This window comes from Lacerta agilis, chromosome 17 (assembly GCF_009819535.1).
Source record: "Lacerta agilis isolate rLacAgi1 chromosome 17, rLacAgi1.pri, whole genome shotgun sequence".
In the NCBI taxonomy this organism is placed as follows: Eukaryota; Metazoa; Chordata; class Lepidosauria; order Squamata; family Lacertidae; genus Lacerta; species Lacerta agilis.
This window is the reverse complement of record NC_046328.1, coordinates 8,183,689-8,300,386: the sequence shown is the minus strand read 5'-3', so window position 1 is coordinate 8,300,386 and position 116,698 is coordinate 8,183,689. Positions and strand designations below refer to the sequence as shown.

Genomic DNA, 116,698 nt, shown 5'->3' with positions numbered 1-116,698 from the left:
TTGCCAAAAAGACAAAATGCACTGCCAACCGTACCGAACCCAATAGGGCAATAGAGAACATAACATTTGCATGGGGTAATATATATCCAAATCTAGAAATGATTAATTTAAATATAAATACAGTGTAGGTGACACAGTAACAGGGAAGATGGTGCCCAAGTGGCCCGTTTGCTGTTGGGAGACAACTTCGAGGCTCCTGATCTCTCTGCTGCCCCTGGCAGTCCTCTGCAAAGGAGGACCGGGGGGTGGGGGGGTCATCCTACAACTAATAACAAAGGGAAAGGGCCTGAAATGCTTTGCGTAGGATTCCTACTGTGTGGATTGCCAAGCTAAGGAAAGACTTGTAGGTGCACAGTAACATCCTAAGGAACTTCAAATCCAACTCGGGGGGTGGAATACCACAGGGTGAATCGTACCAGCGTAGTACCCCTTTTCACAAGCAACCACTGGCTCCCTAACTACGAGTGACAAGCCTTTATGAAATTGGTATCATATCAGAAGGACAGAGGATCTTTCCTTTGTGCTAGGCACTGCTGAGTTGCCATAGAAGCAAAAGATAAGAGGAGCCATGCTGAAGGACAGATCCCATCAAAATGTGCCGATTGAACACATGCAGGGGGGTGAATGTGTGAAATGATTCCCCACCCACCCGGCGACACCTATTGCAACGGCTGTCCTTTACATATTTTCCGGGCGGGGGGGCGGGGGAATACACACAAGTGATGAAAAGCAAATAGATATACTTGACCCACTCTTTGAACAACAAAACCAAACAAAAGCCTGAAATCCAGGTTTTGTTTGCAAAGGATGCTTTCTTGCCCAGCACGGACAAAATACAGCTGCAAACTGGATCTGTTGCATTAAAACCATGCACAAGGGCCATGTGTGTGTGTGTGTGTGTGTGTGTGTGTGTGTGTGAAGGACATCACTCAAAAAAGGTAGCCTATCAGGCAGTTGCTTGCAGCCACAACACCCCCAAGCCTAAATGCACACACACAAAAAGCACAGCCCTACACGAAACACACACACAGTGTGTGCCTCCTCTTTCTCTTTGGCTCCTTAGTCGCCTTAAATCGAGGTGGGGAAGAGAGAGAAAACTTTGAAGAGGTTAACAACAGCCAAAAAAAGGGGGCAGGGATTTGTTTTATAAACAATGGAGGGGGCAGGAATGAAGCATGCACAATATCAAGATCTCATCCTTGAGTTTTCAAAAAACCTGGACCTCCAAACAGCACATACGTTTCTTTAAAAAGGAAAAGACAAAATGGTACTGATTTTTTTTTTCACGCTAGCGCCGCTGGTCATGAAAAGGACATAGACTGCTTGATTGTTAATTTTCTTTTTCTCCTCACAAGCATAAAATACAGTACAGTTAACACAGAGTGACATTATATATTATATACCATATACATATTAATATATATTAACTTGGTAATATATATGAGTATGTATACACACGCGCACAAAAACACATACACACTTGTAGTGCAATTTCTTTTAAAACAACCACAACAACCACCCAACGGACAAACAATCAACAACGCATGAGGCAATGGGAGGGCGGGCGAAAGGCAGGGGAACAGCATTCCTAGAAGTTGCACGTTTTTTGGATCACTGTGGGGCTGCCAAGTATCCAAAGCTCAGGTTCATGTTGTCCGTAAAGTGCTCCTTTGATTCACAAAGCTAGTATGTGTGTTTTTCTTATATTGCTTTCCCACCCCTCTGGGAGGAGGGATTGCTTATCTGGGCAGCAGCCAAGAGCAGCACAGATGCTTTCTCATGCTTAAGAGACGCAGGCCATGGGAGGAGAGGGCTACAACCATGCATCTACTGAACGACTCCCTTTGGGGCGAAGAAAAAACATTTTGGCTGCTTGAGACCAAAGCAAGAGAGTTTGGAGTCCAAGTCCCAGTGCTCCAGTCTGCATATACAAGCTTTCTTCAGCTCTGCCCATGTCCACTTAGGAAATGAGGAACTGCTTCCCACCCCAACCCACCGTTGCTTCTGTCCGTCATGTAGGTGAGGGACTCTGAACTCAAGACTTTCCAGCAGTGCAGCGGGGGGAAAGTAACACAAGAAGCCACGACTACTCAGAGCAAGGTGAGCTTCTGGCTTTCACGCCTGCCACGTAACCGCTGTTGCTCTTCCCATACAGCGAGCAATGAGAGGCGTAGTAGGAACAGTGCTCCCAAGTGATTGGCTATCAGCAGGCGAGGGTTTGGATTGCAGAACTGGCCGACAGGGACATTCCCCCTTTCGGAGAGACCTCTTTCATTCCAAGAGCAGAAATGTCTGGATCATTCACCGCCAGCAGTGGACCTCAATGCTCCAGGCAAGGCCAGCTCAGCAGCAACCCTGCTCTCCGAAAACAAGGGCAAGGGGAACAAGCCTTCTGTATCGACCATCATCTTTCCCCGGTTTGTATTGTGGCCACACACACACACACAAAAAGATTGTAGCAATTCCATGTCCGACCCAGGGGAAGTTCTCTTCGAAGGACGCCAAAACAGGGAAACCACCACGGACGTCCGATAAATTTGTTGCGGACAGGCTTGCCCATACAGTGCTTTGCCATCTTGGTAGCAGGTGCTTAAGAGACGGAAAATGATCACCTGCAGAGTTAAGGGCAATTTTCCTCATGCACAGATGCCGGATAATAGAGCCGACAGCCGACGTTCAATACACATTTTACCTGGAAAGAGAAAGGAATGGGGAAAATGAGTTTTTTTTGGTCAGCTGTCCTTGCAGCAACACCAATATCGTGCTTGTTCACACACAACACTAAACCATGGTTTAGCACAGCGGTCTCAATCTCCGTGCCCCCCAAACATGGTTGGAGTCCTCTCCCCCATCTACCTTGACCATTAGCCATGCTTGCTGGAGGTAACGGGAGCTGGAAGTAGAACATCAGGAGGGCACCACACTGAGGAAGGCAGGTTTGAGCGTCAACTGCAAGAGCTTTTGGGAGTGTCAGCAAAAGTTTGGACTTGAACACTCTCAGTTTCACTTCCCCCAATTACTGGTTTGCTGTGATGTGCAAACCAAGACTTGTAGTTTAAGGTAAACTCTAGTTTGCTGAATTAGACAGCTTTGTAACCCATAGCTCGAAGGTGGCTTCTTTTGCAATTGCATTCATTTGAAATCATGAAATCATGGTTCATATCTAATGATAAAGCCAGGAATCAAGACAAGTGAAAGAGAAGACTGCTTTATTCCTCGTCTCAGCTGCACAGAGGTTGGGGTTGGGGAGTTTAGCATTATTGGTGAACCAGGCAAGCATATGGATGGATGGATGGATGGATGGATGGATGTATAATCCACACTTTTATAAACATGCTTCAAGACAGAGCATGATCCCTGGATGGTTAAATCCATTCAAAGGTGACTATGGGGTGTGGCGCTCATCACGCTTTCAGGCCGAGGGAGCCGACGTTTGTCCACAGGCAGCTTTCCGGGTCATGTGACCAGCATGAATAAACTGCTTCTGGCCCAACGGGACACAGAACCAGAGCACACAGAAATGCCGTTTACCTTCCTGTTGCAGCAGTACCTATTTATCTACTTGCGCTGGCGTGCTTTTGAACTGCTAGGTTGGCAGAAGCTGGGACAGAGCAATGGGAGCTCACCCCATCGTGGGGATTCGAACCGCCAACCTTCCGAATGACAAGCCCAACCAAAAGGCTCAGTGGTTTAGACAACACCACCCATGTCCAACATCAAAACATCGAGTACAACACATCAGAATAAGACCAGCATAAAAACACCAACAAATACTGATTGCTGATTGGCTAAAAACAGATGTTTCAATGAAAGCAGGAATTGGTTCCTGCTGAATCACTGCTGGCAAGGAGTTTTGCGGGGCACAACCTGCCACGTTAAAGGCTTGGTCCCTAGTGACAGCCAACAGAACCTCAGGGATGCGGGGAACCATTAGAAGTGCTCCATCAGATGATCTCAGTGATTGAGGTGGAACATAAGAAATCAGTCCCTAAGGTGTGTGAAGTTGATTAGGATAAAGTAGAAACTGAAATGTGGCAACCAAGACTGCACTCCTATAACCCTGTCCTGGGGGCCCTCTGAGTAGGCAGCTAGAGGACTGCACTGCAAAGGTGTTACGAAGTTATGAAATTTCCTTGCGTTACACTATCCTGAACTCTGATGTACCTCCAGCTGGGGAATTACAGATTCTCCTTCATTGGAGGTTTTTAGGCAGAGGCAGCCTGGCCATCTGCCGGGTTTTTTTTAATGTTGGACGAGCCCTGGGATCCCTCCCCAACTCTACAATTCTACAGTTTATTTGATTTTCTACTGTCCTGCTCTTTTATTGTCCCTCCCATTTGCTCTGCCTATGATCCACTCACTCCACCTGCATTCTCATTTAAGCTATGAGAATTTAATGTAGAATTGTTCCTTTTAGTTTTTCAGCTCCTCAGAGTCCCCCCCTGTTACAGATGCACCTGCACAAGCACTGCTTTTCTTTTTTTTTACCCCATATGCAGGACAGAAGCAAGGTGATTTCTGAGCAGCTTTACCGATTAGCATCAGGGAATGCCCCACAAAAATAACATGGATGGCACGTCCCTATTGTACCATCACATCTATACCTTTTTTACTTGAGAAAAGCATTTCCCGACCCTTACATTTATTAATGTTCTCAATGTCGCCTTGCTCAGTGATGATGTTCAAGAGCCCCTCCATGAGCAGCAGTGCCTTGTGGTATCGCTGTGCGCAATCTTCTCTGTGATGAAACATCTCATCCAGCGCTGCTGCCTGAACCTGGAGAGAGAATGTCTCCAGTGGTTATTCTGCCAGCGAATATAATGCTTGCGCAACTCTGCCTCAACAGACTGGATATGCACATAAGCAAAGATTCACACACACACACACGGCATTGCACAACTGCTGAAAAGTGTAGAATGCATTTTCACATTGCTCTCTTAATAAGCCCGCATCTCTCTGCTGTGGCATTCCCGACTCCCTTTCGCTGGAGGCAGGGATGGGCAAAAGGGGCTTGCAGCGCCTGGCTGATTCTGCTGCAATCCTGCAGGAAGATCCTGTGCAATGATGCATCATGGGCAGTGTGGCGTTTTTGCACTGTTTGTTCTATCCTTTTCAACCCGGCCCATCAAGGGTTGACGCAGACTCCAGATTGAACTGACTGAGGGGTGGCTGAATGTTTAAAGAGAATGGGCAGCCGTTTTGTCAGCTGAGAGGGTGCTTGGGAGAGGGAGTGTGGAGTGGTTGAAAAGAAGGTCTGTGAGAGTAGGTTAGGTAGTTGTAAGGTTATCTATTATATGATTAACAAAGATATTACCACTGAAACTAAGCTTAATGCAACCATTACGATCTTAAGCAAATAAATTTCCATCTTTAAAGTGCCAGTCAGGAAGTAGTCTGTGTTATTTTCCAGCAAAGGTACATGAAACTCATTTGTGTGGACACTCATTAAAAAGACAAAACTTCCTTCAAGAGTGGAACTGTGAGGGTGTGTCTTCGAGGTGCACTGTGAGGGCGAAATAGGCAGACAGACCCAGGGTGTCACAAAGTTACCTCAGGGAAGAGGCGAGCTTTTACATGAGGGGATTTTTTGTGGCTGAACCCCTTATAATGTGGACACAAGGGGTAGTCTAATATTTAGCCTAGAGTTTAAAAAGGTACCTAGCCACGTTGGTGCTGGAAAGGGACTCTCTTTTATTTAAAAAGAGAAAGGTTTACAGAAAGGCTAAAGGGATAAGTGGGAGTTTAGTTTTACCTAAGAAAGCCCTGTTAGTTCTTTTAATAAGTGAGATGACGAAGTGGTAAGACGAAAGGAAGGGCCCTTCGTCTATCACAGGCAGCATCACCTGACTATTTCAAACTAGGAACGTGCCTCGCATGTGGATGTTGCCCAAGGAGAGCATCGTCAAAAGGTCTAGGCAGAAAGCAAGAGACTGACAACAGCGGGGAGGTCCTTCTCGTTTTGGCCGCCAGGGAGAAAATGCAGGACGTTCAGAAGAGGCACCCAGAAAGGATGCTTAAAAATATGCTGAAGACAGCAGAGGGATGAGAGTGGGGAGGGACGGCTGGCACTAGGGATTGGTACAGTTGAGCACCTGCCAAAGCCCAGAGGCTGGTAAAAGTCCCTGAAGACCATTTTCACTCAGAGCACCTAGGGAGGTTTTCCTTCTAAGTTCTGCTTCCAGTCTCTCTGGGGTACTCTGTGCATAGAAGACTCTGTGGTTTGAGGGAGTGCAAAAACCCCAAAGATACTCCAGAGGGATGCAAAGTGACCACCTGGTGCTGCCTTATATCTCATCAGGTCACTGGTACATCCAGGCTAGTTCTAGATCTACTGTGTCCATTCCAAGGTTTCCCCAAGTTACTGGAGACCCCTTTTATCCCTGTGGGTGCCCAGGATTGATCTGTCTGCAGGCATTCTACCACCATGAATAGACTTGTTCCCACAAAAAGGGCTGTGCTCGGTGCAAAGAACGCATTCCCAAAGAACTGTGGGGTTCTCTTTCGGTTTGCACGGCCCTTGCTGCTACTGCTACTTAAGGTGCATATGTGTTAAACTCTTATTGGGGCGCCTTCGTATCCTGCAGAGAGGTGAGGGGAAATGGTGCTTGCCAGGGGCTTGGGCTCCATCCCTAGGGCTCAGCAAATGTCACAATACTAACCCCCAAATACTGCACACATGCAACCCAGTATACATGAGAAGCATTTTGCCCTACCATCTGCACGGCGTGGCTGAAGATGAGCTTCTCGGCTGTGATGCTGTTGATGCGATCCATGAGCTTCTGCTTGTCCAATAACCACCTCTGCAACCTCATGTTCAGGCAATGGCAGGAGGAAACACTGGATTTATACAGATCGTTGAGCTTCCTCACAACTAGGAGAAGGAGAAGAAGGAGGAGGGGTGGATGACACCACTTTACAGGACGACCTCTGCTTCTGGCCACTCCTTATCCACATCAACAGTCTCTCGCCACAGTGTTTGCAAAGGGTGACCAACACCAACGTTGTCAACCGACTGTCCAACGTTTGCCCAACATTTGACGGAGATTTGGGGAACTGGCTTCCGATTGGGGCATCCGAAGGACTCCCAGGTGCCTATTTATGAGGTGACTTCCATAAAGAGGTTGGGTCCATCGGGTGTCTCCTCTCTTAAATTTTAGGCACCTTTCAACTTGCCTAGGATGATGATGATTAACAGCAGATGTTCATTTTATTTGCTTTGGTTTATTATCTGAAACCTTGCCTCTGTTGCAGCTGCTAAAAATGCTAATAAAAATTAAAATGCTGCTAAGCTCCCCCCCCCCCCACTTGAGGTTTCTTAACACAAGCTTTTCTTGTGTGCAGCTTTGGAAACATAATTTAAAACTGAGAATGGGGCAGTGCAATCTTGAAGTATCATCATCATCAACAACAACAACATCATTTTATTTGTATGCACAAGCAGAATCTTCTTCCACAGCAGAACCCAGAGAGTTGCAGCAAGGAATACTCCTTTCCAGCCATAAATTCTTCCAAGATTTGTCCCTCTGCCAACTCCCAACAGCTCGTTAGCATTCTGTGGCCAGAATTCTTTGCTTGCCCTGTCCTCATTGGACCAACTCAGGGTTACTGCTGAAGGCTGCCCTCCACAAAGACTTCTGGTATTTATGCAAAGCACTGAGTTCCCCAGGCTCGCCAGTGCCCCATGTCTTGTGCCCTAGATGGTGCTGTAATACGATGCTTACGTATATGTAAACACCATTCCTTTCTGTGGACTCTGCTTTTTCCTCCAGTACCTGCAGAGGATCCCGTGCCAAGGAACAAAATGATTCAGCCTGCTGAGTGTTATTTAACAGCAGAGGCACAACATGTAATTATTAAGTTGCACCCACATCAATTATCGTTAAGCCCTTGCACATAGCTAAGAGCTGAAACATTCAGATCAGGCGACGTGTTTTCCAGACGGGCAACCAGAATACATGTGGAGACCCGTAGCACGTTTTACAGAGTGCAAAACACAAGGCAAAATAGTGCTGTCCCTAATTTGAGAGAGGTAGAGGAAGATAAAAACAAGTACGCACAGGACAGATTGATCTTGTATGCTTGGTTAACTAAATTTTCACTTCACCCTGGAATGTAATAGCAGGGGGGCAAGGGGAGAAAGAAGTAGGACCACAAGAAGCTGCCTTATAAACTCTGGGTATTGCCTGAATACAGCTCAAACTGGCAGTGCCTCTCTGGGGTCTCAGGCAAGGGTCTCTCATCCTCTGCAACTGGATCCTTTTAATTTTGGCACGCAAAGCCTGGACCACCTAAACACCACCTCTTGTCACACTGTGGTCGGCATCGCCACCTGTCTGTGGCCAAGCAAACTGCAGCATGACAACACACTTGCGTTTTATTATATGTAACAAATGCATCAGTTCTGATGGCACAAGAGTTGACATGGATGAACACGTCCTCTCAGTATAAACAAACCACTTTCTCTCTCTTGGTGTCTGTCTGTTTTATGCCTTATTTTGTTTTGGCAAGTTGTCATTTTGTATTTGTATGATGGCTCAGGGTTTCGAAAGCTGGAAGTGGCCCAGGCCTCTTGGGACGGGGGGGGGGGCTGGTCATGGATCAGTGCCATCACTAGATGCAAGGCTTATTTTTCTGAGCAGGTATTGCTCCCTGCAAAGGTGAGAGAAAGGGACAATTCTATCAGCATCACAGTAGATAGATGCTAAAAATATAGGGGCATAGCAAGCTAACAGAAGTGAGATTAAAAAATGAAAACGTATGATGTGTATACTAAGTCTGTGAAAGTGCATCTTTTTTTAAAAAAAAAAAGAGAAGTGGGTTGTAGCCTATGGTAGTCTTAATCAGAGTTGACTCATAGCTAATACTAATTTTAGTGATTCCAACCTAAGTAGGACTACCATGGGATACAACCCACAATCAAGAATTCCCCCATGTGTGTGCATTTGAAGAAGAGTGCTTACTTTGTTTGACGGTGGAGGAGAGGCACAACTTGCCTGCCCGGATCTGGTCTATGGCCATCTGCAGGCCTGCGGACAGCAACTCTGCTACTTTCAAGTACAGCACCAACTGTTCTGCATAGCTGAAAAAAAGGAAGCACCAGCAGATTAATGGAGCTGCCACCCACACAGCTGCAGAGGAAGACGCACAAAGCTGCTTTGAGCCCAAGCCAGGCCATCGCATTTCTCTTGGGGACCTCCCCAAATGTCACCCTTTACCTCCATTCTTTGCTGAGCAGGCTGATCTGGTCGGCCACGACGCTTTCCTGGAGCTGGTACTCGGAGGCTACCGAGCTGCTCATCTCGCTGGCATTCCCTTTGACGGCCGCTATCTCCATCACGTAGTGGACAAAGGCCAGGGTGAACCGCAGGCTGCGGAGGATGTCCGTGTGCTCTTGCTGTGAGCGGGGAGACAAAGGGGAGACGAGGTTTCGTTAGCAAGCCAGCTCTAGAATGCAGAAAGCAGCAGATTCACAGAAAGGCCAACGCCTTGTCCTAGGCTGTGAGCTTTACAGTACGGGTGGGCAACCTAATCCCTGTCGAGGGCTGCATGCCCTTGGGAGTAATCTTGGAGGGGGGGGGGCTCCGGTAGGCCTCCTCTCCCTCAACTGCCACCTGGCATCAGGCTGCCTCACTGGGAAAGCAGGGAAGTGGGCCTCCTTCCATCAGCACCGCTGAAAGACAAGCTCCATCAGGTTCTTCCTCTGCCCCTGAACTGTTCCTATGCCAGATGGCCATTATTTAATAATCTGCTTTCCCACGCCTCTTCCCTGCCTGTGCATTTCCCTTTGTGTGTAGTCCTGTTTGTTTGTTTTTTGAAGATTGCACTCCTGAGGGCAGGGACTGTCCTGCTTTAATTGATAGTAAGCCACTCTGGGAGCCTTTTTGGCTGAAGAGAGGGATGTTTTGTTGTTTAGTCGTGTCCGACTCTTCGTGACCCCCATGGAGACAAATGCTCAAAAAACAAAAACACGCTGTATGGCCTTTAACCAAGCCAGTTGCTCTCTCACTCAGAGTCCAATACAGTTCACAGGCTTGTTTTAATAAACTGGTTTGCATTTAAGATGCCAGAAACATATTTGTTGTTTCTGCTGCTTTGTAGGGTTATTGGCAGTGCACTTTTTTCCTAGAAAAATAGGTGCAGGTATTCATCATGAAGTTGTGATGGTAAGTGTCACACTTTTTAACAAAGAAAAAAGAGGTGCCACTACTGCATAACCTTGAGTGCCCCCTTTAAAAAAAGCACTGGCTATTGGGAAGATAAGTCTGGGGGAAGAGAGAGAGAGAGAGAGAGAGAGAGAGAGAGAGTTAGGAATGCCCCTCTGAGCTCCGAGAAGGAATGGCTGTGGGGGTAAGGCCTATGCCAACACTCTCCCTGGCCACGGTTAAATAAAGGTGGAAGGAAGAGGCAGGATGGGTGGAAAACATGAACACACGCTCCCAGGGCTCCCAATGCAGCTCTAGTTCAAGGGGAGCCACAGGTGAGGAACATCCCCATGGCTCCCACTGTGGTTCTCGTTCAGAGGGAGCCGGTGTCAAAGCAGCCGCCTTTCCAAGCCTGCCCACTCACGGAATTAGCGACTTTAAAAATTAAAAAGCTGGGATTGAGACTTGTGCACAGCCTGTGTTTGCACAGCTCTATAGAAACTGCTGAGAGTCTATTAATAGAGATGAAACAGTGACCCACTTTCCTTCCACTTCCCCCTCCCCTCTCTTCTCCCACCCATTGCAAATCCACCTCGCTTTCATCTAGGTGCACATATGCCAGAGGTTTTCGTTCAATTCACATATAAAGGGAGTGGGTGGGAGGGCTTGAAGCCTTCGAGCTCAACAGCAACCTGAACCTAGTGTTGTTGTTGTGTGTGTGTTTTTTTAAAGGGTTGGAATCCCATCTCTCCGAGCACCGACACAGCCAACTGCATGGGTTTTGTTTTCATCTGTCTCCCTAGCCCAACTCCTGTGTACACTCAGGAGACAGCAGCTTGGAACATGGAGCACCACCTCTTCGGCCAGGATCACTGGTTATTTTTAAACACGCATGCAGCTTTGCAGACAATGCAAAAGAGCAGATCTGACTCAAGAACTGGAAATGGTAAGAATGCAACGCCCTGGTCGCCTGGAGGGGAATCAGGCTGCTGTGACTCAAAGAGCCTGACATTCAGTCTCCTTCTGAAAGCACCGGCACGATCCAAATATCAGGTGTAATTCAAGCTTCCACTACTGACAAGACAGCATTCCGACAACACTCCACTAACATTTCACTCGGTATTTATTACCTAGCAACGGTCTCAACTTTTACGGTTCAGAGCTTTCAATTCTAGTCTCCTTTCCAGATTCGCAGGCTTCCTCTAAAGATATTCTCTTCTTCCTGTATACAGATGGAAAACTGAGGCTGCCTTTATCCCTCAGCGAGCTCCTGGCTTAGTTGAGAGGCTTCCCGTAGCCAAACAACAACAACAACAACCCTGCACTCCATTCATGGAAACACAAGCCCCAGTGTGATGCTGTCTTTCCTTCACTGTCCATAGCAACCAAATGAGCCAAGGGAGAGCCTTCTAATAATACAGGATGGAAGATTTTAAAAAGGCCTCTTTTGCTTGGAAAAGGAAGCAGCTGGGAGTCAAGTGGCAGCAGCATATATCACAAAGATGAATGGAAGGAAAGAAACCACAAATACCAATTATTCAGTGATAATTAACACTGCAGCTCTATACACACAGACACGCAGTATTATCCCCAGATGAGGTGCCTAAACGACTTTTGGAACTCCCTCCCACTTTTAGAATCTAACATTTCTAAGCTACAAGTATTGCCTGCAAGTCCCTAGAAGCACAAGTCAATTAATAAAATAAAATAAAATACCGGTACAGTGGTACCTCGGGTTACGTACTTAATTGGTTCCAGGTTGCCGTTCATAATCCGAAAAGTACGTAACCCGAAAATCACGGTCTGTGCATGCGCGAACTGTGCAGAACATTTCTGTGCATGCGTGGATCGTGTGTGTGTCAAAAAACACTTCCGGGTTACCGGAGTATGTAACCCAAAAAGTACGTAACCCAAAGCGGACGTAACCCGAGGCACGACTGTAATTGTTAACAAACAAACTGGCAGCCATAAAACGATGCCCAAAATGACAGTGCGCCATAGCAGATCAAATACTGGAATAGAACCATGGAGGTCTTGGTTCAAATCCCCATTCGGACATGAAGCTCTTTTAAGTGGCAAATAACTCCCCTAGCCTTACCTACTTCACAGGGTTGTAAAGACTGAACAAGACCACAGAGGGCAAAGATGCTAAATATTCACCTACATCAGGAACCCCGGAAAGCTGCATAGCGGCGGAAGCACTGGAGAGCTTTACAATACAACACCTTAAAGTGGGGTAGCTAGAATCTTTTTCCAGCAATTGTTTCCATATCTCATGATTGTGCAGAAGTAGCAAACAAGGACAGGATGGGGAGCTGCTGTGTTGAGCTATGTAAGGGACTGGAGCCCCACCTCAGCGCTGCTGAACCACCCCACCCCCCCAAATGACACTGGCAACGTATTTTTATTCTTTTACCTCCCAACAGTCACGAGGACTAGCATTTTGCTTTTAATAAAACCCAGGAGGCCAAGAATGTTAAGTTCCGCAAAAGGCACCCAAACTGCGTCTGTGTCTGACAAGGTGAGAAATGCGAGGAACACCGATGAACCTGTGGAGTACCAAATGAATTCAGCCTCATGTTTTAATCTTGGGTCTCTGGGGTGGGCGGGGAGGTGGGTTTCAACTCACTTCCATGAGCGTCTCCTCCGGTAGCTCGGGGGCCTCAAAGGTGACCGCTCCCTCCAGGTTGGCAGTGATGGGGTCGGCAAAAGTGTATCTGACGCCCGATGAGGCTTCGAGCACATCCCTGCCGGTGCTCATGATGAAGTGCCGCCCGCTGAAAGACCCTCCCGAACTGTGGGAGCTGGAAGATCCCACTAAAAGGGTTGAAACACAGAAGCAAAAGTTAACCAGATGTGACTCTTCGGGCCAAAGGAGAAAAACAAACAAACACAGTTTAATCTATTTAATTTATTGATTCAGATTAAGCTCCAATTTAGGGCTCTTTTGTGCCATGTTTCTGAATTTCAGGGATTTTGGGGAAACCTGAATTTCCGCTTGTTCTCAATCAGCATTTAAAGAGCGCAGGTTTTCCTGGGGAAAGTTAGATGTGGTGCACTCAGATAAGGAGCTTTGAAGCAGGGCAAAAGGTAAGTGTGGATGAGCCCTTAATTGTGACGTTTTAATCCTCAGCTATCTTTATTAATCCCTTTCCACCAAGCAAAGTCCAAACACAGCCTTGTTTCATAGGACTATCATCCCAATGACAATGAGAACGGCAGTGCTTGCAAGCAGAGCTCCATGTGAGGAGCTTCCTTGTTTGTGGTGTTTCTCCTGAAATAAAAGTAGTCTCCATGTGTGCACCAGTACTCCAGTATTATACCCAGAACCTAGTGAAGCTTTTGGGTGGAGCCAAATCCCACGAGCTTCCTTGGATCTCAAAAATTCACCATTTATTTATTTTTTAAAAGGAAGGTGTCCATATAGTCGCTAGCTCAAGATCTGTGACACAACAGGGAAGCAAGTCTGTCAGGCGGCTCACAGTGCGTGTATGTGCATGTGAGACACTAGATTCTTTGTTCCTAGAATAAACACATCCCTGAGTTAGGACACAAAGCCAGGACAGTAACTATGAGGATAACTCCATTTTCCTTCTGGACAGCGGTATCAAGACGGCAGGGAGCGCTCATTACCTGAAAACATTCTGGTCCTAGTGGTCTGCGGTGGGGTTGTCCCACTGGGAGGGGAACCAACAGTAAAGACCACTGGGGAAGGGCTTGCAGACCCGCCATCCCTGGCCCCAGAGTGTAAGTTTCCTCCACAGATAGCAGAAGGCGCTAAGAGGAAAGAACAGCAAAAAAAAATGGCTTGAGTTAAGATTTTGTGAGAGCCATAAATGATATCAAGATAGAAACACAGTCAGCCTAGAAGTGAAGAGTGTTGGGCTGGGACTAAGGTTCAAATCCCCCAACTCAGCCATGAAGCTCACTGGGTGTCCTTGAGCCAGTCACTCGCTGTCTCTCAGCTTAGCCTACCTCTCAGGGCTGTTGTGAGGATCAAATGGATTTGTGGGAGAGTGTGAGGGAAGAGAACCCTGTGTATAGCATGGGTAGGCAAACTAAGGCCCAGGGGCTGGATCCGGCCCAATCGCCTTCTAAATCTGGCCTGCAGACGGTCCGGTAATCAGCGTGTTTTTCCATGAGCAGAATGTGTCCTTTTATTTAAAATGCATCTCTGGGTTATTTGTGGGGCCTGCCTGGTGTTTTTACCTGAGTAGAATGTGCACTTTTATTTAAAATGCATCTCTGGGTTATTTGTGGGGCCTGCCTGGTGTTTTTACATGAGTAGAATGTGTCCTTTTATTTAAAATGCATCTCTGAGTTATTTGTGGGGCCTACCTGGTGTTTTTACATGAGTAGAATGTGTGCTTTTATTTAAAATGCATCTCTGGGTTATTTGTGGGGCCTGCCTGGTGTTTTTCCATGAGTAGAATGTGTCCTTTTATTTAAAATGCATCTCTGGGTTATTTGTGGGGTATAGGAATTCTTTCAAAATCTAGTCCGGCCCCTCACAAGGTCTGAGGGACAGTGGATTGGCCCCCTGCTGAAAAAGTATGCTGACCCCTGCTGTATAGCTCCTTAAATTCTAGTAACTAAAAAAAAGGAGCACAACAAAAAAGGAATCCCAGAGTTTCCCATCTCCCCGTACCTGTGATTTCCATGGGCTTCTCATTGTTCAAACTGTCATTGCTTCCAGCTTCCCCAAAAGCAGCTTTGAGGAGGAGATCAGTGAGGCGACCGGTGCTGAGCGACCTGGAAGGAAGGAGAGAAGCAAGACAAGTGAATGGGGGGGGGGGAGAAAGAGAAACGCACAGGTGTCGTGGATTTCTGCTCCCTAACGGCTGGTTGCAGTGAAAAGCACGGTGGCCTTTAAAGAGGGACAAAAGGCTTCTCTAGAACAGGCATCCCCAAACTGGGTCCTCCGCTGTTTTGGGACTACAGCTCCCATCATCCCTAGCTAACAGGACCAGTGGTCAGGGATGATAGGAATTGGTAGTCCCAAAACAGCTGGAGGGCTGAGTTTGGCGATACCTGCTCTAGAACATCAAGCCTGCAGGCCGGGAGGGCTCTATCTAAGACAAAATGGAGCCCACCTTAGCTGACCAGATGCAAGCTGGCTGGCTGGCTGGGGAGAGCTCTACTGCATGTTTGGAATGGAACTTGGCCTCAACTCCCAAGAGGGTAGATTTGCAAGGGCTGCCTCAGACCTTGCCAACTCATGAGGTAACCCATCAGTCTGAGCCTGATGGAAGCTGTAGTCCAAAACATCTGAAGGACGCCAGCCTGGCAAAGGCCACTCAATTGTTTTTTAAAGTAAAGTAACAGTAAAGAAAATTGATGTACGTAATTTTGAAGATATAAGACAGTTAGTGACAGACTGGCTGCAACACCACCAAGGAAATGATGTGTTGAAAATAGATAAGAAAAATGGATTTAGTATAGAAATTACATGGTTTGAAAAAGAATTATTGTAAAATAATGTGAAGTTACTTTCTAAAATGTTTAAATTGTTGCTAGAGTGGCATATTAAGGACGAAGAAGTCAAATCAGAAATGATAAAATGGGCACAAGACACTGGGCACAATGTTCAATTTTCATCTTGGGAAAAATTATGGAGGGAAGACTTAAAATTTAACACCTGTAAAACTAGCAAAAATGTATAGAACTGCTTCCCATGTTTGCTGGAAATATGTGGTTGGACGTAAAGGTAACTAAAGCATTCTGGAAAAGGATTTACAATGAGTTGTTGTTGTTTTTAACAAATTAAGAGAAAATAAGATAAGCAGATGGGGGGAAAAGAAAGATTGATAATGGTAAGCATGGAAGGGCAGAGGGAAGTCAAGGGATTCAGAGAATCCTAAATGAGGAGGTGAATAATGTGTTTGAAATTAAATTTGTTATGTAAAACTTAATAACAATATTTTTAAAATAAATAAATAAATGATGTATGTTTGTTTTACTTCCCATGGCTTCAGGGAAAGAATTTCCGTCCCCTGAAATGTCTGAGAATCGAGAGCCTAGATCAGGCATAGGCAAACTCGGCCCTCCAGGTGTTTCCCATCATCCCTGACCACTGGTCCTGTTAGCTAGGTATCATGGGAGTTGTAGTCCCAAAACATCTGGAGGGCCAAGTTTGCCTATGCCTGGCCTAGATGAATACCAAGGAATAGAATCATAAATAGATTAGATCTGGCACTGGACCAAGCCGCCCCATGTTGGGCAATCCAGGATATCATCAGAGGAAATGACAGGAGAAGGAGAAGAGGATGAGAGCAATTATGGAGTCATTCCATTGGATGCTGGCCATTGGTGTGGATCTCTCAGCAGTTAAAAGATATCCGAAGCAGAAGTGTGGCATCTCTCTGGCAAATAAAGCTATGCACCTGTTTAGCCTGCCTGAGACAGCACTTGTTGTGTGCACTTGCTGCGCAAGGACTGTCCGTCACACGCCTAACTGCTGAGCCTGTGCTCCTCATCCTAAGGAATATGGAAAAGCTGCCTTATACCGGGCCATGCTAGCTCAGTACTGCCCACTCTGATTGCCAGCAGATCTCCGGGGTCTGAATCAGGATCCTTCCCCTCAGCTTATCCCTGGTAGCTGACGATACCAGTGGCTTCCTCCGCCGCCGAAGCTTCTTGTCACCAACCACAGTTGCTGGATAGAGGGCAGTGGGCTGAAGCACAATCTCTTGCCTTGCCCCACATGTCCAGCACAGGACATTTCCCCCACCACGTTATTTGACAAAAGGAGCCTCCATCCTGTTGCTTCGCAGGACCCTATCTGACACATGGGCAAAGCAGAGGCAGTTGTGGGAGCTTGGTGTGTGTGGTGCCCCCCCCCCCGCCCCACGTTGCACAAAAGCCATGAGGCACAGGGAAAGGGACCATGGTGGAGACAAGGATGGAGAAGGAGGTGGCGGTTTGAAGCAGGTGAATCGTGGAGACAAGAGCGTATAGCCATGGAGGCAGCAGGGCTGTAACTCAGTGGCACACAAGAAGTCCCAAGTTCAAGGCTCAGCATCACCACACAGGGCTGCGTGTCCCCTGCCTGGTCAAGGCACACAATTATGAAGCTAGGCGAACCAATGGACTCACTCAGTTTTCTACCAGCCTCTGCTATACAGTGGTACCTCAGGTTACATATGCTTCAGGTTACATAGGCTTCAGGTTACAGACTCCGCTAACCCAGAAATAACGCTTCAGGTTAAGAACTTTGCTTCAGGATAAGAACAGAAATCGTGCTCTGGTGGTGCAGTGGCAGCGGGAGGTCCCACTAGTTAAAGTGGTGCTTCAGGTTAAGAACAGTTTCAGGTTAAGAACGGACCTCCGGAACGAATTAAGTATGTAACCAGAGGTACCACTGTACCTGACCTTGGGATGAGGAGATTAAAGGGTTGCTGGCATGTGGAGCCAAAGGAACTCCTAGCAAGAGGCCATGAATATGGTTTGCTGAGGATCCCATTTAGCCCGAGAAATAACCAACGCAGGAAATTTTGAGGAACTTTGAAGACTCCTTGATGCAAAATTAAAAACTATGTTAATGCAAGGAGAGTGGCAAATCAGCATCCCCCCCCCCCCAAGCCCAGCCCATCATAACAGCAAAACTTGTCGTGTGCATTGTGAATGCCTTTCTGGCCAGCTTCGTACCTGCCCTTGGCTTCTTCCATAGGCCTCAATCCTAGGCCTGCCTGCTGGCAGTGGAAATGACCCATGTCCTTCAAGTCTGGCAGAGTCTTGTTCCTTGTCGGGGTGATCATGACGCCCTGGTGCGCCAGGAGGGCGAGCAGGTTTTGGGAGCTTGGGGTTTTGTTGAACTCAAAAGGAGGCATGACCTGTTTTTTATTATTATTATTATTAAAAACAAAAAGTGGGGGAGGAGTGGAGAGAGGTGGTTAATCAGAAACCCCTATTTCCATTTCCAGTGTTCAGTGTGAGAGTGTCATTGTTCGCACCATGGCTTATCTCTGACATACACACATAAACAGGCATTAAATGCAATCACAAACAGGGGCTGCATCTCCTACCCCCACCATTTCATAGCATTGCCCTCTACACAACCTCCTAAGATCAGTGAGCACCCAAACTTCTCCCCTCACACACTTTAAAACTTGGGGATATATTTTCTTGCTTGTTGCGGCAACTGTCATGAGCTGCGCTAGATAACACGCGGTTTTTAACTGCATTTTCAATTGCGTCTTTTAGTTCTTATATTGCGTTATATTGCATTGCAATTTGAATCCCATGAAATAGAACAATAGAGAAACACAAACTGTTTAATATGCCTGCACCTGATGTTCTTTTGCGAATCTCTGTCCTAGATTTACAACTTTAGGAGACCACAAGCAAGAGCCCACTGAGGGCAGGGGGAAAACAATACCTTTGTTGGAGAGCCCATTATGGTTGGCAAGGGGCTCCTCTGCATAAACTCGGAGAACTTTGGCGAGGACCTCAGTGGGCGGCAAGGTTGCAGGCCGTGTGTCTGTGCTGGCTGGCCAGCAGCGGCCTGGTTGAAATGGGGAACCAGAGGATCAGAGTACTGCTTTGTAATCTTCTGCCGGCAGGAATGCAAATCTGACAGGTTGGGAGCACTGTGGAGACGGGAGCCCATCCCTCGAGGGGAAGGGTCAGGCACTGAGGCACCTAGAGGGATGAGAGGGGAAGCAGAATGCCCAGAGTTATGCATCAGGAAGAAAGAATGGCTGGAATTATGGTGCTGGAGGAGACTCTTGAGAGTCCCATGGACTGCAAAAAGATCAAACTTATCCATCCTTAAAGAAATCAGCCCTGAGTGTTCACTGGAATGGCAGAACCTGAAGTTGAGGCTCCAGTACTTTGGCCACCTCATAAGAGAAGACTCCCTAGAAAAGACCCTGATGTTGGGAAAGATGGAGGGCACAAGGAGAAGGGGATGACAGAGGATGAGATGGTTGGACAGCGTTCTCGAAGCGACTAGCATGAGTCTGACCAAACTGCGGGAGGCAGTGAAAGATAGGTGTGCCTGGCGTGCTCTGATCCATGGGGTCACGAAGAGTCGGACACAACTGAACGACTGAACAAGAAGAAGAAGAAGAAGAAGAAGAAAGAATGGCAAGGGAAGGGCAGAAATCTCAAGATAGTGCCAAGGGCAACCTACCAGGTATGGGCACCCGACTTCTCATCTCTGTTCCAAAGGGAGGAGAAGGGAGAACGGTCTGGTCAGGCTGCTCTGGAATTGTTCCAACTGAAAAATTAAAAAGCACATCAATGCACTGACAGACAATAAATTGCAGGCTCCCTATAGCAAACATTTCGTTTAGATTACTTATGGCAAGATTGCTGTCGTTTTTTTAATCAAATTGGGACACCGTTATACCAGTCGAACTGCTATAAACCTACATAGGAAACCATGAGGTTTTGTCAAGATACAATTAGTCAAAGGTGCATAAGCTCGCCTAGGTTATGAGTGCTTTCAGATGTTCCAGGCAAACAATAAAGCTGGTTTATATCGAGTCAAATCATTGGGACATCTAGTTAGAAACCTTGCACTCTTGATTTCTTTTTGAAAGGGATGAAAGATTTATTTCTCCCAGCAAGCTTTAAGTTGAAGACTTCCTACACCTGTTTAGTTTGATTATGGAACTTTGATATTGCTGCATTTTGTGTTATTTTTATCTCTTTATATTTCACAACTCGGTAACCGGAAAAGCTCTCTCTCTCTCTCTCTCTCTCTCTCTCTCTCTCTCTCTCTCTCTCTCTCTCTCTCTCTCTCTGTGTGTGTGTGTGTGTGTGTGTCTGTGTTAGTAAAAACAAAAGAAAAGGAGCCCGAGGCCCTCCGCTTGTGTTGGACTTCAACTCCCATCAGCCCCAATCAGTGATGATGGGAGATGGAGTCCTGCAATACGTGGAGGGGTGACAGTCCCCGCCCCCCAACCCCGGAATACAATAGCTCAGGCACAGTCTACTGCGATGGCTTCTTCTTTTCCCAAGCTCTCCTCCTGAGATACTTTTAACTGAGATGCTAGGAATTGAATATTGGGCCCTCAACATGGAGAGCATTGTGGTACCCCTCGCTGGTAGTCCCTCCTTTAAACCACTGTCATTTTCAAACGGTTCCCTCTCAATCCTGGGGAGGAACAGGCACATTTGGGACTGAATATAGTTAGGACACTTCCAAACCAGAGTCACTGCTCTACATCTGCATTCACCCACAAAATGCTGGTTGGAATGAAGGAAAGTGAACACACAAACACACACACACACACACACACACACTTGCTGAGGTTTCTAGAATTTGGAATAAGCAAACCCAATAATTTACCTTGTGGGGATGGCGTGTAAGGCTTAGCGCCCCCAAAGGAGAACCTTCTGGAGGTTGGGACAGCTCCGTGCTCCCCAGCAGCAAAAGGAGGGGAAGGGCTGGCCTTCATGAAACCAAGTGGGCTGTTGCTGCTACTTGATCTTCTGACTGTTCCAGACCTAATGGGAAAGGATTTGATCTCCATTATTCCAGGGGGAAACGTAGTAGGCAGACAAGATTTTAAGAAAAGCAAATGGAAGTTGCGCGTCAGTTGGGCGTCATTCCACCAACTATCTTACCTATCATCTCTTTCTATTGCCAGTCATCGTTTTGCTTTTATTAAAGCGTGTTTCAATGCTTTCCCTCCGAACACCCCTTTTCATAGATTTTCTAGGGGTCAAGTCTCAGTTTTATGTTCCTGTGATAACAGATTGATCGAAACACTTCAACACATAGTGCTTATATGTCCTTTATACTGTGCTGTTCGGAAGAATTTATTGTTACCATTAATCCATAAATGGCCTGGGCATTCGGCAGAAGTTTATCATGCTCTCTTATTGCAAGATACAGATCAGTATGTAACTCTTCAAATGGCGAAATTTTTAACTTCCGTTCTGACATATAAGCGACGTAATGGACTGCTGTTTGGAAAGTGAAATTTCCTTATAATTCCCATATTTAATTTTGTATCCTTATTAAGGCTTTTTATTGTCATTAATTTTTAAATTTAACTGTGTGTGTGTGTTTGTCTTAGTTTTGTTTTATATGAGCTTAAAGCTGAAATAAAGTGATTGAAAGAAGCATAGGAAGGTACAGAGTCAGGCCAATAGTTCACTCATCTAGCTCACTCATTTCTGTACTGAATGGCAATCAGCTCTCCTGGGCTTCAGGCAGGGGATACGACCTGGAAATGCCAGGGACTGAACCGGAGATCTTTTTCATGATTGGATGCATGCCTCCATAGCCGGAAACAGTAATGCTTCTGAATACTCTTCTAATGCTGCGAATCACCTTGAGATCTTCAGATGAAGGGCGGTATAACAAATGATGATGATAATGATAATAATAATATGCAAAGCATGTGCTCTACCTCAGAGTCTTGCCCCTGCACTATCATATCAATAACATTCACAAGCCAATGGGGAAAATGGGCCTGAGACCCACTGAACTTGCAAACACTACAAAGCGGCGTGACCAATGACAGAGGTGCAAGAGAGGCTTTAAAAGGGGGGACAGGGAGACATTTGCAGGAGGCACAAGAAAATGCCACCTTCGTTCTTTGTTTCCAGATGAAAGACAGTCACTGAAATATTGTAACACTCATGTGATACCAGACTTTGCGGCTGCTCGGCATGAGACGGTTTTCATAAAGGCTGATGTGCAAGACCCAATATGGAACTGACAGGACGGGTTTCATGGCAACAGCAGCAGCCTGACTGGAGAAGAATCAGGGTGAAAGCCCTCTGAGCTGATGTCTCGGGAAAGGGTACCAGGAAGAACAATCCAAAGGATGCTCTTTGCAAGAGGTTTATCTTTAGGTTGGCTTGTTTACATTTCTTGAAAGCTTTTGCTCCAGATCCTTCAGGGAACAGCACGAACCTCAGTTGTTTTTCCAAGTTCTTCACTCTTTAACAGCTGCAGCGGGAACACAACCGCAGCAAAAGAACGGAACAGAAAGATTCACGGAGCAGAAAAGCACCACGCTGCTGGCAGCCTCCATGGTTGCACTGAGACGGCAGACCACAGCCAAGCAGCCTCATAAAACTGCTGTTCAAATGCAGCTAGCACACTGCGGTCCCTTTGGCGATTCAGGCTCAGACTGCTGCAAATTGTCTCCACCCAACTCCATTGGCAACTTGGATAGCAGCATCGCACTGGCAGGGGCCATCAAGAGCCTGTTGGCTGGCAACGGACTGGGGCCTAACTGCTTGCCACCTCTTCTAAGGAGGAGACCAGCATCCAGAGCTCAAGAGGCTGAACCGGAATGCAGGGGAGGAATCCACACAGCAAGGAAGTGCACAGACAGGTACAGGAGAATCAGAGGGGCATGGAGGGGAGGTTGATAGGAACTGGAGTTGTGTTGATGCCACACACACCCCTCCGGTATCAAAATGACCACAGGTGGCAATCAATGCCAGGCACTGGTGGCTCGCAGCACAGGAATGTGCACAGTGACTTCCCTGACCTATGGCATGGCACCGACACCAGCAATGCAGCAGCTGCCAAAGACTGCGCGGAATGTGAGGGCTGACATGGTAAACACAGAGATGGAAAAAAGATAAAGCCCCTACCAGTGAAGAATGGCAGAACAAGTTGATGGATTATGCCGAAATGGCTAAAATGACCAGAAGAATCAGAAATCAGGAAGACCAAAATTTTAATAAGGAATGGGGGAATAACCTATCTCAAAAACCATTGTAAACAGTTAAAACCGTTAGTAGGATTGGAATCCAATCCATCTTATCCATCCAAACATCCAATCCTTAAGGAAATCAGCCCTGAGTGCTCACTGAAAGGACAGATCCTGAAGTTGAGGCTCCAATACTTTGGCCACCTCATAAGAGAAGAGAAGACTCCCTAGAAAAGACCCTGATGTTGGGAAAGATGGAAGGCACAAGGAGAAGGGGACGACAGAGGATGAAATGGTTGGACAGTGTTCTCAAAGCGACTAGCATGAGTTTGGCCAAACTGCAGAAGGCAGTGAAAGATAGGCATGCCTGGTGTGCTCTGGTCCATGGGGTCACAAAGAGTCGGACACAACTGAACGACTGAACAACAACAACAACAACAACAACAACAACAACAACAACAACAACAACAACAGAATTGGAATATCACTTGTAGTTTAATGGTGAACTTTGGATGCAATGGAGATGTAAAATAAATGGATTATCATAAAAGATGCAGGAGGAAATGATTAACAATAGGACCCACAAAGGGCAGGAGGGAAGTCCTAGAGATTCCTTGGAATCTTGTTTTTTTATGTTGTATGTTCGATATGTGACTGTAAAGTTTTAACCTGAAAAACCAAATAAATAAAGGTATGAAAAAACAACAACACACGAAATAAAGGGCAGGTTAGCTAAACCAAAGATCTGTGTTGTAGGACAAGGTGTCTTAAAAAGACATCTGGACAGACATTTTCGAACTACAATCAGTACTGGCTGGGGCTAAGAGGACCTGCAATAAAAAGAATTCAGGAGGGCAACAGGTTGGAGGAAACTACACCAGTGACTCTTCCTATTCCAAGGGGTCGATTGCTTCCCTGACCTACAAGAACTATAAAGGTTTCCAGGAATCTGCCTGGGCATGTTTCAGTTCTGCCTGCTGGTTCCAAGGCCTAATTCCTGGCTTCACTTACTCTCCCCTGAGCAAGACTCAGTGCTGACCGTGATAATAGCGGGCAGGCACACGTTGTGGAAAGTCTGAAGAGAAACTCACCTCTTCAAATGACTGCACCCTTGAGGAGCCTTGCTTTCTCCTTCGCTTCCAATTATCAGTGGGCACTTGGCCCCCAAATAATTCAGTTCCACTCTTTTAGAGATGCTGTATTTCTCGTATGAGTCCCCCATCCCCACTTGTTTGTGTTTCGGGAGAACCGTGGAGGAGGAAGTGAAGCCTGGAATCCTAGAGCACCGAGTGTGAGAGCCAAGCAACTTCATAGAGGAGGAAGATCCGCCCGCACAGGATGCAAGGAGTCAGTCACACAGCCTGGGGCCATACATCCGGTGGAACTTGACTGCTCCCCAGCTGAAGTTCCAAGCCACAGGCATGGATTGCTCATGCGGCAATTGGATCATGTGACTGTGGCAGAGAGGCCTATGATGCACAGCTGAGATGCCTTACTAAGCACATAAGCAAATGTAAATAAACACATACATTAAAGAAAGGAGCACTCTGGCAGGGCCGATATCGCGCAATAATTACAGCCGCAGTGTTCAGGCAACTAATCCAGCCTTGTAAAAAGGCTCATAAAAGTTACTAGCCTACAGAAAGTTTCGCTTGACTACTGTTGGCAGAAGGCGAACAGGACAGAAACACAAGATGAGCCAAATCACTTTGATCAGGGGGGTGGGTAAGTTGGTGCCCCCTCCAGGTGTATTTGGACTACAGCTCCCAGCATCCTTCACAGTTGTGACCAGGCAAGCTGGGGTTGATGGAAGCTGGAGTCCAGTAACATCGGGAAAGCCAGATGATCCTCACCCACGACTGAGTTTAAAATAAACATAAAGCCTTTTGAGTGACTAGGAAAGTGCCATTGTTCCACCACGAAGCCATACCTATAACTTTTCCATCGCACAGATGCAAATAAATAAATAAAATGCAAATGACAAACAAGAGTCTAAAAACAAGTATTTGTGCCTCTCTTCAACCTCTCATTTATCCACCGCACACACACGGGAGGGAAGGCTTCTTTTAAGAATGCACCTGCAGTGACACACATATTCAACATCTGAAATCCCCCAAGAAAGTATGCTTTGTATGCTTTGTTTCCCCTTCAGAAATATTGCAGCATTAACATGCAAATTCCAAGGAATTTAACTTGGCTATTAAATCAACCAACAAGTTGTTCTGAGTAAGCACTGTCTGACACAGCTCCATGGTTGTTACTCTGCCTGAAGATTGTTTAGGATTGCATCCTAAATCTGATATGGTTCATTTAATGATATCTAAGGGATTGCTGATCAGAAGGTCGGCGGTTCGAATCCCTTCCACGGGGTGAGCTCCCGTTGCTCGGTCCCTGTTCCTGCCCACCTAGCAGTTCGAAGCACGTCAAAGTGCAAGTAGATAAATAGGGACCGCTCCAGCGGGAAGGTAAACGGCGTTTCCGTGCGCTGCCCTGGTTCGCCAGAAGCGGCTTAGTCATGCTGGCCACATGACCCAGAAGCTGTCTGTGGACAAACACCGGCTCCCTCGGCCTACAGAGCGAGATGAGCGCCGCAACCCCAGAGTCGGACACGACTGGACCTGATGGTCAGGGGTCCCTTTACCTTTACCTTTAAGGGCTGCCATACATCTGGAATTTCCTGGACATTGCCAGGATTTCAAAGGCAGAATATCCGAACGGTGGTGGGATCTTAGACAAGTCAAAATTGGAGGGGGAGAAGCTCAACAACTTTGATAAAAGAACCATGTTAAACGGCGCATCGCAGAGTAAAACCAACTTTTTAAAAAAGTCCCTGCCTCGAGGATCTCCCAATCCAAATTTTGGCAGGGTAGGTAGCTCAGTAGCCCAAGCTTTGAACCTGGGACCTTGTGCATGCCATCTCTCGCATCTCTAGCTAGGGCTCAAAAAGACCACTGCTTGCAAAACCCTGGAAAGCCACTGCCATTCGGTCTGTAGCAGACTCCAAGTCTGCCTTTGGTATAAGGCAGTTTCCTTTGAGGACAACGGAGAAAGAGGAGTGAAGATAACAGAAACAGAGAGGGCAGGAATAGAAGTGGCAGGGGATGAAAGAATTATGCGAACAAATGCAGATGTATAATACTTAAAGCTCCCCTTCTGTATGCAGCTCACCTGGCAGGATCGCACTGTAAGGCTCATTTTGCATGAGGAGAAAGAGGACTGAGAGACAAACTTTGAAGCAACAAGGGGGGAAATAAGTGAAACGAACCGTTTTCCCCCTTTAGATTTCCTTTCCTCTCCGTGTTGTCTCCTCTGTATCAAATTTTAGATTGCACTTTCCTCATAGAAGGACCATTTATTGTTAATCTAACATGTTATGGATACTGAAAAAAGGAAAAGCCTAGAGATGTTCAGGGATGGAGTTCTGAGCACAAGGAACAGCAATGAACAAACTACAGAGTCATTTACAAGAGTTGATCATTAGCTGGCCAAATGTCCTCAACAGACTAGAACAAAAAGCCAATCAAAATGCCCATGTTTGTATTGCACACATTTTTAGCCTTTTAGTGCATTAATGCTCCTAAGGCAGGATGCAACCTATTGGTACACCATAATATGAAAATCCCAAACAAACAGTTCTTAAAAACAAAGCCAACATAAAGTCACCCAAATGCAAGGCTTTCCTGAAGTCCAACTAAGAATGAGCCACACTCATTTCTAGGGGAGGGGAGGTAGGTATTCCAGAGATCCTGTGTCACCACAGAAAAGGCTCTGACCTGGTACACACCAACCTAAGAGCTTTCGCTGGAGTGAGAGAGAGTAGCCTTGAGAGCATGTTTATAGTCATTTACTAAAAAGTTGTGACATACCACCAAAATGAGATCCCACAGATGAGGAAACTGCAAGACAGGCTCCCAAGGCTTCCCTAATCTGTGTGTATATTATTTCAGATCAAGACCACTTCTTAATCCCAGTGAGATCATAATGAGCCTTCAGACAAGCTTGTGAAAAGGATGTTGGAGACAGGCTAATTGCATGCCGCTGGACGTGTGCAATTCTGCAACTTGCCGCCTGGTGCTCCTCCTTCATTTCAATGGGACATACCAGACATTCTCTAGACTGCACCCAGGTGTTCTCTAGATTGCTCATGTACAACCCTCAGGGTTGCTACCTTTCGACACTGACTGATGAAGAGTCAATTATACCAAAGAACATTGGCAGCGACACAAGAATACAGCCTCCCGGACACCTGAGCGCTATCAAAGCCTCAGTACTCACCGTGGGGAAGTGTATTGATTAGGAGATTGAAGGTTCTGCTCAATCCGCCGGTAGTTGTGGATCTGCGTGGGGACTGGGATGGGGACCGACTGCCCATGTTTGCTGCCTGATGAAAACTGCCCAGGCCGGCTGCAGGACAAAAAGCATAGAGCACTTTCAGGGGAGGACGGCTACTCAGAAAAGCGGAAGGCTCAGGGTCAGGGTGGATTTGATTTAAATCAAATTGATTTAAATCACTAGTCAGTAAGACTTGATTTAAATAATTGTTTTACAGAAAGACTCATTCTTGCTGGTATAACCTTAATATTTACAACCAGATGAAGGTTTCATTTTTGGAATAATAAATTTTCAGAGTAGTTTTTGCAGTTATATCAAACATTACTGATTTGGTTATGCTATTAGAAATACATACAGATAATTATGAAATTATTGTGAGGTTTAATAAGTTAACTGTTTATATTTGGACAACTTCTCTTCTGTACTTTATTGGAAGGAGAAAAATAATCATTTCCTTAACAACAATTTAAACAACTTATTTAACTAAAACAATAACATTATAGCATATGTATCCATGATTGTTAACTGGTGTGGTTAAATGTTTTTTTAAAATAAAACTTAGACTGAATTTTAGGAAACTTGAAAAACTTAAAACAAATCCTTATTTCCTGATTAATAGCCTTTGGACTATAATGTAACGTAAATAGAAAACCATCTTTAGAAAGATTTTTCCTCCAAAAGCATTTTATTTTTAAAAAAATCCGATTTAAATTTTAAAAAATCCATTTTTATAAAAAAAAAATTAAAAAAAAACAACCATTGATTTTTATCCACCCTGGTCAGGGGAGAGGAGGAAACAGTAGGAAATGAGTGGTAGGAGCCTGGGAGCAGTGGAGAATTGGATCACAGAAATGTTTACAGCTGTGGGGCAGGGGAGCTGGGAACTGTTTTGGCAAATGAAACACGGGCTGCAGGTTTTGGACGGGGAAGATACCTTCAGTGGGGCTTCCCACTCCTTCCTTGATACAGACACCAACTGCCCTCTCTTCTCCTTGACCTAATCCACACATGCAAGTGGAGAATCTTGCATCGCTGCTTGCGTGCTCAGAGAGGGCACCGAAGGAGGCAACAGCAGCCAGAGGGGACAGCAGCAATGCAGCCAGGAGGCTCTGGGGTGGCGGCCCTATGGGCTGCAGCTCAATGGTAGAGCACCTGCTCCGCGTGCAGAAGAAACTCCCATTGAACTCAATAGATCAACGGTCTGACTCTGTGTAAGGCAGCTTCCTAGGTTCCTAACTTACCGGGGGTTGTGGGCCTCGTCAAATGCCCACCAATACTGACCCCCGATGCTGGACCTGGGAGAACGAAGTAATACTGGAGAACAATATGGTAACTGACACAGTGGGAGAGCTGTTTGGGCCCAGAGAGGGAGAAGGAAAGCTGGCAACTGGAGGGTGTGGTGGTGCCAGTGAAGGGATTTTGGTAGGCAAGTTGTAGAAAGTGGCGCATTAGGATTGCTGACGTTTTTCGAAGGAACCCACTGTTCCCCCAAATCAAAATATGAGGTCTCCTCCACCCAACCCTAGGAAAAAAATGTGGCTTCTACTAGGATTGGCTTTCCAGCTCGTTTCTGTTCAGTGTTCTCTCTCTCTCCCCCTCCCCATAAGTGTACAGAAGCAGCGGTAAGCTCAACAACCCTGGTTGCTGTTTGCTGCTGGTAGGGGAATTCAATTCTCCCTTTCCTCCATGAAAGTATAGTAAAGCCCCAGAGATATTCCATGAGAGTTAAATCAAATCTGCACACACAGAGAGTCACACACTCCTCTTTTTTTTAGGGGGATGAGGAGTGCTGACACTCTCATCTGATTTTCCTCTTACCCTGATGGACTTGGAGAGCTGCTGTAAGGAGGGGAAGGAGATGGAGTTCTTCCTTGGCTTTCCAAGCCTGCTGAAGCCACCAGGGAACTCCTGGAAAAAGGCAAGAAAAAAACAACAGCAACGTCATTTGCAGTAGAGGGAGATGCCAGTGCTTCAGCGAACCTTGCCAAGCCCACTACAAGTTGTAGCGAGAGCTACCAGCTTGGACAGCCTGAAAGGATGATCAGACAAATTGTGGAGGGTAAGACTATCAGTGGGGAACACGAGCCTTTGCACTCATCTTTCATGTGGGCTTCCCCTGGCTGGCCACCGAGGGATAGGAATATTGGACTAGATGGACCAGGGGTAGGCAACCTAAGGCCCGGGGGCCAGATGCGGCCCAAACGCCTTCTCAATCCGGCCCGCGGACGGTCCAGGAATCAGCGTGTTTTTACATGTCTAGAATGTGTCCTTTTAGTTAAAATGCATCTCTGCATCTCTGGGTTATTTGTGGGGACTGCAAAGGAAGAATGGATACAAAAACTTACGCAATATGCAGAAATGGCGAAACTTACCGGGAGAATAAGAAATCAAAACTTTTTATAAAGGAATGGGGTGGTTTATTGAATATTTACAGATAAATTGTAAACAGATAAAAACACCGGCAGGATTACTGTAATAACCTGCATTTACATAAGAGTATATATTTAAAGAAGATAAATAAATGAGTAAGTTAGGTTGGATATGCAGAATATATTAAAAACAAATTCAAGGAACTGCAGAAAGAGGGGGAAGGAAGTCAAGTTTTAAAAAGTTAAAATGATTGTAAAATCAGTTAAATGAATGAATGAAAAGTATAAATAAAATAAAATAAAAACACACACTAAAGATCCTTACCCACTACACATCAGGCTGTCCTGGATAGTTTTTCCTCCTGCAGCCTCCACAGCAATATCACCTAAGTTTATAAAAGTTCAGAAAAGATTAATTTCAGGCCCATGCTGCAGTAATTACATAAAGAGCATGGACATGCACAATTAATTTCCCCGCCCCCTAGGTCTGCGGACATGCGAGAACTGCACATAAAGGAGAGGTCTTTGAAGGCCCTCAACTGTTGCGTGAGCTTTTATATAATTCTTTTTAAGAAGACAGACTGAAGCCACGGAGGCCTCTCTTGCTTCCTCTCTTTGGGTAAGCATGCTTATTCTCAACACCACTAAGGTGAGCTTTTCCACAATTAGGTTAAAAAGAAAGGGTGGGGAACCTGTGGCTCTCCGGTTACAGCTGGACTGCAACTCCCATCAGCCCTAAGCCAGCATGGCCAGTGGTGGGGTAAGAAGGGACCTGTAGTTTGGCAACACCTGGAGGCTGCAAGTAGAGGTACAGTACGGACATTCATGCCTTTCACGACCCCATTATCCACACAGTGGGAGGCTGGCTAGACCTTAGCCATGCAAAAACCAGGTCTTGTGTGACCTTCTGTACAAATTTGTATGAAATGATGGGAGTGAGGACACTTTGCTCATATGGGGAGAGGCGCGATAACACAAAAGATGTCACTGGCCCAAGGCTTGTAATATCTGAAAAGTTGGACCTCCAGCAGGGGCAGAGTGCTCCTGTTCAAGGCACCAAACAAACCCCTTTCTTGCATACTACAGCCGATCCCATTCCATGTGCCTTTGAGCATATTCAGCCCTCGGTGGGCTGTACAATCCCGCAATGGAATTTTGAACTTCCCCAAGCCTGCTGCCACCTCCCCACTTTTGTGTGTGGAGGCGGGTCTGATTTTGGCGAGATAAAAGATCGGCGTTCAGAGAATGAGCTTCCTATTGGGAGCCTGTAGGGTATTTTTCAAAGGAACAATTTCAGTTTTGCAAAGCCACGTGTTGCTGTTGTTTTTTTTAAATGCGTGTGCGATTTCATTTCCGTTTTCAGAAGACAGGAGATTTTCCAGCACTTTGTGGCATCGTGGTGTGCTCGTGTCACATCCCTTTGAAAGTGCATCAAGGTTGAAACACACACAAATGCACATCACAGCACCCTCTGCCTGGTGCCTGTGGCTCATCCCAGAGGATAAGTATTACTGAGGGCTCAAACATCAAAAACGGGCACCAACTTGCAGTGCCTCTTTCCCCGGCAGCGCTGGTTTCAGGGGACCCTGGGCAAAGTGTTCTCTGGAAGGCCTCCTGCATCTCTGGTCCCTCTTGGGAACGTGGCACTCCAAGGAGGGACAGGGAATCATCAGTGTGGGCACAGGGGGCACCATTTTCATTCCTCCAAACACCCCCAATATGGCACCACTCTGGGGCAATGAGAGGAATTTAAATGGAGGCCCGCCACCAGGAAAAGGGGTGGGGTGGGGGGCTGGACAAGCATGAAGTGTGCTCCCTACTAGATGGGTCCCCAGCACCTGCATACGAATGGTGGGTCCTGCCAGCGTGCCTTTTCCCAGTACCTGGAAATGTGATTGGATGGCAGGAGCTCCCAAACACGGATGATCAAACTCCTAAAACACTCATTCCGAACAAGCCTGCCTGCTCAGCCATCTCCCCACCAAGGCTTCTCACTACAGAAAACCCCAAGCTGAAGAACAAGCTACCTGTATTTCAAATCTCAGCAGCCTTGTGAATCAGAAAGCTGTTCCCCTTCTCCTGTTCAATGCATGCAACGCTACCTGGACATTAATCTGTTTGCAAAGGGGGAGAGTGGGGATAACCATGCTAGTTTGGCCCCCTTTATTCTCTGCAGTCAGAGTGCAGCCACCTGCCTAGACATCCTGCTCTGCTCAGGTCACCCTCCCTGCACAGCAATGGAAGGAAGGAAGGACCCATGGAGAGGGGCAGAGCTCTTGCACTCTTCCCTGGTCCTTCCCGTCCTCATGTGCTGCTGTAGCACAGAAGAGGAATACCTAAATGTAACGATCTATCACTCGCCCTTCACCCACCAAGGTCCCAGTGCAAGTCACAGCAATTTGAAACACAACATTAAAAACACCTTAAGAACAAACCACAACTGCGAGAATAGGACGGGTCCTAAAACAAAGCTCATATGAGAAAAACGGCACAGATGCACCTCTGTAGGGAGGGAATGCCACAGAGAATGTCCTCTCCTGGGCTGCTGCCACCCTGAGCTTCTGACAGCGGTGGAACTACTCAAAAGGCCGCCGTTGCTGATCTCAACAGCAGATAGTCTGTGGGCAAGGAGGTAATTTTTCAGATATTTGGAGCCCAAGTCTCTTAGGGCTTTAAACACTAAGGTGAGCATATTGATTTCGGCCAAGATGCAAACTGGCAACCAACAGGGCTCATGAGATTATTGTTGCTGTCCCCTGCCTTTGAGGCATGCCCACAACCCCTTCCGCCACACCACCAGCCATGCCTCTGCTTCGAAAAGAAAACACACTGCTTACTTGCAAACTGGGCTGGCACCATGACGAAGTCGTCGGTGTCGCAGGAGGAGTTCTTGCTGCTGCAGCCAGCCGACTCCTTCGACCCATGAAGGAAGCCGGGCTGGGTAGGAGAGGCTAAAGCCTTCTCGGGGAGATGTGCCATCTCTCCAAGGGACTGTTCGAGGGAAGGGGAAGGAGAAACAGGAGTGAAAACGCAAACCTCGGAAGCAACTCGTGGTGCATTCTGCAGGCTCTTCCGCACCAAAAAGCACTCCCAGAAAAGGAGGTTCTGCCAGCACACGGTGTCTATGGAACAGCTGCTTCTTTCAAGGCAGTCCTCCAAAGGCCCCAAGACAAAACTATGCCATTTCAGTGGCCCCAGAAACATCGAGTGTCTGCCATCAAGTGGTGCAGTCGGCAGGGAATTGGGACAGTTCTTTGACACAGAAAGTCCCCCAGTATGTGGTGGCTGTTATCCCATTATTACCTTGCAGAAGTCCCGTTTATGGGGCTAGCGATGTTGTGGCAATACAAAAATTGCCACCAAATTTGCTTTTAGTCTCTGCTTTCTTACGATATTTAGAGGGTTGAAGGAACAAACCCTCAAATTTGCAGGTGGAAATGAGAGCCATATTCTGAGTTGGGGTCGCTCATTGTTCCTTTATTCCCTACACACGAAGCCCCTTTGGGCGGAGGGTGCCATGCAAGGCCTTCATAGAAACCGATGGTGCAACCGCAATTAGAATACAGTGCACATGGTTCTGCTCATTGTATCTCAAGCAAAGGATACTGTAGAGCTGGAAGAGCTACATAAGAGGTGCAATAACATGATTAGAGAACTGGAGGAACTCCCTTAGAAGGAGCTTTTGCGTTTGTTTTTGAAGTGAGCAAGGGAGGACATGATAGGGGTTTAGAAACTGATGCACAATACAGAGAAAATGGATCAAGCGAACTACCGGGTAGTTTTTCCTCTCTCCAGAACCCAGGTTCACCCAAGGAAACTTAACAGAGCAATATTCAGGGCAGACCAAAGAGATAGAGAGGAGAGGCTCTTCCTGCCCCCACCCCACCCCCCAGCGCACAGAGCACAGTTATATTGTGGAATCTATTTCCATAAGATGTGATGAAGTCCATGAACTAAGGTGGCTTTAAAAGGGGCTTAGACACATTCACAGAGGATAAGGCTATCCATATGTTGCCTCCAGGATCCAGAGGCAGCCTGCATCTGAATACAGACTGCTGGGGATCCCAAGTAGGCAGAGAGCTGCTGTGCTCATGCCCTGCTTGTGGGCTTTCGAGAGGCATCTGGGCTGGTCATTGTGAAGAAGCAGGATGCTAGACTAGATGAGCCTTTGATCTGAGTGCTTCTTACGTGGGCTGACTTGGGATCTGCCACACACCGCTTAAGATGGTTCTCTCCCTTGAAAATGCCACCCTGCATGGTCGACTGGCAGCGCGGTGGGCACCCGGAGGAGGAAGTTGTCAGCAGCCACCAGAACGACCCAGTGGCAAACAAGAGGGGGGAGGAAAACCAACAGCGCTCAAGAGGCGTGCATTGTACTTACGGGAGGAGATGCGAGATGGGACGTGGAAGAGCTGCTGGACGAACTCCCAGACCCAGAGCTCGGATAAGAAGGCATTGGCACAGAAGCAGCTGAAGAAAGAGGGCAGGGGGAGGGGAGAGAAGAAAGAAAGGTCATGCTTTCTAGGTTGTCAACGGTGGGATTAGAACAGCTTTCTTGCCTTCCTCACGCTAACAGATTTACCTCAGGTGCCAGGCGACGTCACTGAATTGAGGCGGGATGGGGGGGGGAGGGAGAAACAAGCTGGCATTCAGTGCAACTGAATGTGGCAGGTGTCTGTCCCCACCCCATCTGTGAAGCTGCCATTTATTTCACCACGCAGCAGATTCTGAAGGAGGCACATCTCCTGGCTTCTAAATGACTTTGGTCTCTGTCAGGGGTAGTCAATGCAGACAGTGGACTCCCAGCTCTCATCAGCCCCAGCTAGCATGGCCAATGTTCGGGGGGGGGGGGAGTTGCAGCCCAACAACATTTGGAGGCACAAGGTTGGCCCAACCTGCTGGCTGCCTTCTAGAACACAAACAACTTTTTCTTTGTTGCAGCACCGCAACAGTGGCATGACTCAGGTCTACTATATTTCTTTTAAAAAACCAGGAGTCCTTTCTCCGTCCTCATGCGCAGACTCTTGCGATGTTGTTGCTTTAAGTGTTTTTTTTTAGGATGTGGTTGGCAGTTTTTAATTGGAAGCCACCCCGAAAGTCCTCAGAACCAAAGAGCAGGGTCAGAAATAATCCAGTGGTCAAGTACACCTGACAGAGCCTTCCCTTAAGGAATCCTTTGGGATTCCTTACCCAGAAATAATCCAGTGGTCAAATACACCTGACAGAGCCTTCCCTTAAGGAATCCTTTGGGATTCCTTACCCAGGTAACCTGGGGTCCTCCATATCTTGTTGGGATTCAAACCCCCATTGCTCCCAACCACTGGGAGCTGGAGTCCAGCAATATCTGGAGGGTCCCAACTTATTCTAATTTATCGATCACCTTACACACATGCCTCAAGGCAACGTACTGAATGCAGCAGAATCAGATGAAAACAGTTAAACGCCACCAAAAATAAATAAACAGCAGCAGATAAATTTCTGAACACCAAATAGATACCCATGGCAGAAACCTAGTCATACAGTTGGGAAAGCTGTTGGAACAAAAAATGCCTTCGGTGGCTTCCAGAAAGGGCAGATAATGGGCATCTGTTGTATCTCAGCAGGAATGCTGTTCCAAAGAACAAGGGCAGCCACACTAAAAGCACTTCTCCAAGTTACTGCAGAGCGAGCTTCCAATTTCTTTGGAAGATGCAGGAGAAGCTCTTCCATAAACTGCAGTGAGGGATAAGGTGGTCTCTTAAGAAATCTGGTCCTGAGCAGTTTAGGGTCTTAGTACCAAAATCCTTGAACTTGGCTCAGCAGACAGTACAAATCCTGCAGCCTTTGAGGTGCTGCTTCCTGGTGGCAGCTTGCCTTCATAAGCAGCCTGGCTACGGTGTCCTGCCCCACCTGCTCCCTCTGGGTCAGCCCCAAGGTAGCTCCACATGGAGAGCATTGCAGGTATCCACCCATGAAGTTACCAGTGCATAGAGAATGGTGGTGAAGTTCTCCATCCCTGCCCTAGAGCTACCGGTATGGCCTCCTCCCCCAATAACATTACAAGCAAAAGAGAGGGTGGGGGGGGGGAAGATAGATAGATATTGTTTGGGCAGGCTTCCTACCATTATCAGACATTTCAGTGCTATCTCAAGCACTGCGTCTGGTTCTTCACACAATTTGGAGAATTTATTATCGGCCGGTCTCTTTCCGTGTTTTGTGTTGGGTTGTGCTTTGTAGGCATTCAATCATGGTTTGTTTGTTTGTTAAATCATTTCTGAGTTGCCTTGAGTACCTCACATTGATGCAGAAAGACAGAACTGGAATACTTTCAATTAAATAAATAAAGCGCGAGAGAAAATATAAAGAAAACTGAGCCCTGGAGCACAGTGAAATTGATTGATTCTGAATTTTCACATCATGTGTGAAAAACGTTTTAAAACATTGCTATATGTTTTGAAGGGTGTAAGGCTATAATTAATTTTGAAGGGTGTAAAGCTATAATTAATTAACACACCCCAGCTGCAGCTGTTTTTTCTCTCTCTGTACAACAGCAACAGGAAAATTACTGTCCGGCTATAGCTTCTATTACTCCAAAAGAATGAGATGATGTACTTTTCTCCAGATGATAACTAGAAGGCTAAAACGATGGTGGTTGCACACAGAAGAAAAATGTTCTCAGTAAAATCATAATATATTTAATTAATGAAAACATACCTGGGGACTACCATAAAATGACATCATATTGCTGGTGTTTTAACAGCCAGGTGTTCATTTGCCCTGTGAAACCATGTTTTGGCTGCCTGCACTTAGCATATTTTGGCAGACAAGCACCATTCTGAGGTAAGGCATTGGTTGGATTGGTGCAAGGAAACCATTGGGATAATGCAATAATAAAAAGAGGGAGGGAATTATTTGTACACTGCAAGGGAAGGAGAAAAAAAGCAGGTTTTTTTGTCTATGCAAGCCTGGATGATATATGCTCAGAAACGGAAAGAGGGATTAATCAGGATATGCAGTAGCAATGGGTACCGGTAACTAAAATGAACCATGGAAGGGGCCGGGGAAGGGACTATCGTATGGTTATCTGTAAGGTTCTCAGTTAGTTGCTCATGAGTAAGAAGCCAGAACTCCGCTGTTTCCTTTAAGGTTTTTTATTGTGCAAACTATGTACAGTGTGCAGAGCTAAAAAATTCATGTCTGTATCAAGTGGTGTCAAAATCCGGGAATGGTCCCTTCCGGTTCTGACCCCAACAAAAGTTTTGGTATACGAAAACCCTGCCTTCCATCTTTTCTTTTCACCCCATGATGTCTTTGGGGCGACGGAAATTGCGTTCCCCCTGTATCACCCTCGGGACTGTGGGAGTGCTGGGACTCTCTTGCATCCCCAGAGCCTCTACTCCCTTTCCCCTGTGAACTCTCCCCCTCCCCGCTGGACGTCTCGCCGCTCCTTTTGCTACCAGAGGAGGAGCTGCTGGCAAGGTGGGACTGGGGCTCTCTGTAACATCCTGAGAGCCCTTGCACCACTCTGCTCTGAGTCCCGGGGATAGTTCCCTGACAGTTATCTTTCAGCTTGAATGTGAAAATTTGTTTTTTTTTTTTTTATAAGATTTTATTATTTTCTATTAAGACAAAGGGAAAACATAGCATAAACAACAACATTCACAATATAAAAATACAAAATACAATACATAAACACAACACAAAAACATAATCAAACAATCACAATAAAAAGAAACATATACAAACCTTTAAACTAACATTTATCCTCTTACTTTTCTTGTTACTAACTTCTCTATTTTGAGGGACTTCCCCCATTCCCTCCACTGTCTTCAAAATCATATATATCTTCAAGGTAGCTTTGTATCTTGTTCTATTCACATTAACTCAATTTCTAATACACTTTACTTTGCTTAATCATATCTTAACTTTAACACCAAATCTTAACACAATTCCTAACAATTAAATTTTTCACACGAAAATATCTTACCAACAATTTTATCTAACATATATCTACTAAAGCCGCTATTCTATTTAATTCTGCTCAGATATTCAATTTTACTGTTTTGACTAAATAATCCTTAAATTTCTTCCAATCCCTTGACACCTTCTCCTCCCTCTGGTCCCGGATTCTGGCGGTCAGCTCTGCGAGTTCCATATATTCCATCATCTTCATCTGCCATTCTTCCACCGTTGGTATCTCTTCGCCTTTCCATGTTCTTGCCAATAAGATTCTAGCTGCTGTTGTGGCATACATAAAAAACACTCTATCCTGACTGGGTATCTCTTCATTGGTTATGCTCAGGAGAAATGCCTCTGGTTTCTTACAAAAGGTAACCTTCATTACCTTCTTGAGTTCGTTATAAATCTTATCCCAGAAGGCATTTACCGCTGGGCACAACCACCACATATGAAAAAAGGTACCTTTCGCATGTTTACATTTCCAACATACATCTGACATTTTGGTATTCATCCTGGCTATCTTAACTGGTGTCAAATACCATCTATAAACCATTTTCATTATGTTTTCTCTTAAACTATGACAAGCAGTAAATTTAATACCTTTTTGCCACAATCCCTCCCAGTCATCCATCATAATATTGTGTCCTATATCTTTCGCCCAATTTATCATTGACGATTTAACCAATTCATCTTTCGTATGCCACTCTAGCAAAAGATTATACATTTTGGAAAGGTTTTTAAAGTTCGATTCTATCAGTTCTGTTTCCAGTTTTGATTTTTCTACTTGAAAACCAACTTTTTTGTCCATTTTGAATGTTTCATATACCTGATGATAATGCAGCCAGTCGGGGACCTGACTTTTCACTTGATCGTAGCTTTTTAGCTTAAAAGAGTCCCCTTCCTGCTGCAATATGTCCATATATCTTAACCAATTTGCAGACATGTTCGGTCTCTTGTAGGCCTTGGCCTCCACTGGAGAGATCCATCTAGGGGTCTTTCTCTCTAACAAGTCTTTATATCTAGACCAAACCTGGTATAAGGATTTTCTAACTATATGAGACTTAAAAGTTCTGTGGATCTTAGCCTTGTCATACCAAAGGTATGCATGCCAACCGAACATATTATCATACCCTTCCAAGTCCAATACATCAACATTTTCTAGTTTGAACCAGTCCTTTAACCAGCAAAAGGCCGCTGCTTCGAAGTAGAGTCTTAAGTCCGGCAGGGCAAAGCCTCCTCTCTCTTTAGAGTCTGTTAAAATCTTAAACTTAATTCTTGGCTTTTTGCCCTGCCATATGAACTTTGATAAGTCCTTTTGCCATTTCTTAAAACAATCCAGTTTGTCCAAAATTGGTATGGCTTGGAATAAAAACAGCATCCTTGGTAGGACATTCATTTTTATCACGGCAATTCTTCCCATTAACGACAGTTTCAATCTTGTCCATATTTCCATGTCTTTCTTTATTTCCATCCACAGTTTTTCGTAGTTGTCCTTATACAGGTTCAAATTCTTGGTTGTGAGGTTGATACCTAGATATTTTACTGTTTTAACAAAATTGAGGCCAGTGCCTTCCTGTATTCTTTGAATTTGTTCTGCACTCATATTTTTTCCTAAAACTTTGGTTTTCTGCTTGTTTAACTTGAAACCAGCTACAAGTCCAAATTGTTCGATTATTCCCAAAGCTCTGGGGACACTGCTTTCCGGTTCTTGCAGGGATAACATCAAATCGTCTGCGAAGGCGCGTAGTTTGTATTCCTTCTCTCCCACACGAATTCCTTTTATCTGTTTGTCCTTTCGTATCATATTTAGGAGGACTTCCAGGACCGTAATGAAAAGTAAAGGGGAGATAGGGCACCCTTGTCTTGTTCCCTTTTCAACTTCAAACTCCTCCGATATCACACTGTTTACTATTACTTTAGCTCTTTGCTCTGTATAGATGGCATTAATGCCATTCAAAAATTTTTGACCAACTCCCATCCTTTCCAAATTCTTTTTCATAAATGTCCAAGAGACTTTATCAAATGCTTTCTCTGCATCAACAAACAATAGTGCCGCATCTGTATTTATGTTTCTCTCCAGTTTTTCTAAAATGTCCACAATGATTCTCGTGTTATTACTAATTTGTCTTCCTGGCAAGAAACCTGCTTGGTCTCTATGTATATAATCTTTCAACACTCTTTTCAATCTTGTAGCCAATATATTTGCAAAAATTTTGTAATCCACGTTCAAAAGGGATATTGGGCGATAGTTTTTCATTTGAGTCTTATCAGTATCTGGTTTTGGAATCAGTGTGATAAAGGCTTCCTTCCACGTCTCTGGTGCCCTATCTCCTTCTAGTATCTTGTTGCATACTTCTCTTAGTGGCTGCGATAGCCAGTCTTTCAATGTCTTATAATATTTTGCTGTTAAACCGTCCGGTCCTGGAGCCTTCCCCAATTGCATGTTATTTATCGCATCTTCTATCTCCTGTGTCGTTATTGGGTGGTTGAGAGTAACTAGTTTTTCCTCTGGGACCTTTTGCAGTCCATTCTTTTCCAGAAATCGGTCAATTTCTGCTTCATCTATCTTCTCCTCCTTGTACAGTTGCTTATAAAATCTTTGAAAACACCATCTGATTTCCTCAGGTTTCTCCACGTTTTTTCCGTTTACTACCAAGGTATTGATGACATTTGCCTTTTGTCTTTTCTTCAATTGCCAAGCTAGTAATTTTCCACATTTATTAGCCGATTCAAATGTTCTTTGCTTCATCATTTTCACTTTCCATTCGATGTCCTGATTCATTATGTTGGCATATTGGGATTGCAAGTATTTAATTTCTTTTTGGATTTTGACACATCTGGGATGTCCTCTTAATTCTTTTTCCTTTTCTTTGATTGATTTCAACAATCTCTCCATCTCTGCATTTTGTTGTCTCTTCTTTTTTGCTTTTTCACTAATGAGAAATCCTCTCATTACAGCTTTACTTGCATCCCAAGCAATTCTTTTCTCCACTTCGGAGCTCCAATTTATCTGAAAATATTCTTTCATCTTTTTCGCCGCTCTTTCCACTAGCTTGGTGTCTCTCATCAAAGCGTCATCCATTCTCCATCTAAAAGAGTCCTTGGAAATCATTTTTAAATTTAACTGTACAGGGTTATGGTCTGAAAGAGTTTTAGGGCCAATTTCTGCCTTTTGTATTTTTGGAGCCAATTCATTCGATATCCAAATATAATCTATCCTCGACCATGACTTCTGAGGTTCGCTGAAGTATGTTGCCTCTGTATCTGTGGGATTTTTTAATCTCCAAGAGTCCACCAAATTCAAATTATCCACCATTTCGAAAAAAGTCTTTGGGAGTTTCCCATCATTCGTTAATTTGGTTCTTTGAGATCTATCCATTAGTGTGGAAACTGCACCATTAAAGTCTCCAAGGCAAACTAATTTGTAATCCAAATAGTCCAACAGCAGATCATGTATTTTCTTATAAAAAATTGACTTTCCATCATTTGGTGCATAAAGTCCCAGAATCAAGAATTTTTCGCCTTGTATATTAATTTCAATTGCGATGTATCTCCCTTCTTCATCTTTAAAAAGCTGTCTTGGGCTATATTTCTCCTTTGCGTATATCACTACTCCTCTCTTCTTGGCCTTATCCGATGATATAAACTCTTGGCCTAATTTTTTGTTCTGTAGTAATCTTCTATGACGTCGGGCTATGTGGGTTTCCTGTAAGCATATTATATCCAAATTCTTCTTTTCTATGCTATAAAACACTCTGCGTCTCTTTGGTCTCTGATTCAATCCCCGGACATTCCATGTCATTAACTTGAGCGCCATTTTCCTTTCTCTAGTCTTCTCCTCCAGTTGCTTCTCCTATCTTGTCTTCCTCTGGATCCTTGCCTGGGCTGGGTAGGCTTGGTGGTGGTCCCGGCGGTGGTGGAAATACCTCTGGAAACCTGTAGAATTGTGCTGGGTCGAGTGGTGTGCCTTTAAATTGTTCCAGGTGCTTGTCCAAAAACTTCTGCTTCTCCGCCAGGGACCTTATTCTTATCTTTTTTCCTTCAAACGTAAATGCCAGGCCTTCTGGAAATTCCCAACTGAAGGGGATTTTCCTTTTTCTAAGCTCAGTTGCCAAATCGTTGTAGGGAACTCTTTTGTCAAGGAAAAATCTGGGGATGTCCTTATAAAAAATTACTTTATTCTGCTCAACCACCAGGTTGTTTCTATAATGCAAGTCCAGAAAGTAGTCTCTGTCGTGTCGATCGTGTAGCACAATCAAACAGTCACTGACTGTTTTACTGCTTTTCTTTCCTCTGGAGCCTCTTGGACCAAATCTGAAGGCCTTCACTATGCGTGCTGAGACGTTGATTTCTTCTATCTCCCAAAATCCTGAGAATAACTTCACTATGTAGTCTTTTAGGTCTTCCCCTTCCAGTTCTGGAAGATTTCTTAGGCGGATGTTGCCCTCTCTTTGATGTAGTTGCAGAAACGCGAGGGACTCTTCAACAGACCTCTGTCGTGATCCAATACTCTCTATCTGTTCCAAATCTAAATTGTCCAATTTTTCCTCTACCTTTTTTATTTTTTCCTTGACCACTTTAATTTCCTCTGAGTCCTTTTTCAAGGTGGTCACCTCTTGCCCAATCCTATTAATCTCTTCTCTGTTCTTCCTTACGTTCTCCTCAATTTGTCCAATGGATTTTTCTAGGGTCTGCGTAGAATTTTTAATGTCAGCTTTTATATCAGCTTGTAATTTTTCTATTGCTGAATTCACTGCTGTATTTCCTGATGAAACTTGATCTTGTGTTTGCTTCAACCCGTCAGTCACGCTTTTCAGTCCTGCTGCAATTTCTGCAACACTAACAACTAATTTCTCCATTTGTTCCTGTAGAGTTAGGGAAACAGAGCCTTTTCTTTTTTCAGAGCCAGTTCCTTTTGATCTAAGTTCCATTCCTTGTGGGCTCTGTAACTGTAATCTCAAGGTCACTCCAGTTTCTGTAGTAACAATCTCAGACATTCACAGCAGAAGGCCAACAGTCCCAAAAGTAAACACCAGGTGGCCAGCAGCTCAGTCCTGAGAACAAAGAGGCTGCTGAGCCAGGAGCCCACACCAGTCCCGAAAGTCCAACTTTTAGGCAAAGAGTTTTAATTTTCCAAAATATAAGTTCCTTAAAGCCAAGAAGGGCCCATTTTCATGTAGCCCAAGTCAGTCACAGTTCCTAACTTGCAGTGTTACCACCAAAGTCCACAAAATAACTTGTATCTGGTTACAAAGAAGTCAGAATGTCTCCACTGGTAAACAGTCACTGAAACACCAACAAAGGAAAAAAAATGGCAACAATATATCACAGCCCGCTACTGACCCGGAATCCTAATCCAGAGGGTGAGGGGCGTCTTCTTTTGCCATATCAACTGTTTTTAAGTCTTTAAACATCCTTTAAACAACTTTTAATCAACTTTTAAAAAGTTCGCAAAACTTTTCCGTTAGTCGCGGCTTTGATCTTTTAGCGCTACCAAGCTCGCGCAAACAGTTTAAAGGGAGCAGGCTTCCTTTTGCAGTTCCTCTGTAAGCAGTGCTCTTAAAACTTGTAAAAATAATCCAATTCTTTAACTTACAGAGTTTCTTTGGAGATTTCTATGCAGGAAGTGCCGGGTGCTCGAGTCTGGCGGGATCGCTGCTTTGATCCTCCGCAGGCAGACGCTTCTTCAGTCCCGTGCCGGCGCTCCGCTCGCCCGATTTTCCCCCTTACGAGGGTCAATCGGGAACGGAGACGGCACGTCTGGGACCCACGAAGCTCAGGTCCACGGGACGCTCTTCCCGTGGCTTTAAGGGACCCGTGGCGCAGGCACAGAAGTCCCTAAAGCCTGGCGGAGGACGGAGCCGTCGGACTCCCGTCCGCCATTGACCGGCACCTAACCGGAAGTTCTGAATGTGAAAATTTGAAATGGAAAATTATTTTTAAAAAAAAATTAAAGAAGAGAACAGGGGAGGGGGCCAGAGCTCAGAGCTCAGGGGGTCATGCTTTGCATGACAAACACCTGAGCTCCAGTCCCCGGAACTGCTGGTTAAATAAAGATGAGGTACTGGGTGATGAGAAAAGCCTCCTCTGGAGACTCTAGAAAGCCACTGCTGGACCGAATAGACAGTCTTAGACTAGATGGCCAAAATAGTTAATAGGGTTAAATTCCTTCCTATGTGTTGGTAAGAGCTTCTGCTTTCAGTGACACTCATGTGTGGTTACAGGTGGGTAGCCGTGTTGGTCTGCCATAGTCGAAACAAAATAGAAAATTCTTTCCAGTAGCACCTTAGAGACCAACTGAGTTTGTTCTTGGTATGAGCTTTCGTGTGCATGCACACTTCTTCAGATACACTGAAACAGAAGTCACCAGATCCTTAAATATAGTGAGGGAGTGGGGAGGGGTATTACTCAGAAGGGTGGTGGGAATGGGTGATCAGCTGATAGGTGTGGAAAACCTGTTGGACTCTTAACGGCTGCAATTAGTCTTGCAGGGAAAGGCAAGGGGTGAGATGGCTAAAGATAGCTTTGTCATGTATAATGAGATAAGAATCCAATGTCTTTGTTCAGACATGGTTTCTCCATGGTTTTAAGTTTGGTGATTAGTTGCAATTCAGCCACTTCTCTTTCCAGCCTATTTCTCATGTGTGGTGGTGGGGAACCAAATGTTTGAAGATTTCATGCTTGCATGATTGCACATTCGAGCGCTTGCCTCATCGTATGCCCATGATGGAGCAATGGAGGCCCGGCACTCCGCTACACAAACTGCAGCACTGACAGTGCAGCATGATGAACCATCGCAAAGGAAAATCCTTTGCCAGGCTGAGGAAAGTAGTCCAGGACGTTCCATGCCAAGCAAGAGGGGGAGGGGAGTAGGACTCAGCAAAAGCAAGAGTCTGGGCAGAACAGGAATGAGTCTGGTGCATCAAAGGAAGTAGCATTTGGAGAGAGGCTGGAACAGGAGATGAACGAAATTTTTGCCCCCAAGCAGGTGTAGGAAGAGGGGAGCAAAGGGATTGGTGGAGCAATGAGACAGAGGGGATAGCCGGTGTCTCCTGCCTTGATTCCTTAAAGCACTTTAAAAGGTCTCTAGGTTAAGATTTGGCATCCTTTAAAAGAAACTAGCTCCACCAACCTGATTATTTCACCTTGAGCCTGGAGAGACAGTGATATTAAACTTGAATTAAGTGTCTCCACCCACAAATCTTCAGATTACCAATATAATTCCTCTCCTCGCAAAAGGAGGCCTGCTGAGTCTCCAAGTCTTGCTTAATTGAGAAAGATTAGGTCCCAGCTGTCTCCACCAGAGTCTGTTCTAAAAATGCAGCACAGCTCACTTGGGGGAGAAATCTTCCTTAGATGAACAACACTACAGCTGAATTGTTGAGCTGCGGTGGTTCTTGCCTAGTGAAGGGCTCTGCATTAAGCAACAATTACATTGGTGAATTTATAAAGTGATACTGAGGTGGGACACACACACACACACATGGGTATTTTAAAGGGGTTCCAATCAGTTCCAATGCACTTTGTATTGATTTGATATGGAAGCCTATCTGTAGGTAGAATCACAATATTATAGAGTTAGAAGGGACCACGAAGGTCTTCTTGTCCAATCCCCTGCTATGCAAAGGCTCGAACCCACAACCTTGAGATTAAGAGTCTCATGCTCTACTGTGTGCAGAAAGAGGGAGCCAGAAAACTGAAAAAAAAATTGCATGTGAAATACAGTAGACCCTCTGGATATGAATTTAATTTGTTCTGGGGGTCCATGCACACCCCGAAAATTTTGTAAGAAGAGGTGCCGCTTCTGTGCACGCACACGGCGCAATAGAGCGCTTCTGTGCATGCATGTGCAGCAAAACCCAGAAGTATACACTTCTGGAGTTGCCATGTTCGCAATCCGGAAGTTGTGTTACCTAAAGGTAACGTAACCTGAGGGTCCACTGTACTGGGAGCGCCACGACACTTCACCAAACACAGTACTGGAATTGATTTAAGAACTTTTAAATCCACTAAAGGTAAAGGTAAAGGGACCCCTGACCATTAGGTCCAGTCGTGTCTGACTCTGGGGTTGCGGCGCTCATCTCGCTTTATTGGCCAAGGGAGCCGGCGTACAGCTTCCGGGTCATGTGGCCAGTGTGACTAAGCCACTTCTGGCGAACCAAAGCAGCGCACGGAAACGCCATTTACCTTCCCGCCAGAGTGGTACCTATTTATCTACTTGCACTTTGACGTGCTTTTGAACTGCTAGGTTGGCAGGAGCAGGGACCAAGCAACGGGAGTTCACCCCGTCGCAGGGATTCAAACTACCGACCTTCTGATCGGCAAGCCCTAGGCTCTGTGGTTTAACCCAAAGTGCCACCTTAAATCCACTAACACGGCGCTAAATATTATACCAGCAGTGCAGTTTTTTTAAATATAGAAGAGTTTATTAAAAAGCAACTGTAAGTGGAAAGAACTATCTTAAAAGAGGCAGTCTCCCTACTTGTAGAAGGCATCATCATGGAAGAGTCATTATTTACACATGGTAGGGAACACTTCTAGCAACAATGGTGGGGAACCTGAGTCCCTCCATAGATTGTGGGACTCCAACTCCCATCAGCCTCAGCCAGCATAGAGAATGATCAAGGATGGTGGGAGTTGTAGTCCAGCATCATAAAAAGGGCTGTAGCATCCCCAACCATTGCTCTAGGATGATGCCTGCTACAATACACCTGAACACAAAGGAAACATGCCAAGTGCTTTAGAAACTGTTTTTGCCCAATAGATTTACTGATAAAACTGAATTAAAACTTTCATGATTTAGCAACTGCCACTTCTTTAATTGAGTTGCAGCTCTAGCCTTACCACTGCCGGTACCACCAACATGACCCTATGCAATGCCATGGAATATCATTAGTTCTCATTAATTTTTTGCGGGGGGGGGGGGAGGGAATCCACTATGCAACTTTTATGGCAAAATACAAACACTTCTACCCAAGTTATACAGTTTCGTTTTTAGAAAAATATTTATTTTTCATAATTCAGAAATACAGATGTCTCGCTTTACAGATATATATAAATAGAAAAAATAGGAACAAAGCATATAAATAGGCTATAAATAAATAAAACTGGAACAAACATATAGAAAACAAGTTTCCAGATAACAGAATGAAAGCATCCAAAAAGACTCGGTGGCGCTGAGACAAGATAAAGAACTCACATCATGCCCAGTTTCATTAACTGGGTAGGCCAAGGAAGATAAAAAAAAAATCAAGGGAAGACAGAATTTTATGTAGGCAGAAACTACTGACCATATCTTGGTGGAAGGTACCATGATCAACGCAATACATTCTCAGTTGCCAAGCTCATTGGTTTCACCCAGCTCCATTGCATCTATCCTGACAAATATCTCTGCAAGGTGTCACAGAGATCTTTTCCTGCCCTGACACCCTTTTAACTAGAGAGCTGTCTGCATTGTGCACTAACTCTGAGCTATGGTGTCTTCCAATAACACCACCAGGAGACCAGGCAAACAGCCACAGATAAAGCAAGTGCTCAGGGAATTCGTATGAGGCACAAGCGAGCTGCTCCTGTCCTTTATCCATCACATCACAGGTAACAAGAAACCTCAAAATGGTTCCCCTAAACACTGAGATCTCTAGGCAGCTTCGGTTTGCGGGTTCTCCTCTCGAGAGCCCCGATTAATGCACACACACACAAGCAGCAACATGGCAGCCACTCACCACACAAGAGTCACTCGCCACATGGATCTGCAGCCTTTCAAAACCTAAAACCACAAATCTTTGGAGGGCCTGTCCAGGTGTGATGATGAAGGAATGGGGGGAAGTGGGTTACATCCAACTAACTTTTAGAGTGGACCCACTGAAATTAATGGACCTAAGTTAGCCGTGTCTACCCTAAGCATGAATAACTTGGACACAACTGAACACTGCTGGAGTCACATTACCAGCTGCCTTCTGGTATTCAGCTGACTACCATATAACTATTGTTCATGAACTGGGCCCGAGGCCCCTACAGGCAAGTATTAGGACTGAAGTACATGATGACGAGCCTCAGGACAAAAGCCCTCTCGTATACCAAGCACCAAAAGATGAAAAACAGAGCTTCTCTTCTCAGTTTGGTTGTGCAGCATAGTTTTCTTTTCTGGCTGGAGGCTGTGACCTGACGAGCTTTCTTCCTAATTCACACCCAGATGTAGCTGTGCCGTGACCTGGGGCCTGCACGCGCCTGTTGGCACGGACGTCTCATGGGACCAGTGTCCCAAGGCAGTGGGCTGGACGATGCGGGAGACAGAGGCCGGAAGATGGGAGCCATTCTCTGCCTCTCTTGGCTTGGCCGTTTTGGCAGGGTCACCCCACGCAGCGGTTGTGAGGAGGCTGGCAGCGAAGGAAACGGAGGCCAAGTCAAGAAAATCCTTTCTTGCTTCCGCAGGGATCCCCGCGGGCTGCAGCTCGGCTTCCATAACGTCGGAGCCGATGGCGGTATTGTTCGCGGCGGCTGCCAGGCTGCCTGGGGGGCAGAAGATCCTTCCTGGTTGGCAAGGGGCTCGGACTTCGTAGAAACGTTTCTCCACAGGGGTACCGTGGCAGGAGCAGGGAAGTCTGCAGGTCTGTAAGTGCCCTTGAGTCGGGAAAACGCTTTCCGGTTTCGAGGACGGCCTTCCCCCCAGGGTGAAACTGTGGTTGTAGGTAAGGATCGGGAGGGCTTGGAAGCGCCCCTAAACCAGGAGAATATTTTTCTGCCCGTGGGAGTGACACCTAAGTATAGTTAAGGGAGGGGGGGATTGCATTATTTAAAATTATGATCAGGGAATGAAATCAGAACTCTCCTGCTTCGAAGCAATGGTGGCCCAAGGCTTAGGTTTCCCTACTGGCATCCAATGTTAGGACACCTTGCGGCAGGTTTACGACAGGTTTAAAGCAAAATGTAGAAGTCCCCGGAAGCATCGTTTGCTGACTGGCTGACTTGATAAGAGAATTGATCCATGATAGCAATTTCTCTCTCTCTCTCTCTCTCTCTCTCTCTCTCTCTCTCTCACTCTCTCTCTCTCTCTCTCACACACACACACACACACACACACACACACACTACAACTATCACCAGTAGTTCCAAAAACACTATTTGGTGAACCCACTCCAGTGAAGGGGCACTTTGTCAGGTGAGAACTGGAAGACTAAAAGCACCCTGCCCCCAGCCCCCATTGACCCAGTCTTGCATGTGGTTCTCAAATCCACACATTCTTATTATCTCAGAACCCACATATTTGCCAAGATGTCTTGCTTCACCCTTGAACTAATCCTGTTGCTGATGGATTATGCTATAGTATACCCCATGCCTGATTTAAGTTCTGAAATTCACTGTACAAAGCCACCTTATACACAGAGTCAGATTACTGGTTCATCAAGCCTACTCTTCCCCAACCTAGTGCCCTCGACATGCTTTGTAACATAGCTCCCATGAGCTCCATCTAGTCCCACGATTGCCAACCGCTATAAGTTCCGAGACAACTGGAGGGCATCTGGTTGGGGCTAGCTAAATACTGCATCTCAAAGTGGCAGTGGCTTTTCAAGGTCTCCCACATTCGTGCCCTAACATGTGGGAAACTCAACCTTGACCTTCAGCATGCAAAGCATCTATTCTACCACAAAAATCGTAACATGTGTTCTTTGGGAAATTCTTAATTTTTCATCGCTCTCCTGAGAAGAAACTTAGATGTATCCTCAACACATAAGAAAACCTCTATTTACTTCCAGTTCTGAAACTGTTCCACTTTCCACCCACAGCTGCAAAATCCTCCATCCCTTAGACCTCATAAGTGAATGGATTGCTGTCCTGTTTAGGTGTGTGCTACAGCCCATTACTTCAGGCACAAAAATGAGCTCAACAAAAAGCAGAAACCACCATTATAAAGATTAAATCTAATGCGGCCAGACAAAGTCATGATGACATGGCTCTCTTTTATCATCGTAAAAAAAACCCAGACAGAATTAATGTGACAAACTCAATGCCAAAACATTGTTCTCCTATGCAGTGATTACATATCTTTAAAAAAAATGCCAAAGGCATAGCTGTCAACTTTTCCCTTTTATTGCAAGGAATTCTATTTGGAATAAGGGAATTTCCCTTTAAAAAGGGAAAAGTTGACAGCTATGGCCAAAGGGAATTGGATTTACATATTTCAGCTACATGATTAAAACTGCCAGTTTCTGAAGCACTGCAAGAGATGATAGGTGCCAATTCATAAAGATGCTTAAGGACTTGCTGGCTATCACAGTTGAAAGGATACTTACATATACTTTTGTCCCACAAAAGGGGGTCCTGAAGTGTAACAAAAACCCCACCCTCCAAAAAGTTAAGCTACTTCCACAATTTTTAGAAGGCTGAGATTTTGTCAGCACCTAGTCAAGTTGCTAATAAAAGTCTGAAAACATGGATTTTTTTACACACTGAATATTTAAAACTTGGAGGTGCAATTTGCTTCCCAAGAGAGGCAGCCTTCTAGCACAGAGCAAGCCAAGTCATCGACAGAATGGAATGGTCGGGCTGTGTGAGTTCTGCTGCCTCTTCTCATACCCGAATGAGCCTAAGAGGGAACCACCAATAACACGCTTCTAAGCTTGCACAGTGCAAGCTGAAATCTACAGCATAGGTCCGTGTATGTATTGCAAAAAAAGAGACTGAGATAATGAAATGAACTTACATTTTTTCATAGAGGCACTTGCATCCAAGAATGGGTGATGGAAAAATTCATCTGAGGAAAGAAAGAGGAAGAAAACGTAAATATCGATGTTTTACAAAAGTTTGAGTTCAATCATGCAAAGAAACAAAAACAAAACCAAACAATGTTTAATGATCTTACTTGTTTAAGCAGGATTTGTGTCCTGCTTTTGAGCCCTCAAAAGGCACTTGGGTAATTTGCCACGTCTAGCTTGAGAGCATTTAAAACAGTCCTGGCAATCTTCTTCAAGAGCCAAGCTATCAGGTGCAGGACAGAGGCCCTGAAAACAGGAGATTTTTAACCTATTGCCCTTTACTGTGGTTCCAACCTTAATCTGGGGAGGACTGAACACAGTATTTCTCCTCTACCAACCTGCTCACTAGCCTGCATGCAGTTCCTTCTTGCCTATGGCTACCAGGCTAGACCTTAATTCAGCCTTCCCCAGCCTTGGGTCCCTGGATGTGATTGGACTACAGTTGTCATCAGCCACAACAAGCATGGCCCATGGTCAGGGGTGGTGGGTGTTGTAGTCCAACTTCAGCTGTGGACCCAAGATTGGCGAAGGAAGGCTTAAATGCAAGACAGCACCAACATTCAGGAGTGGTAAGTCTTTACTCTCCAAGACCACAGAGTATCTTGCTTTGAGGCATTCTACAGCCACCTGGGAAAACCTACAGACAGCTAGTTGACAGGCGCTTACCACCGCCCAACAATATGGCATTATTAAAGGTAAAGGGACCCCTGACCATTAGGTCCGGTTCCGGATGACTCTGGGGTTATGCTGCTCATTTCGCTTTATTGGCCGAGGGAGCCGGCGTACAGCTTCCGGGTCATGTTGCCAGTGTGACTAAGCCGCTTCTGGCGAACCAGAGCAGCACACTGAAACGCCATTTACCTTCCCGCCGGAGCGGTACCTCTTAATCTACTTACACTTCGTGCTTTCGAACTGCTAGGTTGGCAGGAGCAGGGACTGAGCAACAGGAGCTCAGCCCGTTGCGGGGATTCGAACTGCCAACCTTCTGATCAGCAAGCCCTAGGCTCTGTGGTTTAACCCACAGCGCCAAAGTACAACAACCATATCCACCCCACCCCCTCAAAAATAAATAAATCACAATGGCTTTGCTAAATCCAGCCATGCTACATCTATAAATGCACAATTAAAACTGGGATCAGTTAATCCCTGGCCTTGATTTGGCCAGCTGCTTGGCGGTGTTATCTAAAGCCCAGTTTCATTGGCAACTATAATCTGAAAGAATAACAGACGGCAAACCAATTAGGATTAAACCGGGGTTGACAGCATGATGTCTGCAAGGGATCAGTGGTGCTGGGGGGGGGGGGGAGGGATCAAACTTGAATGAAGAGAACAATCAACAAAACTTTGCCATGTGAGATGCTGATACCTTAAAACAGGGTCCACAAACCTCCTTGAAGCAAAGGGGTGCACTGAGCTATTGTCGACCCTCTGGGGGCACAGCCAAAGTGTGAAAGTTGGTGTGTCTGAAGTGTAAGGGCAGAGTCAATTTTATTAAAGGGCATCTCTTTCTTTGGTGTGGGTTCTGGTCTGACTTGATTACGAAATGTCTCAGAAGGTGACATTCCTTACCAAAGTCCATGCGGTCCTTGTGATTCCGTTGCAAGAGTCCTAGCAGCAGCTGCCTCAGGTGGGCTGACGTCTCCCTTGGAATGCTTTAAAAAGAAAAAGGAAAGAAATGAAATGAAATGAAATAAAGTGGGAAAATGTCAGCATCACATACAGCTCATATCTTATATTCTGTCACACAGGTTGTTGTTGTTTTAATTTTTTTTTAAAAAAACAGCTACTTTTATACTACTCTTACTAGAGATTCAAAGTATTTTACAAGATCAAATGCAGTACGACGAATGGTCATAAAACAACACACAAATGACAGACGCTAATTAAAAACAGGAAAATAAAAGGCAACAAGATGGGGTGAGGTGAAACTAGTTTAGCCTAAAGTTTAATGGAAGCATTAGCATTTACAACTGCTTAATAATCTCAAGAAAAATCACATGGCTCTATCTTTTTTAGGGAGAAGGATCTGTAAGTCTTAGAAAACCTGATATTCTATCATGCTGTGGGGATGGATCCAACAAGTTTTTTGCCTGGATCTTGCTCAGTGGTGTCCGTAGAGAAACTAAATGGAAGAGAAGCTACTCCATCACCTAACCTGAAGGGGAAATGACATTTTACTCCAGCTAAAAGTGGTCCTACTTATAGGGATAGCACACTATGCCCTCCAGTTGTTGTTGGACTACAATTCCCATCATCCCAGGCCATTAGCTATGCTGGCTGGGGGAGATGGGAGGTGGAATCCAGCATCATCTGGAGGCACCATGTTGGCTAACCCTTCCCTCCTGGAAACTGCAGGGACTTTTCCAATTCAGGTACTAAACTATCTTAAGCTTCCCCGCAGTCAACAGAACTAGTCCCTACACACACAAAAAGCTAGATTTGCAAGGAGAAGGTTTTCATCTAACCTTCTTTCCAACATGTTCAATTTCAACATGAAGTAAGGTGTTTGCCCCCCATTTTCTTTTTCACGACAACACTTGCAGCAGCAATTTGAAAATAGCAAAAATGATCACACACACCCCGCCAATCCTGGTAATATATACCAGGCAGAGACACATTCAGAAGAGAGAAAGGAGGCGGCAGAGGAAGGGAAAACCTGGCAGAGCAGTTTTAAAATTCTTGCACAGGCGAAACCAGGCCATCTTGGCATTTGCTGTGTACACAACTTGGTGCCTGCCGCCTGGCAGGCTTGCTTGGAGAGGTCAGGTCAGGTAATGGCATATTCACGGCAAACATCCCAGATCTTTAAAGCTAACACTACTCCACTTAGCCTGGCATGGCCCAGTCCCTTGCAGGCTTGCCCTCCCTCCCCACATCAGACGCCTACTCAGAAATGTCAAAGTAAACAACTGTATGCCAGGGGCTAATATTTGGGAAGCATTTCCAAACTGCTCTCTCTATCAACTTTCTGCTGAATTCCGATGCTGGGAAAACACAGAAAAACCGAAGGTGGGGGCACGCATGTGAGAGGGAGGGAGGGAGGGAGGTAGGGAAGAAAGAAAGAAAGAGAGAAAGAAAGAAAGAAAGAAAGAAAGAAAGAAAGAAAGAAAGAAAGAAAGAAAGAAAGAGGCTAATATGGAAAACTACAGGACGTTCCTTAGAGTTCTCTTGCCCAGTGCAAAACAGGAACTGTTGTGCAGGGACACCTTCCGAAAAATGATCTAGGTTTTCTACGAAATCCGCAGCCTTCTCTTACAGGCACTTCCTAGAAATCATAAAGCAACAGCAGCTGCAAGTAACGTCTGACCCGGGCGGGTCAACAAACAGGAATTTTCCAGCTTGGCTGGCTGGAATGTTCACGTGAGAAGCAGTGCTGCAGACACGTGGAATGTCAGGACAGGAAGTGATGGGCACTTTGAATGCTGTGTGGTCCTCTTTAAGGACAGCTGCATAAAAAACACACCAGGTGGTAAGGCACAGGGATTAAGACCTGTCTCCCAAATCAGGTAAAAAAACCCCATCAAGTCCAACATTGCAGGAACACGGAAGCTGCATTTTTCACAAATCAGGCTATTTCTCCACCTAGCTCAAATACTGCAGGATTGGAAAACCTCCATAGGCTGCTAGAGCCCAGCTCCCATCATCCTTGACCACTAACCACACTGGCTGGGGCTTGTGGAAGTCCAACCATGTATGAAAGGCCACCAGTCCCCCATCCCTGGTTTACTGTGAATGGCAGACAAAAAAGGTCTTTTGCATCACTAGCGGCCTGGTCCTTTTGTTGTGACTTGCCTTCACAAACAGGGCATGGCACCCCAGCATTATGTATGGCAGAAGCACACTGCCTCTAAATGGGGATGTTCCTTTCAGTGAAAACAGTTGAAAGCCGGTAATAATCTCACCCTCTCCTGTCCACTCCAAGACCATAAATATATTAAGATCACGAGATGCAAAACCAGGAGGCCTCCAGTTCAAATTTCTACCCCTGCTCAAGTTATTTGGTAGCTGTATGCAAGCCACCAATAAACAGTTCAGGGATACCTGGCCTGCCTTATAGGGCTGATGCAAGACAGGGGTGAGGAACACGTGGGGCGCCCCATGGGTTGTTGGACTACAACTCCCATCATCCCTGACCATCACCCATGCTGGCTGGTTGGTGCTGATGGGGAATCCACCAACATTTGGAAGGCACCAGGGGAAGGCTGGCTAGGGGGACGAATAGTCTACACTGGCGTAAGATGGTAGCTTCACGGATTGTTATCTTCTCTGCAAAAACTAGCCACAATGGCTCACAATGGAAAGGCACAAATGCAGAAGAGGAGACAGCGGGGCTCCTTCTACTTTTTCCTTCCCAAGAGAACACAAGACATGTTGTGCATCCTGTCCCGCTAACAGTTTCCAATGTGGATGAATAGGAGCCCTTGGGGTTCCAAACAGGAAGACTTGGACTTTTTATCCATGCAGTGAAACCGATGCCTGAAGCTGAGTCCAAGCATGCAATGCCTTTGTTCATACACGACAGTAAACATTTTTGGCACCTGCTAAATACGTCCCTCTTTCAGCAAACCTTCTAAATCTAGTTCCTTTCCCCAGCTGGAACAGCGCTACTGCTGTTTTAAACTGTGTTGATGTACAAAGCCTTGCGCAACTTGTTATCCCCCGTGTTATGGAAGTCTGCCTCACCTATAGCTATCAGGAATGCACCATTTTCAGCGCCTGCTAAAAACGTTTTTTGTTTAGATACCCAGATATCTATAATCCTGATGTGTCTTTAGTTCATTGTCATTTTTAGTTTTTTGAACATTTTAAACAGTTGTTACAAATAATTTTATTCTTTTATTCTTTCCGTAAACTACTTTGAAGCTTGTTTGAATATAAATTTCATGAAATAAGTAAACCAGACTTCATGCATTTAATGCTGCCAGCCCTAAGATGTGCAACATCTCCTCTATAGCAAAAATTTGGCAAGCTTCCTCGCTTTTGACTTCCAGACATCTTTCTAAACCATACATCAGGCCTATGCAGCTATTTAAAATTTTCTTGAGGGCCCAGACCTTTTAAAGATAGTTCTGTACTGCATTGTTTTTAAAATGTTGCTATACACCATCCCAATAGTTTTGCAATAAGGCATTGTATAAATGGTTCGGTGTTGATTTTTATATGTGCAACTGTTTTAACTGATTCATATATGTAACCGTTTTATTATATTGTAATTCATTTTGGGAGTTCTCATTGAAAAAGGATTTATAAATGAAATTAATACACAGGTAACAGCTGATCTTGAGCTCGCTGTCCACTTTGCTCCTCTTCACTAGCACACACAAGAAAAAAAATCCCAATCCACTTGAACCTAGGGTCATGGTTTGGTCCTGGCTCCCAACAAACCATGGTTTGTTCTTAATTGACTGCTCACGGCTTATTGGCACTAAACAGTTTGGATATCAGGCTAAGTCGTGTACTAGCAGGAAGGAGCAAAGTGGTCAGAACTGATTTACTGGGCCAGTGACTTAAAGTGCAAGGAAATTTATTCCTGTCCACGCACATCTGAAATAGATCTTGAGACGTCAAATTCTGGATTGTGTGATTTGTATTCAGCTCCTACTTGCAACCCTAATTTAATTATTCTCACCGAAGAGGACATAAATAGCTTTGTTTATCTGCTGCTCCCCACTCCGCCCCTTCCTTCATACAGCTTCTAGGCGCATTACGCGGCCAAGAAACAGGGAGAGCCCACAGCAAGCCCAGGGGTCACGTAGAAGCCCTCAAAAAGAGCCGATAAACAGGCTGTCTCCATTCCACACCCTGTTCACCTGACATTCCCAGTCTCTGTTGAACGGTGTTGTTTCCTAGTCACCTTATTTTAATACAAAAGCATGCCGCCCAAAGTGTTATGGGTAAGCAAGCGAGCACAAGCTATTTCGCACCATCTGATGAAAATAGCACGCCCTTTTGGAACAAAGCCCAAGAGCATGGGCTGCCTCGCCTCAGAATGGCATTCACCTGTGTCAGCAAATCTTAGGCTGAAATGGCATGCTACGTGAGACGAGGAGGTGCCACCAAAATAGTGTCCCCAGGTTGAGGCTTCCTCCTTCTCCACGCAGTTTTGCATCACTTGTGGGGGGGGGTTGATGTAAATGAGGGTCCTGGGGTGGGGCTGGGGGAGGATAAAAGCACAGGGTCTTGAGGAGATGCCCCCCAACCCAAAAACACCAACCTAGGGATAGTGGCTGGGCTTGCTCACTGTACAAGCAGGGAGGAACAGAGGGACCAAGACTGGGATACTTGCAGGAAACTATTAACTATGTTTTACTGCTACGTGCAAACCGGGCCAGTAAATAAAGTGCAGAGAGATTTAATCCCGTCCACGGACACGTGAGACAGATGTTAAGCTCCAAACACGGTAATGCAGCAATAATGCTTCAAGCTGCTAGCTGCAACCCTGAAAACTTAAAGCACCTATAATGGCATCAGCTTCCATGGGCTAGAGTCAAATGCAGGAAAGATTATTGAAAGAAGCATGTGCATACAGTTATGCAGGTATACAAACAGGTATGCAGACATACAAGCAGAAGTTTGTATGGAAATTGTTGGGCAGGAAATTGTAAGTCGTGACGTCAGAAGGAAATGATGCCCCCCAAAAAGTATAGGTTGTGCTAATTACATTAAATCTTAAATGAATGTAAAGAGCTTAAATGCGTGCAAAGGGCTGGTAAAGCAATTTTTTGGTAATTATCTATATGTTTTATATATATCTTTTAATTCTATTACTGTTTAATTGCTTCTTAATGACTGCTTTTTCTACATTTTAGGCTGCTTCTATTTTATATGTAAGCCGCCTTGAGTCGCTGTCTGGGAAAAATGCAGGATGTAAATAAATACAGTATGTAAAATAAGCACAGTGGCTCGTTCACAAAGCAATGTTGACGTTAACACAAACATCCTGGCCTGGCATTGGGAAGCTGAATCAAACGCCCGTAGTGAAATTAAAAGCCTGATTAAGGCCAGAAATTGTGTGAACAAAATGAAACTTGCAGCATGATGATGCCACAACGGTGGGCCGACATAGGAGGATATCTCAAACCCAGGGAGGCAATTTGCCAGCGGTATCCCTGTGTCTCACACACAATATATTCCCTCGGCGCTAAAGTGGCTAAAACTAAGAGAAGCTCCTTGTAACTGAAGTGAATCTAGACAAATCTCAAATCTCTGCACTCTTCCCCGGTCACTCTGCTAACATGCCCGTGAGTTTTTGCTTCCAATTTCAACTAACCACACTTTAGTACTGCATCCAACTTCAAACTGTGGCTAAGTGTAACTATGGCTTGCTCCAAAAAAGTTAGCTTCATTTGAAGCTCGCTTCTTTCAAAGAAACCAAGTTAAAAATAGCCACAGCTTGTTAAGTATGGACGACATGATGAGGTGCAGGGTTAATTAAAAATGGAACTGAAAGCTTGTACATTCTTCCTTGTGCCTGCGGTCAAGGAGGAGAACAAAAAGCTCACCGAGGCTCATTCGCGTCACAACAACCCATGGTTTACTGTGACACCCAAACACTGTCAGTGGTTCGTCCACTGTGGAACACTTAAGCTTTGCAGAGGATTCTGGCAAGTGTCCTATACAGTGAACCCTGGTTCACACAGAATGACTAGAACCAAACAGACTGGTCAGTCACCTTCACAAGAGGTAAGAGTGTAATCTAGGAAGATGATAGCAAAAGGAAACTTCTTCACTACTACCATGGCTTCAGAGAGTTGTGGAACCTCAGGATTCACAAACACAGTTTGAATAGCAATGTGTTGGGGGTTTCAACACAGCTGGGAAATCCTTGCTTACTTGAAGCACATCCTGCAAAGTTGTGTTTCTCCTACAACCATGAAAACCAACAGATTCCTCAGACCACCATTCCATGTGAAACAAATGAGCAAAATAGATGAAATCAGTCTGGTTTCCAAGAATGGTCAAACACTTAATTCAGCGTTTCTCTAACTTGGTTCCCTAGCTGTTGTTCGACTACAGTTCCCATCATCCTTGACCACTGGTCCTGCTAGTTAGGGATGATGGGAGTTGTAGCCCAACAACAGCTGGGGAGAACCAAGTTTGAGAAACACTAATTCATTCTTAACACTCTCTTAGCCAGTTACTGGAAATGGGAGGTGGATCAACCACGAACCCTGGCCCCCCAAAAAGAATAAAATGAAATCCAGCTCTCCAGTAATAAAGGCTATCACACTAGAAGGCATTCAAAACTCCTATGCAGTATTAATGAAGCTCAGCTGTTTCAGAAAGTAGTCTGACCCCCTGTAATGAAGGAATTGCAGCTAAAGAATCCCTGTCAGATAACCATCCACTCTCTGTTTAAAGACTTCCAATGGATGTCCAATGTATTACCCTTATAATCTCTGCACAGCAATAAGAACAGTTTAGGCGCTATAAGCATATAATGAGTGAATTAATGAGTGAATAGTAATACTACAAATGATGATGGTAGCCCCAGTTTCCACCCTGGAATTCCCTGTGAGGAGACAGGTGGTCTCATAGAATTATAGAGTTGGAAGGGACCCCAAGGGTCATCCAGTCCAACCCCCAGCAATGCAGGAAATCCCAGGTAAAGCATCCAAGACAGATGGCCATCCAACCTCTGCTTAAAAGCCTCCAAGGAAGGAGAGCCCACCACCTCCCAAGAGAGACTGTTCCACTGTCGAGCAGCTCTCACTGTCAGAAAGTTTTTCTGTATGCCTAGTCGGAATCTCCTTTCTTGTAACTGGAAGCCACTGGTTCAAGTCCTACCCTCCAGAGCAGGAGAAAACAAGCTTGCTCCCTCTTCTGTGTCCCCTCTCAGCCTCTGCTGTCTAGGAATGATTAACGCTAGCCCACAACCACACAGGGTTCTCCTTGAGATAATGGTCATAAAATGCTATATTATAGGTATAAGGGTTTGGACCTGTTTTCATCAGAGATGGTGCGAATGACACTTGGCTGAAACGGATGTGTTTTGCTAAGCTCAGCTGGGGATGTTTTTGCCTGTTAAAGCTGTCCAAGCCCCCTCCCTCCCTAAGAAAGAAAGAAAGAAAGAAAGAAAGAAAGAAAGAAAGAAAGAAAGAAGCAAATGCAAAAAAAAATCTGCTTGGATTGTTTTTGTGCTCCTGGACGGGGTCAACCGAGGTAACCAAGTTTCATTTTGCCAGCCTCTGGGCTCTGTCATTCCAGGCTAACAGACGGAGGAGACAGGTTGCCAAGTTATTTCTAAACATTCCCAGCTGAGAGCACAAGGGGACAGGTGTTAAGAAGAGTCGAGCAAGTGGCAGTGAAGTTCGAGGGAGAGAGAAAGCAGAGAATAGGAGCACTGAAAGAATGCTTACTTGGGCATGAGCATCTTGTTTTTCTCATAGAAGAGCCGAAGGTCTTGAGGGCTGCTTGCCTGTGAAGGAGGGGGGGGAGAGAGGAGAAGGGTGATCAGCAAATTCATACAGCCATCCAGAACCCTAAAAATATATATAACGCACAAGCAATCTCAATTCTCCAAGAGCCTGGTTCTTCTGTGTCTAACCAAAGCAGTGCCATCTCCAAACGCAACTGGGGAGGGACTCAGATATTTACAGAGGTGCACATTTGCACACATGCTAAAAAAATTTTTTTTTAGCGAAAAACCCTCAATGGTGCAATCTCCTACCACTCAAAAATTAAGTGCTCAGTAAGGACTTACCACGGTTACTTGGCAAACGATGCAGAGTGTCTATTGGGATGAGGGGAAATGGAAGGAGAATTAACTGGGCTACAGCCCAGAACAGGGCCTGTCTGCCCAGTAACGTTCTGTTCTTATACTGAATCTTTCCTTTAAAAATTTTTAAGCCCCCAAATTTTATCATCTGAGGGCTGCCTCAAGTCAAAACTGTGCTCTAAAAGAAGCTGCACCTTGGAAGGATGTGTAAATTATGAAAATTAAGCATATACAGGTGAAACTCAAAAAAATTAGAATATCATGGAAAAGTTCATTTATTTCAGTAATTCAACTTAAAAGATGAAACTAATATATGAGATAGACTCATGACATGCAAAGCGAGATATGTCAAGCCTTTATTTGTTATAATTGTGATGATTATGGCGTACAGCTGATGAAAACCCCAAATTCACAATCTCAGAAGGAGAGCAGGAAAAGAGTAAGGAAAGCCCTGAAGTCTGGCCACTAGAAATCCACTTTGATCCCCATCAGGCTTCACACCCTGCACCAGACATAATTCATATACTTGGACTTTACAGCCTTGAGGACTAGTTGCTTCTGTTCTTTAAAAAAAAAAAGGAATTCTTTGGATGCCAAATGCTGAAACCAAAGCTAAATTTCCTCAGGGTGAATTCTAAAACATACATATCCTGGATGCTTTTAGTGATACTTTTTATTTTTAATTGTTATTTTTGTAGCGCCTTTGGAAGTTTACTGAGAGGTAGTATACAGTTATTAATCAGTCTACAGTTATTAATTAAAATAAGCACATTCATTGTTTTACACTACTATTGCCATGCTAGAGTCCCTGTTAATTTTTTACAATTAAAAATGCATTATTATTATTCATTAAATTTATATACAGCCCCTCATCTGAGGATATCAGGGTGGTTTACAATACAGTATAACAACAAAAAATTAAGAACACACATTGTAAGTAGTCTTCCCCGAAGAAGTGGGTGGGGAGCTTTGGCAGTGGTGAGTAAAACTTTAGGAAGGTCTACAGGGGGTCAGGGTCAAGGAAATGGGTAAAAATAAGTAAGCTAAATCCTATAAGTCTCATACAGTACTTCATTTTAAAAAAATTGAACTACAAAAGGCCCCAAACACATTCTTACAAAAGCATGACAGCAAAAAATGGGAAACATAAATATACCAACTCTAGAAGACAAGAGGATTACCGGTAACTGACCCAGAGGAAAGGGGATAATAGTTGAGGTTAAAAATACAATTCAGCAGGACACAATCTACCTCCATGCCCAGAATATTGCCCTCTTGGCAGCTAGCACTATCACCAAGTGCAGCCTGAGCCAGGGACCCCAAACACCATCTTTTTCCAAAACAAGATGCTCTTCAGTGAAGCTAAAATGCTTGCAAAGCAAAAAGGAGATTGAGAGAGTTCAAAAAACAAAATGAGAAGGTTGGGGGGAGAAAACAGGTGGAAGCTGTTGCTGCTGCAACCAAGCCAGAGACTGGTTGGGCAGCCAGCCCCACAATAGCAGCGACAAATGCCTGTAAAGTGTTCACCCAACACCACAGAACAGCACCCACCATTACAAAACATGACCTGAGCCGCTTGGCTGGGTGAGACAGAAGCAAAAGCTCAGTTAAGGAAAGCCTGAAGAATGGGACAGTCAATTCGATTGCATGATCTCACGCTCTTCCACTCCCCTTGCAAGTGGATTCCCTCCTCCAACTCCAGGTTGCAAAAACCACACATTGTCACGAAGTTCAAAATACGGCAATATATGCTTAGTGCTAACCCCCAAATCCAGTGCTGGGAATCGGAGGCAACCACTGCCAAGAGTCATTGAGTCTGCAATCCTAAAGCACACTTACTAGAGTAAGCCCCATACAGTATGGTGGAATTTGCTTCTGGACTGCGCTGACGCTGTGACAGTCCATGCACTAGGGATGGAGATCCTGGTGCCCTTCGTAGATTTTTTTGGGGGGGACTACAACTCCCATCATCCCTGACCATTGGCCATAATGACTGGGGCAGATGGGAGTTGGGAGTCCAACAACATGGGCAGGTGTCTCATCCCTGCTCCAAACCCTTGTTTGGAAGTTAACACTACTTTAAGTTTGCCCAACTCAGGTGGTCACTGCAAAAAACTATGGTTATTGCAACCAAGAAACAGAAGAACAAATCTGCAAGAGGGAGGCTGTGTAAAAATCCTGACATTGCTTTGAAAGATTATCCAAACTGATCCTGAGTTGTGTACTGAGAATACCAGAGGATAGCAGAGTTAAGGCAGCCCTGTTTAGTGAAGTTTTTAATGTTTAATCAAGTTTTTAATATTCTGTTGGAAGCTGCCCAGAGTGGCTAGGGAAACCCAGCCAGAAGGGCCGGGTATAATTAATAAATTTATATTATTATTATTATTATTATTATTATTATTATTATTATTATTCAGTCAGCCCTGAAATTCAAGAAGTAGCCCTGGGTGAACCCACAGGTCTTGGCACAGCTTGCCTCACAGGTTTATTCAGAGAATAGAAATAGATTACATTTTCCTGAGGTTATTGGAGTGAGGGATATAAATTTAATAAATTTCAAAATGAAAGGCAAGCTTTAGGGCAGGCACCCCCAAACTAGACCCTCCAGATGTCTTGGGACTACAGTTCCCATCATCCCTGACCACTGGTCCTGTTAGCTAGGGACGATGGGAGTTGTAGTCCCAAAACATCTGCAGGGCAAAGTTTGGGGGTGCCTGCTTTAGGGGCAAGAGAGATTAATTTCTTCTGTCTCTCTGTACATACTCCAGTACTTCCAACTCCTGCACCCTAATATGCCAGCGTTGGCCAATCGTAACTGCAAAACCAGTGATATTAAGGAGTTGGTGTGTAAGACTACACAAATATTAGAATGAGGATGTTGACTATGCTTCCATTCCTCGTCGTTATTAAAAAGCCCTTCAGTGGCATGTTTTCTTTTTTTTTGGCCAGAGTCGGGAATTGAATTAACAACTCAATAAACTGCCATCCAATCTGTTTACAGGGATTATGGATCCCATTAATCTCATCCCTCTGTTAGGGTCCATTGTTTTAATTTAGAGACATTGGTGAGCACAAAAAGCTCCTTAAAATTAAAATAAAATGACCTGTCAGACATCTGGCTATTATTTAGGATGTGGGGTGGATGGGGGAGGTAAACCTGCTGGGTGTCATGGAGCACAAGTTTGGAAGTGTGTTCCTTTATTTAAAAAGGGGGGGGGGAACCATGCTACACATTATAACATAGCAGACTATGTTCTTTTCACTCTTCCCATTAATGTGGAATCTATGCGTGCCTTTTGCTGTCACCGCTCCACATTGTCAGCTGCCGACAGAGAGCATGGAAACACCCAACCTGATGACACTAAACCGAGTAAACTGGGTGGATGCAGATATTACAGGGAGAGCAGGAAGATGCGGTGCTCTTTCCTTTATAGGCCTGAACGGCCTCCACCCAGTATACCTGAAGGAACGTCTCCACCCCCATCATTCAGCCTGGACACTGAGATCCAGCTCCGAGGGCCTTCTGGCAGTTCCCTCTCTGCAAAAAGCGAAATTACCAGGCAGAGGGCCTTCTCGGTGGTGGCACCCGCCCTGTGGAACGCCCTCTCATCAGATGTCAAGGAAATAAACAATTGACTTTTAGAACAGTTACAGGTAGGTAGCCGTGTTGATCTGAAGAAGTGTGCATGCACACAAAAGCTCATACCAAGAACAAACTTAATTGGTCTCTAAGGTGCTACTGGAAATTTTTATTTTATTTTGTTTTGACTTTTAGAAGACATCTGAAGGCAGCCCTGTTTAGGGAAATTTTAAATGGTTGATATTTTATCGTGTTTTTAATATTTTGTTGGAACTGCCCAGAATTGCTGGGGAAACCCAGCCAGATAGGTGGGATACAAATAAATTATTATTATTATTATTATTATTATTATTATTATTATTATTATTATTATTATTATAGAAGTGAGGTACTATTTTCAACTGTTGATTATCAATCGTGAGAGCCTCTCCTGTACTTAAAATGTCACAGCTGGCTGAGCCTTGCTTGGGTAGGTGGGAGAGAGAGGGACAAGGGATGGGGCACATTTATTCTAGTTGATTTAAAATTTGGACTTAAAGAGACACAGACCATCAGCTGACATCCATTCAGATGGAAAAATACTCCCGGATTGGAAGGATAAAGACAGCTGCAACTCACCCCTCACAACTTACAGGACAAGCTTTCAAAAAGCCAGGCACACCCTTGCAATAGTTTTGCAAAGGCCATGCTGCCGTCACTCGCCTGATAACTGGATCCTTGTGCACACATACTGCACCTGCCAGACATCACCGCAAGGCACCAGGAAGCCTTGTGCCAGCTCAGATGCAAGGAGAACCATTTGAGAGCAAGGAATCTTATATCTCGTTACAGAGGGTGCTGGATGTAACGAGATACAAATCCATTTCCCTATTGATCCTTAAGATTGGGAGGGGGGAGTTTCAAAAAGGGATTTTTTGCAGGCTCTGCCTTGATTTCTTAAGGAAAGCCCTGCCTGCTCGCAGTCTTAGAGTACATCTACTGCAGCTTCCCATTTCAAGGAAATCTTGGCTAAGCCAGGAGTCACCAACCATTTTGGACTAGTGGGCACATTTTGAATTTTTGAGAGTGAGCTGGGGGTGCCAGTCACAAAATGGCTGCCGGGGGGAGCGTGACATAATTTAAAAATTAGAGGGACACCCATCCCTGACAACCTTAGGCATAAGATGGAAAATCAGCTATAGCAAGCTGGTCCTGGCTACTGAGGTACCACACACACACACACACACACACACACGTGTGCTGTTGTCATAACAGGAAGCATTCCTCAGCACCAGGGAAAAAATATACAAGGCGCCAACACCACTCTCATTTCACAGAAATTACTTAGAAAGTAAATGCACATTCTATTCCATAACTTTCTTTCTAGGAGAGCTAGAGACTTTTGTCAAATTGAAAGATCAGGAGTCTGAGGCACCGGTCCAGGAACAACGTGGTGCTGGGTTGGTGACCTGTGGGCTAAGCAGTGTTTCAAAGAAGCTTTAGTAAACCCCCCCCCCCCACTGCCGCTATCTGTTTGTCCCCCAGCACCTGTTAATCGAAGGTACTGCATCTCTCAATCTGGGTTTTTTGCTTTGCTCCTGTGATCAAGTGACCATCTTTGCTGAACTTTTTAGACAACCATTTTCAACAGGCTGCTGGATTAACTTTGTTTCAAACCCTTTTATCAGCTGCCAAGATTGCTGCTTTCCACTGTGGGGTCAGAACAATTACTCCTATAATCAAGAGTGGCTAATTAAGCGATGAGAGATTGCCAAAAATGGACACGGTTCTGGATAAGATCTGGACAGAAGAAACAGACGGGGAAGCTCAGCCAGATGGGCGGGGTACAAATAAATTATTATTATTATTATTATTATTATTATTATTATTATTATTATTATTATTATTATTATTATTCTACATGACAAAACTCAAGCATTATATAAAAGCTCAGGAAAGGCATAATGTACAAAATAACTTTATAAAGGAAACAACTGAAGTTTATGTCCATAATATTTATACTTCTAAGCCAAGACCAACTCTCAATGTATTATTATTCTGGAATGATAAATCAAGATGAAGAATCCGGATGTGCCTTTCTCAGTATAATGAGTGTTTTGTGCTTTTCAGCATCCGTTCCGGGTTTGTTTGTTTGTTTGTTTGTTTAAAAAAAATGTTTTTGTGCATGCATGTTTGCATAAAATTAAGTAATAAAATATTAATATGAAGAAGCAAACTGAGGAATGTTCGGGAGCATGCAAACCTATCAGCTTTGCATTATTATTACCCCCTTTACTTCACTCTCACCGATTCTTTGCACAGGATTTAGAGTGGCCCAACTCTGCTCTCTTTCTATTTTCTGTTTTGTCTAATCAGCACATCTCCAGACACCAACTGTGTTGACACAGATTGAAGGATTATCAAACCACAGGCCAACACCTACTCCAAATACCCTGGGCAAAATGGAATGCCAGTTATGGACCAAGGCAGCGATGCATAAACATAAAGCAGCTTAACAGTGGAAAAATTGACGAAAACCATCGTGTGTTATATTCACACGGAGCTGTTCCAAGAGCTCACCAAGGATGGTACACAGTGGAGGCTGTGGGGGCCACTCAGCTATCAACCCCATTCTACCCTCAGCCAGCCCTCACCTGCTTGTCCTCTTTCTTATAAGCAGGACAAGGGGACAGGACTGCCTATCAGTTTCCTCCAGCTCAGTTTCAGCACTGCCCTTGTATAACTCGGCAGGGAGAAGGATGAGGCCAAAGCTATCTAGTTGGGTCAGGTCTCAACTACGGTTGGTCTCCCCTGCTTTCTGTCCCAATTGGCACCAGTCGCCATTACCTGAACATACTGAGCTGGTGTAGCAAGTGGGATTAAGAGTACGAACCAGGAAGTTCCTAGGTGTAAATCACGCCTTAGAAAGGAGAGAAGGGAAGTCGCAGACCTAGGAAAGGAAAGACCTCAAAAAGTGCTCTGCCTGGGCCTAATTAATCTGGCCACCTCATGAGAAGAGAAGACTCCCTAGAAAAGACCCTGATGTTGGGAAAGATGGAGGGCACAAGGAGAAGGGGACGACAGAGGATGAGATGGTTGGACAGTGTTCTCGAAGCTACTAACATGAGTTTGGCCAAACTACGAGAGGCAGTGAAGGATAGGCGTGCCTGGCGTGCTCTGGTCCATGGGGTCACGAAGAGTCGGACACGACTGAACGACTGAACAACAACAACAAATTAATCTGGTTCTCCCAAATTAATTATTATATCAGACCAGAAGGTCCCAGACCTCTCCCAGTTATTATTAAAAATCATGCCCATATGTGAAAATGCAAAACTCCAATTCTAGTTTCTGAAGGCTGGAAGAGAACTGCTGTTGTGCAAGTCAAAACATCTTCAAGATCTGCAAAACCCTGACTGCACTACTTTTTTTTTTTTTTTTTAAAAAAGAGTATTTGTTTAGGAGGACCTTTGAAGAACTCCTGTTATCTTTAGAATGCTCCAGGAGGCCCTTGAAACTCATTTTACTACTTAATTAACAAAAACAATTGAAGAAAAACCACACAAAATCCCACTTCCTCCTCTCCCTCCTGCTCCAGATGACCTCTCTCACGATCAAGATATAAAGAGCAATCCCAGGCCAGGGTGGAGCCAGCACATTTAAATATGCACACCCCAAGCATCTTTGTAAAGAACACACAGACAAGGAGACTAGAAAAGTGAAGTCTTGTTTGTGATCACTATTTGAGCTTTGCCCACCACAAAAAAAGGAGCATTGGAGGGGGGGGGATCATTTAAGGAAGGAAGCAGCTTTTTAAAAAGTACTGCATGTTATAACGTGGTTGCCGCCGTGCTAGATTTTCTAGTAAGCTTGTCAATCAGTTTTATCCTTCGTAGCCAAGTCATTTGTGTGTGTGGCAATCATACTGGCAGTTGGTGCCACTCGCTTGCCAGCTGAAGCTGAAACTTTTGGAGGTCCATAAATTTTAGCTGGCCTTGGGATCCAGCCAAAATGTATGCTTGCCACACGCACAGCCTGCAGACAAAGGGGCAAAGGATGTGCTTGATGTTACGCCATGCTCAAAGCTTGAAGCGATGGGAAGTAAGAAGCCCGCCTTCCTTTGTACTTCTGAGCTGGGGTACTAGAAGGCAGGGGGAAAGATGGCTCATCCCTCTTGCACAGAGTCTCAAAAAACACAACAGGTAATCTTAATGCTCTTTCCAAGTGCTTAGGAGACCATCAGGCAGATTTCCTGCTCTTCTCCATGCTCGGCAGTACAGCAATTCTACCCGAGGTTGAACTTGCCATGCTCAAAAGAATACTTGCACACCCTTGATTATTCTCTACACCCATTCTTACGTCTCTCAGAGCAGAATGGGTAACACTTCCTGGTTAACTATCCCATACGGGGTGATAAGAGGTAGCTGGTAAAGTCAGTTACAGAATGCAAGCATAAAGCTGAGTGTAATCTGATTGCAAAAATCAAGCATTGCCTTTCAAAAACATCCAGAACACAGTGGCCAGATTATTAGGCAGACCTTGTTGGAACAGCCCAAAACCTTTTGCTGCAGAGAGGCAGAAAAGCCAATGACACATGAACACATGGGTCAAAGCCAAGTCAAGTTATTTTGGCAACTGAGGCAGAAAATTCACAAGTGCCTCTCCCGCTTCCTGGCAGTAAAAATAAATTTAAGCAACAAACATCCAAAATCAACTGCCTAAGGCAGCTGCCTCATTTTACCTAATGATTGGGCTGGCCCTCTGTACTGAACAGACTACTAAACTACTTAGGAGATATTACTCAGTACTTCTGGTTTGTTTCTGGGCAGTGTTGCTGTTGACCTACGAAAGCTCCAATGCCCAAGGCAAGGTTATCGGAAGGCTTGCCTTCTCCTGTAGGAACCTGCTGAGGACATCAAAAGGCCTGTCTTCAGAAAAGGTGGGTGGCTACCTAAGACGGGCTTTAACTGCGGCAGCATTCCAGCATGTCTTTTTGGAGAGGCATCAAATCTCAAAGGCTTAAGAAAGCTACTGGTCGGAGGCTGTTGGGGCTTCCCCCTCTACTTTTCTCACCTACTGCTTCATTCCACTGCTGCTACATCTGATGGAGTAGTGTTTAGGTTCAGAGAGCAAGAGGAGAAGCTGGTATTGATTTTAGGGTTTGCCTGTTTTCATTTTGTATTTTTATATTCTGATACAAGCCGCTCTGGAAAGCCTCTTCATCCAAAGGAGCTGTGGAGGTATACTAAATGGGAAAAGGCTTTCTAAAACCTTTTCTCCCCAAAACGGTGGGCAGGAGGATGGCATTAAAAGTTAAAGGTGGAAGAGAGAAAGTGTCTCGTTTCAGTCCTTGCAGAACGGATGGTGCCTCCTACCTGGGCAGGAAGCTCTATAGGCAAACTAAGGCCCGGGGGCCGGATCCAGCCCAATCGCCTTCTAAATCCAGCCCACGGATGGTCCGGGAATCAATGTGTTTTTACATGAGTAAAATGTGCCCTTTTGTTTTAAAATGCATCTCTGGGTTATTTGTGGGGCCTGCCTGGTGTTTTTACATGAGTAGAATGTGTGCTTTTATTTAAAATGCATCTCTGGGTTATTTGTGGGGCATATGAATTCATTCATTGTTATTTTTTCAAAATATAGTCCGGCCCCCTGCAAGGTTGGAGGGACAGTGGACCGGCCCCCTGCTGAAAAAGTCTGCTGACCCCTGATCTACCCCATGCAGTTGCTAAACCCCAAGGAAACTTCCCCTCGGGTCAATGGCCTGCCCAGACAGCTGCAAACTGGGAAACAGGCACTAATCACGGCTACTTGCCCCCAATCTCCTCACACTTGGCATCCTCCTTTATAGCAAGGGATCTTTGGATGAAGGGCGGCATACAAAGTCATTAAACAGAATAAATAAAACGAAGAAAGAAAAACAGTGCGAGACTTGTGTCATTTGCAACAGATGGCTTGCGTCCCTCAGAAGGCCAAACCCAAAGTCTCTCCCCATGTGACATGGATGATGCTCAAGTTGGAGACTGGAATTCTTTTGTTCAACGAAAACAACCTCCGAGGAGAGGCAGGTGAGCAATCCAGAAGGCCTAATGGGCAGCCATGAAACTAAACCACAAAGGTAACTCACCTGGAAGGGGGCTTTTCCAGTCAGACACTGGTAAATGATGGTGCCAATACTCCACAGGTCAGCTTTGGCGTCGTAGTGTTGGGACATAATGACTTCTGGGGCCTGCAATAGGAGAAGAAAGGGAGCATGACATTTTGTTTGAATGCCTCAGTTTCCGATTTTTTTGCTTTTATTTTTTAAACCTTTTTCTTGGTAACTGTGAAAGAAAGTGAGTCCCTTCAGAGTCTCCCTTTCTGACTGGCATTCATATATATATATATATATATATATATATATATATATATATATATACACATACACACACACAGAGAGAGAGAGAGAGAGAGAGAGAGAGAGAGAGAGAGAGAGAGTCCAAGATTCTACAAGAGAATAGAGATTTTGTTCCCAGCTTAGAACGATGTAGTAATACAGGCATGGAGAAGGTTATTTCATAACTCTAATCTGGTTAATTCAGGTGTTATTTTGCTTTAATGAGATAAAGAAACAAGCCACAAACAGCCCACAAATTAACACCTTATCTCCTGACCTGCTGGAGATGGGGGGGAAAGGTCGATGCCCTTCTCATGCATGCATGCTTCTGTTTGTGAGAATATATAATACACATTTGCATATACAGAGTCATAGCTACCGGGGGCGGGGGATGCTAGCCGGGTTTTTTTTGTCCCGGGTGAAGCCTCCAAAGCAGCGTTATTGATGCTCCCAGCCTCTGTATGTGTGTACACAAATGTGGGTGCCAAATTGGGTTTTTGACCTGGGTTAAATAAAGTCTATTTTCGCTCTTGTCATATGTACTTGCATCCATATGTACCTGCATTCCATATTACAAGGGTAGCCAACACGGTGCTTTCCAGATGATGCTGGACTACAACTCCCATCATCCCTGGCCACTGGGCCATGCTAGCTGGGGCTGATGTGAGTTGCAGTTTAACAACAACATCTGGAGGTCACCACGTGGGCTAACCCATGTTTTACTGCATACACACGCAAGTCGCCACACTAAAGCAAAACAGCAACATCTTTTACCACCTGCCACCCAGGTGAACAAAATAATCAAGCCAGGACAGGTAACACCAGACTTCACAGCCTGAATGACAATCTACAACAAGCTTCCCAAGAATATAGCCTACTACAAAGGAGAGTGTGAGGACAGCTTCCAGGGATGGCAGACAAGGCTCCCCAAAGTCTGGCAACCACCCCCTAGGCCTTGGCAGTGGAAAACCCACAGTCAGCTCCCTGCTTTAGGGCCCCACCAGATGAGGGCAAACAGACCAGTCTGCATAAACCTAGATTTGTCCTGATCACACATAATAACGGGGGGAGGGGGTTGGTGCCCAATGTTTATCATAGAACCCCCCACCTCCCCCCGAATTATCTCTTTGCAATTCCTCCCATGCACATTCCCCACTTTAAAGATCCAAGCAAACTTGAGCTGTGAGAAAGAGTGGAACAAAAGCTGCAGTGGGTTGTTTTTTAAGGGTGGGTGGGTGGGTGGTACAACTTACTTATACAGTCGTACCTCCGCTTGCATATCCCTCTGGATACATAAACTTCAGGATGCAAACGCGGCAAACCTGGAAGTATTTTCCCGGGTTTCACCACACACGCATGTGCGTAAGCGCTAAACCACGCCACACGCATGCGCATAAGCGGCCCTCCGGTTGCGAATTCCTCAGGATGTGGCCGGACCTCCAGAACTGATCCTGTTCACTGCCAGAGGTACCACTAAGTTTGTTCTTGGTATGAGTTTTCGTGTGCATGCACACTTCTTCAGATACACTGAAACAGAAGTCACCAGTCCCTTAAATATAGTGAGGGAGTGGGGAGGGGTATTACTCAGAATGGTGGTGTGCATGCACACGAAAGCTCATACCAAGAACAAACTTAATTGGTCACTAAGGTGCTACTGGAAGGATTTTTTTTATTTTTTTATTTTGTTTTGACTATGGCAGACCAACATGGCTACCTACCTGTAACTGGAGGTACCACTGTATTTCTTACACTTTTATTCCACCCTTGTCCCAAGGAGCTCCGAGAAGTGCACATAATTACCCATCATTTTATTCCCACCATAAGTCAGTGCTTCCACTTCCAACATTTGTACAATTGACACTAATCTGGGGTGAGGAACCTGTGGGCACACCTGCATAGGACTTCAACCCTCACTGGCCACCAATCAAGGCAAATGGGAGCTAAGGCCCAGCAACACCAGGAGGGCCATAGGTAAACGCTAGCAAGCTCTATAGCCTGCAACACAATAAAATGGACAGAAACAGTTTTCCCAAAAGCAATCAGATACTGCCTGCATGCCAACCCCTTCCTTCTGGGAAAGCCTGCAGAAATAAAGAGTTTTTAGCATCAGACGAAATGTGTATGATGTTGGAGCCTGTCTAACCCTTTGTTTTACACAGCACATCTAGTTTGGTCATCAGCCAGGAGCCCTTCAGCTCTCCCTCCCTCCCTTAGCCTTGCCAATTTATCTTCACAGCCATGCTCTGAGTTCTTCAGTGGAAGACTGATATGTTTAAATGCCTTAAAGAAGAGACTTGGGAGTTTGCTGCCGCCACCTGCAATGCAAAGTGGTACAGTCCGTTCTAACACAGCAGCCTTTTACCACGTATGCAGCGATTAGGTCTTGATTCACACTGAGAGCCATGATGACAGGTCTATCCAATGCCCTCGGTGAATTAGACGTCAAGGGCAACTGCTCATTTGCCAAGTTACCTGCAGGGATCTCCTGTGTGCAGCTGTGCCGGGTTTTTATTTGCCTTATTAGAAGTTCCTTGGCAGAACACTGGTGTGGGAAAGGCTAATCTGAAAACCAGATTTTATTTTATTTTTGCTTGGGGGGGGCATTAAACACAACAAACTGGTCTAGCCCAGCCGACACCACCTAAGGTAGTCCAGTATTGTCTGCTCATGCTGGCAGCATCTCTCTAGGGTTTAAGACAGGGAGTCTCTCCAACCATCTACTACCTGATCCTATAAAACCAAGCAAGCAAGCAAGCAAAAACTTGGGAGATGGCAGGAATTGAACCTGGGATCTTTTGCACAAGAAACAGGGGTTGTACCACTCAGCTTTGGTCTCTTATTAGCTGGAACAAAAAGACAAGAGTTGCGTGGGAAGATTGTGAACTGTTTTCTTTTCAACCGCCACATGAAACTAAAGCACACATGTAAAGAGCAGCCGTGACTTGATTCCCATTATTCTTTATTTGGGTTGCGCACCAAGCTGCTATTGCATGTTTGCTAACCACATACAAACAAGCCATTGGCTGCATCCCCTGAGTTTGGTCCTTCGCCAGGACTTCCTCCCTCTGCTGATCTTTGCAAACTTAGCAAACACTCTGCAGGCAACCCAGTCATAACAACAAAGAGGCCAGAGAGAAGAATTTAGATGCCATCAAAGGCTATCCTTTGAAAATGAGGCCTTGGCAGCAGCAGCAGCAGCAGACCTCAAGGAACCTCTCCCCTTCTGAGGCAGTGCATAATGGAACAAGAATTCATCTCTCCCCAGGGCCGAGCTAAAGATCACACCACAGGGAAGCAAGCTAGGCATGGATAGGGGGGGGGGGTTTAAAGTTTGCATTCTGTTAACAAGTCTTTAGCAGTTACACATAAGGACAAACTTGAAGTTTTGAGAATGTGTTCATCATACACAAAGAGGCTGGATTTACACACACCTCATGCACAGATATGATGCTTGGTGTGTTTGTAATTTTATTAATGTACACCTGGTGATTTGCAGCTTGATGTGCAAACTGGATTTAGGAAAAAGCAGGGCCAGGTTCGGATGTCATGACCAAGCCATGGTTTGAATCATTCGGGCCATTTCTTGAAGTCACTCACACTCTTCCTCCTCTCCAATGCTCCGATACCCAGCCTCACTTCCAGGTCCACCGTAATCACGGCTTGTCATTATGTCTGATTCACACAAACCAAGTCAGAATGGGAAACCGCTGTTTGGTTTGCCCGATTCACATACAAAGAGAAATCAACTGTAGTTCTTGTGAGCCAGGAAAAGAAAAAGGAGGGAGATCGGAGAGTGGAAGGAGGACGCACTCAAGACCAAGGCATTGACCAAACAAACCAAGTCATGATAAGTCCATGACACCTGATGTAGGCTATTCACACATGCAATTCATCACTTCACTGCCACCTGAAAAACAAGAACTTGTGAACCATGTCACAGTAACTGGAAAGCTGGGACTGTCAAGTGCACTTTCAAAGGTAGACCAGGCTTGCTGTTACTTAACATGTACAAGTCCTAAGGTACACTTGTCAGGTGGGAGTCAAGTGCCCAACATCCATACACAAACTGTCTTTTCTAACATAAACTTGGTGGCCAATCTCATGGCAATGAGGAAAGATTCCTCCCCCCCCCCCCCAAAAAAAAATTCATCCTGTTCAAACAAGACAAGTCTCTCTCCCTTTCCCCTTCCTTCCATTAGAAGAGGCAGCACTATTACTTTGGAACAGGATTATATATTAATGACAGGAGATAGAGCTGGAGGCATTACCAAATGGATGCTGTATTTCTGTCTCACAGCAAAACACTACCATCAAATGGAAAGTAAAGAGAGCAAGGAGACAGACTTCTTGTGATTGCTTTCAATCTCGGACTTCATTGCCTGTTCTCCTAGATGGCTGTTTTTCATTAAAGGTTTGCAAAGAATCCAGTTGAGTCCCAAAGGAGAAGGGGCAGTTTTACAAAAATCAAAACCTCCGCCTCTAGCTGAAAACATGACAGGATCCAGAGTAGAGAGGGGGAGCTCCTTCATAGTGAATCAGAAGGAATGCTTTTAGTCAGAAAGTGATGCCCTTTTATATCGTCCCACCACAAATCAACTTCAAATGGGGCCCAGCAGAAAAGCCCCTGAACCTATTTGCCTGTAAAGTGGTAGGCTCTCTCCACTCTGGAGGGGCTATTGTGCCTGCAAATTTCAATCACTCCTGTCCTTTCCTGAGTACTAAAAGGCAAGCATGGTTTCTTTGTTCTTCTAACTAGATGGTTAGCTAGCACTACAGAACGCTTTCCTATCAAGAATATACTTCCTTTAACATAAGCTTTCTTATTTTATACCAAGTGTCAGTCTCAATACCTTTCAATTAAAGGTGTGCTCCAAGCAAAGATTCTTTTAACGAAGTTAATTTCTGCTGCTGCTGCATATAAACCCTATAAGCAGGCAGAAAGCACCCTTTCACAAATACAAAGCACTGTCTGAAGGCACATGATACTGCAATATTGCTGAAGCTAAGCAGGCCTGTATCTGGTGTCTAGGTGGGAGACAACCACCACCCCCCAAAATCGGTTCGTGTCACCTTGAGTTCCACAACCAAAGAGAGGTAGGTCTAGGTAAATAAATACAATTGTAGCCCAACTGATATTTTCAGAACCAAGCTTTATCATGGAGCACAGGCCCTGGAGCTGAGCCCTGGCTAAGCTAATCTCTGAATGAGATTGGCTTTTTGCCTGCACAACAGCAGAAAACACAATAGGCCAGAGCAACAGAAGACCACCTGTGTTCACACAAAGCAGCAGCGACAATGAAGATTGGTTTATGACCCCGAACAGCATCCCTCTGCATAGTAAGTTATGGGGAGATACATCGTTTACAATTAGGATTGTAAAATCAATACATCAATCCACACTCAACTGGCACAGCCCGCAGGCCCAGAGCCAGCTATCAGCTCAGTTGAGCATTGGCTGAGGTCTAAAGGAGTGTGCAAAGGCCCCTCACCAACACGGCCCACTTTTGAATGGGAGCTGCCTAGAGCAGGCATCCCCAAACGCGGCCCTCCAGCTGTTTGGGGACCACAACTCCCATCATCCCTTGCTAACCGGACCAGTGGTCAGGGATGATGGGAATTGTAGTCCCAAAACAGCTGGAGGGCATGAGTTTGGGGATGCCTGGCCTAGAGGGTGCAGAATTCTTACAGTAAATATCCATCGGTAACACATGCACAATTCATCATCACACTCAATGAAGGCAAAGTATCACAGGGTGGAACAGGGCAATGCAGAGAAGCACAGGTTAGATTCTCAATGGCTTCCATTAAGTTCTATGGTACAAAGCACAGACAAGACTGGGGAGGGTAGTCCTGGGTTCAATCCCTGGGAGAGAGATAGGGAAGATTCTTGTCTGAAACTCTAGAGAGCCACTGCCGCCTACACAGTAGTGAGGCAGATGGCCAAGTGGTCAGACCCTGTTCTACCTCCTCGTGATCCCACAAAATGGGAGATTGCCAGAAGCAAAGCAACAGAGAGACACCACACCCTTTAACGGGGAGCTGTAATACAAGAACTGTTCTTTGCCCAGCTTGCTACCACTGTGGTGGTTTGACAGGGAAATGCAGGGTTCATTTGTTTTAATCAGGCATTTAAAGGCAAATAGCTGCAGAGATACAAAAGCAGGACTGATGGCAGGGAACATCATACAGCAGGAAGTGAGAGGAGACACAATTGGAACAGAGCCTTACATTCACATTCAATAAGCCTCATTAACCGATGGTTGTTTTTAACTCCCCACGTTCTGCAGTGGTAAAGAATAGTCCCTACTGAGGGCGAAATAACCAGAATGGAAATGGACTTACCATGTACATGGGGGAGCCACAGAGAGTCGCAGCCATCATATTGCTCTGCAGGTATCGTGCAAATCCAAAATCAGCTACAAGCAGAACCAAAACAAGCCAAAAAGAAAGGGGAAAAGAGCAAAGTTAAGATAAATGACAGTTCACAAACACAGTACACGTACGTGAGTGACCACCACTTGGTGACGACAAAGGCGCACTTGTGTGCGCCAAAACAATCATCGTTGAGGGCGGACAATAGTTTTTGTTATCACCCCCAAAACACAGAATATATTTTAACAGAGGAAACTGTTGCACTTGGCTGTCAAACGCACTTGCTGTAGAGTAAGCTGAATACTTCTGTGTAAATTAACATAAAACTACACCATAACCATCCAGAGACATTCATTGAGTGAAGTGGGGGGGGGGGAATTGCATGACTTTTTTAAAAAAAGGTTATTACTTGGCCTGGTTTGGAATTCCATTCGTGATATTTGGAAAACCAGTTTCAACTACAATATCTGTTACACATTACCAGCAAACATTTTTATATTTTATTTTTTTTAAAGAAATCAATGGACAGCTCCAGGGGCTTACCGATCTTAATGCGAATGTTATTGGGGTTCGATTTTTTGCCCCCCACAAAAGAAAGGAGGATGTTTTGAGGTTTCAGATCCCGGTGGATTATCCCTTTGCTGTGTAGCACCTTCATGGCGCCGGCAATTTGCTGCAGAAAGAGTCTGATCGTATCTTCGCTGAGGGTCCTCATACCTAGAGAGGGGGAAAGGTGGGGGGAGATTAATAGCTGCAAAACCAGCTATTATAATAATTGATAACCATCTATGATAAGTAGCGAATATCACCCATAAATATCTAGCGCTGCAACGAATACATATGAGGCGCAAGGGCCAATAGGGATAGGGGCATGGTACAATTTATTTAAAATGGTTGCTTCTCCCAAAGTCAATGCAATTTACAAAAGCCATTGCACCATAGTATCACAGCCTACTCCCAAACAGCGGCAACAATAAAAACACATAGGTTTCCATATTATCAAGGAACGTCCCCCCACCCCCCAAAAAAGGCTCGGAGTTCAGGAAAGTGAACGCTTCTATCCCTGCATTATATCCTTACAACAACCCTGCAAAGTAGGCTTAAGGCTGTGAGGCGGAGATTGGCCCAATCTTCACGATTGAGTAAAGATTTGGACCCGGGTCTCCTAGTCACCATCCAACACTCCTGCCACCTCACCACCTCGGCTCCGTAAAGAACATTTACATTATTGTTTTTGTAACTGTCTTAAATGCAGTTGACGAATCGGCTACGAATCTGTTATAATTTGGTCAGTCCTAACCTGTGAGCCGCAAGTTCAGGTCAAGTGACAGAAGTGAGCAGAGCCCCATTTTCCAAAGCCCTCAGGGACGTGACGCGTTAGAAAATACCTCAAGAGTTATTAAAGAGGTGTGTGCGTATGTGTGCACGCCATGCTTTTGCTGCATTTACCTCAGAGCAGCTGAGGCTCTCTCACACAAAAAATGCCTCATGGAGGGAATTAGCCACTTCCTTGGACAGAAAATCACCCTCTCGCAATCCCCTCGGGCGGACAGCGTTCCCTCTTGCACTCAGTAAAAGTAAAATTAATCAACGATTTGCCTTATTTTCACACCTATTCAAGATGTGATCCCCGAGGGAGACACCTTACTCAGCCTAATGGCCTGTCTGCCGCCTAATAACTCAGTTCTGTAGGACTCCTAAGAGGATTTTGTTTTCTTTGTTTTAACACAGGGGTAGGCAACCTAAGGCGGGGGGGGGGGGCTGGATCCGGCCCAATCACCTTATCAATCCGGCCCGCGAATCAGCGTGTTTTTACACAAGTAGAATGTGTCCTTTTATTTAAAATGCATCTCTGGGTTATTTGTGGGGCCTGCCTGGTGTTTTTTACATGAGTGGAATGTGTCCTTTTATTTAAAATGCATCTCTGGGTTATTTGTGGGGCCTGCCTGGTGTTTTTTACATGAGTAGAATGTGTCCTTTTATTTAAAATGCATCTCTGGGTTATTTGTGGGGCCTGCCTGGTGTTTTCACATGTGTAGAATGTGTGTTTTTATTTAAAATGCATCTCTGGGTTATTTGTGGGGCATAGGAATTCATTCATATATTTTTTTTCCAAAATATAGTCCGGGCCCCCACAAGGTCCGAGGGACAATGGATCGGGCCCTCTGCTGAAAAAGTTTGCTGGCCCCTGGACTAGCTCAACTTTACCCTACACCTCTCTGCAAGCTCAGTGGCTGCCCTCAGGTGTGGTTGAGAAGACATTCACACGGATGGGTGTGTCCGTCCATTCCAGTTTCTAATTTTTCCAAAGTTTAGTCCTCCACATCAGTTTAAAATTATTATTATTATTATTATTATTATTATTATTATTATTATTATTGAGTCCTCATGAAAACCCAACAGTATTTCATTGTGCATTTCTCCTAATACACATCTTTTTGTATGGGATTTTGCCTAACAGACATGCTTTTGCAAGCATCTCCCCCTATGCCATGCATTTGGGTATGTTGTAAGAGCATAGGAACATAACAAGAACCTTCTGGATCAGGCTAGTGTCCCATCTAGTCAAACATCATGTTAAAACAGTGGCCAACCAGAGGAAGGATGACCATAGGGAGGAGCACAGAGTGGAGAAATGCCATGGAGCATCTGCCCCAGCAAAGCATGGCTCTCCTGTATCGCACTCTACAGCCACAGCAGGCACTGTAACCTTCCAACAGTTTGACTTCACCTCTGAAGGTGCACTCCTCCGTTGTCTCCTGAGGCAGAGGGATGCCAACCAACCAGAATGTTTTCAGCCCACGGTTGAAAAAGGTTGCCGACCCCTGTTTTAACATATTCCTTAGGGCTGCCTTTTGGGGACGAAGTCCTCCTAAAGCAGCATAAAATACAGTAACCACAATACAATAATCCAGAACAGGATTAAGTGGGTCGTACACACGCACACACAAAAACACGCACAGAGGCACCGATGTTTCTGGACTGCAATGCCCATCATCCCCGACTACCAGCCAAGCTTGCAGGGGCTGATGGGAGTCGGAGTCCAACAACATAGGGAGAGCCACCAGGTTCATCATGGCAACTTGCCATTTTGGCTACTACATCTTCCTGGAGGCAGAATTCCTCTCCATACCACTTGCTGGGAGCTGCAGGTGGACTTCGGTTCTGCTTTTGGGCTGCCCATCACACACACAAACACACTTCCCACTGGGTAAAACAAACAGGACTAGGCCTTTATGCTGGGGAAATTTACTGCAGCACAAGCTTGGGATTCACAATTATTATATATATAGGTTTTAACACAGGAGGAGGAGGAAGGGGAGCGGGCAGAGGCCATCCAAAACCAAGCTTAGTCAGCAACATGTCGCCGACCCCTTCACCTGTTCACAGAGCCCATGCCAACCCTGGGTGCTTCTTGCAAAGGCTTGCCGATGTGCACATTCAATGCCAAGGCATGCTGACTAATGCCGTGACAACTTTTTGGCAAGGAGCAAACCCTTCTCCTCTTCCGCCACGTGGAGGGACAAGCTGAGCTCATCCTCAACATTTGGGCCAGGGAGTAAACACACAGGTGCCTGGGCTGGGGGGGTGGGGGGGGGCAGAGCAATTCAAAACCTGCCATTGCCCTGCAGTTGAGGGGCAAAGGGAGTCCAGAACGCAGCGCTGAGCTTGCAGACCCAGGAGTGGAATCTAGGAATCTGGGGCAAAGTTACACGCGCCGAATTGCTGCCACTTCAGGGATGGAGGGCCTGCAGCGCGGGCTCAATGCCGGATTACCGAATAGGCAAAGTAGGCATTGGGCAATGGGCCCCACACCTTTTAGGGACCCTGCGAAAGTAGATCAAAATAATCAATTTGATCTTGAAAGAAAATTACAATCAAGCTTTCTTAGCTCAATGTTATCCCACTACAGCACTTGCACAAAGGGGGGGGGGGCAAGATTTTGACTGCCAAGAGGCCTCTACAGGGTTTAATCCTGCACTGCACAGGCTAGGTGTTGCACCTGAGATTGACTATGGCACATGTCAGGCACCAGGCCCAGACTAGGGCTTGCCCCTCCTGTATTCTCCCTGCCCAATAAATCCAGAACGCAAAACGGTCGCTGAGCACCAAGGTTATACACAACACTGTAACGCACACCTGCAGCAATGCCGTCCCACATTTGGAGTTGTTTTGCAGCACACTTGCTCAAAATCTGGTCCTCGCTGCACTGTGTTGGTGTCATTGTAAAAACAACAACAACACACGTTTCTAGTCCTCATTGATTCAGGAAAAAAAGCTTCAAAACAGGTGGAGAGCAAACATTGTGCAGAGAAAGCTAGGAAATGAGGATGAAGGATTCTGTGTGGCAGAACTATTGGCAAATTTGGGGAACTGGAAGGAAGCTTCAGTGTGGCTCACAGCTTCCCAGCTCCTTTGTCTTCCTCCTGCCTTCTAATAACATCAAGGAGCATCTGTTCTGTTTCTTATACACATGTATGTAATGTTCTTATCATTCCCAGTTGATCTTTCTTTTATACAGAATGAGGTGTTAGAATTGCAGACCCTCCAAGTGTGTCTATTTTCCAGGGACAGCCCCAGATTTACAGAAGCCATCCCAGTTTCTGATTTTATATTGGAACGTGCCACTTTTCCTTAGGACGTCTCTATTTTCAGCAGAGAAATGTTGGAGATATGGAGTTATCCAACCCTGAAGCCATCTGAAGGCAGCCCTGTACAGGGAAGTTTTTTTTAATGTTTAATGTTTTATTATGTTTTTATATATAAAAACATGGGTTGGAGGGCACTCAGAGTAGCTGGGGCAACCCAGTCAGGTGGGTGGGGAGGGGGGGAGAAGGAGGAGGAGGAGGAGGAGGAGGAGAAGATTGGAGAAATGTTGTAGGTTATGGAATTGAACAATTTCAGACTTACTATTCTTCCACAAAAAGAACACGCTCCCCCCCCCCCCCCGCTCTAAACTATTCCTCATATGCTCCAAGGCAGCCCTGTATAGGGAAGTTTTTAATGTTTGATGTTTTATTGTGTTTTTAATATTTCTGTTGGGAGCAGCCCAGAGTGGCTGGGAAAACCCAGCCAGATGTGTGGCGTATAAATAATATATTATTATTATTATTATTATTATTATTATTATTATTACTACTACTACTACTACTATTATAACTTTTTAAATTGTAATTTTAATTAAATTTTCAAATTATACATTTCAAAATGAACATTTTGCACAATGCCATATACCCGCTGACTTCCCTTCTTTTCCTTCCATAGTTCCAATTTACTTATCTATCATTCCTGCATATTTTGCCATTCTCATATGCTAACTTTCTAACTGCAGGCATTAAAAGGGTTCAAAGAGGAGGAATCCCAGCCCCTACGTTGGTATTGTGAATGCAGTCCTTTGTACCTTGTTCTATCACACTCAGCCTCAGCGAACACAATCTGGATGGTGGTAGCTGTCATTTTAAATGCCACACTCAAGAAGTGTAGCTAATCTTTAAAAGGTCTCTGCTGTTAAGAAAAACAAAGTTTTCCAAGAACAGAACCAATTATTCAGATTGGCTGGCTCCTGCTCTAGGAAATATAACTCCATTAAGACCAAAGATTAGCTACCAACTAATGGAGAAAGTGAGGGGGCAGACAAAAGAGCATTACAAAACAGTAAGCAAATTAGGTTCCAGTTTAAAAAAACAAAAAAACAATTGTCAAAATGCCTCTATCTGTGACATTTTTCAAAAATCTTGCAGAATGGTGTCCCTGTGTCTATGCCCATGAAGAAAACACACAAAATATGGTACCGGGCTGAACAACTGTCTTTTGAAAAACCACAGTTTCCCACTCCCCTATCTTTTTCTTTTTTTTAATTTAAAGGAAGTTTCTAGTCCTGTTGGTGTAAAGATAAACTTGAAAGATACTAAAGGTACACTGGTGGAGATTTCAGAACCCAGAGAGAAAGCCAAAATAAGAATTCCAACTTCCAAAGGGAGGTATTCCCCCCCCCCGACTCCCCCTACTGACAAGCAAAAAGCTGAATAATGTAAGCAAATTTACGTAATTTATCTAGGTCATTGTATCTGGGCATTCTTGGTACAAAGTTTTGGGGCTAGATGTAGCGTGCCAGAGTAACCAGGTGAAACAGGAACCAAAATAACTACATCATCAAGTGGCAATAAATAATTCCCTTAACAGCTGCAGTGTGGGAAGGGGCAGGTTGCGCACTGCCAGGTGCCTTAGTGCTCACACATAGGAGTTTAAATGCATGCATGCTCGAGGTAAGAGCATAGACTCGCAACGCAGTAGGCACCCAACTAACTAACTAGATCTACTAACTTTAAAAGAGGAATAGGCAAATTTGTGGAGAAGAAGGCTGTCAATGGTTGATTCACTTTGCAGGGCCTCTATACATCTTCCCTGGGACACGTGTAATCCCATACTGGCATTTGAGATCATAGACACAATTCAGTCCCTTGCTAAAAAAGCTTCCTCTACTTAACCTGAGCTTCGGAAACTTGCCTGACTGGTGTTCATAGGGAAAGCATTCCAAAGTTTGGGCACCACCACCAGAGAGACCCTGTATTTGCAGTGGGGACATGCGAGAGTACAAGGCACCTGAGACTACTATCCTTATGGTTTGGGCAGATCTATATAGAAGGCCCTATCTGACAGGTGTTGGGTTTTTTTTTGCCACAGCTGAGACATTTTGGAGCATAATGGCCCGATCTTAAAAGTAATAATTTTGTCTATATTTTTAAAAGCCACGTGGTATGCACAGTTCTGCCGTCAAGACTCCTCTGCATTCCGGCTGCTAAAACCCAAATAAATGATCTTGACTCATCATTCATAAAACATTACAACGCTAGCTCCGGAGGGGAAATAAGAATTCAGTTTTTTAAATCTTTCCGTTTCAGCAGCTCAACATGAAAGAGGTTTAAGCGGCCGTGATCAGTGGGGCTGGGATAGAAGAATTCATCTCCCCCCCCCCCCCCCATGAACCAACTTAGCACCAAATTAACAAAAAGGAGGTTGACAGCCTTGATTAAAATTGTTTGTTTAAACATGGCCAAAAAAACATTCTGAGGGATGATTAAACATGGAGAGACATCTTTAATCTTTTAAGTTAGCATGCAAGACTAAAGGCTTTTAAAAGGGAAGTGTGTTTAGTGGCAGGAGGAAGAAGTGGAGGGACATGCATTCTAAATTCACCGTGCATTCAGAAGAATGGCTACTTAAAAATCCAGAAATATAGACCCCTGTCTCCATTTGGAAGACATCACAAACATTTGCAGATCTGGTGTTAGCGTGTGTGTTTTTTTTAACTTTAAGTGCTAAAGGAAGAATTACTGGAATGAAGGAGAACAGCAGGAGATAGGCCCATTTCTCATTTGGGGTAACTAGGACAGCTGGTTTTTGGAGGCGTTTTATAGGAACTATCCCCCTGGTATCAGAGTTGGAGGGAGCCTTGCGAGCGAGCTAGTGCAACTCCCCACAAAATGGAGGAGTAGAAAGGGTTGCGGCTCAGTGGTGGGACAACTGCTTTGCATGCAGAAGGTCCCAGGTTCTCTCCCTAGCGTCTCTGGGTAGGACTGGAGACATGTAATCGTGGGGACAATACTGAGTTAGACGAGCCTGTGGTCTGACTTGGTACAAGGCGGCTTCCTACGCCTGTAGGTTCTCCATCCAGGTGGGGTTGGGAAGCGCTGTATCTCAGCAGTAGAGCACCTGCTTTGCATGCAGGTCTCAGGCTGACAGGTAGAATGTAGCTTCCTAAGTTCCTGCACAGTAAATGCAGAGTAGCCCCAACGTATGGCTGCCTGCACTCCTCTTGAAGGCTTCCAACAAGGAAGAGGCCACCAGCCCTCTGAGTAAAGGGTTATATCAGGGGTTGCCAACCTGGTCCCTACCGCCCACTAGTGGGCGTTTCAGGATTCTAGGTGGGCAGTAGGGGCTTCTACCAGGGGCGAACAAAGGCACCGTGACACCTGGGGTGTCAAACCACTATGTATGGTGCATGTATGGCTTCGCTACGTACATCGCATGTGCTGTATGTAGTGACGTCGCACATGCACTGTACATAGCCGTTTGCTGGCGGCGGTGCTCCAGCGCCGTATGGACGGTGCCAGGATCCTCCGTTTGCGGCTGTAGCGGTGACGGAGGGATCCCACCGCTGTCCGTACGGCGCTGGAGCAGTGCTGCGGGCAAACTGCTATGTACAGCGCACGTGCGGCATTGCTACGTAAAGCGCATGCACCATATGTAACGACACTGCACATGTGCTGTACATAGCGGTTTGCCCGCAGTGCTGCTCCAGCGCCGTACGGACGGTGCCAGGATCCTCTGCTCGCGGCTGCAGCTGCGAACGGAGGATGCTCCACATGTGGCTGTGGCGGCGCAATGGCTGCCCTGTGGGGTACCTTCTTGTCACCCCGCAAGACATAGAACCCGGGGCGCGCGCGCACACACACCCACCCTGTTGCGACGCCACCGGGTTCTATGACACAATCTGAATCCTCCTACCATCGAGCACTGGTGGGAGGTAAGGAAATTTTACCATCAAGAAAGATGCATTAGTGGGCAGTAGGTATAAAAAGGTTGAATACCCCTGGGTTATATTGCTGTACTGCCTATACCATGAAGAAGCTTCTTAAAAGCAAGCTGGTAAGAGTGCAATTGCCCTCAAAGTCTTGTCTGTAGGTTTCTCAAAGGGATCTTGTTGACCACTGTGGGAACAGGATATTGGACTAGATGGGCCTTTGGCGTGATCCAGCACGGCTCTTCTTAAATGTTCTTTTACTGGATATTAATTCTATATTTGTTCAATATGTTATTATACGTCATTTTGCGGGCTTGTTTTAGGGTCAAACAGCAGGCTATCCAGCATGTGGCTCCGACTGGTGCTTGCAAGGGAGACCATTGGGGTTCATGTAACTTACTGTGATTTTTAGCTAATACTAGAGGTTTTTAAAAAATAAAAAATAAAAGGGGAATAGTTGTTGAAAGGAGGAAACAAAACAAAAAACCTAGAGTCCCATCTCCTTCCCCCCCAAATGGGGTAGGGGAAGAGGTATTAAAACTGGGTTTTGTTTTTGGGTTTTCCAAGGTTAAAACATGAGATTAAAGAGCAAGATGTGGTTGTTGAGCAGACAAACATTTCCTAATTTCTTTCATCCAATGAGCCTGGATTGCTAAACCTTGCTTCAGGCAAATCATTTGCAGTATTTAAAAACAAACAACCAAATCAGCAAAAGGAGGGGGTGGAGGACTTAATTGCAATTGTCTTGTAAACAGAAAACCAACTGTTGAAAAGTAGCCCAAACAAAACCAGTCATTACTGACCTAGATTATATACAGTGAATGAGGGCTCAGGGCTTGGAGATTATCAATGAGGAAGTAATGTCCAAAGGAGCAGAGATGACAGGCCGCAAACTAGTCATTAGCACAAAGCAGTGCTATTCCAGACTTTGCTTTCGCAATAGAAAACAACAAATGCTGCACTTTTCAGGGTCCATGTCAGACTTTAGCGGACCTCCTCTGTAAGCAAAAGCCATAGCTCAGAGGCACAGCATCTGCCTTGCATGCGGAAGGTTCAATCTCTGACAACTTCAGGTAAGCCTGCAAGAGAACTCTGTCTCAAATCCTGGAAAGAGGCTACCAGTCCGTGGAGACAATCTGGATGTCAGCTTCCTATGTCCTCCCACCAAGTCACCCACCAACTCCTCCTAAACACATTTACCCTACATACGGTTATGTGTTTGGGTGGGAGGGTGTGGGGCCACAACTAGGTTTTGATTTGTGGTGGGCGGTCATCAGGTTAAAGATGTCCAAGCAGGCCCACCCCCTCCCTTGAGGTCATTGTTAGTGACAGGCTGGGTCTCTAACTGTCCTGAACCCCAGCGTACCCGAATAGTACACACGGTCCCAAGAGTGGTCAGAAAGTCCAAATGGTCAAATACCAGTCCAGGTCCAATGTCAAGAACCGCAAGGTCACGTCCCTGCTTCTGCAGAATATCCAGGGTATCTGGGGTCAGTCCCAAGTCACAGTCCAGTGACGTTGCCAAAGCATGGTCCATCAATGGAGAAAGTTGGGCAAACACTGAGTCTCCCCCCTTATAGGAGAATTAGGCCTCTGAGTACTTCATAACATTACATGCCTCCACATGAAAGCCATAGAAAAGTACTTCTGGCATGTGGGTGGGATCATGGAGTCACAGAACTGCATGAAGGAACCCCAAGAATCATCTAGCCCCCTGCAATGCAGGTATCACAGGTAAGTAATCCCTGACAGAGGGCCACCCAACCTCGGGTTTAAAACACCCAATGAAGGAGCGTTCAACAGCTTCCCAAGCTGTTGTTATCATTGGACCTACCGCTCGAGTCAGCACAGTTGCATGGAACTTCTCCATACACCAGGCAAAGTGGTAGGAGGAGTTTGTCTCGCCACGCCCCTCATGAGGGGGCAGGGCAGGATCCAAGCCAACCTTTGCACATTGCAGCAATGCTTCCAAACTCCCTAAACCCCTAGAAGAGCTGAAAGTTGATCAGAACTCCCCCAAAACAGGGACAACAGCACAAAAACCTTAAGCACAAGTTTAGCAGAATAAAAAAAAGCAAACAAACAGCAAGCCGCTTACACATTCCAGGTGCCACATCGGAGCGGCAAACATTTCAACGTGCTATTTAGGTTCTGCCAAAAAGGGAAGAGACACCAGGGATGATACTTACTGTGCAAGTAATCTGCCAGGTCTCCACCATTGCAGTACTAGATCGGGGAAGGGAGATAAAGAGAAGTCTGTAAGCAAGAGTTTGGTTAAAAATTCTTATCTCACCAAGGCTCTACAATAAAGCACAGAAACAATTGTTGTCTAGTTGTTTCCTGCCTTAAGCGGCAGTTCACAGAACTCGGGCCGCTTCAGAAACTAAAGAGACTGGCCTTTCCCAGTTGCAAAATGCCAGAGCTTAGGATCTGGCAACTGCGGTGTAGGTTTGTTTCCTTCATTTATTCAGCTTCCAAGTATTGATTCTTGAAATGCAGGAGACATTTGGGTAGGGGTAGTTAACCAGTGCCCTCCAGATCTTGTTGGACTCCAAATCCCACCAGCTCTAGCCAGCATAACCAATGGTCAGAGATCGAGGGAGTTTGGGATCTCAGGTTAGGGCTTTCTGGACACATGTGAGTGTGGATCCCTGTTTCCGCTGGATCCCTTCCCTTCCCCCACCCCACCCCAACCCACCCCACCCTCAACTTCTGGAGTCTGAACAGAAAGTCTTCATGCCTACACATTCACAGAGATTAGGGGTGGAACCAGCAGGCACCGGCACAATCCCTCTCCCCCTGCTGAGTAAAAAGCCCCCTTCTAAGGCAAATATATTATCCCAAGTTCTGTCGTATTGACATAGTCCAGCTAATATGAGCAAATCCTGTTCTTTCTCCGCCATTGCTTTTAAGAGGATGTCCATGGCTAATTTAGTGACCCTTGAGACCAAAATTGCAGAAGCCTTCCAACAACAGCCAAGCATTTCATTTTAGAAGGTCTATGCTGGCACCAAGACAGTAACCCAGGCAATAGGTTGGCTTCCTGTTCTCCCTTCCCAAATAGTGTTTTTTAATACAACAGTCTTGCAGGCAACATTATGATTTTTTAAAATTTGAGTGCATCTTTTTTTCTGAATTAAAACCAGAGGCATATTTTACTCTTACACTTAAAATATATATATCATTGACTATTTATTTACATGCAGGGATGGGAAACTGTGACCCTCCATGTATTATTGTACTCCCATGACACCTGGACAGCTCAGGATGCTGTATGGACATCTGAGATGACATAGATCACTCGGAGAATTTTTACTTACAGAACCATACCCTACAGAGTTATCACGCTGGTGACCAAAATAAAAATATTTCCCGCCTTTGCTCTTGCACTCTGGAATGCCCTCCATCAGTTGCTTCTGACATCTTGTTGTAAACAGTCATGGCTTCCCCCCAAAGAATCCTGGGAACCATAGTTTGTTGAGGGTGCTGTGAGTTGTTAGGAGATCCCTATTCCCCTCACAGAGCTAAAATTCCTAGAATGGCTTAAAACTCGATCCCATTTCCCAGGGGACTCTCTGAGCAGAACATGATTCACTTGGCAACTTTCAGCACCCAGGATTTCTTGGACGAAGCCATTAATAGTTTAAAGTGGAATGACGCTGCTTTCGGAGTCTAGTGCAGATGAGACCTAAGAATAACATTCATCTTTGATAAGAATTCAGAATTACTCACCTCCATAACCAAGTAAACAGAGTTGGCCATTTCCTAAAAGAAGAGAAAGGAGATGGGGGAGAATGAGTTATTTTTCCAAAAAAGGTTTGGATCCAGTTGACGAAGCAGAATACAATGTGGGTGCCAGAGAATTTAATGCAGAGTTTACCAAGGTGTTCAATTCTACATGCCTTTCCCTTTTAACAGCCCTGAATCATTTAGGCCCCCCTTCCATATTCCTTGGAGGCTCCTGGGTACTCCTAGCTGCACATTTAACAAACATACTTGCTCGAGTGCAATATCAAAAGCCTTCGCTGTTTCCAATATTAACATAGTCCTTCGAGGCTTCATAACTACAATTTCTGTAAAAGGAACATGTGCGCTGGAAACTGAGGATGGGAGATTTTTAAAAACAAACCAACCATGGATCATGGGGAGAGACAGATAATCCAAACCACTAGGACTAGAAATTGGAAAACTTCTAAACCTCCAGATTATTATTATTATTTTTTGCGGGGGTGGGGTGGCGGCATTCAGTTACAACTTATAAAAGCGACTCTATAACAGGACTGGTTTAGTAGTTGCTTTCAACGAAAAACAAGCACACATGAATTTTGCACCTTACACAAGGCTGGCCTGTAATATTCGGCAGAGAAGGGGGCTTGTGCCCCACCCCCAGATGTTGTCAAACTCCCATCACCCCTTGCCAGCACCTCCAATGGTCAGAGGTGATGGGAGGCAGGGGCCAGAAACATCTAGACCGCCAACAATTCCCTGTTCCTATGGTATATAGGGTGGCGCTGTGGGTTAAACCACAGATCCTAGGGCTTGCTGATCAGAAGGTCGGCGGTTCGAATCCCCACGGCGGGGCGAGGTCCTGTTGCGAGGTCCCAGCTCCTGCCAACCTAGCAGTCCAAAAGCATGTCAAAGTGCAAGTAGATAAATAGGTACCACTCTGGCGGGAAGGTAAACGGCGTTTCCATGTGCTGCTCTGGTTCGCCAGAAGCGGTTTTGTCATGCTGGCCACATGACCCGGAAGCTGTACGCTGGCTCCCTCGGCCAGTAACGCGAGATGAGTGCCGCAACCCCAGAGTCGGACACAACTGGACCTAATAGTCAGGGGTCCCTTTACCTTTATGGTATATATAAGCATGTATCAATCACCATCTTTCAGCAGAAAGAACCTCACAGGGTTGTTATAATTGCAGGGGGGGGGAGCAGGGAGGCGAGACCTTGGACCCCCATCCTGAATTCTCTGGAGGGGCAGTGCTGTTGCCTGTTAAAATTTTGCAATGTGTGTGTCTGTGTGTGCTTACTGTCTTTCCTTTTTGCCAATTCTCATTCTGCCTCATTTTTTTACTCTTTCTTTTTTAGAGTTACCTCGTCTGCATTTGGGCAGAAGAAATAGAATAGAAAATGCTAGTAGAAACAAATAATGAGCTGCAAGGAAGCTGTGGCATTTCATTGTCTGTTGCATTTCGGCTTAAGCGCCTATCACATCACGCCTTAACTAACTGCAGGTAGCTTGCTCAATATTTATTGATAGAGCGGCCGTCACCACAGAGCAGGAATTGTGTATATCCTTGAAATATCACATTCTACACCAACCAGCTAAAGTCCACACTGTCAGCATACAGTCAAAGTACTATGCAAAGGTGGAAGCCAACTACTTTGCATACAACGGATTCTGACACAAATCCAAAATTGCATGCCGTTAAGCTTTATGGCTCCTTATATCTTCCCCCAAGTAGCCAAGGCATCTCTCAGGAAGCGAATGTTGCATAAAGATTAACACAGTTCTTTTACGGACCGTTAAATATAATAAGAACCTCAGGTAATGGAGGCGGATAATGGACTGTACTTGCCAGCTAGCAGCCAGAGACCCTCCCCACCAGCCATTAGCCAAGCTGTTGTGATAGCACAGAAAGTTAAAAAGCAATCCAGATGCTGAGGGGGAAATGTGGGTTATGGGATGTTGGCAATCAGTGTACAGTGGTACCTCTGGTTACGTACTTAATTCGTTCCGGAGGTCCGTTCTTAACCTGAAGCACCACTTTAGCTAATGGGACCTCCCGCTGCCACCGCGCCGCCAGAACACAATTTCTGTTTTTATCCTGAAGCAAAGTTATTAACCTGAAGCGTTATTTCTGGGTTAGCAGAGTCTGTAACCTGAAGCGTGTGTAACCTGAAGTGTATGTAACCCGAGGTACCACTGTAGTTCTGTTTGGTTGGGGCTAAAGCATGGGTAGGCAACCTAAGGCCCGGGGGCCGGATGTGGCCCAATCGCCTTCTCAATCCGGCCCGTGGACGGTTCTGGAATCAGCGTGTTTTTACATGAGTAGAATGTGTGCTTTTATTTAAAATGCATCTCTGGGTTATTTGTGGGGCATAGGAATTCATTCATTTGTATTCTTTCCAAAATATAGTCTGGCCCATCACAAGGTCTGAGGGACGGTGGACCGGCCCACGGCTGAAAAGGGTTGCTGACCCCTGGGCTAAAGTGCAGAAGGATATGTGGGTCAGACAAATCTGAATTGCATTTACTAACTGAAAATTAATCAGCCAGGGTGTCTACTGCACAGAATTACAAGAGGCTTTCTCCTCTATTCTTCTAGAAAACATTGTGGGTGAGGGGTAGAAAGAAACAGAAGGAAGGTGAGCTGATAATCAGGTGAATAAATGGTTTGTTGGCCAGCACAGCTATTGCAGCTGCTGTTTCATGAGGAAGGAGGCTAGGAAAGGGATTTGAGTGTATCCAAAATATCCACAGTTTGGGGCATTGTACCCCCTCTGACAAATGGACCATGGCTTGCCCTACTCATCCCACCCCAGTCATTTAAAAAACAAGGCAGAATAAAGGTTTTAAACTACTGTAAGCCTGTTTTGATGAGGAGGCAGAAAGTGGGTTAGTAACGTCACTTTTTCTAACCACTCACTGCTGAGCACAGAGCTTCTGCCGTAAACACACACAATCAGGTTCTCCCAATTTCTGAAGATAATATTCTATGAATCTAGACAAAGCAGGGCAAATGTGCTTTCTCAGCAGGGGTCGCTGTTCATATTACGCCCATCGCTACAAACGCTGTCCTGCTTTATTTTATTTTATGCATGGAAATCTCCACTCTCTGCAAAAAGAGGCATTACTGTACCTGTATATATTTTTCCTGCCTCTTCTGCAGAGATTTGCAATAATAACAATAATTCTTCCTTTCTCCCAAAAGTACAGGTAGCACCAGGGTTCTCTGGGAGACAGCAGTGGCAATGATCAGGTATTTAAAGCAAAGACCATTGTGCTGATAGAAAGTATCAGCTTCACCTATCTAAGTCAAGTGGTACCTTGGTACTTGAACAGCTTGGCTCCCGAACGCTGCAAACCTGGAAGTAAGTGTTCCCGTTTGTAAATGTTTTTCGGAAGCCAAACATCCAACGCGGATTACACTTGAATGCAGGAAGCTCCTGCAGCCAATCGGAAGCTGCACCTTGATTTTCAAACAGTTTCGGGAGTCGAACGGACTCCCGGAACGGATTAAGTTCGAGAACCAAGGTACCACTCAACACAGACAGTGAAGCAAAGATTCCCCACTTCTTGCAGGGGGAAATTAACAATACAAGGAAATGAACAGCTCGTCAGTATGTGTTCAAATGGGACCCATCGCCACCCCAAACACAAAACATTCAACCAGATCCCGAAGTTTCTGAAAGTCCGCAGTCCTGGCAGCTGTTACCATAACAAGTTGAACAAAAGGATCCCTTTTGTTTAAGTCACAGTGTCATTCCCCTCGCCCCATGAGATTTCAAGAGAGCCTTTATCAAATTTCTGCGGACGACAAGAACAGTTTGGCTCGCATTCCAAATAGAAGCAGGTCAGGTCAGCTTGGATGGACACGTTCAAATCAGTTTTTCTTTTTTTAAAAAGCTTGGAGATAACATCTAGGCACCACCGTACGAGGTGGTCCTTGTAAAAGCACTACCCTATTGTAGTATTTGGATTTCTTCAAAGAGACCAATAATTTATTTTATTGAAGGATTTATATAATACCATCCTATGTGAACTATCAAGGCGAAGCACAGGGCCATAAAACATAACATATAACAAAACCAACATGAAATAAACATTACAGTGGCTGCCTAATCTTAAACTGTCTAATCTCAAACTGAAATAGGCCCATCTGGAGAAACAAGGTATTTGAGAGACACCCCCATCGTTCAGCCCGGACACTGAGATCCAGCGCAGAGGGCCTTCTGGCAGTTCCCTCACTGCGAGAAGCAAAGTTATAGGGAACCAGGAAGAGGGCCTTCTTGGTAGTGGCGCCCTCCCTGTGGAACGCCCTCCCACCAGATGTCAAAGAAATAAACAACTATTGGACTTTTAGAAGATATATGAATGCAGCCCTGTTTAGGGAACCTTTAAATACTGGATGAATCATTGTGTTTTAATATTCTGCTGGAAGCCATCCAGAGTGGCTGGGGAAACCCAGACTGATGGGCGGTGTATAAATAATAAATTATTGTTATTGTTTATTATTATTATATGAAAGTTAATGGCAAGGGTATCTCTTGGCTTCTTCTTGTAGCACAGGGGGCAACTGACAGGCGTTCCTCCAGATGATCTCTTCGACTGAAGTAATAATAAGGGGAGTAGCAGAAAGAAGCTCATTTCATAACCGTTACTTGAGTATTCCTATTTCAAAACATTCATTCGTCAGGGGCAGAGTTGGTCGTCATTTCTCACAAAGAAACAAAACCCCAGCGGACAAGATGCCCAAACTTCACATGACTTCCGAACACCAAACTGAGTGTTCTTTCCCGGGGGATGCAGAGTAAATTATTCTCAGAGTGAAGAAAGTGGGTAGAGAAATGCTTCCTCACCCACTCATTACTAGAACCCTTTTTATAATATTATTTTATTCTTTCTTCCATATAGAAAGTTACTTTTTTTTTTTTTACTCAACCGTTATACAGTCGAGTTTGGTTGTCGAACGCCTTGGTACTCGCACGTTTCGGCTCCCGAACGATCGAAACTCGGAAGTGAGTGTTCCAGTTTTCAAATGTTCTTTTGGAAGCCGAACGTCCGGTGCAGATTCCGCTATTGTTTCCGGAGCTGCTGCACAATCGGGAGCCACGCTTTGGTTTCTGAATGTTTCAGAAGTCAAACGGACTTCTGGAATGCATTCTGTCTGTAAACCAAGGTACGACCGTATTGCAAATCAAGAAAACTAGTGAGTTCCTGCTCACCCAACATTGATGTTTATAACCCAAAACACATACAATTGTGGTTTTAAGGTTGCGTTTTTATCTAACTTCATCCCTTCCAACATGTTTCTTAATATGTTGTGCTATTTTCTTACACTTCAAACCCCTCTGTGGTCTTCACAGAAATACTCGGGGATATCCAATGAAGTTGAAATGTTGGGAGCATTCAGGGCAGACAAAAGCAAGAGCTAACCTTTGGCGATAGCCTTTGGATACTGGCTGCTAGGAATCGCAAGTGGGGAGAACACAGTTATACATACAGCAGGGGCTGGCCAACCCCTGAGGCAGGATGAAGCCCCTGAGTCTGTGTCCCTGTGGGGGCACTGTGCACCCTGCCAACTCTGGCAGAAGAGCAGCACTGGCATCACCACCGATTTCCAGTAACAACCATGCCGGAACCCACCATCGCTGCACAACCGAGGTCAGAAATGCTTTGGCGAGGGCAGTGCAGCAGCGGCAAAATGGGCATGGCATCCCTGGTACTCAGGTGCTGTTTATGGGCTTTCCATGGGCATCTAGCCCGCCTCCGTGAGAACAGGATGCTGGACTAGATGGGCCTTTGGCGTCATCCAGCAGGGCTCTTCTTATGAGACCTTCGGAAGCTGCCCTAAGGTAAGGTAAAGGTAAAGGACCCCTGGATGGTTAGGTCCAGTCAAAGGCGACTATGGGGTTGCGGTGCTCATCTCGCTTTTCAAGCCAAGGGAGCTGGCATTTGTCCACAGACAGCTTTCCGGGTCATGACTAAACTGCTTCTGGCGCAACGGGACACCGTGACGAGTGCTAGAGCGCACGGAAACACCATTTACCTTCCCGCCACAGCGGTACCTATTTATCTACTTGCACTGGTGTGCTTTCGAACTGCTAGGTTGGCAGGAGCTGGGACGGAGCAACGGGAGCTCACCCCGTCACAGGGATTCGAACCGCCGACCTCCTGATCAGCAAGCCCAAGAGGCTCAGTGGTTTAGACCACAGCGCCACCCGCGTAGACAGTCCTGAGCAGAAGAATCAATGATCTGACTCGGTGCGCATGTAGGGGCAGGGCTGGTGTAATGATGAAGGCAACTTCTAGCGTGTGAGCCCTAAGCCAGGACAGACTATTCACCTATATAGCCCAGTATTCAATTGGCAATAACTCTCTTTCATCTTGGGACAGAGCTCTTTCCCCATCACCAATACTTTAGCCAGTGAGTAAGCCTGTGATGACCAACCTGGCTGCTAGGCAGGTGTGCTTAGCTGCTGAGCTATGACTATGATGATAAGAAAAGGTGGTCCAACCTGTTTTTCTCCCCCCCCCCTCCAACACCGAAGCAACATTTCCTGTCTGGGCTCTCTATAACAAGATGATTGTTGCCATCCTGATTCCTGACTGCTCGTTCAGGCCTTCTGCTACCCACGTAAATAGGATGGGTGGAGGGGGTGGGGAAAATGTACCGAAGCCAAACAGGAACCAGACTTTTTTCAACACCTATGGCTATAGAATAGACGCAGGATAACCACTTACTCTACCAACAAATAGGATGGGGGGGATTCAAATGGCAGCATGGGTTGACGCCACTGCAGTAGAAACATACAAAGCTGCCTTATGTGGAGTCAAGCCATTGGTACATCTAGCTCAGTACTGTCTACACTGACTGGCAGGATTTCAGAGAGGGATCATAGAATTGGAAGTGACCACAAGGGCCATCCAGTCCAACCCCCTGCCAAGCAGGAAACACCATCAAAGCATTCCTGACAGATGGCTGTCAAGCCTCCGCTTAAATACCTCCAAAGAAGGAGACTCCACCACACTCCTTGGCAGCAAATTCCACTGTCGAACAGCTCTCACTGTCAGGAAGTTCTTCCTAATGTTTAGGTGGAATCTTCTTTCTTGTAGTTTGAATCCATTGCCCCGTGTCCGCTTCTCTGGAGCAGCAGAAAACAACCTTTCTCCCTCCTCTATATGACATCCTTTTATATATTTGAACATGGCTATCATATCACCCCTTAACCTTCTCCTCTCCAGGCTAAACATACCCAGCTCCCTAAGCCGTTCCTCATAAGGCATCGTTTCCAGGCCTTTGACCATTTTGGTTGCCCTCCTCTGGACACGTTCCAGCTTGTCAGTATCCTTCTTGCCTGGCACTACTTCAGAAATGGTAGGGATTGGACCTGCAGCCTTCTGCATACAAAGGAAATGCTCTTCCACCTCGACACAGAAAACCATTATTTATTGAGAACTGGTATAAACACAGTGGCTAAAAGATGGGCGAGACAAAATCAGGAAGAACCCAGTATCTTGGCTCTACCACGAACGCATTGGGTGCGATTAAGCAAGCCAGTCTTCCGGCCTCTGTTCCCAACCCAATTGCAATGTGTGGGATAGTAATCCTGATTCGCCATAAAGGAGAGCTGCTAGGAATTCCGACTCAGTAATGTATAAAGGGTAAAGGGACCCCTGACCATTAGGTCCAGTTGTGGACAACTCTGGGGTTGCGGCGCTCATCTTGCTTTACTGGCCGAGGGAGCTGGTGTACAGCTTCCGGGTCATGTGGCCCTGGAGAGCTGCTGCCGGTCAGAGCGGACAATACTGGGCTAGACTGAAAATAGTCCAAACTGGCATAATAAGGCAGCTTCCCTTCTTTAATTTATTTATGAAGATTTTATACAACTGTGGCATATTTGACAAGCTTGCTGCACAAGTAAGTAGGTGGCATGTGCCTGTTTTGTTGGAAACAAACCACCGGCCGTGTGAAGGCATAAACCAACGTTTTAGGCCATATTCCCTTGCTCATGAAAATGCAGCTACTCTCTTCAACAACTGCTGCGTAAACGGCGTCAGCATCTCACAGCAACAGAGACAGACCAAGGTGGATATGCAAAGGTCTTCCTTTCTTGGGAGTTATAAGACGCTTTGCTAATTGGATCCCAGGAGGCATTGAATTCAGCTCCCCTCACTATTTATGTGTGATATTTAACGTCTGGTTGAGGATTGCCAGCTCTGATGACCTAATTCTGCCTGTTGTCCTGATGCTAACTCGCTTCTGCTCTGTCTAGGGAACCAAAAAAAGCTTCCGAAGCAGAGGTGACTGCTTTCTGTGTCTCTGTGTGCTTCCGTTTCATCTGTCTGGCTTTTGCAAACACAGCGTTTGTTCGGGGATCACAGGGAAATACAAACAAATGGCTGCGGCTATTTTTAAAACCATAAGCGGTTCTAGTAAAAAGCAAAGGGGGGGGGAGAGAAACAGGGATGTTTAACCTTCAGTAGACCACACAGTGAAGGCTCTTTACACAATTATGAAGCCTGGAAGCAGGTCAAAATTAATCTTATGAGAGGCGGAGAAAGAAAAATATTTTTAGAGCAGCGGCAGAATGACCTTGCCTGCTTCGCAAGACCTAGATTAGGCTCACAAAACATTCTGCATTCCGTGGATTAGCTTCACATCGAGCAAAAAAAGGTGGAAAGGCGCCATATTACACCAGACTAAAAAGAACCCAATATTCCAAGATATGGAATATCTAACTATTTGCATGAAAGGTGTCCATGATTTCTCCGCTAATCTAATCTACACCTGCCACACACAAGGACTGCAGCGAGACTGGTGTGCCTGGGAAAGGAGACAGGAGAGGGCAGAGAAACGCAGGCTGTGCTTGAACATCAGTTTAAACAAGGGGAACCAATTTTCAATCTGAGGGCCAAATTCCCTTGGGGGGGGTCTTCCAGGGGGCCACATTCCAGAGTCAAGGGCAAAAGTGAGTGGCACAACGGATGCAACTTTTACCTTTGCACAGTAGGCTACGTTCCAGCCATGCAAAAATAAGTTGGTTTCCATGTGCACAGAGAAGATTAGACGGACATCCATCCATCCAGGAAAGAAAAGGCATTCACCATTCTAAGACACATTTCAGGCAGACAAAAAGCGCTTGAGGACAACATGGAGCTGGACCAGTGAGAAGAACAGTTTGGGAAGTGGTTCCCAAATATTCTCTCCCCATTTGAAAATTGCTGGTGGTCTTGGCTGACCAACATGTTTTGCCACAGGTTAAAGCAGGGGTCGGCAACCTTTTTCAGCCATGGGATGGTCCACAGTCCCTCAGACCACGTGGTGGGCCGGACTATATTTTGAATTTAAAAAATGAATGAATTCCTGTGCCCCACACAGAGATGCATTTTAAATAAAAGGGCACATTCTACTCATGTAAAAACACGCTGATTCCCGGACCGTCTGCAGGCCGGATTGAGAAGGCGATTGGGCCACATCCGGCTCCCGGGCCTTAGGTTGCCTACCCCTGGGTTACAGCAACTGCAATAGACACTGCATGGTTTTCAGTCATGCATCTCTATGGCTTCTTTCATTTCGTTCTATTGCATTACAATCCACACTCCATAGAGTTGAAACACAATTAGAAATCAGTATGAACAGTTAATGCAGACCATGCTAAATAAAGTTCATGGACCACTGTTTGGGAGGCCTTGGCACAGGGGGCCCCCAGGGGCCAGTTTGGTTGCGGGGCCACATTTGTCCCTTGTACCAGATGTTCCCCACCCCTGGCTTAAACTATAGGGCAGCACAGAGATTGCAAACCTGCGGGACTACAGATGTTGTCAGAACTAAAAAATTCCCCATCATCCCTGACCATTTGCCATTGCCAACTCAAGTTTATACGGACAAACACAAAGACTGAATTCACGGGCACCACAAAACTCACAGGTGACCAAGCCTCTTTCACTGTTATGAGTTGCTTCCACTGTTACAGAAGCCACCAAAGTCTGCCGGGGGGAGGGGGGGGCATCTGTCCTGTATTCCTCAGGACAGTCTCCTGTTTCTAAGAGTCCTCTGCTTGGAAGGTCTTTCCAGTCCAAGTCCAATTTAAAGACAAAAAAAAAAAACCCTAAGAAGGGACAGCAGGTGGAATTGTAAAAAGCAACCTGAGCAGGCACACAAGTCACACTGGTTTCTGCGGAGTTAAATCAAAGAAGTCCAGCCGCTGGAGCAAGGACAAGACAGGGTTTATTGCACAACAGGTTACAGTCAAACTGCACCCCGAGAGCAGCGTTACAAGAACTTTTAAAAACTCCTACCATATCCCAGAATACAGTTTGGAATCATCATTACTACATCACGAAAGGGAGGGTTATACATGATTAACATATAGGAAAAACAATATTAACATATGGGGGGAACAGAGCAATATCAGGGAGATAGCCCTGAGCAAATGTGAATGGTTGTTAAGTATTGGCAAGGATACCTTGAGCACTTATCTGGGAGAGAACAATGGGATTCCGGTTGAGGGATATTAGCCCAGTGGCTTCCTGAAGCACCCAGAGATTACCTGCTGAGGCATTTCCCTGTATTGCGGAGAGATGGGTTCCCTTAAGGGCATCACTCCATACCCCAATGAGTTTACTCGGGAGGAGACTTTGCTTAGGTGACCCCCCCCCATAAATTCCTTAACAAACACAATGAAAGCAGGAGTTAAATGCTATTAAAGACATGACAGCAGTCACGAAATTAGAAGACGCCTGCTTCTTGGGAGAAAAGCAATGACAAACCTAGACAGCATCTTAAAAAGCAGAGACATCACCTTGCCGACAAAGGTCCGTATAGTTAAAGCTATGGTTTTCCCAGTAGTAATGTACGGAAGTGAGAGCTGGACCATAAAGAAGGCTGATCGCCGAAGAATTGATGCTTTTGAATTATGGTGCTGGAGGAGACTCTTGAGAGTCCCATGGACTGCAAGAAGATCAAACCTATCCATTCTCAAAGAAATCAGCCCTGAGTGCTCACTAGAAGGACAGATCCTGAAGTTGAGGCTCCAGTACTTTGGCCACCTCATGAGAAGAGAAGACTCCCTAGAAAAGACCCTGATGATGGGAAAGATGGAGGGCACAAGGAGAAGGGGACGACAGAGGATGAGATGGTTGGACAGTGTTCTCGAAGCTACTAACATGAGTTTGGCCAAACTGCGAGAGGCAGTGAAGGATAGGCGTGCCTGGCGTGCTCCGATCCATGGGGTCACGAAGAGTCGGACACGACTGAACGACTGAACAACAACAACAAAGACATGAGAATCTGACTGCATGCGAGTTCACGGCTCTCTCAATAGGGGTGAGCTTTCTCCCATGACACACCCCCCCCCCCCCGCTGCTGCTGCTTCTTTTAATCCCCAGGCCAGAAACCTTACACCGTGGATAAATGTCACCCCTCAAAACCCCACGCAGACCAGTTTTGGGCAGAGAGAGAGAGAGAGAAAGAGAGAGAGACAAGAATCAAGTCATAAAATAGCTTCTGAAGTGGGTGTTTTCATAATGGAGACGTTGACAGAGCCCGGAGAAAACAGCCGTGTGAACAACACACGAGTAACTGGAGATGATCCACCGCTGCTGCATTCAGAGAAGCACAACCACATGCCAGTCTCCGATTACTCTTGGGAAATAGCCACGAAGTCACCTTACTAAGAGCTCTGAGTAATGCTGCCCTCGGCTCCAGAAGGAAGTTTTAAGAGGATGGTAAATAGCCCATGTCACCACCCCTTCTCCAATGTGCCATCAGGTGACGAGGAGAGAAATATGAGGCCTGCTAAGGCAAACATGACAAATCCACAACCCTGACTAAGAGCACCATCACCATTTTGAAAATGACAAAATGGACACACCCTCCAAAAATCATCACGTCACGTTGCCCTCGTGAGGTAATTTAGATTTTAGAAGGACGTGCTCACTCAATGAGACGTTTGAATGCCTCTCTCGCTCGAGGTTTTGACATTCATTTTCAACATATTTTAAAAACATTTTAAAAGGGGGGGGGTAGAATGAAGGGTTGCACTTCAGACTATAGTGTGATCGTATTAACAAAACAAAAAAAACCAACAAAATTGATTTATTAGTTTCATTATTTTTGCTTGTGCTGTTTTGTTTCCTCGTGTAGAATTTCAGTGTCATTCATGTGAGTGAGATGAATAAGCACCCAACAATCAAAGACAACGGGAGAGGTTTCACCCCAGCAATATATCTGTCAAAATTACAAATATCTAAATACAGACGGCCGTTCACCCTCGCTAGATTCAACGTGCTGGCCATCTGCCTTTTTGCAGGGCAGATATGTGGGTAAACCGTATGCAGAGCGAGTCTGCCCCTGCAGCCTGATAGAGGTGGAAACTGTCTCTCATGTCTTGCTAAGATGTCGTTTTTATGAGGATATACACTTGGTCTTTATCACCCATGTTACACAGAAAATTCCAAGTGGGTCTGAACCTCAATGCTTAAAATCCCTGATGGAGGATAAGGATCCAGAGATCACGCTTGTTGTTGTTCAGTCGTTCAGTCGTGTCCGACTCTTCGTGACCCCATGGACCAGAGCACGCCAGGCACGCCTATCCTTCACTGCCTCCCGCAGTTTGGCCAAACTCATGTTAGTAGCTTCGAGAACACTGTCCAACCATCTCATCCTCTGTCGTCCCCTTCTCCTTGTGCCCTCCATCTTTCCCAACATCAGGGTCTTTTCCAGGGAGTCTTCTCTTCTCATGAGGTGGCCAAAGTAATGGAGCCTCAACTTCAGGATCTGTCCTTCCAGTGAGCACTCAGGGCTGATTTCTTTAAGGATGGCTGATTTCTTTAAGGAGAGTCCATGGGACTCTCAAGAGTCTCCTCCAGCACCATAATTCAAAAGCATCAATTCTTCGGCGATCAGCCTTCTTTATGGTCCAGCTCTCACTTCCGTACATTACTACTGGGAGAACCATAGCTTTAACTATACGGACCTTTGTCGGCAAGGTGATGTCTTTGCTTTTTAAGATGCTGTCTAGGTTTGTCATTGCTTTTCTCCCAAGAAGCAGGCGTCTTCTAATTTCGTGACTGCTGTCACCATCTGCAGTGATCATGGAACCCAAGAAAGTGAAATCTCTCACTGCCTCCATTTCTTCCCCTTCTCCTTGCCGTGGTGAAGGGGCTTGAATTACTCAGGGAAGCTATGGACAGGTCAAGATGGACAGGTCATAGTGGAGAGTTTGGACCAAACATGATCCACCTGGAGAAGGAACTGGCAAGCCACTCCAGTATCCCTGCCAAGAAAACTCCATGGACAAAGAGATCACGCTAAGGGTGGTCAAATCTTGTGCCGCTGCCATAAAACTCAGGGAACAAGCTGTGCTATTACAAAGACTAAGGCCTCAGATGCAAACTCTTGATAATATTTTAGAGACTAAGACCTAAACCACATTTCTAATGGCTGTCATATTCGTATCGTTTATTGTCATATTCGATTGTTAATTCAAACTTAATTCTATTGTGTTTTTTATGTTTGCTTAGTATGTACGGTATGTGAATCTGGTCTGGGAGTGTAATATATTCAATTTCATTTCATTATTTGTTTCCTCAAAGGATTCAAAATGGCTTACATGGTTCTTCCCATTCATACGCTTTATCTTTACAACAACCCTGCGAGGGAGGTTAGGCAGTGAGAATATTTGAATACGGCTCTCCCAACCCACCAACGTCCTCTCCCCGCAAGGAGAAAACCAGCAAACAGGGACAAGGCTGGGCTTAAGGCAGTTGGTGTGCTAAAGGTGGCTATTTGTTTTATCATATTATGATGACACTCTCTGCTACTACACAGTGCAGGAATGGGAAACTTGTGGCCCTCCAGATGTTGCCAGATCAGCATTCCTGATCATTGGCCATTCTGGCTGGGGCTGATGGGAGTTGGAGTCCAACACCATCTGACAGAGCCAAAGGTTGCCCATTCATGGCATAGGAAAAACGTTTTTAAAAACTGCGCCCCCACTTGTAGTCTTAAGTGGTGAACATATCCATTCTGCCACCTCGTGCGTAAAGAAAGCCTCAGAGCGCATCAAACAAACCTCTCTTAGACTACGGTGTGGTTCAATGTAAACAGCAAGCCAAAAATCTGGATCGCTGGGACCACAAGAAAATGCTAGCTCACAAAGAGAGGGAGGAGTCACACCCACTTTCTTCCTTCTCCAACCTTTAAGCTCAGGTTGTGGTCAAACAAAGAAAAAGCTTTAACTGCTTGGGTAACACCCTAAGCCAAAACATGAGTTTACCTGCTGCACCACACCAAACGAAAAAAACGGGGGGAGGAGGGAGCAAAGCGGCCTGCAATCTCATCTCCAAGAGCCAACACATTTGCGCATTAGTGCTAAGCCTTAGTTTGGTTTTATGTTGTGTGTGAAAGTAGCCACTATTAGGAGTTCATCAAAATCACCGCTGCTTTGCAGATGCAGTGTAAGTTGTGGGCCCCCCCGCTCCCAATTCAGTTAGGTAAACCAAGTCTGAACTCTTTCTAGATCTAGCGCGGAACCTTAAGGGGCTCGCCAAAAATTTGAGGCGGAGGTCTTTCCAAGCCCCACCTGGAGATGCTTGGGAACTAAGAAGGGACCCTCCTGCATGCCAAGCACATGTTCTGCAACAGAGTTGCAGCCCTTCCTGTAAACAGTGCATCGCACAGGAAACCCGAAGTGCTTCCTCCCTCCCTTTCACAGGCCGACAAAAGAGTTCTCTTTTCTTTATAGCAGGAGAAAACCCAGACAACTTTTAAAAGCACGTCTCAATAACAAAAGCTGGTAGGGTTTGGGGGGCGGGTGCACAGAGACCAGCTATGCATGGCTTTCAGGGGCTACATCAGACCACCACAGTTGGCCAGCCCTATGGAAGACCACCTTGCCGCAGCAGTGTTTTCAATGGTTTGGGATCAAAGTAAGTTACAGTGAGAGCTGGACCATAAAGAAGACTGATCGCCGAAGAATTGATGCTTTTGAATTATGGTGCTGGAGGAGACTCCTGAGAGTCCCATGGACTGCCAAAAGATCAAACTTATCCATCCTTAAAGAAATCAGCCCTGAATGCTCAATGGAAGGACAGATCCTGAAGTTGAGGCTCCAGTACTTTGGCCACCTCATGAGAAGAGAAGACTCCCTGGAAAAGACCCTGATGTTGGGAAAGATGGAGGGCACAAGGAGAAGGGGACGACAGAGGAGGAGATGGTTGGACAGTGTTCTCAAAGCGACTGGCATGAGTTTGGGCAAACTGTGGGAGGAAGTGGAGGATAGGGGTGCCTGGCGTGCTCTGGTCCATGGGGTCACGAAGAGTCGGACACGACTGAACGACTGAACAACAACAAAGTTACAGTTTCTACTAAGAAGTCACGTCCCATTAAATTAAGCAGGAGCCTGAGCCCTGGAAATTAAGCTTACAATGGCAGCCTTAGGAAATCTGGAAGCTGCCTTATACAGAGTCGCATCCATGGTCCATCTAGCTCAGTACTGTCTGCACTGACCGGCAGCTGCTTTTCAAGGTTTCTCCCAGCCCTATCTGGCGATGGCAGAGATTGGATCGAAGACCTTCCTAGTGCAAAGCAGGCGCTCTACCGTCGAGTTACAGCCCTTTACCTTCAACATTTCTCTTTTCCACCCTGCCCTCGGTGCAGGTTAGCAGCACAAACTCATTCAGAGCAAGCTTGAAAACAGTTTCTAAAAATACTCGATTCCACCCTCATCGGGGTCAATCTCACTAGTTCTTCTGCGCACTGCTGGCCCCATTAGCACTACTCAATAATACATAGCTACAAACTAACTGGGACATGGTAGATTTCCAAAGCTTTTGAAACACATTCAAGATCATGATGGAGACTAGTTAGAGAGGAACCTCGTGTTACATACCGTCCTCCTTGTGAACGCTGCAGGTTACGAGCTCCGCTAACCAGGAAGTAGATGCCCCTTGTTGCGTACTTTGTACCAAGATGTGAGCGGAAGTCGCGCGCATCATGTTATGAGCGGTTTTGGCTTAAGAACGGACCTCCGGAACGAATTAAGTTCGTACCGGAGGTACCACTGTAATAGGAAATGAAACACAGGTGGGTTGGCTCTTGTATCTCATCCCCTTATTAACAGGGGTCAGCAACCTTTTTCAGCCGTGGGCCGGTCTACTCTCCCCCAGACCATGTGAGGGGCTGGACTATATTTTTTTGGGGGGGGGGGGATGAACGAATTCCTATGCCCCACAAATAACCCAGAGATGCATTTTTAAATAAAAGCACACATTCTACTCATGTAAAAACATGCTGATTCCCGGACCATCCGCGGGCTGGATTTAGAAGGCGATTGGGCCGCATCCGGCCCACAGGCCTTAGGCTGCCTACCCTTAACACAACTTTAACATGCCGCAGCTCAGTGGGAGAACACCTGCTTCTCATGCAGAAGGTCCCAGATTCAATCTGCAGCCATCCCTAGGCAGGGCTGGGAGATTGAGGACAGTAAAATGCCGCTTAAAAGGATCTGAAATGTTTTTTTGAAGCTAGGATTTATTTTATTCTGGCTTGTCTTGTTTGATGTTTTAATGTGTTGTAAACAGCTTTGAGAATTGTTCTTTAAAATGTAAAGTGGTATAGATAATAATAATATTATTATTATTATTATTAATTCTTTTCAGTGGGGGAAGAGACGCCTAGACATTCCGTTGTGGTGAGCATAACCTTGGTTTAAGGTGCCATTTAGCTGTTAGCTGAGTTTCTAACCCTGGCAACCCGCTATTATAGAGTCACTTGCTTAAAACCTCTGATGTCAAGGGACTGTTTGGATGCTCTGGGCTGATCCACACTCTGCCTCTCTCATGCCTAGAAAGCAGAGGCCCTAGTGCAGGCATAGGCAAACTCGGCCCTCCAGATGTTTTGGGACTACAATTCCCATCATCCCTAGCTAACAGGACCAGGGGTCAGGGATGATGGGAGTTGCAGTCCCAAAACATCTGGAGGGCCGAGTTTATCTATGCCTGCCCTAGTGGTTTTCCCCTTGCCTGGCATCTTTCCTAAGGAAAGCCCATTGTTGAAGCTCTAAACTGGAGCAAATGTCAATCTGGAGAAAGCCAGAATTGTCATTTGCTCCGATTGAGCACTAAAGAGCAGTTTTCCCCTGGGCAGAGCAGCAGACCAGAGTAAGTGTGGATAAGCCCTCAAGCTGCCGAAGTTAATGGCCATGGAATGCTGACAAACAGAGCTGCAACTGTGAGGAAAGAGAAAGGTCAACTTAAGACAAGAGAGAGCCACTTTGCAAATGTCTTCAAGGACAAAAAGGGGGAGGGGTGAATATTTAACGATGGGAAAGAAAGCAAGAAACTGTAGAAAGGGTCTTGTAAGTTAATGGACCAAGGTACGCATGGAAGTTACAGAATTTACAGAATAGGAGCAGGCAGGTCATTAGGGGAAGAGTTCCTTTGAAATCTTGCGATAGCATTGCTCTCTGGTTTCAAGATTATTTCAATCTCTGGCAGCGGTAAAGTTGTTGCTGTCATTTGTGGTGAGCGGACAGCTAGCTCATGCCATCCTGGTTTCAACACTATTTAGATTTTGTAAACTCTCATGAAATTCAAACATAGCTTCCTTCTATGAAGTCATTCACTCCTCTCAGGTAGGAACATGAGCCACTCGAGATGCTGTTGGACAACAAACTCCCATCTGCCCCAACCAGCATGGCCATTGACCAGGGATGATGATGGGAATTGTAGTTTGGCAACATCTGACAAGGGTTCTCCATCCCTCCTCTAAGAAATCCTTTCAAAAGAGCACTCAAACCATTAACACGCGGAGATTGTGCTCAGAGTATTGCAGCCTTGCAAATAAGCCCACAAAAGTTACTAGCCTGATAGCAAGCCATGTCCGTTCAACAACAACCCGCTCTGCTTTTTACGCTGGGCACACTCACCTACATGCTAATTCCTTATTCCCTATGGCTACCAAGCCTGCGCTTAAACAAATACAAGTTTGGATTAAGAATGCCTTTGTCATCTAAGGGCATCTGGTGAATGCATCTGCATAAAAGCTTGCCAATTATTAAATTGTATTTATTGCACATAATACAGTGGTACCTCGGGTTGCGGACATGATCCGTTCCGGGGTGCCGTTCGCACCCCGAAAAGTCTGCAACCTGAGTGGCAATATTGCACATGTGCGAAAGCGCGATGTCGTGCTTCTGCGCATGAGCGACCGGCACAGAACACTTCTGCGCGTGCGGCGAAAACCGGAAGTAAACATTTCCAGGTTTGCCGCATTCGCAACCCGCAAAAACGCAACCCACAGCAAACGTAACCAGAGGTATGACTATATGGACATCTGGGTAGCACAGGGTTAACAGGAGTGGGCAAAGCACATGACCCCCCCCTTCTCCCTCCACCAACAAGTCAAGCTGCAGGTCTGGTTCTGCAATTTTCCAGGTGGAATGGGGAGGGGCACATCCCGTGCCTGGGAAAAGTGCTGGGTTTCGACCCTCGCTTCTCCAGATAGGGCTGGGAAAGACTCCCACCTCTTGATAGCATGAGCTGCTTCTACGCAGGCCATGATTGGGCAACGTGTACCCATTCAGAAACTGTTGGATCCCTGGGCATCAGCCATTCCGGCTGGGCTGACTACAGAGGCCTATAGCTTCTCCATCCTTAATGAGCGCTAGATGGACCAATGGCCTGAGTCTGACTTGCATAAGACAGAGAGGAACTACAAGACAGTGGAAGAGCGCATACAAAACTTTTGTTGTTGCTGTTCCCGGGAATGAAAGAGGAAGCAGCTTCTTGCGGCACACAGGACAGCAACATTTTAACAGAATGGCACATTGGGCATTGTCCCTTCCGATGTTCTATTACCTAATTAATCTAGCATTATGTCAGTTCTTGGCTTGTTTTAAAAAATAAATAAATCATACGAAGCGGACACAGGGCAATGGATTCAAACTACAAGAAAGAAGATTCCACCTAAACATTAGGAAGAACTTCCTGACAGTGAGAGCTGTACGGCAGTGGAATTTGCTCCCAAGGAGTGTGATGGAGTCTCCTTCTTTGGAGGTCTTTAAGCGGAGGCTTGACAGCCATCTGTCAGGAATGCTTTGATGGTGTTTCCTGCTTGGCAGGGGGTTGGACTGGATGGCCCTTGTGGTCTCTTCCAACTCTATGATTCTATGAAATCAGGTAACTTGCCAGGAGATAAACAACGCACTCAGATTTCTATTGCAGACCACCTTTTCTGTGACTCCAGGGCGGGCAATTTAAAATGTCTATATAAGGGCTTGCACACCATTGTTCTGGGTTCCTTCTCCCTCCTGCATGTGGTGAGCGAGGACCCTGTTGTAACAGTTAATTAAAGATCAGGCTTACTAGCTGCTTTGCTTCTCAATATTCTCTGGTTGGCCTCTGTTATTTTCTCCTACCGATAGGGAACCCACTTAAGGACTCTATACGGGCTCTTGGATACCCCATAAGGGAAAAGGAGCCTTTTTTTTTTTTTTTACTTATACCACAGGTAACAGCATCAACTCTCCCAAAGAACCCATGTTTGCAGCTTCCAGGATGGCAGCTGTGTTATATCTGCTGCCGCAGATAAAAAGCATAAAAAGCACCTCAGAAAAGGCAAAGCATTTTAAGGTCGTATCTGCTTTTCCAGGTGGGGGAGTTTAGGCCACAATCAATCTTAAAAGATTGGAAGCGGGGAGTAGCACCAAACTGTACTTAAAAGGGTCTCCAGTTAACAGCCAAGTGTATGCCACAGCTTTCAACAGCAAAACAATAAGACCTGCAAGGGGTTCTCTTTTTGCATTTGAACAAATATGCATTTGCCACTTTAAAAAACAAAACAGGAAGTGTGTGCTTTCTGATTCAGCTGATTCTGGCATCTCTGTGGGAGAAAAAGATTTGGGGGCACTGCATCTACTAGGCCCTCCCATTAAAGGTAGAAGGTGAAATCCTGCCACAGTGGCAGTGATGAGGAACCTGAGGCCCTCCAGATGTTGTGGGACTCCCAACTCCCATCAGCTCCTCCCAGTATGGCCAACCGTCAGGGACCGTAGGAGCTGCAGACTGGCAACATCTGTCCCGACACACATTGTCCATCCCTGGCCTACGGTTTCCAACTGGTTCACTTTCGATTTAAGTACCAGGGTTGACACTGCTGCAGCTACCATGCACATATAAGCGGACACAAACACACAAACAAACCAGCCCGAGAATTTCAGTCATGTGAGGGCACTCAAAACATCTCCAATTTATATACTGCCTCTCAAAATACCAAGGCCGTGTACAATAACACAATTCAAAACAAAACAATCCCAAATATGATAAATCCCATTCTAATAAAAAAAAGAGCTTGAGTAGGCTACATAGATATGCTTTTAACAGCTGGTGGAAGCTCACCCTGGCAGGTGCCTAGCTCAGTTCACAGAACAGGGGCCACCACAGAAAGGGCCCTTCAAACTGCCACAAGATGAACCTCTGCAGACCACAGCATAACTGAGGTTTATTTATCATTTGCTCCGTAAGAGCTCTGTGTATCAGAGACAGGTTTAATGCTAGTTACAGGCAGGTAGCCATGTTGGTTTGCCATAGTCGAAACAAAATAAAAATTTAAAAAAATCCTTCCAGTAGCACCTTAGAGACCAAGTAAGTTTGTTCTTGGTATGAGCTTTCGAGTGCATGCACACTTCAGAAGTGTGCATGCACTCGAAAGCTCATACCAAGAACAAACTTACTTGGTCTCTAAGGTGCTACTGGAAGGTTTAATGCTGCAATTCAAACCTCACCAAATATAATGCAACTTACTTTCAAGTCCAACGTGCATGGGACTGCAGCTTTATGTTTAAAAATCACAACAATGAAAGCACAAGGGTTGTACGAAATGTGAGGCCAAGTAGGCCCACTGAGATTAACAGACACGACTGCCTAAGTTATATTGCAATCCTATGCATTCCAAAAGCGGCGCTCTAGAGAAGACCACATCACAGGAAACTATAGGAGAAATCGAAAGGGATAATTCCACCAGCTTCCTGAGATACAGTTCCCGGAATTCCAAACAACAAGGAAGCCAAGAACCATTAAAGTGATTTACGTTTTGTCACATAGACACACCCAGGCAGATGCTTTAAGATGCTGACCGGGAGACCCGGTGACACATTTAGCACCCTGGCAGAACTGGCTGCAGGAAAGGAATTAGGATTCCCTCAAACTGGTTTGTCCTCACTGGGAAATGGCTGCAAGGCAGTCTTGGCCAAGAGGCAACGCACTAAAGCCATTTGATAGCTCCCCAGCAGCAGCAGCTCTAGAAAGTCCCAGGTTACACAGGGTTGCCAGGTGTCCACTATTGGAGTGGACAGTCCACTTTTTCACATTATGTTCACTAATTTTTTTTCACAAAATAGTGGACATTATTTAATTCAAAAGCTTTATGATGAAATGGTATTTTAATACGTGTTAAAGTGTTTGTAAGAAAATATATAACTTAATCTAATTTAACCCCCCCCCCCCCGCTTTTCCACTATTTTTTGGAAGCAGACCTGGCAACCCTACCCAGGTAGGAAGCAACAGCAGAAAGGTCCCATTCAGATGCTAAAACACAACTGATGCAGGTTTTGTGTTGTTTGTGGGGGGGCTCACATGCTGCCATGGGGGGGGGGTTCAGTCAGAAAGAGATCCAGCAGGGCTTCATGCTCAAGCGGTGTGGGTGTGTGTCTGTCTGTGGGTGTGGGTGTGGGTGTGGGTGTGGGTGTGTACACACAACTCACTTAATCCTGTTCTGGATTATTGTAAAATACAAACACTTGTTAATTTTTCGGAGTCTGCACCCTTCAAGGTAGTACCTCTCACTTTAATTCTGTACAGAGCCATGTGCATTGATTGTGCTATATAAACGTTAAAAATAGCATTTTCTTTGTTAAGTTTCACCACGATATCAAAAATATTACTCTTAATAATTTATTGCTTGCTTTACTCATTAAAAAAAAGTGGCCCGGAGCAACTCACGAACAGAAACACTGAAACCAATTACAATAAGCACAACTCATAAATGCTTTTTTTAAAAAAATAATAAATAGATAAATAAATGCATTTGTACACATAAAAGGCAGGTCCCGCAGCTCCCGCCCAACCAAAACAGGTCACAAAGAGCAAAAAGGCCCTTCAAAACCCTGTTCATAAATATGAAAGCAAAATTCATGGGCTCCAATCTTTCTCTTTCTGGCTTTGTTGGCCAGGCAGCCCTGCAAATAGAGCAGAGATGGGGAACCACACGCTCAAGGGTCCAACATGGCCTTTCCAGGTTTCCAAGGCCTCACCTGCTCCCAAGACCACCCTACCCATGGTCACTCCTCCTGTGCTCTGGCTTAGCTGGGACATATACTTGAATTCTGATAGTGCCTTTTGCTTGCCTGGATGTAGAATGAAGAGACCTCTGGCTTTTCCATTACTGAAGTACAGCCTGGTGTACAGAAGCAAGAGCTGAATCCATCCTTTCACCTACTTTTTGCCTCTGGCCCCGGTAAGTTTGTCCATAATAAGGCCCTTCGGCCAAAAAAGGGGGGGAGATTTTGCACCCCTGAAATAAAGGACTGCCCTCTTTAAAGTACGATACACAGCACACCTACACTTCGGAACTCCCTGCCTAGTGAAATCAGACAGGCACCTTCACGGTATTCTTTTCGGCAACTGCTAAGAACATTTTTGTTCGGACACGACTCTGCAGACTCTGTGGGGTGTCAACATGCATTTTAGTCTGGGCTTTTAAGCTTTCTGTTGATTATAAATTTTTATTTTTTGAATTGAAACAAAATGGTGGATTTAAATTTATTTTTGACTGATAATTTTCTCACTCTGCTCTTTTTGCAAGCCAACTTTGAGGTTTCGTTGCAACCAGCATATAAAACTTGTGAAACAAACAAAACGAATACTTATTGCGTTCTGAAGTAATATTCGTTACCACGTTAAGCTGGTGTGGTGTTAAGACCAGAGTCTTGAATTACACAACAACACCTGCTACGCGAAAGGCCTTCTGAAACAGCGTCTCCCAAGGGATCAAAACCCAAGTGCCACCAAGCCCCAGCCCCCCACCCCAAAATGAAAACTGAGAATCTCTTGCTGTTGCAGATCCATGCGTCTTGTGATTTGACATCCATGCACACAGATGCACACAGAGAAATATGACCCCCCCCCACCTCGTCTAGTAAAACAACATAGTCGGTGTGGAAAGATTACAAGCTAAGCAGGACTCAGTGGGGTAAGATGCAGAAACTGCTGTCCACCTCCAAGGCCCTTGAACCAAAACTACAGACTTGGGCTTAGTTCCTGCCGACGAAAGCACGTGTCTTGGCTGTGCCGCTCCAGAGTTCGCACGATGGAATGCTCTTTCATGCCAGTTAAGCTATAGGATATCCCCGAAACTAGAGAACTAACATGACAGGGAGGAAAATAAGCTGGGCTGGAACCATCCCTGGCGTGCTCATTTTCTGCATGCAGGGATTAACTGTTGGTGCGAAAGAACCAACATGTCTGTTCCTACCAGAGAGACATGTTTATTAACTCAGGAAGATGCTTTGGGTTGTATTCAATGATAGCTCTACTCACAGAGTAGGCCTTCTGAAATCAACAAACATGACTAACAGTAGTTCATTAAATTCAATGGTTCTGGCCTGAGTTAAAATTTAACTGAACACCACCCAATGGGGCTCAATTAAGATTCAAATTAAATGCTGGAGGCACTGAGGAACTAGTCAGGTTCTCGCCTGGAGGCAGATTTTGGCAGCATCCCACATCAGGTGTAGATAACTCACAAATAGCTAAACTGATGCATCACACAAGGTACTGTTTCTGGAAACTGCCATGAATGGATGGGGCAACAGTCAGATGGGTGGGGTATAAGGAATATATTATTATTATTATTATTATTATTATTATCATCATCATCATCATCATCTCCAGGTAGGGCTGGGAGAGACTTCACCTGAAACCCTAGAAAGCTGCTGCCAGTCAGTGTTGACGATACTGAGCTGGATGGACCCTTCTATAAGTCACATTCCTATGTTCCCACCTACCCCATCTGCCTAATCCACATCGGTTCATTTATCAAAATGGGAATAATAATAATAATAATAATAATAATAATAATAATAATTGGGGTCTTACTACAAAGTGAAAATTTTGGGCTGCAGCTGGTTGCCCAAGCTTTCATCGACACTAAGCAGAAAGCTCATGTGCTATTTGCCTTCATCAAAGCAAGGTTTAATGTTTTTCCCTCCAATGTCCTGAGACATAGTACCTGGTTGCTGTTCTCTCCCAAAAGCGACGCAAAGGATTACTGCATAACTAGTAACGGTGTATTATGTTATCCCATTTTATTGTAAATACACATTTATTCTTATCTATTGTTATTGTATTTTTAATATAATTTGGGATGACTGTGGTATGCGATATGTTATATCGGCTGATGTACCTACCTTGCATAAGTTTGTTACCTATGTGTTTTATTTGTATGGGCCTATGGCTGTAAATAAACATCTATCTATCTATCTATCTATCTATCTATCTATTTATCTCTTACATGTGCAGATTTTTACAAACAAGAACTGGCCTCTGGGGTTTGCATGCACACATGGTGTTTGGCCACACCAGCAAAAACAAAGCAAGCGTGTTAACCCGATGACTTTTGCAAGGTTTTCGTGGGAACAAAATCGGAATATTCCTCCTTTGGTTCTGCAAGAGAAAAGGCCTTGCTGCATTTCCGTAGGGCAACTGGGGCGCAGGGAGGGGAGAAGAGAGAATAAAGACTGGGGGTGGGGTGGGGTGGGGGAAAACATGCTGCTTTGTGCAAAACCTATTTGCTTCCTGATTATTTGACCTGAGATAACCCCACCCCCAGCATCATCCAGCCCCTATTTTTGAGACTGCAGAGGTACACTGGGGAAAAAGAGTCCTTGCAACAGAGAAGCACAGAACCGAAAGGAAACAGAAGCCGAGAACTAGAGACTACGTCCCCCAGAATGCATTGCACACAGCCTGCGCCAAACACACGGGCAGGGATTTGGTTGCACTGATGATGCAAAGCCCTGACTCAACCAATCCCGGAGCGCAGGAGGAATGTCAACAAACAAGGAGGCCTGGAGGCCACATGACACCAGACAGCAACAAAGCTCAGATAAGCAACAGGGAGAACCAGGGTTCAGAGCTGGAACTCCTCCTCCGGTGGCTATAAAAGCAACTGAAGGCTGTCCGTACCTAAACAACAAGAGGACACCAAGGTGGAAATTGGCACAGTGATTCAGTTCAAATCAGGATTTAATTCTGAGCACACACTTTGATCTGCCACAACCTAGCGGTGCCATTGACATGTTAATAGATATTTTAAAAACCTGCCTGAAAAATCAAAGGGAGATTTCATGGTGGGGGGCAGGGAAGGAGGGCTAGCTAATTTCAACAGGAAAGTGGACAAATGTGCCTACAGATTTTGCCGAGTGAGCTATCGCAAGAGGAAACGTTAAACCCCAAAGACAGAAAAGAATCGGGCATATGAGTATTCGCACAGAACATCGCAATCTGACAGCAACAAGGCCAAATGGATCAAAAGTTTGGTTCTGCCAAGCCTTCCTAACCTTGGTCTGCATACACCGTACATTCAAAATACGATCTAATTTGAGAGCATCAGGACATGCCAAAGGGAGCAAAAGCAAACAGCCAGCCTAACGAGATGACTTTAGGTAAAACACATCTACTGGACACACACTCCATTTCAAAAGTCCGCATTTTGAAGATGAACGGCCCTCCCCACGGATGGAATCCTGCCCTGCAGTTAAACCTGTGTGCCCCCTTGCTCATACCGGGTTATATATAGTTTTTACAAAGTGTACAGACTTTTCTCCCGTCACTCCCCAAAACCTCCAACAATCCACAGCTCTCAGCAAATTTTTAAAGTACCGCACCTTAATCCCTCCCCCTCCCTCCAAAATCCTTCCAAGATAGAAGTAAACTGATACCTGGAAGTCGTACAAGGCAACGATATTTTCATGCTTCAGTTCCTAGAAGGAAAGAGAGAAAGGATGGTGGTATAAGCATTTATCAAATCGCAAACAGTCGCCTTAAATCAAAATGTCAATAGCAGCAAAAAACATTTCTTTCTTTCTTCCTTTCGCCTTACCTTGAGTATTTTGATTTCCTTTCCCAAGAGAGTTTGGGATTTTGCCAAGTTTTTCTTGTTGATGCATTTTATTGCTACCTCCACTTCAGGTTTCTGAAAGTTAATAATAATAATAAAAATAAGACAGATGCAGAATGTTAAGTTGGAGGTGGGGAAGCCTGCATTTTATTTTCACATGCTCAGAAACATGTGTGTGTCTCTCTAATGACTCCAAATACTTCAAACCACAAGAGAGAGGTGTTCAGAAAACCCTGCTTCACTATCCCAAACCATATAAAGCACATGTCCAGGCTTGCCCTTTATTGAATTTGCATTTATCAGGCACCGGGAGGAGGGGGAACAGATATTCATTTAAAATGGCTCTTTACACTGCCATTATCCTCTTAATTTAAGCAATACAAATATATGGATTGTAGAAGTTTATCCCCAGCTTTACCGGATGAGACAAAAAAAAAAAAGTCCCCACCAGTGGACTGTGTTTTTCTTTCGTTTAATCATTAAGTGATGTAGGAGACATATTTAACAATGCCAAGGACACTTTGGAGACATGGGCTAATCTTTAGGGATAAGGAAACCAGACAGCAACCATGCTACAGAAGTCATTCCAGCTTCCCAGGAACTTTCACCCCCTCAGTTCACCAAGGCTGCACAATGGCCTGGTAAAGAAAGCCCACAAGGTTACCAGTCTGCAGAGGAAGAGCCTTCCCTCCTCTGTCACCCTGTTTGGATTCCAGCCTTAATGCAGTTACAGTACAGTACTCTGTCGCCTATGGACTACCAGGCTAGTGTGCCTTAAATACAAGGCTGCAGAGCCACATAGCTGAGTATTTTTAGTTCCTCCAGTACTGCAATGTGTTTGTTAGCTTGTGGCCGCTTTAGATAGGCAGGGTTGCCAAGCCACCGAGATAAGGCCTTTTTTTCATTTTGCCTATCCAAAGTCTCGGATTTCTTCTCGGCATGTCGAGAATAAATTGCATCAAACCTAAAGCTGATCGACTCCCTTGCGAAAGTTAACTTGCAGCATAGTAGCAATAGATAAAATTGTTATAGTAATAGCAGCAGCAGCAGCAACAACAACAACTTGGGAGTTTCTAAGCTCGTTTTCTTGGAAGTGCATCCCTTGAAGTCAAGTGACTCTGTCTACTGAGTTGACTAGTTTAGAACTGGTCTCATCCTGACCCAATTTGCATGGGCAAGAGTCCTATTTGTTACAACAGAGTGTTGCCTGGACCCACAGGACTAGCAAGCGAAGTGATCCAGTTGAGCTGTGTGTTTATTTAGGCTCTTCCAAAAGTAGATATATTGCCTAAGAGAGCAGTAGGGAAGGTGTGTGTGGCATATTACGAACAGGAACAAAATAGTTTTAATGCAAAACCCCAGAGATGGGGAGAAGGAGAGTGTGTGTGTGTGTTAAACTGCTACTTATCTCCCAAGTACAAATGAGCAGAGCCACTAAAAAAAAAAAGTTTGGAAACTAGAATAAACATTGCATTTACCTCTTTGTGTCTCCCTTTGAAAACGACGGCGAAAGCTCCATGCCCGATCAAATCCTTCCTGCTGAACTCAAATTTCCCAACCGTCTCCATGCCTTTCCACGTTTGGGCCTCAAGTGTGAACGGCGAGAAGGAGCTTGGTAGCAATAGCAACAATATATATATATATAGTTGAAAAGTGGGGGGGTGGGAAGGCGAGTCGAAGGCCTCCCCCAAAACCCTCTTTGTTAAAGCGGGTGTTGGGACCCTACTCACACACAATAAAAATAGTTATAAAGTTTTGAAAGACACCGAAGCCCTCTCTTTTCAAGGACAATCAAGAGGAACTAGAAACTTGAAAAAGCAAAACTTCTCTCCTGTCCAGCTCTCGGCAGTTAAATTTCTGGCTTTGGACTCCCACCTCTTCTTCGGCCATCGGCTGTCTTTTTCTGTAAAAAGGCCGGGATTTAGTCATTGTTACGAAGGGACGGGAGGGGAGGGAGTTCGAGTCCTGGCTACCAAACTTTCCCCATTTTTATTGCCGCCAGGAAAGTGGGGGTGGGGTGGGGGGAAGAGAGAATTAAAACCAATATTTAAAACACGGATAGAATAGGTATCAAGTCTCCAAATTAA

The 116,698-nt window shown here is 45.3% G+C and overlaps 1 protein-coding gene across 2 annotated transcripts; it reads right to left on the bottom strand.

Annotated features, from left to right (window-relative positions):
* Positions 1–1,323: 1,323 nt before the first annotated feature.
* ULK1 (unc-51 like autophagy activating kinase 1) lies at positions 1,324–116,274 on the bottom strand. Of its 2 annotated transcripts, XM_033136351.1 has the most exons (28): positions 116,090–116,273; positions 114,594–114,686; positions 114,433–114,474; positions 88,441–88,473; positions 86,898–86,934; positions 76,728–76,901; positions 76,155–76,228; positions 69,564–69,665; positions 59,519–59,577; positions 51,729–51,811; positions 50,108–50,158; positions 33,851–33,939; positions 32,307–32,460; positions 29,795–29,855; positions 28,919–29,008; positions 27,044–27,172; positions 20,440–20,597; positions 19,276–19,362; positions 18,520–18,782; positions 17,790–17,974; positions 14,791–14,894; positions 13,776–13,919; positions 12,772–12,959; positions 9,216–9,394; positions 8,961–9,079; positions 6,714–6,871; positions 4,641–4,776; positions 1,324–2,692 (listed from the first exon to the last, which is right to left on the bottom strand). In XM_033136351.1, the coding sequence occupies exons 1-28, from the start codon at positions 116,177–116,179 to the stop codon at positions 2,637–2,639; spliced, it is 3,138 nt and encodes a 1,045-aa protein (XP_032992242.1). In that variant the 5' UTR covers positions 116,180–116,273; the 3' UTR covers positions 1,324–2,636. The 2 variants fall into 2 exon arrangements, with proteins under 2 accessions (XP_032992242.1, XP_032992243.1); XM_033136352.1 differs by lacking the exons at positions 32,307–32,460; positions 33,851–33,939 and having other exon boundaries at positions 116,090–116,274.
* Between the last annotated feature and the right edge of the window lie 424 nt (positions 116,275–116,698).

What these genes read in the sequence shown, in the direction of transcription:
- ULK1 (XM_033136351.1), bottom strand. Translation starts at nt 116,179, where the DNA reads ATGGAGACGGTTGGGAAATTTGAGTTCAGCAGGAAGGATTTGATCGGG. An exon ending in CTGTTTACTTGGTTATGGAG is followed by an intron (nt 86,935 to 88,440) that starts GTGAGTAATTCT and finishes TCCCCGATCTAG; the next exon opens with TACTGCAATGGTGGAGACCT. An exon ending in CCCATCTCGCATCTCCTCCC is followed by an intron (nt 32,461 to 33,850) that starts GTAAGTACAATG and finishes TCCCTCGAACAG; the next exon opens with TCCCTTGGAGAGATGGCACA.